The sequence below is a fragment of the Strigops habroptila genome, chromosome Z, assembly GCF_004027225.2.
Source record: "Strigops habroptila isolate Jane chromosome Z, bStrHab1.2.pri, whole genome shotgun sequence".
NCBI lineage: Eukaryota > Metazoa > Chordata > Aves > Psittaciformes > Psittacidae > Strigops > Strigops habroptila.
Window position 1 is genome coordinate 86,913,348 of NC_044302.2, and position 114,948 is coordinate 87,028,295.

Here is a 114,948-nt window from a genome sequence, read left to right on the forward strand (position 1 = left end):
AGTTGGTGTTGTTCAGCCCAGAGAAGAGAAGACTTCAGGGAGACCTCAGAGCCGCTTTCAGTGCCTAAAGGTGTTGACAAGAAAACTGGAGACGGACTTTTTACAAGGGCATGTAAGTATAGGATAAGGGAAATTGCTTTAAACTGAAAGAAGGGAGATTTAGATTAGTTGTTAGGAAGTTCTTCCCTATGGGGTGGTGAGACACTGGAATATGTTGCCCAGAGAAATTGTGGTTGCCCCATCCCTGGCAGTGTTCAAGGCCAGGTTGGATGAGGCTTTGAGCAACCTGGTCTAGTGGAAGGTGTCCCTGCCTGTGGCAGGGGGGTGGAAGTAGATGAGCTTTAAGGTTGTTTCCAACCCAAACCATTCTATGGTTCTGTGTAATAAGCAGAAAGGCAGGTTAGCCTGCATGTGCACCTTGCTGTTCACTCCTCATTTTTCTGAAGCTGGATTTGATGGCTCTTGCAAGGAATAATTTCTGACAGATACAGACGGGCTCTGTGCAAAGCTAAGGCTGATCTTCAACTCGAGTAGTCAACATTGCTGTCCAATGCAAAGGCAAAGAGGCTGGGTCATGTATGTACCAGCCAGCCAGAGGAAAAGCTTTCCATGCATCAGTTTTCATGAGCCCTGGTGTTCAGCATTTGCATCTCAGCTAGCAAGAGCCACGGTTTGATTTTTAGGTCTGCTCAGAAATATCACTGATCAAAGCATGGCAGAGTTGCAGCAGAGGCCTTGGGACCCCTTACAGCTTGGAACCCTTTTCACACAACCCTGCCGCCCACCAAACCTTGGCTGTTCCACGAAGTGTGTGGCTTGAGGGGAATTTTGGAGACCCAGCCTTTAGATGGGTGGTATGACTGTTTGGGAGGTCAGAAACCAGGTCTCTAAGATATGATAGTTAGGATAGTTGTCTGATACTAAAGGGAAGCATCTTCTATTTGCATAGGAAATGATTTCTCTACTCCATTGTACAGCCCATACAATGACCAGCAACCCTCAAGTCTCACTCTCAGTATAGTTTCTCCTATCCCGCTTTGCTGAACATATCAAGCATAACTCAGATATGCACCTACTGTTCTCAATTCAATTTCAGTGTGAGGTATGTCAGAGCTGCTTTGCAAATGGATGGCACTATTACAAGTGCGCGTCCTGGTTGTTGGGGAAAGTGAAGATTAGGAAGAGCTGCAACTTGGGTGCTCCTGAGTCACTGAATAATCAAGGTAAATCCCAACTTCTAGTCTTAGAAGCAGAAGATGTGAAATCTTTCATTATTGGTACAGTTGGTCTTTATTCACAAAGCCATTTAGGAGTCATGGTTGTGTTGACCTGAGCCTTACCTTTGTTTCAATGTCCTGAGGCTCCTGAATGTCTCCATGGAACGTGGCTGATGGGGTTTATAGTTAAAAGCAGAATGGCCAGAGAGATTCACAACACAGTCTGACATTGTCCTTCATATCACACCACTCTGCACAGACATACTGGTGTTTTGTGTCCAGCTTAGTCAGAGAGGATAAGGACGACATACAGTTGTGCTTCTGATCAGAGGAAGAGGAACTGAAGATACACAAGGTGAGCTGTTAGCAATGATTTCTTATCAGTCGGTTCTGCTGTGTAGCCTGGGATTTGAATTGAACTCTGAATTTGCTCCTTCTGTCCCTGAGTCACTACCAAACACTGTCAGAAACCTCTGATCCTGATTTGACACGGAAAAAAACAAGCTGTTTGTTCTCTTGGCTCTGTAATGTACTTTGTGTTTGACCCAGAAAGTTCATATCTGGTGAAGAAAGACTCCTTCAGTGCCCGGTATTTGGGGTTGTTTACTGTGATGAAGTTACCAATCATACAGAAACTTGGAAAAAAATACCCACGAGTTGCAGAGATGAATCAGCAGAGCTCTCAATTGGTATCAATTTACAGACCTTGCCTAGTGATCAAATAAATTCAAATCTCTTTCCCTATTACTTGTGATTCATCTAGTTTCTCAGTGGGCAGTTTTGAAAAAATCGAAATTTAAAGTATTTATTGTGTCAGTTTTAAATGCATTCTCTATTTTATATTTGTAGTTTAACACCGCCAAGCTCTAAAAAGCCTTGTCTGTGGGTGCCCCCTAGTGGTGAAGTTTGCCTGCGGTAAAGCTGCAGGAATTTTGCTAATGGTTGTGCAATTCCGTACGTTAATTGCTTTGAATTTAAGTCCCTTAAAAAGCCTGTTCGGGGGTATAAAGTCATTCACACATACCAGTGCTGCAGGACTGTTCTTTCCTGTAGCACAGGGCCTTTATGATGTGAAAAATGTACACAGCAGTAACGAAAATCCTTTTTCCTTCCTAGGCTTTGTTCATTTCTGTCCTTAGCATTAAAGTGCTACATAAACTCTCTCAAATAAGATGAGATATGCCACTCTTGTTTCTTTTCTCTTTCTGTACCGGGCACCAATGCAGTCTGTAAGGCACACGCACAGAATCATGGAGAATAATTCTGCTCTCAAACCCATCCAGGAGTTCATTTCCAGCAGCAATTGGTGCAGTTCCCAGTTGGGTGATTGCTCCTGTGGTGGACTTCATGAACCTCTCCCCATAAACATGCCAGGTTTTGTGGACAAAGCACTGGCAAAAAGGACTTTAATGAATGCCAAACTGGCATCAGCCCATGCCTCTCTCTTGTGCTGGACTTTACCAACCTGAGAAATATCTGAATGAGGAGGAAACCACCCAGCCCTAAGTCTACTTTTGACTGCAGAATGGCTGTACACAGCCAAGAGCCACAGCTCCCTGGTGCAGCAAGAGCCAAGCACAACCATGTTGCCCCTGAGCAACAGCAGTTATGCTAAAAAAACATCTTTTCTGCCCTCATCCACTGCCAGCCATGGAATTACTCTGAGCCTGAGCTGATGAACAAAGCCTTGCAGACTGTATTTGCACTGGTAATCCTCACTGTGTCAATCTCCTCCAGCACAAACTCCCTAAAGCCTTTGGGTTTCCCCAGCATACTCTGGGATTTATGTTACGCAGGCAAGTGAAGGAACAAAAGGAGTTGGTGCCATCTACATATCTAGATCTGGTATCTTTTCAGTACATGTATATAATATATATAAGCATATAAATCATGTATATACCTTTTAAATCACATCACTCTCAACCGCTCAAGCCCAGCACAATAGTGCTGGCTCAGGTTCACTTATGTGAAGGTTGCTAAGGCTGTATTACAGGAAAAGGAGTACCACAGCACCACATACACAGAGGCAGCAGGGTCCTTCTGCTCCAGGGATCCTGCTACCAATCCCAGCCCAGTAAAGGACAAGGCTGACTGTGATTGTTTAGAGAAAGAGAAATTGCCCGAGGACTTCAGAAGGAGCCAGAGGATCATCTCTTTTTTGCAGAAGCTGAGCTGGGAATGGGAATGCTGGGACAGGAGTGGCAATTAGGAATGCACCCAGTTCTTTTCACCTTTTCCTGTGGGGTGACTTTCAGGTTCTGATTTAATCAAACAAAGTGATTACTAGATGTTTTGATTGACGTTTATCAAACTTTTTGGTAGCAAATACCATTGCTTATCAGGGATCCTTATTCACATATCTCCTTTTGAGTCTTTTTCTATCCTTTTTTCTATCAGGCAGGATCTTATCTCCCTACCTTCAGCACCATGTTATCTCTTTCAGGAAGTTGAGACCTACCAGTAAGCTGGCTGGAAGCAAATTGAAATCAGTCTATGGAACCTGTAAAGGAAAATTTAATTTTCTAGTGTTTGCCCTATGTATGCACATTACTAGACCTTCCTGATGCAAGAAAGCCCAGTACAGCAGATGGCTCTGCCTTTTCTCCAAATATTTTCCATGAGTTGGGTCAGTTTTTGAGAGTTGGTTCCCTGGGAGTTTCCAAAGCCCATAGGCAGGTGATGTGCAGCCCAGCTCCCTTGTTGCAGACAGGGAGCAGTTGCCCCAGTAAAAGTCAGGTAAATCAGCTGTGGCTCAAGCTACTGTCTCCTGAACTCTAGGTATGCTGACAGGTACTCATGGTATCACCATCTGCATCAAACACTGATACAGCTGCAAGTATTTGTTACATGAAATGACAAGTATTTTCTCCTTTTTTTTGTCTAGAATACATGCTCAACTAAGGGGTACAAATGCCTCGTAGCTCGGTTGCCGCTCCTGTTTGCTAGCTCTCTAGAAGTACTATCATTTCTCATAGAAGAATTAAACTCCGATGCAGCTTCCAGCATGACTTGCTGAGTGATGTTTCAGAGATCCTGAATCTCCTGAATAGGCAGCCCTATTTGCTGCCTCAGACCTCAACATCCACCTCTCACTCCAATGCTCCAGTCCTATGGGTACCACTAGTGAGTCAGTTTGCTCAGTGACTTAAACAGTGACTGGGAGTAATTTTGGAGGCAACTGCAAATGGGAGATTGTGGTATCCCACTGCCATGTGATAGATGACTGGTGTAGGACAAAGTGGAGATGCCAGCCCACGTGCAGCAATACCGATGGTCCAGCCATAGGCCAGGATCCCACTGTCAGGTAGATGAAGCAGAATGAGAATGTGGAGCCAAAAACCTGCCATCCCTTTCCTGCATTCATCTCTGCGTGGGCTGGGGGGTCCTGTGGTAATCTGGGAAGTCTTTAAAAGCCTCGCTGAAGCAAAAACCACTCACTTCTATGAAGGAAGTCACATATCTCGTTTGGATTGCATAGGGGAAACTTGCCCTTTAAGATCCTGCTAAGTGAAAAAGGGCACCCAACCATACTTTGTAACTTGTCCTTTACAGAGGGGTGAAAGAAGGGAGAGAGTGAGCAAGCAGCTGCATGGTTCTCAGTTACCAGCTGGGCTTAAACCACAACATTCAGTAAATTGTGTGCTTATAGAAATCAGAAATTGTATAAATATGTAGTATGAATCATACCCTTAATATAAATTAATACAATTATAACTTAAATTATAAGATGTGTAAAATATAAATTTCTCCAGGCAGCCTGTGCAGGGGTGGTGGAAAAGGGCTCCCCCAAGATGCTGCTTGTGCCTATGGAACCAAGGGTGCCTACTCTGCATATAAAATAGAGATATTGTGAACAGAAAATGCTGTTCTCCCCATGGACATGCCTCAGGGAATGTGTACAGGTTTCCGACTGCAGGAGGCAAAAGCAGCATTACAGACTGCCTGACCCAAGAGTACAGAGTCCCTGTACCGGCAGTTAACTATTACAACCAGTATGGGGAAGGGGCACATTTTTGGCATCATAAGAGGCTAATGGGTTTCAGTTTTGGCAGTTCCAGCTGATTTCTGACCCCTTCAAAGCCCAAAGAGACATCTGCTGGTGCATCTTTTAGGAGATAATTTTTTCTCAGAATTCTTGCAGATTTGTTTTAAGTCTTATTTTATTTCGATGCACGAAAAACAGACAGATAATGCTACTGAGGAAATCCTGCTCTGTGATTTCTTCTTGTCAAGCTTGATCACCTTAATTTAAGCACTCACAGGGTTGTCAGAAGGGGGCTGTGTACATGTGTGATTCAGGTTTTTCTGGGCGCACCAGAGATTAGATCTATTCAGCAGAGAGAAATGTGGGGGGAAAAAATGCAAGGCAGTGGAAAAACATGTCCATATTTTTCAAATTAATTTCAAGCATTTTTCAAGTGAAAATTTCTACTTTTTCTTGGGAAGAGGAAAAAAAAGGAAAAAACCCTCCTCTTTTAAAAATACTATTCATCTTAGATGCAAGTTTTCACATTTAAAAAAAACCAGGGGGAAGTAGGTATTTTCTATGAAAAATATTAAAAAGGCAATTTCCATTAAAATTTTGACAAACATTTCCACCAGTCTCTTATAAAAATAATGATCAGAGTAAATTTTACTGGTCACTAATGATGCCATCTCATAAGTACTTGTGAAGTGTTTACCAGGAAGCAAAATAATTAAATGAATCACTTGTTTCATATAGTTGGCATGCTTTAGATACAAATTCTTCAACATAAAAGCAGCTTGAATGGTAGCTACTTAATGATAGCTCTTTTAATTCTGAAAAATGTGAAAAGGTAAAGTAGTGTTCACCTGGGCTAATACAAGGTGTGGATCAGGCAGCCCAGCTCATGCATCCTCCTTCCAGCTGTGTACCCAAATCACCAGCTAGCTCCAGGTGCTTTCTGGCCTCCTTCCCCATAAATTTTGCAGTGGTGGCTTACTGTGAGGTAGGAGGGATCCTGGTGTTTTGTGTTGCAGCTCATGTAATGGAGGATGCGTGACTTTTCTGAGATAGATCAGCTCAGACTCTCTTCATTCAGGTGCTGCTTCCTCCTTCCTTGGTGGCTGATTTGGCAATCAAGGTACTGTGCAATGTGTGGTTGACTTTTCATGCACCCTTCACATGGAGATGTGGTGGCTGAATGCTGAGTTAATGCCTGTTTGCAACATTTCTGGTTGGTTCCTTGTCCTCTCCTCTGCTGGTAAGGTGCCCTGCAATCGTGGAAACTGGGATTTAGTTCCCCAGAATTTTGTTCTTTTCCACTGTGTGGTAGATAAAATCGACTTAAAAGCATTTCAGTCCCTGGCAGAAGAGGTGCTTTTGCTGCTTCAGGGGGATGCGCCTGTGCTGTAGCTGTGCTTGGATAATCTGTGGTTGTGCTTCAGTCCATTAGAGCTGGGTGTTAATGGGGACGAAAGCCAATGTAATCTCTAAAGGTGAAAAGTCTTAATTTAATTTTTGAGCGATCTATGGGATGAAAAAGTGACAAAATAGTAGCCTGAAAGCAGGGAAACTAAGGAAAGTGCTGAGTTGGGCTTTCCCTCCTTGGCTCCAGCTCACCTGTTACCATGTCGTGCAAAGAACAGGGCTGAGGCTCAGCAAACAAGGCTCGTGCTAGGTCTTCCTGGTGATGCAAGCAGTGAACGTGCTTTTTCAGAGCTAAACACCCCGAAATGTGCCTGATCTGGAGCAAAGCCACTTGAACATGTTTTCAGAAGCAGTGGCTGGTTTTGCTTGCTGCTGCCCTGTGGTGGCCTTGAATCTGACTCCCGCCACAATGAAGTCCTAAGTACTGGCCTGCTACTGGTGCAGCAAAATACTTCCAGTTTGTTGATTGAAGTTGAGAACCAGAAAATCCTGTATAGGAGAGGGAATGCCTGACTGTTCATTCAACAAAGCAGCTGGAGAGGGCAGCTGCAACTCAACGATCTCAAATCCTGCAGTATCAAATCTGAATCTGCTAACACAGTCCTTGGACAGAAATTGTTTTTCTCCACAGGTGCAGCTGTTTCACAGCACTCTTAGTGATGCTACAACCCCTCTTCTCAAAGCTTCTGCCTCTGCTCTTTGATCCTATAGCTCCTTCAGATCCACGGTGGCAGCCAGGGAGGAGGCAGTGGTGTGGGTTTCCCAGTGAAGCCGAGTACAGGCGACGGGCACCCGGCCGCAGGCGAAGATTCCTGCCAATGCTGTGCAGTGCCAGGGGCAGTGCCACCCCCGTCATCAGACAGCATGGTGATGGACAGAGTAAATAAGATATTTTATGGTTGACTTTTCTTATTGCCACAGGATACGTCAGAACAGCTCAGTATCGAAGCCATTCAGATGGCCTTTCGTGCTTAAAGGTGCCTTCCTTTTTTTGTTTCAATATCCCTTCTCATGGATGGCATGCAGGGTGGTAAAATTGTAAAGAGGAAGAAAGATACCTCACTGAATTACTGAACTATGTGCAAAGTTTTCCTCCTAGTCCAGCTTTATATTAATCTGTCATGTAGGTAGCAGAGATTTCTCCTGTACTGTGTTTTCAGGAAGATTTTCAGGCGGGGAAAAAAAAAGTCCCTAATGAATGTTATTAGTTTATGCTCTTAAAACTCCAGATGTTGTCAAAGAGCAGACAGCTGAAGCCATGTCTGCAAGATCTACGTGAGCTGAGGGGCGCAATTCAGTAAACTCTTGCTATTCATCGTCCAACGAACTACAGGCAGGTCGCAACAGCTCGCAGTTGTGAATTTTATGGGACAGGATGAATGGTTTTTCCTGCCTCTGCACCTTGGGGATCTGGAAAGCACCAGGGGATGCCACTTAATCGAAGAGCTGTTTGACTTCTGTTTTGCTTATCTCTCAGAAAATGTTGTGGTGTTTGTCCCCTTCCTTCTGTTCTTTCCTTTTTACAGTTCTAGAGTTTCTCCCTTGAGCAGAGCTTTGGAATGCAAGCAGAGGCTGCTCTCAGAGAGGGGTTAGAGGTTGACTTGGGAGGATAATATGGTTTTTCTGAGTAGGAGGAATTTGATATAAGATGAAATAGATGAGGCGTGACCTTGTGAAACCCAGCTAGAAATGCTACAATCTCAGGCAGAATACGCACTATACTTACTGGATTTCTTCTCTCCCTTTGAGATAACATTTCTCCATTCTTTGAAAAATGATCTTTTATAAACACAATGCAGCAGATACGAAGGGATGTTATGTTTGTTTTGCTGGAGAAATATTTCCTCTAGAAATAATGAAATTGAGGGGACAAATATGTGAACAGACACTCCCAAAGTCTGAGTGTTGTAAAATGGAATGCACTTCCACACTGATCTCTCTGGCTTGCTCTCAATTTTATTTCAGTGGCAATGCTTTGGTCTTCGGGGAATACTGCACCAGAGCTGTGAACAGAGACTTGATATGGCACCCCATCATACGAGTATGAATGCCTGCAAGACTGTAGTCCATTGGAAGAGCGTGTTTTGGTGCTGATGTTTTTCCCTGTGAAAATCAGTTCTTATAGGCACCTTCTGCATAAGCCATCACTTGCCATATTGCTGATTAAATTTCTAACTGCTTGTATCTCTAAGCAGACTGATTTGATTTCTCATACATCTAAAAGATCATGAGGAAAGGTATAAGGCAAGGATGCACATGTGGAAGTGCTGATTTCCAGTTACGGCAGAAGAAAGTGAGGTTGCTCTGAGAATATCCTACAGACCAAGCCTGTAAGGAACTGAGGTATATATATGGAGAGCAACCCTGCAGTGTCACAAGGTGAGATGCCACACTTGGGAAAAGCTTCTGTAGTCACTTTGGTTACAAGACTGCTAGCTTTGTCCTGATCCAGATCCTTCGTGCTTTTGATCAGCTCACCTGCTTGCAGATGACCTGACAACCTCCTGTTGCCCACCAGCTTCAGGCAACTGAGTTAAGTTCACATGAACCCCCAACTAAGGATTCAATATGGATGCACTCACACTGTTCTCAAGCCCTGACTTTGGTGCAAGGTCCACCAGTGCCAGTCTCCACCTAACATTTCTCTGTTGATGCTAACTGTGGTGTTTCTCTGCTAGCTTGTTCTCTGATTGTGAATGGCACAGACTGTGGTAGACTGCATGAAGCATCCTTTACTTGTAATAAATTTAAAATTCATAAATATTTTTAGTAATTCCTTGTATTCCTGTTAAGCAAAAGTGTAAAAGTAGTTCCTCAGCTAGAAGCTTTTAGCTATCTGAGTTATATGACTATGAACACTGATCTGCAGCTCACAGATGTGGTTTGATTCTATAAGCCTGGGAGAAGCCAGGCATCTCCTGTTTGGGGTCCCACTGTGGCTAAAGGGCTGCCCTTGGTGAGCTGAGAGTGCTGAGGTTTAGGAGATGCTCACTGGAATGTAGATGCCAATATTTTTCACTTAACTTTACAAATCCCACTCAGAAGCAACCATGGCGCCAGAGTGATGACTATTTTTATTTCTTATGACAAGTTTACGCAATGTAATAAAGGTCTGGCAGAACATCAGGTTGCTAATTGTGTCCTCAAGTTGTGTAACAGCACTTCCTTGGCCAAACTCAGAATAAAAAGAATAAAAAACCAACAAACTGCAAAGGCAACTGGAAAATGAAGCTATGCAGGAAGCTCTGAGTTGTTTTTCTTTTTCAAGGATATATATGACTGTGGATCCCAACAAATTGGGAAATTTGTTTTGAAAACTCTGACATCTTGACATGTTTCTGCCAGTCTGCTGAAGTGAAGAGGGATTCAGTGCAGCATTGCTCTCTGGGTAGGGTGCACGCTGGGTATTTGGGAGGTTTGGGGTCGTATTCCAGGCACTGATTACTTTTCCTAGGGCAATCCACTTCCCTGGTTTGTGCTTCTCACTGCTGTTTCTGTTCTGCATGGGTGTGTTCTCTCACTTTCTATTTTAATTCCTGCCCTAGGGCTTCAGTCTCCGGATAGTGCTCGTGTTGCAGGGAAGAGGCTCTCAGCAGCCGTCGTCTGCTGGCTGCACTTGCCCAGCGTCACTGTGTTCCCAAAGCTCACCACAGAGGGCAGAAGCCAAAGAGCTGCATATAACCTCAAATGTATTTTGGATTTTATTTTCTCTGGGTGCCGCATATTTGCAGAGAGGGTGAAGCAGCAGACAGGTATTTTTATCTGTTTCCTAGAAAAAGCAATAATGAATTATGAACATGTGCCACCTTACCAGATTCTTTCTTGCCTTCAGACTGGAAGAGAGAGCAGAGAGGTTGTGCAGCTCTATTTGACAGCACAAGGAGACCTGCAGTATACATTGAGCTATTATGGACTAATGCAGAGGTATTTTTATTCCTCTCAGCTCCTGATGGGCAGCTATATTTACAAATTGCTATTTCTCCACAATTTTATAGAACATGTCTCTCTTGGAGTGCTGGTGGAGAGGCAGTTTTGTTCTGACCATTTCTGCCACTAGACTATGTCTGCCTTCATTAATGGATAACCAAACCAAACAAACCTCCAAACTTTCACATAAGAAACTGCAGGAAACCATGCCAAAGTCACACCAGTCTGCTAAGTTGACTGACTTTGCAGCTAACAGTCTTACAATAAATTAATAAGGAAGCTTTTTTGTTAGCTTCAATGCACACGGATTACAAGGCATATAGGGAAGTGTTTTGTGGTTGGTTTTTTTTTTCCTTGAAAATGTTGGATTAATCTCTCATGTGAGTACATTTTAATGGCTGTTGATATGCTTCTGATGTATTGATTGGTTGCAGTTTTGCTCACAGATGAGAATAAACAGTGCTTTTCTATACATAGTACAGTGAAGGAATGAACAAATTAATTGTTCTGTAGGGCTTCATCTCTTTTCTAAATCAGCAACTCAGGTAAGCAAAAAGATGTAATATCTCTTCTCCTCCTAGTTAATTGGCTAGACTGCTGATTTCTCTGTTTTCAGTTTTACCATATTTTGGGTTTGCTTATACTTAGATATCTCTGAAAGGCCTGTTCATTGATGAACTATTGTGTTAAAAGTGCTCTGAGTTCTCACTACGACAACTGTGTGGAGACTTACTGGCTTTCTTTACTAGAGGAAGCAAGTTTTGACTTGACACAATTTCATTTTTCTCAGCAAGGTATAAAAATCATGATAGCATATATGGCTAAAAACCTAAAATAGAAAATAATTGCATATTTCATTTCAAACTTTCAAAAATGAAATCTTTTGGGGTATTGTTTTAAAATAAATACTTTGCTTTTAAAACTCACTATTGGCTTTTCATTTTTTAAACAAAACAATGCAATAATGATAATGTTCTACTGTAACAGACTATCACATTTAATGTTGATTCTATCAATGAATAAAGAGTTTGTTTGGAAAATGCTTTTCAAGTTTACTAAGCATTATTACTTCCTAAAGACTGCCTATAACATTCTGCCTCATCAAATAAAGTTTGATTGACCACTGCAGTAAGAAATAGGCTATGTGTTCTGTCCTCTGCTGTTGATAGAAAATTTGGATGGACTTTAAATAGTGATGGTTTGCAGTTTGGACAGGCTAGTCAAAACTAAGAATAACAAAAAGCTGAAGGAAGAATTCACTGCAGCAAACACTTATGCAAAGGGGATTTATAGGCATGTGAAAACGGTTACAGGGTAATAGATGGGCCTTGTTGCTCTTAATTTCCTGTTTGTTTTTTTGCATGTTTTATGAGCCGTCTCATGCTTTTATTCTTATCCCTAGAAAATATTTTTGAGAATACTTCTAAGCAATGAAGAACAATAGCAGGTCTTTATTTGTCACACTCAAAATTATTTATAAGCAACTTCTTAAATAGAAATAATGTGCAGGCATAATTAGTACTCCTGATAAATAAGTTGCCAAAAAGGCCATTGAGACTTTTGGCCCTTGAAGTATTAATTAAATTACTGATAAAAGTGTATCTTGCATTATTGCCCCTTTCTAGGTACATTGCTTGGCAACTTTGTATTGTGAAGCAGATTTGTAGACTCTGCAAATTAGAAGAAACACCTCTCTAAGAATACAGGCATAACTGTAAGTGATAGTTTCCTGAGATTTTGTTACCTGTCCATGCGCTGTAGATGGACACCTTCACTACGGACAAGACTATGTTAATGCACCTGATCCTGCTGAGCCTGGTGATTGGGAGCAGCCAGGGGTGCTACTGTGAACATTACCCATGGGGGTCATGGTCTGCCTGTTCACAAACCTGCAATTACGGCACACAGACCAGGCACAGGTAGGGCCAACCTATCTCATTACTTGTGTGCTTCCACTTATTCCCTGAGAAAAAAACCCCAACACTTCTGGGGAGGGAGAGCTGTGTCTGAAACTCCAGCTTCCATAATATACTGAGAAAATGTGTCATATCCAAGAGTTTGCCAGATGAATAGATTATATTTTAATTGCAAAATTCAAAAATTACAAGATTATGTATATAAAGCATTACAGTGCCTCCAAACAAACCTGTATCTGCCAACACATGTAGTGAGGTTGAGCCCCCTGTAAGGGCATGGAGCCAGTGCCCAATGCCCTGCTCTGGGAGCTCTGCCCAGCACAGAGCAATGCCATGGGAGGAGTGAGCTGCAGCGTAGCAAGCCTACAGAAAGTTCCTCGCTGTATGGTTAATTTTATTAATCTTATTAAAGTCAAATAAATATTCAGCAGCACCAAATTAGATGCAATGCAGTGGTATACTCTAAACTTATGAGAAATCCCTCTTTTCATCCTGGCTCTTTCTATATGTATTCTCTGGGATATTTGAAGTGAAAAGAATTGCTCTGTAAACATAAGGCATATTTGGATTTTTCTTTTAATCAGCATTCTGCAACTACCTATTATCTCTCAAGTTGTTTTCATTGGACTCAAATAATTTTCTGTATCAGCCTTCAAACACAGTTAGAAAACATCTGTGATTCCTTCCTAGTATAACGTGAAATTTTTTTAGGCAAATAAGAATGGATGAATATTATAATCAAAACTTCTGTGATCAGCTGTGCACAAAGCAGGAATCTCGTGCGTGTAACCAGCAAACATGTCCTATCAACTGTCGGCTTGGAGACTTTGGCCCTTGGTCAGAATGTGACCCGTGCATTAAAAAACAAGTAGGTAGAAAATGTATTATATGGGTTAAATGCAAGAAATTATGCTTAAGAGATCCCTGTGTTTCAGACATTCAACTTTATGGTAATTAATCTGCAAAATGACAATTTAAGTTAACAAGAGAAATTGGTTATGAATTGTGACAGTAGAAGATGGAGAGAACAGGGGGTAAATTAAAATAAGCCAGTCAAAGGAGAAAGATGTGATTTAGTAGCGTAAATCCATTTATGAGAACTTGCTTCAAAAGTTCTATTGTCATGATTAAAGATGATTTTTCCACATAAAGGATAAATTAACCTGTACAATTTGCATGTCTATTTAAGCAGGAGAAAGTCACAGAATCTTTGGCTTATAGATAGCACCCTATTATGTTCAAAAGACAAAAAAAATAGGATGTAATCATCTATTAAAAAGAGTTAACCACCAAATCCTAACCAGCAGTGGCTAGAAACGCTCAGGCTATATCTCAGACTGGTCGTCAGGATCAGTTTGAGATTGCTGTTAAGAAATCCAGAGCACCTTTCCTCTAACCTTTTAAGCCTACACAAAACTGAGGTGGATTCTTTAATATCTGTGGAACAAAGCCCCAGGATGTTTTTTTTCCTCTTGGGCTTGTGTCTGTTGACTGATGGTAGACTTAGAGTTGAGATGGCAGAGAAGGAAGAGGTGAAAAGTCAGGTTCAAGTGGATTTGACCTAAAGAAACCAAGCCCTGGCAAATTTAAGGTTGTAGGAAGTAGAGAGGAGTGCTGATTGCGTGGGGTGGTTACATGGCTGGGTCTGAGCTTTGAGGCCAACTGTGATAGCAGCTCTATTTCTGTGCAGACATAGTGTACAGCTCTTTGAATGTCCTACTCAGCTTCAGAAATCCATTCCATGCCTGAAAAGCAATCTTGAAAAACCTGTCAGATATCATAAGTCTACCTTTACATACATATATAACTTTCTGATGCCCATGCAGGATAAGGAAAACATGAAGAAGCTGCTCTAGGTGTGAGATGTGAACCACCCTATGGGGTTCCTATCCTGCAACTGGGATCGAGAGTATGAGAACAGAGCAGGGACAAACAGTGAGAGTGGGAGACAGTGAGCTGCAAGAGCCAAGAGCTAAAAGGGGGAACTGGTCATTGGTCTCAACAACTGAACTTTTTTTTTTGGTAATAGTCTTCCTAAATGGCTGAGCTTCTGACACACCCATATATAGAAGCATTTTTCATTTTTGTTAACTTCAAATATTGATGCAACATATTTGCTGCTTCAAGAAAAAACGTGCTTTTGAGGACTCTGATCCATTTTTCTCTCCAAGATATAAAGATCACTGCTTGTGATAAATATAAGCAACTGTCAGAATGACATGACTTCCAAAGTAAGTGTGAAGACTAGTGTAAGCAAGTTCCAAGTGAGGGGAAGGCCTGAAAAGGTGGAAGCTCACACGAATAATACAGTGTGTGTTATGGATCCCAAATGGAGTACAAGTAAGTGTTGAGCTCAAAAGCTTTCACGTGGTCTGGTGTTGCTCCTTACATTCTCCCTTCATAGTCATTTGATTACTGATTTTTACTAGACATCTTCCCACATTATTTGACTCCAGGAGTTGTCTACAGGGAGGGAAGTAACAGAAGTCTTCAAGGAACTGTGCTTTTCCAGTGGGAAAAAATTCTTAGAGGAGGAACTGTTCAGTCCCATGCAGATAAGTCTCACCACCAGTCCCTTGGAGAGGAAAATGCATCTGAAGTGATTTGTCTAGCAGCATTTATTCAGCATTGTTATTCTGCATGGAGGGTAGTAACTTTGGGAAAGAAAACCCAGTGAGCTCAAGATTTTGCTCCCAAATCATATTTAGTAACAGAAACTTTCAGGAAAACCATTTTTGTCCTCCCATTTCATCCAGTGCTCTTCAGACAAGAGGCCCCATGTATGGGAGCCAAGCCAGCTGGTTTGGGGATGGCACTACGTGCCCCTGTCAGAGTATTTCCATTTCAACAGAGATGATAAAGAACATGAAAAATCTGTTAAGATTGTTGCACATCATTTCCTACTGTGCCATTAAAACTGAACATAGAGGGACTGAACTTTTGATTCTTCCAGTGATGTAGCCCAGGTTGTCAACTGCTTCATCATGTGTGCTCTGTCAGGGCTATTGGGGCTCTTGGATTCCAGATCCCTGCCTGTCTTACCTGAGATGATGGCATGGTAGGATGTAAGGGCAAAAATAATGATTTCCTTTGAGACTCTGGTTTTGATAAAGCTTCAGGAACACTGAGACATGTGACTCTGCCTGAGGGGGCACTTAGCTCCAAAACCAGCTCTCACAAACCTGGTTTTATTTCTTCTGCCTTCCAGTTTCGTGTCCGGACACTCTTGCGACCATCCCAGTTTGGGGGTCAGGCCTGTACAGAACCACTGGTGGATTCCCGCCCATGCTTCCCAACTAAGCTCTGCAACATAGTGGAAGTTGATTGCAAGAATAAATTTCAGTGTGAAAGTGGTAAAGATAATCTTCATTGCACAATTGCTGCATAATTAGCCAAAAGATTAGACATTGAGGCAAAAAAGGTCCAGATGGTCCAAGTCTTGTATATTCCATGCACAAATTCCAGGGGAAAGAAGCAGAGAGAAAAGTCCTTAAGGATTTCATATGTATTAGTAGCAGCTTCTTCTGTAACTAGAAGTGATTCAAGTGGAGTCTCTAGCCTGGGATGTTGGTATGACCATGATAGCTAGACAGAAGCACTGTTCCAATAATATTTCTTTGCACAAATTTTTCAGGTACAAACATATCTATAGAGTTTGTCTGAATATAAATTTGCACTTTTTAAATTAAATTTCTAGTATTTCTTGTTTACTTCAATGTAAATATACCTGATTAGCCTTAAAATAGCTTTATTTTCATATCCTTTTGCTAATCCTTAAATTAAGCCTTCACATTTTCAAAGCGAGGCAAAACTGGCAGAACTGAAACAACCGTTTCTTATAGGAATAATCTATGCATTATACTGCTTTCCTCTTAATTCCTAATGCAAGTTCACACCTTTACTAAGGAGAAAAAGAGACTACCCTTTTCTGTATTCAGACATGCTGAATCTTTGCATTGCTGATGCTGTTTCTCTGGTGCAGGTCGCTGTATTGCAAAAAAATTTGAATGTAACGGAGAAAATGACTGTGGGGACAACTCTGATGAAAGAAATTGTAGGAGGATAAAGACCGTGTGTAACAGAAAGTACGAGAGCATACCAGGTGTGCAGTTAATAGGCAGTGGGTAAGTCAGCTTTGCTCATTTTTCATAAACCTGAGATTGTTACCTCCCTAATTTATATAAAAACATAATCCCCAAATAGCATTTGAAAGTATCACGTTAAAACACATCATGTCTCATATTAAAATTAAGAAGAAATTGTAAAAATGAAGCCAAACCTTCAGGCTAAGACTTGCCCACTACATCTGCCAGTCCTGCGCTGCAGAGCTGGTGGACTAGATAAAGAGCTGTCAGGGAGCACTGCTCTCTGAGTTACCCTTCCTGCCTCACAGCAACCTTAGCATCACGTACTGGCAACTTCCATCTCAGTTATGCTAAGTGCCTCAGGAATTTTGAGGATGTTCCTTTACAGGTGTTTGTTTGTCTATGCTTCAATTCACATGATACCAACCATCACCTCTTCCAAGCTACTAATTTAAGCAATATAAGACCTAAACAAGGTATGCTTGTTCCAGGTAGTTGTGCATTTTTTTAATTGGATTTCGAACTCAGTGCACTCTACTTAACATCAGTTGTGGCAGAAATGGAGAACTGCTTGTTCATTTTCCTAAGCCATTCTCTGTTTAAGAGTGACTGTCTCATACTGATACTGAAATTACCTAGAGGGCTAAGCACAGATGAAAAGTAGGAAACAGGGTTGCTACTACAGCATTTTTCAGCTGAATTAGATGTTCTTGTAGAGGAACTTCTTTCAAAGCAGCAACATAACACAGATGCTCATACCATTTTGTTCAAACCTACAAAACCTTCAATGCAGCTATATATCACAAAATGTTTCAAGTCTTTATGTCTTTCTGGAATTATTTAATCTCTGGAAATATTTTTCTCTTAGATTTCACATTCTGGCAGGAGAGAGCCGAGGAGAAGTCCTTGGCAACTCATTCAATGGAGGACAATGCACCACAGTGAAGCACAATGAGACAAGGAAATCATACCGTGTTCCTGCAAACCTGGAGGCTGTCAGCTTTCAGGTATTTTCAAGTAGCAACTCCTAGCTGAAAAACCATTGCCATAGTTACAGTGCAAGTTATGTGCTCAAGTCTTAGGCAGTAATTTGTGGTTTAGGACAAGATTTATCAACTTGGCAAGGCCAGGACATTCTGCAGGTGATGTGTGGAAATGGGATAAATTGACCAGTTGTGTGGCTCTACTCACACCTTTCAGATCTATGTTTACTCACTGCAACACGTATCAGTGAACATGATTGATTTGGGCTTCTCTCTTGCTGCTTCATGGCTGTGGCCATGTCTCTATTCTGAAGGAACATTGCTCCTTCAGAATGCAGGACGCAAAAAAAGCTCAACTAATGGGTGAAAACTGAACTGCTGATTTTTACCATGAGCGCTGTGAGTTTTTAGTATTACTTGAACAGGAACAACTGAAGAAAGGACCCTCTAATATGTTCCATGGAAACTGCAATTGGATTGGCCACGACATAGAATACCAGGTTGGAAGGGACCTCAAGGATCATCTGGTCACCCTTCCTGGCAAAAGCATGGTCTAGACAAGATGTCCCAGCATCCTGTCCAGCCAAATTTTAAAGTACCCAGTGTTAGGGAATTCACCACTTCCTTGGAGAGATTATTCAATGCCTTATTGTTCTCATTGTGAAACATGTAGGTTTTACCATAATGGTGAAAAATTACTGTGTGCATAAATATTCAGTCTGGTGAAACAAGCCTTGGTTTGCCCAGGTCAATTAAAAGCTGTGTGGTTTATTAAGTTGCAGATGTCCATTTGCAGAAGTGTTAAGGGTTTGTGAATCTCACCTTTGAGAGCCCTTCTGTATCTTTTAACATTTAGAACAGCCTTTGGTGTAGAAGGGTCACTGGATCAGGCTTTCTTTTTCGAATTCCAGTATGTTTTCATGCAAAAGCATATGACTTCTTGGAGAGTGGAAGTGGGAAAATGGACCACCTCACCTCCCACGTTCCTTAGCAACCCTATTCATTAAACAAGTCTACACAAGGAAAACAGATTGCATCTTTCAGACACCTGAGTTTTGGGAAATGAGTAGTTTGTGAACTGATTCTAAAGTTTTCTTTGTGCTTTGCAAAACAGCACCATTGAGGCTTACAAACTTGATCAGGCAGGTTTGCTCCCAGTTCCTCTCCACCTACCCTTAGTCCATCAGGCAGCATGGATGCTAACACTGCAAGTATGCTCTAAGACTCTCCTCTGAAAGCCTGTTCATTCCTCTGGCTGTGAATTAAGAAGAAAGGACAGAAAACATCGAGCTCTTTGCCTTGTATAGTATAGAAGCCATGGGACTGGGACATAGCATGAAGGTCTGACAGTCTTTGAAATGTCTGTTGAAACACTTTGAAAATTATTGCTAAACTTTGGGGCACAAGGTGGAAAATTTTAAAAAAAGTATTACGTGCCTATTTCTTTTTTTCTTTCTTGTATAAATGCCTGTTAGTAATTCTACTTCTTATCTGGTATTCACCTCACCGATTAATCTTTCTCAGCCTCAACTTTTATGTTAAGAATAATTTTCAGCTTACTGCCATGTCTCAATCAGGCATGTTTCTTCCTTAAAAATCAAGAATTCATTGCTTAATAGGCTTCTGTTTCAGGTTATTATTTGGGAAAATGCATTTTGATTTACTAAATCTACAGGTAAAAGATGAAGAGGATGATGTAACATCAGATTTTTACAATGATTTAACTCCCCTGAGTGATAGTGCTCATGGACGTAGTTCATCCACTCATGGTGCTCAAAGATCTTCTGGTGTCCCATTTTTATTCTCAAGAAAGAAAAGGGTTAAAGTTACATCATCTTCCTCCTTCAAGAAAGCTGTTGAAGCCTCATATATAAAGGTAACTGAATGTTGCCTCAGATTTCTTCATTTGATTTTATTTCTGCCTGCTTATTTCAGAACTGAGCCATCAATGGCAACTTTCCTTACCAAGGCATTGGCATTGCATTTAAAAAAACAAGTAAGCAAAGAAACAACTACGCCACTAGAATCACACATTAAAAAGCTCTTCTGACACTACAGGATCCTCCTAGTTGTAACATACTTTCTGTAATGCAACATGCTCTGCTCGTTTTAGTATAGAAATCATAAACTTATTCCATTTTAAAAAGTATAGACTTAACATAGTTTTGAAATTATCAGATCAGGTAAAACACTCCTTTTCCTGTCATAATTATAGATTAAGTAGGGAGAATACCATGTAGTAACAGTAGCAAACAACTAAAAAGAAATGAAGTGCACTCAAGAATGTTGTACATATGCATATGCTGGGAATTATTCTACATTAGTTTTTGATTTGGTGACTAACTTGCATATTGGAGTCTCATGGCTGCCAAGATGTACTTGATCATAAAGACAATCTCAGAAATAACACATCCACAGAAAAGTTTCTGAGAACAGAAAACTTTTTCCCGATAAAATTCTGCACCTTTAATGCAGATGAATACTGTGGGTTATAAGACTGTATCCTTTTATAGTTTAATGGCAGTAAGGGGTGGGCTATTGTTTGCACAGGTGAGCCTAGGTGACCACCTCCACTCTTTATCCTAAACATAACAAAAGATTCTTACCATGGGACTGGAATATTATGTAACATATTTCATTATAAACTATTTTACTATTCTTTCATCATAAACTACTCCAGTTTATTACTATTACATACTATTTTCTTCCTTTTCTTGTCACTGAATTCCCATGCTGTTGTTCCAAAGGGCTTCTGAAGGCTCTGTATCAGAATTTGTGCCCACTCCCTTAACCTATGTTCCTAGTATTTCTGGCAGTAGTTAATTGAGTTGAACTGCTTGAACTACAGTTGAAAAACTGAGAGTTCAAAGCTAGGGGGTCATCTCCATCTCTGGTGATGTCAGGCAGAGACAGGCATGATTCTGTGGCACATCTGCTTATGATATTTGGGATAAAAGATTACTTAATCAGCATGTTCAGGTGAAACCCTGCTTTGTTGGAAAATTTCCAGTTAAAACTACTGGCTTCAACATCAGTCCAGATCAGCTTGTGTTTGGCTCCTTTTTGTCAATGAAGTTGTTTGTGTATCAAAACTGAACTTGAGTACTGTTCTGGGTTCAGCTGTAGCAGTCATTTTTCTCCTTCTTAGTAGCTGGTGTAGTGCTATGTTTTAAATGTGTTGATCTGAACCCAGGACAAGTACTCATATTTGATTTAGAGCAGTCTTCCTTTGGGAATAATCACCCCTGATCTACTAATATTTTATATTAATACCTGTTACTCATGGGTCAAGCTTGCTGCAGGCACCAGGGTTTACCACTATGATTAAACATGTGCCCAGAAATGACTAGAGACTTTGGAATCCAATTTCCTCGGATTGTTCTACAAGTGAGGGTTTCCAACACTGGTGTGTGCCTCAGGGATTTAACATAGAAATCACTGGGTTTGACAACTGTAAGGTAAATTGCTAGTAATAAAACCACTTAATTGCTAGTAATAAAAGCACTTAAGATACTTTTACTAGCAGCAAATGCAAATGCAAGATGCATGTCAAGCAGAAATTCGTATTTAGCATGCAAGAGCTGAAAAGCATGCCAAAACCAGCTAAAGTTTTAGAATCAACATTTGCCAAAGAGGCTTGTAATTTTGTGTGTCATAATTGAAATGTTAGCTGGCACAGCTGAAAATTGAGGATAAGAACCTAAATCACCTGAAAATCCAAAAAATGGATTAACCACAGGGTATTTTAGGAGCCGAGTACACTCTGGGAAGTGTTACATAACTATTTCTTCCATACTAATTCTTACTGAAGCAGAAAGCTGCATATCCTTAGCTTATTTTCCAATGTGCAAATGAGGGCACTGAAATGAGCAGTGCTGTGAAGGACTGAGAGCCAAAGCCCAGCTCATGTATTACGTCGCTCAGCCCTGGCTGGGAGAACTCCCTGTCTGAATGCATCCTTGAATCTTCTAAGCCAAGTGACCTTGGGGACAGAAATAGAGCAGAGCCAAACTACCAGCAGCAAAATTCAGCAGAAGCACCTACGTATAAATCAGTAACAATTTTTTTTTTATATAATGAATCTTTCCTATCTGCTGGTGGTTGTTTGCTCCAGTTTCCTGCCCTTCCTGTTGCTCTTGCTCTCTTTGCTTTGGCCTTGTGCCATCAGTTCCTCTTGACACTTTATAAGTCTCTTCTTTCAGTATTTTCAGTTCCTCTCCTTTCTATTTAGTTAAAAGCCTCTAGCACTGGAAAAATATATGAATTAGACATCTCAAAAACTTCATTTTTTTTCTAAAAGTAGTAGAGGTTTTCAGGTTTTGAACTTTCTTTCCTTTTGCCTCTCACATTAACAGTCTGACACTTGAACTCAATGAGATCTTTATTCCTGTGGTTTAGTTTCGGTTTTAGCAGACTGATGTATTCTGAAACTTCATGACAGTGACTTAGTATCCAAAATACCCACTCACCAGATTACTTGCAAACAAACCAAGCCTTTCCTCTGAAATTTTTTATTGTTTTATCAGTTCCTGGTATATTTGCTTTGGCAGGAGCCCTTTTGCTTTCTGTTTGGTAGGTGCTCAGGAAGTCCTAATTTTTGTTGGAATGCTATACACACTCACAATGTAAAGGAATAATGAGCATTGTCCTCAAGGACCTCACAGGGCTCTTGGAATCTCCAGGGCTAGTTTGTTCATGGTTAACGCAGCATGATACCCATGATTAATTAGTTCTAGCAATGTATCGCAGGACATAATCTTGGCTTCTCTACTTTATGCAATCAACTACCTATGAAGATGTTAAGACTACCCTTTTCTTTCTGCTAGAATTCCAATTTTATTAGAGTCCACAAAATAATTTCTGTTGCAAACTTCACAATGAAACAATCAGATCTGCAGATCTCAGACATCTTTCTAAAAGCACTTAACCACCTGCCCCTGGAGTACAACTACGCTTTATACAGCAGAATATTTGATGACTTTGGCACTCACTACTACACCTCTGGGAAGATGGGAGGTTCCTATGATATTCTTTACCAGTACAGCTCTGAGGAATTGAAGAACTCAGGTATGTAATCTTTAAGAAGAAATTATCATAATATACTTACCAGCTTTTCTTATCACTGCTTTTAGGTCTTACCCCACATAGTAAGTCCTCCAGCAGCAAAAAAATCCTTTAGACTTGCATAGACCCAGGAATTACTCATTCTGCCTGGGTATAGAGCAAGAAGAAATTTTGGTTACGTTATATTAATTTGAAAAGTTCAAGAGGTTCCTTACTTGATAAAAGTAATTGTTTTTAAGGAAACTTAAGACTTTTAGATCAAGACCACGTGCCATCAGGAAAAGGTATTCCAGCATACTTCATTGTGGAACTGAAGTCCGAGAGGTGTAAGTGGTATTTTTAGGTATACAGTCATTGAAGTTGTTGGTATTAACTAGCAATTGTTCTAAAAATACTCCCATGACTGCCAGACTATCAAAATGACAGCACAATACAATAAAAGTGGAAATTTAGGGTTTAAAGCTGTGATCCTTAATGCTGTTGCTGTAACTTGCATGGGTATGGAAGGGTACCTAAAGGGGATGGTAAGCATGACTCAGTCCAGTGTTGTCGGTACCTGGGTAAGCAAGTGCCTGCAATAGTGAAATCTCCAGTGGTGGGTGAGGAGCAGGGAGACCTGCGATGGCTCACCTTGATGTGGGAGCCTGGGGGCATTCCATCATGTAATGTGATTATGGTGATTAACCTGCTGCTCTGTAATATTTCTAGGCCTGGCAGTAGATGAATCAACAGAGTGTGTCCGAACAGAAACAACAAGGCGTGTGTTGTTCCGGAAGAAAAAGAAAGTCAGTACCACATGCACTACAAACAGGATGACTGTGAAACATGAAGGTGACTATGACAAAAACAGGGCCCATGTCCGGTTACTTACCCTGAGAGATACCGTTTCCCTCAGCCCTAGGTGATCTCCCAGCTTTGCTGAACTACAGATGCTCTTCCAGAGGAGCCAGTGTTCCACTGTTTGTCTCTGAAGCAAACACTGGAAACATACAAAAGAAATTATGATGTAGGAGCACTCTTCTTCTCTGAAGCACCATCACTGGAGATCCAGTGGCACTGGCTCTTCCAGTCAGTCACAGATCTGACAAATACTCCCTTAGCCCTGGATCCAGGGCCAGCCATGCTGAAATGGGAAATGGGCACATGACCATGACTGAGTCTATGATCTTTAAGGGTTAATCAGGGCTCATTGAGAGAGTTGGGCAGCAATAACACACTCCCAGGCCTTCCTCTCCCATTTTTCTCATGCCAGCAGACGTCTAGGAGTTCCCTGGCAATGTCAGAAACGTATCTTAGGAACTGCAGAAAGATGGTGCATTCTGCAGGAATGTCAAGAGTCACATTCTGCATCAATAAAACTAGGGATTTCATCGCCACCTACATGTTTTTGTCCTCATTTTATAATCATTTCCCGTTACTCAGGTATTAACAGCTAGGAATAAGGATCCTGCCTCACAGTGTGTATTCTAGTGCAGCCTGCTGCATCTCCTGCAATTTTTACACTGTTTTGTGTAGTTCTGAATATCTCCATCACTGAGTTCTCAGACACTTCTATTTGAAACACTGAAAGACTGCTGTCATAGCAGGGATTGTTTTTCTGAGCTTAGACTTTATTCTTCCCAGCTTCAAAAAGTCTTAGTATATTCTTTTGTATCCTCTAACACTTTCAGAATGTTATTGTTACATCCACCATCTTCGGAGCCTTTGTCTGACAATACCGTGGTGAAATCCCCTTTCAGGTTCCATTCTGGAGTCGGCTGAACAGTCCATCTCTCTGGTAAAGGGTGGCAGATCAGAATATGCTGCAGCTCTGGCCTGGGAGAAAAAGGGGGCTTTTCCAGGACACACAGTCTTCACAGACTGGCTGGAATCAGTAAAGGACAATCCTGTTGTGATTGACTTTGAGGTAAGAGAAGAATAAGAAAAACATTGAGATAGTAAAGCACTCACCAGTTAGCAGTTTTTCAGAGAGCTCTGCGGGTGTTTTGTCTTTTAAATCAGGGTGATGCTGTGTGTGATATGAATGCATATGGGCTTAACATAAACCTACAAAGCATTTATTAGAACTAGTTCTTGTGCATGTGAGTTTACAAGCTACACCAGGTTTGCATAGTCCATGGAAAATTAGAGTAAGAAGGAGGAGTATGAGTGAATTGCTGTGGCACCAGCAGGAGCTCAGGCATGGACAGGGCTAAGTTACTGTGCAGGAAAGCAGTCCAAGATCCTGGGAACACTTTTTGTCCCTGTGCTCTTTTCCTTGTTGCAAGGTATGTCACATACCTAAACTGAAAGCAGCAGTCCCCTGGTATCTCTGTCCTGCTCATACAATACAGAGCGCTGGCACTGTTGTGAGTGCAGTAAGCTGCCTCCCTCCACAGCTAGCATAGCAGCCACTCTGCAGCAGTGGCAAAGCACTCAAGGCAAGCAGCAAAACCAAGCCTGAATGTAGTGATCTTTCTCCAGCTGCAGTTGCTGAGCTTCTGAAGGCAGTGTAGGGATGTCTCACATGGCAGAGACCACATGTAAGCAAATCCCATGTCATCTATAGTGTTCTGACTCAGTAGACATAGTATTCCACTTGTTTCATTTTCCACTGGCTCACAGAGCCCTAAATTGGGGAAATAAAAGACATATAAACAGGATAATCATAGAATCACAGAACAGTTTGAGTTGGAAGGGACTTTAAAGGTTATCTAGTTCTAACCCCCTGCCACAGGCAGGGACACCTTCCACTAGACCAGGTTGCCCAAAGCCCCATCCAACCTGGCCTTAAATGCTTCCATATGGATGTATAGCACTGTCATGCTCCTTTAAAGCATCCACAGCTTTCAGCATGCCTGACTTATGTGTGATACTGCTTCATATGCAGGCTCTAGTGCCTTTGAAATGCTGCAGCTCCCCCAGCAGGACCCTGCTGTGTCTAGGTAAGTGCCTACTGAACAGCTGTCTTCCAGGTGTCACCCATTGTGGATTTGGTGAAGAATGTGCCATGTGCCGTGACCAAACGTCGCAACCTGCAGACAGCCCTGAGAGAGTACGTGGGCAGGTTTGACCCTTGCCAGTGTGCCCCATGCCCCAACAATGGCAGGCCTGTGCTTCTCAGGATGGAGTGCCTCTGTCTGTGCCAGGCTGGCACCTATGGCAAAAGCTGTGAGACACGAGCTCCAGGCTACAAATCAGGTATTTCGGGTGATAATTTCATAATGTAAATATGGTCCTTCTGGTATCTATTAATCAAAGATCAATCTGAATCAATCTTCCATTACTAAATCCATAGCACGTCTTACCACATGGTGATGGTCAGAAAGAGTAAGAATAAAGGTAGGATTAAAAACAAAGAATCAAACTGAATAGGCACAGCTCAAAAGAAATAGTAAGACATGGTAGAAGATTCCTTAACTACATAATTAAGGTAATAGGAAATGAGCTGTTCAGCAATGAGTATGAAGTTGAGACCAAAGATAATCAATGTAAAAATTATGAAACCAGTTCCTCAGCTTTCCCTATAGCCTATTATACTTAAGACTAAAAGGCTAATGGAGATAAAAATTGATTACAATGTTGAAGGAAAACTCAGTTGTCTTAAAGAGAGGGAACATAATCATCGTTCTGAAGAATTTAAAGAACTACTTCATGCAAACAGGTTTTTTAATTAAATTGGCACTAGGGCCATACCTATGGGAAACGGAAGAGACTTACAGCATTATACTTATGATTACGTATATTTATATTCAAGGACCAAAAGGGGACAAAGGGAAAATCACTAAGGCAGTTACAGGTCTCATTTTGTGACCCTGATACAGAAATGCTTTGAAAGAAATGAACAGTTGAAGATATGCAGATAGAGATGAATGTAGAAAGTATATTGCATGCAGAAAAGAAAGGATGTGTAAATATTTTTTTATATATATGCCTCATGGTGGTAAGACAAAATACCCCAAGGGTTAAGAGAAGGCAGTAGTGTTTTAATTTTGCTTGCATATGGTGTATATTTGGGGTTTAGATGTGTTAGATTTCAGGTTTATTTAATAACTCATTAGATACTGACGTATGTAAAAAGATTGAGGGCACCATCCGTGTGTGCAATAAAAGTACATATTAGCTGCTTCTGGGTTTGAATTTTATTTGCAATCAAAACTAGAAAGGAAGATATATTTTGGGTTTTCATAAAGCAGCTGGAATTTGGCTGATCATCTCTTTTGAAAAACCACTTTTCTAGATACAATCTAATCCTTTAACAGTAACAATTTTAAATCCTCTGAAAATCGCTATAATGAATTTACCATCATTTCTTTTGTATGTGGCCTTAAGAGAAATACGATGTATGGTACAGATCTACCAAAAGATGGGATTTCTCTTATTTCCCGCAGTTGCTGTAGATGGCCGCTGGGGTTGCTGGTCTGAATGGAGTTCTTGCGATGCTTCTTTCAAAAGAAGAAGGACTCGGGAGTGTAATAACCCCTCCCCTATGAACGGCGGGAAGCCCTGTGAAGGTGAACAGGAAGAAGAGGAGGACTGTTATGTCTCTGTGTTCACAGACAGGTAAGAAGATGGTAGATCAAAAGATGTCCTTAGTCATCAGGCAGAGTTAAGGAGCCCTTCAGAATGGCTTTGTGATCACCAAGGAGAAATAGCAGACAGCTCTCCTGTCTGAATTTCTGTGCTGTAGCTGAGAGAAGGAAATGTCTGAAAATCTTCAAACTTTCTTCAAGCTTGATTGTTCATTGTTAATTCCTAGAATTAGGAATTGTTCATACATTGTTAATTCCTAGAAATAGCTGATGAATTACATATAAAGTGTGCCTGTAGACCTCTTAACACTGCTTTACATGGCTTCTCGTCCAAAGCCATGGAGAACTCGTCTGTTTCCTTTCATGGGAGTCTGCAGTTTCTGTTTTTTGAACATCACATCTTATTCTCTTAGAAGTTTAGGTCTGAACTAGTCTCAGAGAATTCCACTGAAACCACCAAGCTTTTCATATTTCCACTTTGAGTATTTCTGATGTACCTGTTTTGCATGGTTTTTATTTAAAACCCTAACTCCTACCCCAAACTGGCTCAGTTTCTTGTATCTTCAAGAGCAAGGCTTTGTACAGATTCAGTCTTTCTACTGGAACCAAGAGCTGAAGCAGGATTTTCATCATCCCTGCTGTAGTGACTACGGAGGAGATTCTGGGTGGATAGGAGAGGATTAAAAGCAATGGGCTCCACAGTTCTTTGCTACTCATCTCAGTCAGACACCATGGCTGTACAGCTCCATGCTCAGAGAGATTAGCCTCCTTTAACCATTGCCTGATGACAGCAGGTGGGTTTTCACTAAACCCAGCCTAATCACAGGGGCTTCTTAGAGACTTCTGCCATCTGCTGTTCTTTGCCTCTTTTTCTTACTCCATAAAATATTTCATGACTTATGTCAACAGAAATTCTAGCCCTGTATCTACCACTTTTTTAGTGCTCTTGCAATCTCACTCCTATCAGCACCTGCAAATTTTGATGTCCATCATCTTTTATTTAACAGAATAATACTGGGTTTTTACCATGGAGAAGGGGACAGGACACAGTCGCAGCATTCCTTTCCAAAGCTCCTGACGTTCTGCCATTGTTATTTGGTGACACCAATGCTTAAGATACATCATTACCAGCAAATTTTTACTTTTCAGAGGTGCTCCTTGTATAAATGATAATGAAGCCAGGAGAGAAGAGGATGTCTTGATTGGTGAACCTGAGTCTGGATGCTCCAGGCCAGTCCCACCAGAATATGGCTTTATTAGGGTGAGCATGAAAAATGAGTGTCACAGAAGGCAAGTGTACTAATTGCAGAGCTGGGAAATTTTACAGCTTCTTTGCTACATGTGCCTTACACCCAAGCTAGCTACTGTGCTAGGGAGCATGTTGCTGTGCATGTGGCATGCTGTGGGAGTCTAGTCCACCAAAGTCCACCAGCAACTGAAGCAAAGGCAAGGTAAAACTCATTTCAGCAGTGGTCCTTGAATCCTTGTTTTGTAACCATGACATCTGGTAGTTCGGCTGAACAAACATACCATTAAACAGGTTGAGTGGATGACTCATTATTTCAGAGTAGGAAAAACATGCATTCATTACCTCGTATCATCAGGCTTTTACCATTGTTTCTTTCAACAATGTCCAGTCTCGTTACCATAGATTTCTGAGGGGTTTTTTTGTTTCTTTTTTTGTAGAATGAAAAGAACCAGTACGCTGTGGGGGAAGAAGCCGAAATTGCCTGTGTGAGCGGTCATGTTCTCAGTGGCTATCAATTCTTTCGGTGTCTGCCAGATCTAACCTGGATGCAGCAACCTGTTGAATGTCAACGTAAGAAACAGAAAACTAATTTAGCCCAGCAACAAAACAGAAGTGGAAGAAAAAGGCAAAAAAATAGATTTTAATGCAGGTTTTAACAAAAGAATCTGTAATGATATTTGAGAAGATGGCATTTTAAAAAGGTATTTCATGTAGAGATAGCAAAAGCCAACTGAGTCACTGCATCATTCCTTTTCCAATTCAGAAGTACAGCGATTATGTTCTTTGTAAGGACATTGTAACATTCAATGCTTTAGAAAGCCCTCAGATGGATGCTGTGAGGTCCTTCTCTTGTCTGCTTTTAAGTATCTTTACCAGAAGGACTCACCTTTTGTTTCCATACTTACAAAGTTGATAGAGTTGTACTGAAGAAAGTCTTCTTAGAGGAATTTGTCTACCACTTTTTGTATTAAATGCTACACCCCCACCTACCCAGGTTGCCTTCAAAATCTCCACAATAAATCAAGGCTTTCAAGTATTTATACTCCAATTAAGAAGGACCAGAACTGACCTGGGTTTGCTAACAGGAGAGATTCCAGTAGTTCTCTAGAACTGGGGAGTTTCACTGGCTTAGTGTTCATTTTATAAAAAAAAAAAAAATTAACACCAAGTTATGAATTTTCTATTGCCATTAATTTTAATTGTTTGTTACTGGCTTCATGTGGAAAAAGAAAAAAAAAAAAAGAAAAGCTGTTAATGTCATTCTTATTTTTAAACTGTAAAACTAAATTACTCATGCTAGCAAACAGTAGAAGCACATTGTAATTATTTAGTTATTGATTGAAAAATATTTCAAAAGACTATGACAGTGCACTGAAAATTTCTACACTTAATTATGTTAAATATTTATTAGTTTTGAATGTCAGTCAAATATTCAGTGTTATTAAGTGCCTTTATGGCTCTTCAGATGAAGCATTGTGACTTGCTGTAAATATCTGCCATAAAAACACCATAAAAACATCAAGAATTATACTTATTTCTTGTTTATTACAGCCTCAGTATGCCTCAGGCCACCAATATCTGACAGTGTCACAATTTCCCCATTTAAGCAACAGTACAGTGTTGGTGAAACCATGAAGCTGAGCTGCCAGGCTGGGTTTATAGTCACTGGTCAAACACAGTATACCTGTGGGAAAGACTTGTCCTGGATACCACCTATTTTGAGATCCATTACATGTGGAAAAGGTCAGTATGCCTGCAGACACCTTACTGTTTCTATACTGCTGGTATTAACCGCACAGTACGTCGTGGTTTAAGCCCAGCCGGTAACTCAGAACCACGCAGCTGCTCACTCACTCCCCCTCTTCTTCCTCCCCCTGCTCCTGGAGGGATGGAGAGGAGAATCGGAAGAATGTAACTCCCACAGGTTGAGATAAGAGCAGTCCAGTAACTAAGCCTAAGGTATAATACAAAACCACTACTACTACCACTAATAATAGTAATAATAATGATAAGGGAAATAACAAGGGGAGAGGATACAATTGCTCACCACCCGCTGACCAATACCCAGCCCGACCAGAGCAGTGATCTGGGCCTTCTGGGTAACTCCCCCCGGTTTATATACTGGGCATGACGTGCTGTGGTACGGAATACCCCTTTGGCTAGTTTGAGTCAGGTGTCCTGTCTCTGCTTCCTCCCGGCTTCCCCTCCTCCCTGGCAGAGCATGAGACTGAGAAAGTCCTTGGTCGGAATAAACATTACTTAGCAACAACTGAAAACATCAGTATTATCAGCGTTGTTCCCAGGCTGAAAGTCAAAAACACAGCACTGCACCAGCTACTAAGAAGGAGAAAAATGACTGCTACAGCTGAACCCAGAATACAGTATTACTCAGTTGCATCTAGGAGGTAGATGCCTGGTTTTAAGTCATATAGCAACTGTTGATTAATTTTAGTTTTACTTTGTCTACCACAGTGCCATATAATTTCATCCCCAAACTTCTGCGTTAAGTTCACAATTTTTGGGTGCAATGTATGGTACCATTTAATTATGAAATTGCGATACTGAAAAGGTTTTCTTAAAAAACAAAATAACCCCCAGCTGTATTAGGAAAGCTTTATGAAAGCAGAGTAGAAGAATGCATTCTACTGAAACTTCAGCTTCTCTCATTGTACAGGATTTTCCAGTGATTTTTGGAAAGACTGATGTCTACTTGTGGAATTTCAACCACAGCAGCTTTTGAAGAGAGAAATAAGGGATGGGTGGAAATAAATCCATTTTAAGTTTTACTGCAGGAGTCCAAGATATTTCTGTTCATTCTGTTGCTAGTTACAATAACTCTCACTCTTTTGTTTCAGATGTGCAAACTAAAATTAGAGGTGTTTGCAATCCAGGACAAAAGCAGGTTGGATCTCAGTGTGTTTGTATGTCTCCAGAAGAAGATTGCAGGTAAGTTAAGTACTTTAATTAGAAAAAGAGAAGTCAAAGTTTCTCCACTGATAGGCCAAGAGTCTACTGTGACATAAAACAGAAAGACTAACAAAAGACAACGGCAATTCAGTGTTACTTTCTGTTCAGATATTAGGCACCTATGTCTCTGTATCCAAATTACAGCCCCATTTATAGCCTGTGAAATAAATGAACAATGACATTAACCAAATGGCACCATCATTAACCATGGCAAATCCTTCTAATCTACATTATCATTTAATACTGGAGATTCCAAGTCTTCCTTTTCTTCTCTTTATTCCTGTATTTTCACTGTCATCACCTTGTTATAATAGGTCATGCTCCTTATGTTTGAGATTTACATTTTTCAGATTAACATGCTGCAAAAGACACTGTATGTTTCACAATCCAGAGCATATGAAAATATACAGAGCTTGAATTTATTGTCTCCACACAACATGTGCTGCACAGACCATTGAGCAATCAAGTGAACTGAGAATTATCCTGGAGGATTTTTAGTAAATGACTGGCCAAGGTGCAAGTGTGGGTCTGGACACAGGAAAGATGACCACAGGCTGAGTATAAGCTGGGCAATTGTATTGCTGAGATCAACACACATTCCACCACAGGGCTCCTGTGTGACCATAGGCAAGTCCCTTGGCATGGGATTAATCTCATTCGTATCAATGTCCAAATAACCAGGTATCTTCTCTGTCAAGAGTCCTTGGGAAGGGACAAAGCATGTTCGGGGGTGATAGACATTGTCAAACGTACATAGGCCAAATCCTCTGAGAACTAGAAATGTTTTGTTGACTAACACTATAAACTTTACTCAGAAACTTAAGTAAGGCGAACTGTATTGCTCCGTCTCTTTGGAAGATGACTGGGCTCCACAAAATGATGCTGCTTGGAAATGCCTGTACTTGCTGAGAACAAATCCACTCAGGAACCAAGAGCAATACAGGAAGAAACTACAAGCAGCATGGTTGTGGTTGCCTGCCATTGGTCCCAAACTGACTGTGCCTCAGAGGCAGTCTGTCACACACAGCCATAGGGCTGCATCAGCTCAGACAAGCCACCTTGTAGACGTAACAGCGCTTCCTGTTTTCTTGTGGAGGCACGTGTCTTCCACTTCCCATCTGTTTGACAGGACCAAAGCTTCTTCACCTCACAGCACTATAATGTACCAGGTCCAGGTCTTGCAGTTGCTAGGACAGCCTAGACAGATATTCAGCCTGTCCATGGCTTTGCTATGTTTCATCTGGTGCTGGTGGACTGTTTAGAAGCATGGACTTGTTCCACAACCTGCTAAAATGATTTTTCTTCTCCCTTGGGGCAGCCACTACTCGGAAGACATCTGTGTGCTACATGCTGTTTCTGAACAGAACGTGACGAAGTCCAGCTGTCAGTATTCAGCTGAAACGTGCCTCAGAGAGCAGTCATTTCATTTCTTGCACACTGGCCCTTGTCATGGTGATTCCAACCTAGACTGGGCTATTGAAAGGGCAAAGCTCTCCACAAAGAGCTTGAAGAAAGTGCCCTGTGGCTATGACACCTGCTATGACTGGGAGGAGTGTCCAGGTATGACTTTTGAATGGTGGGATTTATCCAGCCCTTTGGATCTAAAAATGAAATGTGATGACTCCTTTACTGCTCCAAGAATGAGATTTACAGGCATTGTAGTCCATCTGAGCAATTTACAGTTGGGGGAGGGTGGAACTGTGGTCAGTCCTGTGTCTCTGATAGCAAGTGTTATACTTAGATATGTGCCTTTTCTCTTTATCCACAAGTGGGGTAGCATTGCCACTTCTCATTAGTAAGGCACAAAATGAACTTGGAAGTGAAGGGAACTTTTACAGTAAAATTAACATTTGAATCTCTAATCACAAAAATGCAGTTGGCAATGTTATTGTCCATTCCCTTTCAGGCTACTATAACCAGTAGTTTATACTTTAGGAGTTAATTTGGGCCGCACCTTCTACAGCATATAATTAAATTATGAAATTAAATCATGATGCTACTTAAAAAGCAAGACTGGGGCCAGCAGGCTTAATGGGATCTTAATGGTAAAATTTGGAAACAACCATATGTGAAAACTGTGTTTATTAAGAGTTTTAACGAACTCGCTAAGCTGATGAAATCCTTAAGAGGATTATTTTATAAACACTGTTGTGCAACTTGGCTATTTACTGTGTAACTTGGTGATAAGAGCAGTGGGTTTTCCTGTAAATGTCTGAGGTGCTGGCTGGCTCTGCACATATCAAGGACTTGCCAGGAAAAGGCTGAGTGGCAGCCACACTTTTTCTTTCACTTGCTTCCAGAGACAAATATGATCTTATCACATCTTGTCTAGTTATGACAAATAAAGCAAAAGCAGTGTGCAGCAATCTTGAGACCCTGTTTTGAAGATGCAAGATTTCTGTAGCACAGGATTTGTAGTACATGGCTATAAAATTACTACATGAAATATTTTTCTTTCTGGGGCTGAAACAGAGGGCATCACTATTTTGTGGACCTCAAGGAACATGCTCTGGTGGAGCCTATAGACAACTTGGGCTCTGGGGAAGGTGTCTATAATTAAAAAAAAATATACTGGGCTTATTTATTCCAGACCCCCTAAGAAGCCTAAGTCTGCTCCCACTGTGGAAGTGGCTTAAAGCTGGATCCTCTGCCAGCACCTCAGTGTTTTTCTCTCAAAAGCCTACAGAGGAGCCCTGTTCAGTGAGGAAAAATGAGAGAGACAAAAAATACATTCAATAAAATAAGTATTCATTGTGGTGCTCAAGAGGTTTGAATTGGATTTTCCTCCTCACCATGTGCATAAAAGCCCTCTTTCTCATGAGTATGCACAAACATTCAGAAAATTGAAGTTTTGATTTTAGAACATGTAGTTGGTACCAACACAGAGGCAGGAGATGCCGCAGTACCACGTGAAAGCTGCTAAATGGAGGAAAACAGACATTTTTCATATGAAAGGAAAGGTAGAAATTAATTTTCTTGCCTAGGGAATTTCTGGAAAGAATATGAAGAGTCAGAATCTGATTAGGTCAGAAATGGGTAATGAAATAACCAGCAGGACTGAGCTTTACCACAGGCCAGCAGCAGGTAGCTTAGCATTCATAAAAGGAGCTTTAATGAAATAGGAGCTGACACAATGTGGATCTTAAGACTCCATTTCACAGCAACATCCTGTGATAGGATAATTTGGAACAGAAAGTCAACTTAATATCTTTTTGCTTAAAAGAAAGGTCAAGGAAAGTCAGTGGATAAAAATAGTGAGATACTTAATTTCTGCTTCTGTATGGGCCACTGCTGCAAAACCTGATACTTTAAGCTGTTTTTGTCTCTAGTCCTAATACCTTACCATCTAGAGTATGACTATAGGCTTTTTGTAACTAATGTATCATAAGCCTCAATAATGTTTTTCCCCACTGGACTTTGACATGGTGTCAAGCTATAAAATATGGGTTTAGTCATGACATTTGCAGCTAAAATTCCAACATGTTCATTCACAGACACACAGACCCAATGCTCCTGCCTGATGCCTTACCAATGCCCCAAAGAAGAGAGACGCATTCACTGCATCCAAATGGAATCGACAGGGAGGAGGAGGACAGTCAGTCAGTGCATGCTGGCAGCCATGAAGTGTGCTGGCATCAAACTGGAGGTGCTGGAGCAGGGGAGCTGCCTAGTGTAACGCATCAGTTCTCCTGGCAGCCACCATGACCATCCCACCACACACAGGCTGAGCCATCCCAGGAGCAACTTGGCTGGTTACAAAAGGACAAGTAGATTAAAAAGTAGATGAAAACAAAAAAAAGGTAGCATTCACAATGGATTTTTTGGGACATGGGTGGCAGTGGGCATTTTTTGGTCTGAAAATGGCTTGGGTTGTGCGGTATAGGGGCTGCTGTCAGTGCTGGCAACTGTGAATGCACAGAGGGAGAGACAACAGCAAGACGGGAAGGGAGAAAGAGGAGCATTGCCTCTGGTCTCTCCTGGTGCTGGGTGAGTCTTTTCCTTTCCTCAGCCATTTGTTGCTTTGTCCCTGTGCTTGTGACTCCTGTGCACCTTGCTGAGCAGTTACAATTAGAATTTCCCCTTCAACACTCAGAATTTTACAAAGCTGAGGATTAGAAGCCTGCCTTGCAGGAAGAGGAAAGCTGAAAGTTACTCTTTTTTCACCAGCAGTCAGCAGAACTATGAAAATCAGGGAAAAAAATAATGATGAGAAGTGTCCACTAGTGAATAACCTGCCCTATACTTAAGTGTCAAATCTCACTAGGGGCTGGGCAGGGTCATCTGGGAGCTGGGAGTGGGATGGAAGTGAAATGGGCATTTCCCTTCATGGAGATATCAGACCCCTATATATGGGATTTTGCCTAGCTCCCTAAATCAGCAGCTGGTCTCAGCTGGATGCAGCTCAAGGAAAAGAAGCAATTAATCCTGCTGCTAAATAGAATGAAGCATTATGTTTTCTTGCTTAAAATGTGTAGTAAAAATTATTACAAAATGAGATAGGCTTTCCTTTGTAGTTCCATAGCTCTTCCTCCAACTGAATATATATATCAATATGATGGTGATAGTCTAGGAGAGGGTTGCAGACTTGATTATCCCCAGATTGTTTTTAGTGTCCTTATTTCCTGTTGCTGGTTGCATTCTGCAGGGGAATAATCATTCAGAATGGCTGTGTACACTTTCTTCACAAGCTATGAGGATTTCTTGCTCTCAACCCTCTAACCTTAATACTAGCTTTCCATTACAGAGTGGTGGAAATCTGATTCAAGTGTGACTGTCTAGCAATGTTTCTGATAGGAAAATTTCCTCCTCTGATAGGAGGAAATTTTTTCCCCGATACTTCTCATCATAATAAATCGCCAGATTAAGGTTTTTCCTGGTAAACTGAAGGCAGCAGAGAGCTCCCTGGCTGCCCACATTTCTCCAGCACCTCTGGTCTCAGGGTGGCTGTGTGCTGTGCAAGCACTTGTGTTAAGACTTGTGGTGTTCTCTCCTGCTCATGGGGATAACTCCCATTTTTTCTGTTTTACAGTTGAGCCTTATGGCACAGAATAAAGACATCATCTGCCACTCTCTAATAAGGTGAGATTCAGCCATAAACTGAAGCCAGAGGAAATATTCAGCTTGCTGAAATTAGTGGGAGTTTTGCTGTTGGCTTCAGTAGGGTCAGGACTGAGCTTGAAAGGACTTTGGGTTTGCTGCTGTGCTCTGTCACAGGGGTCCCCAACTCTCACATCAAACACTGCAGCTCTTTAATGCTTCCTGCAACATCTCTCTTTTTCTTGGATAAGGTCTCTTCTACTGTGATAGCTTATATCAGGTAATGATAGAATTTTCCTGTTTACTGGTGGCAGGAAATGTCGTCTCTTCTTTTCCATTGTAAGCTCCAACTAATGTTATATGGCTTGATGTATCATTGCCTTGTGTCATAAATTGTAATTGGGGAAGATGAAGCAAACCTGAGCAGAATCTGTCAGAGTAACCAGGGTCACAGAGAAATTACAGATTCTCAAAGGAGAGCTTTCTTGGTAATGCAGCTTCTCAAATCCCATGTATTTGTTCTTAATGTCAGAAAGGAGGCATTATCCAAAATGAATATAATGAGCCTTTCCACTGACGCAAAGTTCCATACAACATCACAGCATATCTAACCTTTCACTAGCACAAGACTATGTGAAATGCGCGTAGAATATACTTACCACAGTGAGACAGCTGAGACACAATTCAACGGCTGAACAATTATCAGCTGCTGTTGTGGGCTTCTGTATAAATAGTTATTGCAATTGTAATGTAGAATACAAAATTTGACCAAATATAGAAAAGAACTGAATATAAATATAGTGTTTGTTATAGTGTTTATCCTTATGCAACCTCAGAAAGGGGTAATCCAGAATTTGCCTCAAGGGTTTGAAGATAAGGCAGATATATAAGTTTAAATATCAACCACCAAACTTCTGCCAATGTGCCACTGCTTAGGTATAGCAATTAATACTTTCTGTTACAGCTATGAGAGAAAATATCTTGTATTAATTCTTTGAGTCTTGGTGTCTTTATTTCAGCTCTTATGTGAGAGGAAACATCTCAATTTAAGAATTAGGTACAAAATATGACTATGACTATTAAAGGCAAAGATTCTAGATGCAGTGAGCACAGTAGAAGATGGGAACCAGAGCCTTTGCTAGTGCCACTTTTCCAGAGACTGATAAACCAGAGGCAATCTTGGCCAGTTTTTTCCCACTGGGTTCCTGCAGGGCTCACTGCCGTCCAGTGCACTCCTGGGCTTATATTCCAGGGAGTCCAGGGATACAACAGCAACAGCAGCACTTGTGGTATTTGTGGCATTCGTGGTAGCTCCAGCTGAAGATATTCAGTTTATGTATGTAGAGGAAGAGGTACATCACCTTTCTCCTCACCCAGAGATCCCTGAGCAGTAGGCTTTCGCTAGTTGTTTCAGAAAATGGAGTCCTCAGCTGTATCTGTGGTAGAACTGACTCAGCTCTGCTGGTGGAGTGTTATGGGATAAACATGCTGCAAATAACATTGTTTATGAGTTAAAACTTAACTAGATTTAATAAACCCTTGGCTCAGAGGTGTCAGTTTTACTCTAAGGGGTCTTTCAACCTGCTCCCAAGGATCTGTGTGTTCATGTGTGGGTAGGTGTGAAGTAGCCTGGCATGGAGGGCTTTGGGTAAGATGGTCTTCCTTCTTTGGTTGCTGGGAGTGAGATGTCACTAAAAGGTGGCTAATTATCTTTGGCTACCCTTTCAGTCAGTTGAGGAAAGAAACAGTCCTTAGAGGACAAGCTTTCTGTCTTCTTAGGTGGACATCTAATAACAGGCTTGGTGTGTCGTGCCCTTAAGGAGCCTGTCTTCCCCTGTTGACTGTGAAGGGAGCTAGGCAGTGACTATGCTATATGCAAATATTTATGCTATAGATGTCTAAAATTGGATTAGATTAATCATTCCTCTTCTATTTTTAAAAATTAATATATATTTAAAATATTTAGATATATATACACTATATACTCTTCCAGATCAGTGCCATTTATATCACCGCTTTTCAGGAATAACCGGCTTTATCCACAAATGATGAAAGCTGCTGTGGGGCTTGGCACCTAGGTAACTCAGGGTTGGAGACTGGCTCCCAAATAAGGTGTCTGTGCTTCTTCCCATTGCATACTCTGTGAACCAGAAACCATTGAGCGTTATTCACATGTGGGTGGAAGAGATGAGCCTGTCCACATGAGACACAGCCAGCCACTGGCAAAATGAGGATGGGATGACTTTAGTGCATTTTTCATGAGTTAAAACTTAACTAGATTGCTCTGCTCGTTACCCGATGGAGTCTGGGGCCCAGTTGTTCCAAAACGTGCAATAACCAAGCCCAGAGCAGAAGGGACTTGATTTTAACATGTTGCTTTTTAGGTGAAGCCTGGTTCTTTTTTAAATTTTTATTAATCTTCTCTAAAGTCCCCTTCTGTCCTAAGTTGAGAGTCAAGGGGTCTTCAGCCTGACACAAATGAGCTTAAAGGAGGACAAGAAACTACTGTAGAGAGGTATGCTAATATTCCCATTTTGGTTTTGGAAGATGTTAGTTCCATAATTTGCAGGGTAGCAGAACTTTTCACCCAGCATCATCCTTACATCAAGAAATCATTTACCTAGAGCACACAAGGTATTTCAAGCATCAGGACCTGAGGGCATTCAGCCACACTTATGGTCCAGACCAGCTCCCCATGCAGCTTTCTCACCCTACCCATGGACTAGGACACCGTTTCAGCCCACTGAGGCCATCAGAACCTTCCCTGCCTGGCCATGGACCTCATTGATTGGGATCCCTGCCCATGAGCCAGTGTCTCAGCCCGGCCTTGGCCTTTCCCCATCCCCAGTGCAGGGGCTGCCCAGCTCCCTGTGTGTGTACATTTGGGCTGCCAGTTGCTGCTTTCCACCCTGAGAGTCCTCAGGTAGCCCCGGCCCTTGTGGCATCCTGTCAGAAAGGTAAAGGAGTGCACGTTTAGCTGGAAGTCATAAACATTCCAGCAAGTACAAACTTCTGATGATATTTTCTTTACTGGGTATAAACCCCTGTCTCCAGGGTCTTTCCGTCTCTGCTGCTCTCTGCTGCTCTCTGCTGCTCAGATCTTGCTGAAATAAAGACAGTCGTCGTCTTTTGTTAGATCTTTCTGCAGGCGTAATGTAAATAGAGCAGCTGATAGGAGAGTCTTAGTTTTCCTGCGGTGATACCTTACTTTTTAGACAACAAAAGTTATCACACACAAGTGATTGCATATAACTGGGCACCAACTGGGAATTTCAAGTCTCTAATGCAGAAGTAAGTCTTGTCAAATGCAGTCTTGGAGGCTTCACGTCCCAGTCAATGTGACCTGTGTGTTAAAACCCACTCAGGGAGAAAATAAAGCTGATTATCTGCTTTTTCCTCAGCTGAATGGCTGTTTACTTGCCTCTCATTAAGGCTTTCTGACACAGCACTGCAAGGCACCCAATCCATAGCTTCAGATTACCAGTCTGGAGAGAGAGCTGCAATTAACAGCAGAGCAGAAATTAGATCTGTTCCTGAAAATCAGCTTGGGTAGAAACAATTTAAATCTACAGCAGAATAAAACATAAATGGTTGAAAACACTTGGGGCTTTTTTCCTCTAATTTCCACAATTAATGTTTATGATTCACATGCAATCAGGGTGATGCAGGTTACATAAGCAGGTGGTATAGGTGCCATTGTCACAGTGTCTCTCCAGAAATGAGTCACTGCTCTGCCAGTCATTCGGGGGGGGGCGGGGTGTGTGTGTGTGCAAGACCGGGGAAGGCCCTGACTGCCTTGAAGCCCATTGATGCTCCCCGCAGGAGTGTGATGATTGCTGCCTGCCACCTCCTGCTGCCTTTCAGGAGAGCTCAAGGGATAATTGTAACTTTGGACAAGGCAGGTTGGATCCCAATGCATCTGTACGACTGCAGCTGTCAGTGACTGTGGGTAACAACATGTGGGGAAGTTTGGTGTTTCCATTCCCTGAGATTATTGCTCAAAATAGTCAGAAGCCCTGAAACAACTGTTCTAGGATAACCCATTAAAAGTGAACCATGCTTACAGCCAGCATGATGTGATTTCAAACATGAACATATGCCACATACTGTTAGGTTGCATTACAGAAAAATGGTGGACTTGGTTCACCAGGGCCATGCATCAGGAAAAAATATCCATGCAGAAAAAGATGTATACAAGTAGTGCAACAGGAGCAGGGACAAAGAACATGACATATATCAGTCAGGCTGCCAGATTCGAAAAGCATGCTTTAAATTTCAGGAGGCAGAAGTGAACTAGCCTTTTATCAAGTTTGGGGACTAAGGATTTTTTCTGCTTAATTTTAAGTTTTTCTCTTTTGATAATGACAGTTCTGGAGACATTTGTGTCCTTGTCAAAGTTGCAGAATGGAAGAGGATGAAGTCACATTGCCAGTATTTGGTTGAAAATGTCTAGACTTCTGTGTCCTGGTCTCTGTAATCATGACACTGACATGAATTGGGCTATTGAAAAGATAAAGTCTTCAGCGAGGAATGAAAGGAAACAGCCCTGCAGGTATGACACCTGGTACCACTTGAAAATGCATTAGGTATAATTTTCAAATGCCTTGATTCAGGTCTTACATTTTGAAAGCTAAATTTGATGGTCAGTCCTTGGACTCACAAAAGTTTTGTGACTGCTCGTTACAAAGCTTTGTACTGCATATAATGATTTGCTGATTTCATTTGCAGAGGTTTGAAAGGTAGAGATGAGTCTGGCAAGTAAGCACTTATCTTATGAAACCATTCTGGGAGCTGCTGTTATTAACAGCAATCACCCAAGAAATAAAACTAATCTAACAAATAAATAGCACTTTAGAGTTGAGCTTTAGCAATGGGCTAATTTCCTGGAATTATATCAGGAACAGTTACTTTATAAAGCAATTGTGCTTAAAATTTCATTGTTCAGGATATATTGTGAGCAAAATGTTTTTAATCCTGACTCCCTAGAAGCAGCAGAGTGGGGTCACTGCTGGCATTTCTGTCCCCTGTCGAGCAGCCCGGTTGTGTCTGCTTAAATTGAAGGGGGCCAGGTCATGGTTTCAGGAAAGGGTACATGATTATCCTCCCTGCTGAATTATTAAACATGGTTTTGGTTTGTTTCAGCTAGTCCTCCCCTGGAAGAGCATTTGGGCCCAATTCCACCACTCACATGGGCCAAGGACTGTCTCCAACAAGACAATCGTGTTTGGTGGCATGGGGTTAGCTGGCTCCATGTGAACTGACCCATACCCCTTTGCCTCTGGGATTGTAAAATGAGGTCTGTCCAGTTTTATTTACTGTTATAAGCTCTGATTATTTTCTCTTTTCCAGGAATTCATAGACTTGATTTACTTTATTCTCATGACTGTATCTGTTTTAAAACTCTCTAGCATGCACCAGGGACACACAACAGTCCAAAGGGTCACTGTTCATGGCCAGAAAAATGTTCCACTTTTTGAAATGTAAATAAAACTTGGCAGTAGTGTTTCGGTCATTTGGGATCTCTAAATGGGGCTGGGAAACTTTAAGAAATGGAGATATTTTTTCAGTATTGGCTGAAACCTCAAGCAAAACTCTGTATGTTCCTTCAAGCTCTCTTAAGTTAAACCTGCTTAGTACAATACCTGGTGGTATCAGATGATTCATGATAATCATCTCATATCCTTGGTTAGTTTGCAAGGCAATCATTTCTTACCAAGTGCATGTGAAATCATGGGTTATTTTGTTAGCATCTGTGCATACATGGTTGTTTTGCCTGTGAAATTCCTCTGTGAATTACTGTGTCAACATTTGCTGTGCAACGCTTTTATTTACTGTGTAACAGGGTGAGAACAGCAGTGGGTTTTCCTGTAAATGTGAAATTTTTCTTGGCTGACACAATGTGCAGAGCCCTGCCAAGAAAAAGCTGGGTAGTGGCTGCATCCCTTACTGGCTTGGTGGGTGTGCTTGGGGGTGTGTGCAGGTATGTGTCTGCAAACATGTGCAAAAACACACATTTACTGGAGGGATTGAAAATGCTTTAGCACTGGCCAACACAACCGCATGCTCCCATCACTGATACAGCCATGGATGTTGCAGTCCCCATTTAGACTGCAGCTAGCTTGCATATATAAGCATGCACAACAAAGTGAATTCACCAAAGGCTTAATCATTCCCCCAGTAGTGCAAACTCAATGTCAGGACTTCTGCTTATTTTTTAGCCTTATGATATATGTCCTCTCTAAAATCAACAAGACTTGTAAATATTGAGAAGCATCTTGAGTGCAGCAGCAAAACAGCACAAGCAGCCAGTCCTTGCTGGATGCATTTGTGGCTGGCATTGCTGTCCCTGGCTCTGTATTTGTGCCACCTCTTCTCAGTCTGAAAGCTGGCTGAAGTTTCAAAGCACAGCCCTGTGCCCAAGTTAATCCATTCTGATCTCCCCATAGGCTTATTAGCTTAGCCACTGTATTATCCTAGTGCAGTTACATGGTCCCCAGATCAGGGTATCAGTGTCTAGACAGCTTAAAGAGCAGGGAGAGTAGATATGCACAGCCTAAAGACCATCTTCAAGACTTATGGGGATTTGGCCTTCTTGGAAAGGCATTCTATTGGTGAGCTTCCATAAAATCCAGTAGAGGAAAAGTAGAGAAGGAAAAAAGCGTAAAAATCCAATTATTCTATAGATGTCCCCCAAATTTTCCCACTGAGAGTCACAACACCTATTCCTCTTGCTTCAGCCAGTATTCCAAGGATTAGAAGCAGTCTGATTGCATCTTGGTGGCAGCTTCATGTAGAAAGACAATATCCAATATTTGTGTGCTGAGAACAGTGGTAAGTACTGAAACAAAGATGGCAACCCTGTTTTCAGGAGATATCAGCATGTACATGTCCTGGGAGATGATCCAAATAAATCCATTCTCAAGAAATGCCAGCCTTGGTGTCTTTTTCTATTTGGAGAGGATTTGCAGCATGCTTTGCTGCTACATGTGCCTGGACTAATTGCATAATCAGAATGCTATAACCTGCTTTATGCATGTGACAGTACTTACATAGCTCTCCTCATCATAAGATTTGATCACCTGAGCAACAGTTCTCAAAATATAAGAACATTGCTTGCTTTTGTCGTTTGCCTTTAGATCAAGAAGGCCTGTAGCACAAGCAAGCTCAGGTAGCATCACACATGGTGTAATTATTCTGGAAGCGAATACTACAATCACTGTAAAAGTCTCAGTGTAATTGCTGTCAGCAGTAAAATATTAAATCATGACTTTGCTTTACCAGCAGCTAGTGATCTAGTCTGGCTAAAAACACTCAAAAGCACCATTTGCAGGCTGTTTGTCACTGCTTCCCTCTTGCTAAATTTTGTATATTCATATTTAATACAGTTCTTAGAGTCTTGACTATACTAAAAATACATTTGGAGGAGTGCTAAGGTGAGTTGATAGTTTTCTCTTGCCTGCTGTGGGGCAGGACTCTGCCCACTGACCCTTGACCAAGAAATGAAAACAGCTGCCTGAGGAACATGTGCAAGGGAGCTGAGCCCAGAGCAGTTAACATGTCTCCTGAGTTTGACCAGAAGATCCAGGGTGCCAGCATCATCCTTCCTGCTGGTCAGAGACAACTCTTTGGTGTTTTGCAAGAGAGAGAGAAATAAATTAATAGCAGCTTATATTCCTGTGCCTCCTGCCATATGCAGTAATGACTCAGCTGTTATTTACAGTGATGGTTCATCACAATGAAAAATTTGGCAGAGCCACAGTGTGGTGGAGCTGGTCTGTAATAATGTTATGAATATGGTGATGCAAAGGCTTTAGATGGTGACATGACCAGGGCAGGAGGTTATTGATTAAGCTTTTACTGGGGCTGGAGAAAGAATACATAAAGCAGTAATGCAACAGCTCCCAGGCTGAAAGCAATCGACGAAATCATCAGGTATAAAGATCTGTCCCCAGAGACATTGCAAATGTGTTTCATCAGGTTATGAACTGGCAAGTGAGGGAAAACAGCAAATTAAGCCCTACAAGAACAGGTATGGGGTAGAAGTGAGCTTGGCCAAAGCTGTCTAAAGAAGACAGTAACAGAACAAGAAATAAAAATTACTTTTCAGTGGCAGGGAATAACATACCTTGTAAATGTTATTTACACCAGCTTTTTAATGTTTTCAAGTTACGTTTTCTTCAAAGCATTTTTGGTTTAGTTAGGGATGGTTTGCTTTAGGCAGGGAATTAAACTGCTAATCCATTTACATCTGGGAGGTTCCTGTCCAGGCTGAAGACCAGAAAGTGCTTCAGGAACCACAGCCTCTTGCTCCACATGTTTCTCACCCTAAAAAGGTGGAGGATACCTTTAGGTGCCAGGTGTGAGCTCAAGGAGTCATGAGAAGCACACCAGGAACACACAGTCTCCAGTGAAAAAGAAATAGCTCATACAATTAGTGCTACTATTATTAGCTTGGTGGACATGTCCTCCTTCAGTTAGTCTCCAAATGCACACTGGTATCTTTTCCAAGCAGGTAGGCTCCCACTGGGGAGCAAGTTGGGAAGCTTCTCCCATGTATAGGAAGACAAAATGTCTGTCACTCTTAAAGTATTAATTTGCTGCTCCCAGATTAGGAAAAGGTACATCAGAGAAGCTTTTTTTTTTTTCCTGTTTCTGGTAGGTCCTTGTCTGTTCTGCTTGGAAATATTCCATGTCTTATGCTTAACCTGGGGTGACTACTGCTTTGTGCCAGTCCCGCTGTAGCCTTCCCACTTTTTCTTCTGGATCACCTCCTTCTTTCTTTTCTAGCTTAGCATTTTTCAGAAAGGGAGGCTATTACAGGGCTATTTAAGAAGGACTCTATCCGTGTTGTCCCTTCTTCAACAGTATTTGAGCCTGATGTCTACCTTTTAACATGTAACTGAAGGTTAGACATCCCGAAGGTATTATTTTTTTAGTATCTTTCATGAATATAGGCAGCTGAGTAGAGGAAGATCTCTCCTGTGTCTTCCCCAAGGGAAAGGATGCAGTGTAGACTCTTTCTTATTAATTAGAGAATCTATAAAAAAAAATATATTCCTACAAAACCAGATCTTGATAGTGCTGCTGCTCAGGAGACCACTTTTTGCAAGGAAGCAACCAAGGCTGAATGTCACTCCACATGCTGGTACTGTTTACCAAATAGTGTTAACTAGGAGGAATTTTTTCAGCATTACTGTTTTATAGCTCTGTCCTTTTACCTGCTGCTCTACATCAGATAAGCCTTTTTACTGAGCAGTTTGTGATGGTATCTTCCAAGTCACTAGCCTCAGATGATCCCATGGGTCTGGCTCTTCAGTGTGGATAATAAGTGTACCTTACCTAGATCTGAGTGAAATTTAATCTGCCACAGCATCACTTAATTTCCCAATTGGTTTCTGTCTCTCAGCAGCTACTTACAGGATAATATTTTTTTTAGTTGAATGTAATTTGCAAAAATTTACCAGCCTGCTGTGAGTTTTCTCCATTATTTTTCCTTCTCTCTTCACACAATATATGAAACTGTTGGTCCTTCTACATGTCCCTGGGAGTATCTTATCTCACTGACAACAGGGGCAGATACTGAATGAACATTAAGATGCTCCCTGTTGGGACATATATGCATTGCAGGTCTCATTGGATCTGATACCACTGACTCAGAAATGTGAAAGCAAGGCTCTCAGCAGCTCGAAAGAGCCCAGTTCCCATAAAAGCCTGTTGTGTGCCACGGGAGTGTTCTGCAGCTCTCTATTTCTGCTCTTCACAGTTCAGCTGCCCAAAACTCAGGTCATCTAATATCTTACTCCTCCCAAGTATCCTGACACATCGTGATGTGGCTTACCTAAAAGAAGCATGTGGTCATTTAGTTCAGGTAAAACAAAGGGGTTCACCAGTCCATAAATCACTAATTTATCTTAGTGATAAATTTTTGCTTTATCACTAAGAAAAAATGTCCTGCAGTTCTTTTTTAGTTTAAGAAGAGTACGGTGATGAGATGCACAAGAGTGACAGGGGATGCTTCCAAACTGAAAGGGCCAAATTATGGCCAGCAGATGTACACACTATAGGGATGAATGAATAGTTGGACAGATTGTCATCCCAGCCACTGGTCCTGCATGAACCTGGTTTTCCTTCATTAAACAAACAGTCATACTGCTTTGAAGAAAACTTCTACCTACTCACCTTACTTCTTCCTCCTGCCCAAGCAGCATTAGACAGTCAGCTGGTTGTTTAAAAAAAAAAAAGAGAAAAAAAAGGAATTACGTCTGTTCTAAAATGCTGTCAGATGTCCTCAGATTTCCAGAAAAGATGATGAAACTGAAGTGCTTTCTGACCTGGGAAAAATACAAGACTGAAGACAGTATGTGGCAGAAGTCAGGCAGAGAAAGGACTGCAGTGTCACAGCAGGAAGGGAAGCAGATCTTTGCTGGACACCTGCAGGCAGGCAGTGAGAGGAAAAGGGCCTATGAGGTCTACAGGGACGGAGCTGGCTGGGCTGAGAAGCAGGAGGGGAAAAGATGGAGTGAGTAATTATAAAGAAAAAGGATAAAATATGGATCCCTGTGAAGATTTAGATGGGTCAGATGAACAGAGACGTCAGGGACTGAAGTATTTTAAATGCAGCCTTCATTAATATTTTGTCTGTCTTATCTCTAACTAATTTATTTTATGGATGCAGAGATCTGTTCCTACTGATGTATGAAGATGATTATCAGGCGACCTTATTGGGTGTTGAACTGTTTCTTAATCAGGAATTCTCAATATTTCTTAAAGGCTTGTGCTGGATTTCTGCATTTCCCTATGTTTGAAGACATGAATCACCAAGTCACTATTTTTATGTGTTACCTATCAGGAAATTTCCAGGTGATTCTCTCTTGCCTCCAGCAGCTATGGAAGGTACCCAGTGGGCTCATGGTCCAATCACATGTTGTCCCAGTTGCCCCAAGAAAAAGGCTAGAAATTGTGGACAGAAGAGTTGGTAGTAACTACGGGGCAAACACCTGTCTGCTCTCCAAACATGATACTCCTGAGCAAATCATAAAGAGAAAATAACTGATCAAATTCATTTGGCTTTTATTCTACTTGTTTTCACCTATAAGATCTTCACAAATATTTATGATTTGCTCAAAAAACAAAAAAGTGTCATTAAGTTCCGGATGGCATAAAGGTTAGGAGGTCTTTTCTATTAGCATGATGGCAACCAATATAGCTTCCCCAAGGAGAAGGAATCTCCAAGGCAAAGCGTGTAGCTCCTGCTCTGTCTTAATCCTCATTGCCAACACCATGGAGAGCAAAGCTGTTCCAGCTGAGCACAGGAATTATGTGGGGAAGCTACAGGTACAAACACGATAATAAAGAGAGATGATTTATCTGGTAGGTATTTATTGATAGTGAGAAATAAAATCTGTCGCTTTAAAAGCACGCAGGCTTCCTGCTGATAGTACTGCACTTGCTTGATCACCCACTTGCTATACAGCTCTTTGCCCTTGTTTGCATCTGAAAATAGTCAGAAGTGATAGGACTATCAGGACAGGTACCCAAACAGATTTGCAGGGTACACCATATGTGAGCAAAGATGTCACTGTCTGACTATGCTAGACAGCATGCCTAGCTGTGTAAGGAAAGAGTGTAAGAGACTTCTTTTATCCAGGAACAGTGGCAGGAGATTTTCCAAAGGTACCTCCAGGATACACTTTCCCTGATAGCTGCCTTTGAGAAAGTTTTGTGTGGTGGAAGCCTTTTGTGTGCAATGGTCTGTAAGCAAACTGGTCTTGGCACAAACATAAATGCAATTGAGATACCTGTGCTTACAGATGTAGCTCAAGATGATAGAGATGACAACGTAAAATGGTGATTTTCATTGGTTCAATGGTTCAATGCGCAAGAAACTGCAAGTTTTCTCATTACTTAAAGCTGGCTTTACTATTAACGCACATTGTGTTGACCTTTAAGAGCTTCAGGCTCAACAACAGGTTCAATACTGTTCATACTGTTTGCTCCACTGAATAAGACACAGTAAGAAGGAGATACTTTATTAAAAGAGAAGAATCGTATGTCTTTTACTCTGTAAAGCTTCTTCTTTTTTTTTTTTTTTTAATCTAAATGTACTTGGTGGATGCATACGTTTGTATGACTTTAAGAAAAATGTATTTACAATGTTAGACACTGTAATCCATCACTATAAGTGCTATTTTGGCAGTTACAATTCAGCAATATTTTCTAACTCTGATGAAAATGTGAAGTAAGCTTGCAGTGCTAAGTCCGGGGCCTAAGCAAGAGCCCTGTCATGAGCAGTAGTGGCGAGTGCAGCTCTGCCTAATGAAGAGCCTCAAGCCCTTAGTCAGAGCCAACCAGAAGCAATGCACACTCTCATCAGCTGCAGAGGACTTCACAGCAGAGCTTACATTTGGTAGAGCAAAGTTTGAAGTATATCCTGCCCAAGAGTCGACGCATTTTGACACATCCCATGGCAACAAGCAAAATGAACCATAACATATCTTATTTGCTTTGTACCTCACAGGGCCTTATGCTGACAAGGGTGACAGTCTCCCCCTGGCATCTGAGCCACCCAGCCTCACACTCGGTCATGGTCCGATGGGCAGCAGAGCCACTCACTTCAGCACAGATCTGGATGCCTCCACCCTTGCATGGCTCATCTTCATCACAAACACAGCTGTTCGATTGCGCTAAGCAAAAGCACATAGGAAAAACACTCAGGATGGCAGCCAACTCAACAGAAACCAGACTAAAATATTCACAGCAAAACTGCAGGATTGACAGCAACTTTCTGGAGGGTACAAGAAAGACATGGCTCTGTTGGAATGGGTCCAGAGGAAGGCCACAGAAATGATCAGAAAGCTGGACTACCTTCCTTCTGAGGTCCTGTTGAGAGAGTTAGGGCTGTTCGGTTTGGAGAAGAAAAGGCTCAGGGGAAACCCTATTGCGGCCTTTCAATACTTAAAGAAGTACTTATAAGAATCATAGAATAGGGTTGGAAAGGACCTTAAGATCATCTAGTTCCAACCTCCCTGCCATGGGCAGAAAGATGGGGACAGACCTTTGAGTAGGGCCTGTAGCAACAGGAAAAGGGGTAATGGTTTTAAACTAAAAGCAAGTTGATTCAGACTAGATATATTTTTTATGATGAGTGTGGAGAAACACTGGAGCAGGTTTCCCAGGGAGGTAGCAGATGTCCCATCTCTGGAAACATTCAAGGTCAGGTTGGACAGGGCTCTAAGAAATGTGATGTAATTGAAGACGTCCCTGCTTATTGCAGGAAGGGAGTGGACTAGATGGTCACTCACAACCCAAATTATTCTATGGTTCTATAATTTCATGATTTTATGATTCTATGAGTCTATGATTAAAGGAACAGAAGCCAAGAAGCTGTACTAGAGGACCAGCAGTCTCAGAGAGCTGTAGTTGTTCAGGCTGAAGAAGAGAAGGCTCCAGAGAGAATGTATTGTGGCCTTCCAGTACTTAAAGGGGGCTTTTAAGAAAGATAAGGATAGACATTTTAGCAGGGTCTGAAGCAATAGGACAAGGGGTAATGGTGTAAAACCAAAAGAAGGTAGATTTAGAATATATATAAGGAAGAATTTTTTATGATGAGGGTGGTGAAATACCAGAGCAGGTTGCCAAGAGAGCAGGTTGCCCAGAGATGCTCCATCCCTGAAAACATTCAAGGTCAGGGTGGACAGGGCTCTGAGCAACCTGTCCTTGCTCATTGCAGGGGATTGGAATCCTTCACAGGTGCCTTGCAACCCAAACCACCCTATGATTCTATAATTATTTTCCTTACCAGAACTAACATCAGCTGATATTCAGGTTCAGTTCAAAAACTAGAAGTGGAAACAAGTGGTGCACTGCTGGGGCTTCCTCTGCTCGGAGAGGCTGATCGTGCTTGTGGGAAAAGATCCCTGAGATGTTGCTCTCAAAGTCTTCTCTGATGCTACTACTTGAACCGGCTCATATAGCTATTGTTCCAGAGTCCAGAGAACATGTAAGATGAGCGATCTGTCTTTGGACAGCGATGAACTGATCATTCCAACACTTACAACTGGTATCTTTATTTACATACAGGCAGTTTCACTAAGATCAAAAAATCTAGTACTACAAATAAATGTGTGTAATTTTATCAGTGACAACAGCTCAATAATCAGATAAGAAGAAGGTCCCATCTGAGATTCATTTTTCATAACTATGTCTTTGTTCTGGTATTGTATGTTTTTGGGGTGCTTTTTTTGCCTGTATTTGTCTCTGCTGAAGCTCCAGCCAGTTTTGATTATCTTTTTTTTATTATTTTCCTCTGTTCAACCCTGTTAGACAAAATAGGTGAACTCCCTATCAAGTAATCTTTTTTATTTTCAAAATATGACAATAACTGCCTCTATCTGGGGCACTTCTGAAAACCCAATTTACTTCTTTATCTTCCCATTTCTGGCAACCCTCCATTAAATGCAATGTAGTGTAGGACACTCAGGGAAATTAGATCAGGGAATCTGAAAACTTCCACTGCAGACAGATTGCAAAAGACTGGGACTATTTCCTCTGAGGGAAGAGATACTCACCTTTGATCATAATATGAGAAACTGGAGATAGGCACTGAAGTACAAACAAAAGTAAGTGGCTGTCCTAGCTAGTGTAGAGTAAGACATTCAATTCCTTGTCACAAGATACTGCTAGGGGGACTACTCAGTAAATTTCAGGAAAGGATTCCTGTGGGCAGTAAGAGCTCCCACAATTGCTGTGTTAAGGAATTTAAAACAGGTGGATACAGTGAAGAAAGAGGAGGGCAAGGGTTTCACCCCAGAATTCCAGAGGATCAATAAGGTAACTCGCTTACAGGGACTAGGAATAAGCTTTTCCTGTAGATAGTGCACTTTGTTACAATATCCTGTGGGGTTTTCTTTTCCATGGTTGGAGATTCCTGCCATGACTGGACACCAAACCCTGGGCTGATGGTTTGAACCAGCTTAGTCATGCTGATGCTTCTGGGAAGAACTGGAGATATCTAGCTTGGATAGACCTACAGCTAGTGTGTAACTGGGGAAAAACATTTCATTTTGGTCATATAACAGTTCTTGCTTATAATTGCAAAGAACCTCTTACCATCACATTTTTCCCATGGACGGCACAATCCACATGATGTCTCAGCTGCCTGAGGTATTTTGCAGTTTTCTGCATCAGTAAGAGAATATTTTCTGCCCATGCACTCCAAGGCATGGATCTTGCAAACAGTTAAATGTGTGTTTCTCTTGGTTCTTTGATCTGTAGCACAGGTGTCCAGGGAAGGACTGGAAACAAAAGCAGGGATCGAGCTATTTACATGTGCTTTATCTTGGTACCTCTTGAAAAGACCTGAGGAAGTGGAAAACATTTAGGACCCACTTCCAACTTCCCTGTTCATTGAAGTATATCCTAGGAGCGCAGCAAGGGAACTTGAGACATAGACACGTGAATAATTCAGACTCCTTTCTTTTCCAAAGGATGCTACATGTTAGCAGAGTCAGGATCTGTCCCCTCAAAAGGAGAGGAATATTGCTTGGTATTTGCCATTGAGCTCAGTAGCAATGAGAGCAAGACTTTAGTTAAAAAGAATTCAGACCTCCATTATTCTCTAATATACTACACATGCACACACCTAAGTAGATACACAGAAAATATTCCATATACATATAATGATATATACACATGGGCACATATATTAAAATATTTTGTAACTGTTTCTTAATTGCAAGACATTAGAATATACTTAAAGACCTTTTCTCTGCTGTTCTTTAAAAGCCTCAGCTTTTACTAAATAAAATGTTATGATCCAACATCAGAGACAAAGATATTTCTGGAAATCCTCATATATCTCCACAAAAAATTTATGAAAAATCTGCTCTATTTATCAGGGGACTTTGTTTGTTTATTTCTTGACATTCAGATATTGTTCTAACACCTGCAAAAGCTAAACCTTAAACAGTGTTTGCTTTGGGGACAGTTCCAGGAAGTTGTCATCATTTGTGTTCCATGCTTAAGTGTAGGAGGGGAGAAAACAGCCGTTCCATTATTTCTGCACTTTAATGTTAAATCCCAAGCTTCTCCACCTGTTCTCAATGCAATCAGTGGCATCTGTGTGATGTGAACAAAAAAAGTGCCTCTCTGGAGCAGGGCATGCTTGGCATCTCCTGGGTGCACGTTACAGCCACAGGTAAGGCATTGTGCAGGAGAGAGGAGAGACACGCTCCCAGGGGATGGAGAGCATTGAAATACAGCCCCAAAGGTTTATTTTCAGCATAGGTCCCCCTTTCGAGCTCACAAACACTCCCACAGAAACTTTTAGTGTCTAATGGGTCAGTTCTGAGGGTCAATCTCAGCTAAACAGGTGTTTGGTGGTGAGGAGAGGCTGATGAGGAGCAGGCAAATGGCCCTAATGAGCTTTAGAAGGCTAACTGAAGGGAAGGGTAACTCCCTGTGAAAGTGGCTTGTCAAAGTATGGAAGAGGGATTTGGAAGAAGGAAGTCTAATAAGAAAGTCCTGACTCAAACCTTGCTCATTTGTTGGCCGAGTGTTTAGGGGTTTTGTTTGTTTGTTTGTTTGTTTCCCCAGGGACTTAGGAAGTTGGTTTTGGTCTACAAATAGGACACTGAAGAAAAGTGTCTGCTCCAAGCTTTGGAAATGGTTCTCTGAGAGATGGTTCTGAAGACTCCCAAAATAGCTAACTTTACAGAAAAGCAAACCAAGGAACTAATTCACCACTTCCCATAGGGAGGCAAGTGTTCAGCCATCCCCACCAGGACAGCAGGGCTCCCTCACATAATGGTTACTTGAGAAGACAAACACCATCATTTTGAATGCCTCCCAGTTTATTCTTCTTTATATGCTGAGCATGACATCATATGGTGTGGGATATCCCTTGGGTCAGTTGGGATTTGTGTCCCCTTCCAACTCCTTGTGCACCCCCAGCTTCCTCTCTGGTGAGGTGGGGTGAGGAGCAGAAAAGGCCTTGACTCTGCGTAAGCACTGCTCAGCAGTAACTAAAACATACATATCTGTATTATCAACACGGTTTCCAGCACAAATCCAAAACACAGCCCCATACTAGGTACTGTGAAGAAAATTAACCCCAGCCAATATGCAGCACTTAGCATCTGATAAAGGCCTGTGCATTTGTCTGCATTATACCGTTTACTCGTTTGGCTGCACAACCCATGCGTGCACTGATTTGTAGTGTGAAAGTTATCCTTACCGACAGGTGTAAGAAAAACTACATCTTTAAATATCACCTTCAGTTTGGAAGAACAAGTGTGATCCAGTGAAAACATCTAATCTGTAATTAAGTTGTTGTAAGTTGTTCAGAGGCCTTCTTTATTTGCCTGAGTGATAAATCTCAATATCTGAGTCTTGAGGTCAAAATTTTGTACACAAGGCTGCGTAATTTAGCTGAAAAGATTAAGGCCAGACACAAGTGCACTAATCTCTCTGCTTTGCACCTTAGCAACACCCAAAAGAGAGGAAGGAGGCTGATTCAACCAGATTCCAAAGGTTAAAGCCTGGAGCTCATGGTCCATGTTGCCAATTTCTTGCTACAGTATAATCCCTCAAAGTGTCTTGAAAGCTCTTCCCGTGTTTGCTACAGCTGGGGCAGCTGGGAGAAAGCCAGTGGAAATCAACATGTTTAGATGCGTAAGAAAAACGAGGGATAATCTGTACCCATAAGAGAAATTTGCATCCATTACAGGGCTGGGAGCATCACGACAGTGCCAGAAAAATTATTAAGAGGCAAGCAAGAATCTTTGTGTAAAATGAATGTGAGAAATTCAATACCTTTTACCTGAAAAAGAAGGCTTGGATAACAACAAGCTTTTACTAAAGCACATATTATGAGAAATGGAATAGCATATGTAAGACAGCAAATACCTTCTCTCCCTTTCACCTACAATGAGAGGCAGGCAACTTTTGGTGAAATTAAAAACTGAAAAATTCAACATGCTGGAAATCATTTTAACTTCTGAAATTGTATTCGAGACCATAAGTTTTAATATAAAACAGGCCAAGAACTCTTAGGAGAGACATAGGTGCTACACAGAGTAAAAAAGAAGGACTAATACTTAAAAATTATCAAATCTCATGTTTCACTGTGGAGATAGTCTTTAGCTACCACAGATCTGTATTAATACACTAACTGTGCTCTGACCTCTTCCCTTCACAAGGGCAAATTCACACAGAATAGCTGGTGTCTGGACTGTTAAACTCTCTTTGCCCCTAAAAGATGAGGACTGCATCAGACTGGAATGGTCCTGACCTTAGTAACTCCTGTGCTGTGCCTGGGAATTATCCTGGAGTTGACCCTTGCCAAAGCTTTACCAGGAGCTGCTTTAGCAGTTTAGAAGTTCTGGTACCCAGAATCATTCTTTCTCTAACTGATGAGGGTAGATGTAGCCTAAGGCACCACATCATGAGCAACAAATTACCCCTCACCAGCCTGTTGGGGTACTTGTGCTGTCCTGGGAAGTCTCAGTTGCTAGTCTTGGAAACTGAAAGGATCTATGATGGGTCTGACTCCCGAATTCGCTCATGAACTCTTGTTTCCAGCACTCTTCTGAGCAGAGGCTGCTGCTGAAAGTCATTGCCACAGCAAAGCAAGCCAAGTTACTTCTGGTCTCTGAGGAAGGACCAAGATCTGCTTACATGCCTTACTTCTACAGCCTTAGAGGCTGGCAGATTGGTCTCCTTTGACAGCTAATGATTTATCCTTCTATTATTAGATGTGTTATTTCAAGACAGAGTTAAAAAGATAGCATCAGGTAACAGAAATGACTGTTATCTATCTTCCTGCCATTTTGAACATAATTATAAAAAATAGAAACAGGCAAGTAGCAGATTAATTATAACTGAAGCCTGAATGCATAAGTGAATGTAATTCATTTAACTTCCAAGGCTATTGTGACTCTGCCCAAAGCTTTCCCTACCACTGTGGACTCCTCTTCTGTGTAACTAATCTCATCACACCCATGAACTAGAGGAGGGGCTGTTTCCTCACTTTAATGAGTTTTGAGACAAAAAGAGTAGGACCAGATTATTTAAAATATTTAGCTGTTTAAGGACAGGAATAGTCTTAGCACAGTTATTACAAACCTGACACTTATCTTTGCATGCAGGACAACGGCCTCAGACCCTGGGAAAGTGCCCAGTGGATCTAAAAAACCTGAACTAAGCCTACCAATTTTAATTTTAAAATGTTCAAAGTGTGCTAATTTGGGTTTAGAACCAGTCACCATACACGGCCCTCTTGAGCTATGTGGCTGATGGAAAGTACACATCCTCTACTAAGAAGATCTGCTACCTTGAGTCACTTGAGAAGACTTCAAAATTTCTTGCTCCTACTGTGCAAGGATAAGAAAATTTGGTCTGTTATCCTTGGATACCAATAATCACTTGTTTGGAGTTTCCAAACTGCTCAGCTCCTGCTATGACATAAACCTGGCCAGATTTCACATCCGGAACTCACACCCACTGTGATGACTTTATAGGAGACTTCATCCAGTCTATCCAAACCAGAGCAGATGTGCTGAGCATTTTGACACGTCTGGCCATCAGCACCAGGTGGTCCCAGGAGTCTTGTTACCTCTATGTTTAGGAAAGAACTGAGAGTTACTCATTTCCTTACATTTCTCCTGCATTGCTTATTGCAGAATACAGGCTTAAATCAAACAGGATTGCAGACTCTGGCCTGTGAGTTATGAGGTCAGGAAAGGTGATGTGACTGGTCTGTGCAAACTGCTGTATAAATGGAAGATTAGATTATTATGCCTTTCATAACTCTCCATTCTCTCAGCAGAGGAAAGAAATCTGTTTTATTTCACTACCTTACTGCTCTGATGGTTTATGTCTCAAGGGCCTCTGTTCTAACTTTTCCTCAATCTTCTAAATCTTAAAAATACCATTTTATCTTTTCCCATCTGTTTCATAGATCAAGTGGAGCTGAAATTAGGCCTTCTCCTTCTCTCATTCAACCAAATTCCATCACTGCTAAAACCCACTGACAGCTTTGACAAGGCAGGTAAGTGATGAACAGGACATTGAGTTGTAAAGCAAACAAAATACAATGCCTCCTTATGTGAGTAAAGCTTTCTCATCTGTCATGAACTGAAGACTTAAGGAATTTAATTGGTCTTGAATAAAGTGAGAAAGTCATTGCCAAAATCATCCTGTACTTACCCACACTCATAGGGCATTTTGCACACACATTGCGACTGATGTATTTTCTCCCATGGCTGACATTTAGGCTCTGTCACTTCTGGTTTCACACTAGGCACTGAGGTAGAACACAGACAGTGCTATTAAGGGTCAGAAAACAAAGGCTGTTAAAGGTCTTCTCTGAAATTATTCTATCAGTTGAGCCTAAAAGGCACTGACTTATACAACCATGACATAAAGTCACATCCTGCATGTTCATTAAAAGTATCTACTGCATGGAAAGAATCAACACTACTAAAAAGATACGATTCATTTTGCAAAGTTACAGTTACATAATTTATCCACAGGTCATGAGTCAGATGGAAGGAAACAGGTACTGTGTTCAAGCTTAAACATCCACCTATTTTCTGCAGCAGCTGGTTGTCTCTGGTGAACTTAGCAGTGCTGAATCATAGCTGGTAACAGCTTTATCATTAGGTTTCGGAGTTACTGGTTTCACTTCTGTCACTAAGAAAGCTAAGGCTCCAAAGTCCTATGTAGAAATATGAACCTGAATATCTTTATACACTGATGGTAATGAAAACTACAAGTTCCATCATTCATCCTCAATCTGCACTAACTTTAAAAACAAAAGCAATAGTGATTTTTGGGGAATTTTCATCACAGCACATGTATTATTCTTTGAGTGATGAGTTATATTTCAAGCTTGAAAATTAAATCAGTCTTTGCTAAACATTCTTATGGAGATTTCTGGGAAGTAATGGCAAGACCTTGCTAAATCTGTATAGACACACTTTCTGAGAAAGTTTTATCCTGACTTGTGTTGCAGATTACGTGTCTGTAGCTTTCTACTTTAACATGCAAATTTAATACTCCTGAATATTGTTGCCTATAAAAAAAAAAACAAAAACAACCCAAACAAACACTTCCCTTATGGATTAAGACCTGCTAAGCGAAAAAGACAGGATTGCAATACCGACAGCAGGCATAACCCTGTCTTTATGCAGAGGGGAAATTTTCACCAAAAGTCCCTGCATTGTCTCCATCACTGGGGCTGTTGGTTGCATAGCTGACTGTTACTGACACTATTGCTGACTAAATATTCTCATCCAAATATATGTGTGCCACTGTGTCTGTGTATACACATCTTCTTAATTTTTACCCTTCTTAGCTCATATTTCTTGGAGTTTTTAACTGTTGTTCTAATCTAACTGTTGTCCCTCTTTCTTTAAAAAAAAACAACCAACCCTTTTGTACTAATTTAATGTTCCCATACAGCCAGGCACAAGCTCTTTCTAAAGATGGAAGCATTTGAAACTGTTTCTAATTATTAACTGGAATTTGAATACAGGATGTAACAAAAAATGATGAAAAATCACTCGCTAAGGCTAAGCCTAGGGAGTAATTGGCAACAATACTTCAGCGCCGGTACTTCACTTCAGCAGCAGTGAGCTGTTTAAGTACAGCTATGTTATTCCTTATGAAATCCTTTACACTTCATGTGAATATGACACAGCGGCAGATGACTCACACTGGAAATCTCACAGGGTCACTGCCTTTTGAGGTCTAAGCCTGTCACCTGCCTCTTCCCCTAGGTGAGGCAACCTCAGGCAGCAGTTGGCTGATAAGAAGATGGACATGAAATGAAGGACACATGCCTAGTCTTCTACAGCAGTGGCTGTCTTCCTCAAGCAAGGGTTTCCCCAGGGATATAACAACATCTGGGACCTTGGGTGAAGATGTGACTGGCTTGAAACAGCAAGTTACTTGGATGCCTGTATATCACTGATGAGCATCAAAGGAGTGCTAAAGAGAAAGCCTCATCTGCCTTCCACAGCTGGAAAAGATGACTTACAGCTGCTGTATGGTATACAGCCCACTTCCTTCCCTGCCAGTGCTTGCCAGTATCAACCCAGAGCTTAAACAGCTGTTACCATGAACTTGAAGCAGCATTTTCCCATTGCTTCCAGTTCCTGGAGATTTACTCCGTATCAGCTGTGTGAATGTCATATGAGCAAAAGGAGTCATCTAGCTCTGTCCTTATCTGCCATGAGATGCTGTGGTGCATGGATCAGCTTACAGATAGCAAATCCGTATCTCTGAGGTGCGGCTTACACAGTAGTAGTGTTAAACAACATGGGTGGAGGGTAAAGCATACTTGGGAAGCAGAATAGGCAGCATACACCCCAGGCAATCTCTTAAAATATTGTTAGAGACAATACTTAATAGCAATAGGGGAGTGGGAAGCAAAAAGCTATAAGAAAACCTCACAAGAAATGTCTTACGGCATCTTTTTTGAACAGCCCACAGAAAACACACACCCACATTTTCTGTGCTTCCTGCTGGTGATATAAGCATGGCTTCTCTATTGCTATATCAGCTATAGTTCTGTCTATATCTTATCTACATAAGCCATAGCCTGTCCAGGAAAGAAACTCCTGCATGGCACTTCAAGGATTGCAATGTCTTACCTGGTCTCTTGCACTGGATAGTCTTCAAGGCAGGAGACCACTTGAGACTGGGCTCACACAAAATGGAATGTGCCCCTTCTAAGTGCATTCCATGTGGACAAGACAGAGTTATTCTCTCACCGATCTCATACACAGGTTTCCATGGCTCTCCTTGCAAGCCTCCCTCAAGGACGGGAAGGAGACAAGCAGTTTCTAAAGATTGAAGCGTTTGAGATAGCCACAGTGAATCAGCGGATTCCAGAAAGCAGTCATATAATTTACCTTCTCCTAAATTTCTTAACAAATTGAATTGTAAGATTAGCTGATTTTCCTGTAGAACCATATCAATCATGTTAGCACAGGATACTAACTCATCATACCAGTCAAACGTGCAACACAAGGGACAGAGTGACAAAATCTCCTACTGCCTGCAGGTCCAACCCTAGCTTGAGGAGGGTTTCTCTGTTCTTAGGACCCATGCTTCTGTTGAGTATTCATACTAGAAAGTAACACCCCACTAGACAGAGGTCATACATACAGGACCCTGGGAGACTGTATACTGATATGCAAAGAGGTGGCATTTAAACAGTGTGGACTAGCATTTATAGGCAGTCAGTCCTGATTGGAAGGAGGAAAGGATGGTGTTGAACTGCAGGTCTGAAAATTCCCAGGTCTATATGATCACACTCAAGGTTGACTCACAAATAAAATGCGCAGGGAAAAAAAGAAACCCTAATGGTTATGGACCAGGTTAGAGCAAAAGAGTGAAGTGGGGAGATCATCCAAGATATAAAGTGATCCTTGGAGTTGTGTTCTTATGACAAAGTGGTTATTTGAGAACTTTGTGGTTGCCTAGTGCTGCCTCCTGAACCTTTTCCTCAGGTGGCTTTAGATATAGACTCATTTCCGTGGATCTTGGATATAGCCACAGGACTGAATTAAGCAATAAAATTGTTTCCACAGGAAGTAATTCCTGGACTGGAATTTAGTCTCCCTCACTTCCAGCCTTCCTTAAAACCAGACTCTCTTGCATGTTTCTGTTTCAGTATTACAGTATCTGGATTCAAAATAAGTCAATTTAGACCTGATTATGTCTAGAGAACTGGGAAATGCAGGTGTGTATTTTTCCCCCTTGTTGTTGGAAAGCAGATGGTCAGAGATGTTTCACTGGAATTCAGGAATGGAGTTGTATTTCAAATAAAGAATCAGTTAGACATACCCTGGCAATATCTGTCTCCAACTTGCCACTGTAAATTACTGCCACACTTTGCAATGGGATCACCAACAAGAGAATACCCATGTCTGCAAGCATAAACAATGCTTTTCCCAACAGAGTATAAGTTTTCAGCATTCTGAAAGAAAAGGAACAGAAGAAATTTTAGATACACTATCTAAGAACCACCAGCAGTGTTGAATTCCCTTTGATTCTGGAATGCAGTGGCTGAGGACAGCAGGAAGTATTATTGCCATTCTGCAATGCACTGATAAGAGTGTCTGGAATACTGTGGGCAATTCTGGCCACATAGCCAGTAAATGTGGTAAAAATGGAGATGATGCTGCAAATAAGTTGGTATAATACAGAGTATTTGGGCTATCTCCCTTAGCGAAGGGAGGGTTAGAGCTGAAGGTACCCTGTGACAGGGGTCTGGCAGTGGTACATCGGTGGTGGAACAGTGGTATCCTGCCAGTTTATGAACTGACTGCAAATATGGCTGTTGTCAAGCATTAGAGGGGGAACATAAGTGCTTGAACAGTCTTCCAGGGGCATCAGTGGAGAGTATATGGCTTTGCTAATTCTTAGGATGGCATGTTATCAGCTTCCTCGAGGTTAATGTTATATGGTCACTCAAAAGAGCCGGACTTGAAGACGTAAGTCTTTTCTTACTTTATATCCCACTTTCTGCTAAGGAGAGATCTTAGGAAAAATTGAGACTACTTCACAAATTGCAGGGTTTTTCCTTTAGTTTGTGAACCAAAAATATTATTATAGAAGACAGCTGTTGATTTGCCAGCCCCAAAAAATCACTGGCAATAGAGGGAGCACAAAATTTTGGATCTCACCTCAGGTTGAAGTTGTGCAGAGGCAACTAACTGATTTTGAACCAATCTTTTTATCTATTTATTGAGCAAAAAGATTCTAGACAGACTCATAACATGGAGGAGGCATAATCCATTCATCCAGGGGAAGATTTAGTCTCCCTTATTAAACAGGCCTGAGTTACAGTCAGTCAAATACCTTGCCAGATCACAGTTTCAACAGGGAACAAGAAAGTGCAACGGTGAGTTACAGGGTGTAAAGTGAAAATTACTAAAATCTGTTTTTAACCTTGCTATGGACTGTTGGAAAAGCTTTAACAGTTTACTTTCACTGCTGCTTTTTTTCTCCAGTTTCCTGTACTTTATATGTAATTCATGTGGCTCAGAAAAATTGTAATGTGTGTATAGAGTATAGGAGAAGTAGATTACTTTTCTCTGTAGGTACCACGGTCCAGAAAAGCACAGATTTTTTTCTGGTTTTTAAGGTGGGGCTTTTTTGGTTTTCTTTTATTTTTAGTAGGAAGTCTTGGCCAATATTAAGTAAACTTCAGCCAGGGACAAACGCTGAGAGATCTGTTATACAATAGCTCTGATACTAAACTTACCAAGATAAATACAAATTTACAAGTGAAAATCTGTGTTGACTTTAATAGAAACACTGCAAGTAGGGATAGGACAGATAATAGAGTAATAGGAATAACTTACTTGAACAAATCCATTTTCCAAGAGAGGAGGAGGTGAACAGAACTCTGTAGGAGTTCCAGATAAATCAAAACAGTGCGGTTCAATCAAGCTATGAATCAAGCAAAAGTACAATTTAGTTTGAATTTAGTTTCCCTTCCTTTCAAAATTCTATACTTTTCAGTGAAGCCCAAGACTATTATGCATTGCATTTACTTGACAATTACACTTAAACTGGGAACTGCCAGGTTATCTGAGAGAGTGCCAAACAGAATGGAGTCAAGTTTACCAGCTTTTACTCAATTTTCTTCTCTTACCTTGCATCAGGTTCACAGCTGCTGAATTTCATTTTGTTTCAACCTAAATATAAAAGCTCAGTAAGTGATCTCCTCCCTTAGTTCAATAGCTTATGCATCCTTCTGAAAGAGATTTTTAAATCTTTCTGCAGTTGTGTTACAAATGGTTTTGTTTTTCTGCTTACCGAAAATGCTGCAACTCCTCATCTTCGCATGATCTGCTTTCATGCTGCTCTCCTATGCAGGCCTTCCCGCCACCATGTGGGGAGGGGTTGTTGCAGCTCCGACTCCTTGATTTTCTTCCCCCTGAACACGGACTCCAGGAAGACCAGCAGCTCCAGTGTCCATCAACACCACCTATGTAATGTTTGGGAATATTTCATATTAAGCCACTCCGTAGGTGATTTAAAGGCACAGGCTGTTCAAAGCTAGTGATGGTCCAAACTGGGCCCTTGCAGAGAATCCCAAGTTGCAATGACCTAATCTCGCACCTTTTCCCAGCTGTATTTTATGTAAGCATAATTCTACAGAGGCTATATGTTATCAGAGCCTTAGAGAACATAAAAATAGCTATCAGCTGCAATTAACTACAAAATTTAAAAGCAAAAATTTTTAAAGTGACTGATAATCATTTAGTATACATACTTATTTCTAGAAGGTTACATTTTGAGCAGTTAGTATTGTCCACTGCATTTAACAATAATAGAACCAATTCTTTGTTAAGTACTGTTTGGACAGGTTAAAACTCAGGCTTAGCATGATGCTCTCTACCCATGCTGTATGTCTGCAGTGATATCTGGCCCAAGCAGGCACTGCACATTAGCCACTCATTCAGGTTGTGCAGTGGGACAAACAGACCTCAGAAGCAGGAGAGCACACTTTGCCACTTCTAAACTCTCACAGGTTTGAAGAGTGCTAACCTGGCTGATCTTGCACGAGAGTTCCCAGCTCACAAGCTGCTCCAAAGGTGTAAGGCTTGCAGTAACACATGCACTGAGTTCCTTCCACGGCTGCCTCACCACCATTCTGGCAAGGCTGACATTTGCAGGGATCATTTTCAGCCATATATTCTTCAATCGCTTGTTTTAGGTAATGTTTTTTGACTGAGGAACAGGGCACTTCCTTTACCAGCTCATATAATGGTGTTAGCTACACACAGTAGAGAAACATTCATATTAGTTATAATTGGGATAATAAGAGTTTATAAGCACATTTCATGATGCAAACTAATTTGTGATGTATGCTCCTGCCCATGGGGGTTGACAGATGCTCTAATTTGCTATCTAGTTAGCTAAAATCTTCTGTTAGTATTTCATACCAGCTTTTTCCTGAAAAGTCAGCCCTGCTTAACAGCATCCCTTAAAGCTAGCAGTGGATTAATCATGTTTAAACATGCTTGAGCTATGATATTATGGTTGAGATAGAAGTGTAACACAGACCACCAATGTACAGTAACCCAAAATCTCACCCAGCTGTTCCTAGCCCAAGAAGCTGGACATTTAAGCAATCCATCATGGTATTTCACTGAGCAGTGACTGAAGGTAAAAATAAGTGAAAACATTTTGCATTTCTCTTGCCTATTTTATGATATTCTGTGCTTTGACATTTAATTGAAAACTTTCTGTCAGAAATCTTTTGCGTTTATACCATTCTCCAGCACGTGGTCAGTTCCCAAAAGGGACATAGTCAAGGCAGCAATGAATATGGCCATGCCCAACTTTGAAGTGTCTGGCTTCCAGAATCACGTTACACTAAACTTCTGGATGAAGAGAGAAGGAGGAAGGATAAAAGCGACACAAAGAAGTTGGCAAGCTGAGTGGAAGCCACACTGAAGTGCCAGTATGTGTTTCAGGAAATGGGCTATCTCAAATCTGGGCTTTCTCCAATGCAATTGTGACCCTCTATTCTTAAGCAGAATTCCCCTGTAGTCACAGAAGGCTGGTAAGATTGTAGGTATTGGTCTGCTAAATGACTTAGATTTGTGATGCAGCTGATTACGTTAACATCATGGAATTTTCCTCTCGTGAACTTTTCTTTTTTATAAAGTGATCTGAAAACAAAATGATTGCAGACTACAGCTTGATTAATAACTAGCTATGGCTTAATCATTTCTCCTCTTGAGGTGATCCCAACTGCTCATATTTTCTTCAAGAAAATAGCCTTACCTTTTCTTTAATTACTCTGGGATAGTCTGTCACTGATCCAGCCCAAAAGGAGTATCTCTGACTATTGCCAGCAGGATCATTCAGCTCTAGATAACTAAGGCCAGCAACAGCACCTGGGCTTCCTCCTTCTATGTAGGGGTCTCCTTTAATCTTATTACCACTGCTTCCTGTAGATTCAGGATGAAAAATACAGAAAAATACTACCATTGCTATATTTACAAATGGAAATAGAAACAATACATGCAAAAACTATGCTAGCAAGTAGGAAAAGGACTCATTAGAGCAGATCACCACCTGTGCCTGGATCAAGGGCTCCTACATTGATAATAGGTAAGAAGTATGTGGTTTTTCAGGTATCTTGGCAGCTCTGACTTAGGGTGCCCTGGAAAGTACCAATTACTGGGAAAGCATTAGCTTGATGATTGATGAGTGCTGGAGAGACACACACTTGGTGTCTGGGTTCAGCGTGTTAAGATAAAGAGTTCAACAAAGCTATCAACACCTGCTCCTCATTTTGACAGCTACTTACAAGGAGATGAAAGATGGAGACTTGCCAACTACACGAGTCACTGTTGAACACTTACCTGAAGAAGTCTGTAGCAGTTCATCCAGTTTGGAGCACTTTACTTTCTTATTTTTCACAATGAATGCATTCCAGCCTGATGTGGTGCAGTCATACATGTCTGTTATGCTCATACCTGCAGATAATTGATTCTTTAAACAATACTGTACACAGAAAGTGTGTTGGATTAATTTCCAAGTTTCCCATTGACTTGAGAGGTCATGAAGTATTATGCCTAAATTAGAAGGCAACCAACTAGCACATCCTGCTAGAGAAATAGTAGGTGTATCTGGAAAACACTTATTTTTTCTTTTCTCTAGTTTCTCAGCAGTCCCTAATTCTACAGCACCGCTCCACACTGAGTACCATCATACCTGTCACTCTGGTGTTTGCTCTGTTTGTAAGTTATTCTGCTTTACACAGTTTTATCCAACCTTCATCTCCAAATAGCTCTTAAGATGTAACATTATTTAAGATTTAGGCTGGCACTAGAATTCAAGTTTAGCCTGAGGAAGTCCTGAATCAACTACCAAATCTTTGCTTTTCTGAGCACAGCAGTTCAGAGATGTGGATCTAGAACTTAATGTTGTGGTTTGAGCACATTTTCTAATCTACTTTCTTTTGCCTGTGAAGATAATGCGGTGACTAACAGATGTCTCTTATTTGATTTTAGACACTAGCTGGCAGAACATGCAAATAAATTTTTATTCTTGTTTATTCACTTAGATGCTTGTATCAAATACTCTAGTACTCTACCTTCTGCTTTCATTTTGTCAGTATCCATATAAAAAATAACTTTGTAATGTCCTCCTAGAGATCCAGAGTGTAAGAAATGAGTCCCAAAATGTTCAATAAGTCTTCGGTAGACATTGTACTCATAGATGACTGGAAGGTTGGCAAGCTCCCTCCAGAAGGGCTCCGCAAGAGTAAGAAATTCTGGGCGGTTGTTAATAAACTGAGCAACTTCCACACTGTTCTCAACAACCATCAGCTGCTTACTCTGGGGAAAAGAAAAGATGTCAGTCATGCCCCATGCTACTATCAGGGTGGTTCCTGCTATCCCGCTGACATGCATGTTATATTGGCTACTAATCAACAGCTTATACGGAGCTGTTGGATGTATCTAAGCAACTTGGTGAATGCAAAAAAAAACACCACTCTGAAAATAAGAAATATCTTTTGAACCTTCATTTATAATTGCTGCAACATCTTTATTTTTCTCCTATGTGCTGGAAAGCTAACATAAGGACGAATAAGAAAGCAAAATATCATTCTTCAAAGCTGATGGTGGTTTCCAACACCAGAAGCCTGACAGCTGCAGGTTAACAAGCCTTGTCTGAAAGCAAATCAGAGGCAGTAGTGTGGTCTTCTTTGTACCTTGTTTTGTCTGGAGGAGCCTTTATTTGAAAGCAGTTCTAGCTGAAATATAAACTCCTATCTGTCTATCCCATATTCTTCACCTTAGCTTCTCAAAGTTGCTTTTGAACTTTGTTAGGAAGTCTCAAAATATATAATTGTTAGTGCAGTAAAATGAGCTTCTCTTCTGTCAGCTTTGGGGCCATAAAATCTATGAATTTATTATTTGATTTTATTTGCTATAAGATAGAGATTGTACTTCATAATTGAGAGTTACTCTCAAGTTATTTATTTAATTCTCCTTTTTATACGAGTCAAAAGCATAAGCACTGTGACCTCCTGGATGTTTAAAACAGAAATCTTTATGGGTTTCTATTAGTGGAAAATTAATTAAAAAACAAATTCACTTTAATCACAGATGCTGACAGATGTAAAAGGGAAAAAAAAGGCAGTAAATCATGAAACAAAAATGCAAAAGATTAATTAATTATAAGAAGAAGTCAATATTTTTCTTCCTCAAATAGGGATGAAAACAGATAGTAAATAAATAAATTACTAGTAGAGAAGTAAAAATGGAGAAAGTAAAACAGCAGCCAACACTTCCTAATTGATTGTAAAGTTTTTATGGGATTTTTATTGTCATGCACTTTGTGCCAGAAATATCTGAATAAAATAAATACTTGCATCTCACTATAAAGGTACATGAAAAAGAAGATGAAAATATTTATGAAAAATATTAAGCCACAGTGACAACATATACATACCATATACATACCTTTTGGCTGTGTTGTAGAATTTTATTCTGTGAATAACTGTGCCCACGGTTTGATTTTTCATACCTCTCTGTGTGTTTCATATAAGACCAGCTGCTGTTGAAAAACTCGTAACTGAAATCATTCTGAATTTTAACCTAGAATATGAAAGATAGAATTCTGTATAAAGGGTTTCATGAAGGATGTTAAAAATTATAGAGTAAAGCAAGTCCTTCCTGATGCAAAAAATCCGATGTGTTTTTCAGGCTGCATCCATTTCAGATTTCATGAAAAGTACTGAATACTATTGGAAAAGCATCACATATATATATTTGTATATTAAGTATATATATTATGAAGTAAAGTACATTAAGGATTGCTTGGCATTGCTTTTGATAAGTGTGAGGCAACCCAAATCTCTAAGACAGTGACTTCAAAGTAGCTTTCTGGAAGATCTCGACAAAGCCTTGTGCACATATAAAAATCCCATCCAATAATATATCCCATCCAATAACATCTTTTTTCTCCTTTCATTTTAGCAATATATAGACCAGTTTGAATTTAAAAATATTAAGCGACTGCAGAGAAGGAACAGGTGTCATTCAGCTGAATTTAGGGAAACCTACCTACCAAGAGTCCCTACAAGCTTTGCATCACTCTCCTCATTTTAATCATGACTCTAAACACAAAGCTGTGCTTAATGGAAACATACCTGAAAAGTATAAGCAAGAACGCTTTCACTCAGTCTGTAGTAATCTCTCCTATCACCACTGAAGACCTTTCTGCACTGTCCTCCAAAGCTTTTTGTATGAATGACTCTTCCCCTAGTCTCACCAGTAATGGCATCAAAACTATGAAGAGAAAAACATGAAAATCAGTAAGACAGAAAGGTAGCAAATTATTTTACAGGAAGCAAAAATTGCAAAGCCATTATAACTGAATTGCAAAGCCATTATAATAGACAACTATATCTGCATCTTCAGATAAAGATCACAAGTTGATTTACCCAAGAAAAGGGGATATCGACTGATAGACTTCTATACCTGCAGAACTGTAATGTGCAGAGCATTTTACAATATGGAAAGCAAAATGTTGCTCTTTATTTGTCAACAAAAATGAATACATATCATATTTCTTAACATCAAGACATTCATATGTATCACAACTGATTTTATTAAGTTTAATTAAGCAACACTGCACATAAACAACAAGGCTTCCATTCCAAAATGTTTTTTTTATTATTATTATTATATCTGAATTATATTGCATAACAAGTGACGCAACTGCCCTAAAGAAACTTAAGATAATTATTTTGCTAGGTTGTAAATGGGATGTATAAACAGAAATCCATATGGAACCACAGTACTAAAGGCAACAGCAAGGAAGAAGAATCATGAGCATTGCTAGCTCAATTTTTCCATGCTGATGATCATGTGGTATTGGTTGACATTTCATTTCATATCTTGAAAGATGTTTTTCAATATCAGGAGTGAAAGATAAAAAGCTTTATTCTGTGCTTCAGATCAAAGGGTCTGCACATCCTGGCTGCACTGAGCCATTAGCAAGATGGAAGCCATTGTACTGAACACTTTTGCATATGGAACATTTTACCATAAGCCCAGGAAGCCTATCTGTACAGCCAGAGCTTGTAAATACTACAAAAATGTAAATGCACTTGGCACCAGTACTACTGAACCTAGCACAGAACATTACCCTGTTCCTGTAAGTTCTGAATTCGGAGGGGTTTTATCAATATCACATACAGTCTTCTTCTCTTCACATCGATCTTCATCTGCACTATCTTCCTCACAATCCTGATCTCCATTGCATAAAAGAGATCTGCTAATGCACTGACCTAAATCAGAACAAAAATGCACAGGGAAATAAGTGTTTGTTCATTTAAAAATAAATCACCAAAATCAAAGCAAAAGTCCCACTTATCTACTACATTAATTAGCTTGTTCACTCTCAGGGTGAACAGTCTGAGCCCAGGAGGCTTGTGAAGCAACAGTAAATGTAGACATAAAGAAACGGTGTATAGTACACTCGAGGGAACCACAGCCGTTTGGGGCTTATTATATATTAATAAAACAGTTGACTTCTAGATTTATTTCCTGAGCTTTCATCCTTTGACCACATCACTTGCGATTAACTATGATTATCTTTCTGGTAGCACCAAAACATGTTTATCATGTTCCTCTGTGATAAACGTCTACCAACTGAGACAATATGCGTTTTTGTGAAGGTAATGGAAGCTGCTTGGATACAAGGACTATTCTAGGGAGCATCAGTTTCCACAACCCAGGTGATTTCCAAGATGTTTGTATATAGCCTTGCTTTAGACAATCACATCTAAGGTTGTATTCTTTAATTACCTTCTCATAAGGTCTCTGGGTCAAATAAGTAAGGCAGAATGACTTAGAGAGGCTACCAGAGCTGCAGCATATTATCTGCAAAGCTCTGCAACACTCCAGATGAATTAAAAACATGTGGAAAACAGGACGGAAAAAAGGAAACATCCTCCTAAATCAAATTTATATATAGGTCAAGGATTCTACGAAGCCATTGCCCATTTACTAAAGTTCAAAGACAGTAAGATTAATTTCTTAACTTTATGTCCAGAAAATGGTGAAAAAGATCTTGGATCGTACCCGAGTGACACCTGAAACGATCACCACAGCCATCCTCTGTTGGGCATCCCCTTGTGGCTGTGCATGGTCTTGTTTCAAAGGCATCCCCAGAGCAGGGGGCTCCCCCATACTGGCCATAAACTGCTACTGTCCGCCTCCGAATCTGAATGCAAATCAAGGGAGAACTCAGAAATCTAAATGCAAAGCAGGAACAGTTTACTAGTGTCAAGACAATGCTACTACTCTACTGCTGTAAGGAAATTTGACATTCACTGTTTTTTCTGAGAACAACCACACTTGCTATTACCACAATATGGTAACAAGTTAATAGAAAGACAACTATTTTATCTATACGGTCTCTAGACTGATGCACAAGCTTGGCTGTTTTGTTCAAAAATATGATATGTAACTGAAACCAAGAGAAAGCTGCTGACAAATCTCTGTTTCGTTTTACATTTTTAACAGGACCAACCATTCCTGATATGAATTTGTTAGAATTCTTCAAAGTAAACAGTGTCATTAAGGAAGATGATAAACAAGTGAGCTACTTGTTGCTTCTAAAAAGAGGAAGCACTGTCTCATGGCACAGCTTTAATTTTGACTAATTCCTCCCTAATTGATGCAACATCAAAGTAAATGAGAAAGAAAATCAAAAGCAAGTATCTTGCACATCAAGAGAGTTACACTGTAAAAATAATAATTTTGTTTTCATTGAATATAATACTCTGCAACCAAGTATTCTTTCCTTGAGATGTGACACCACTAATGAAAAATCAGCAGAATTGGTACAAACCAGCATCAGAGGAGGAATATCTCTATTAAATGAACAGTTGAGTCAAGCTTTTTGGAACTATCACCAAAATAAAAAGTGCACAAATTATTTTACAACATGAGTATCATAGCTTTGAAAGGGAATATATTTGGGACAGATTGGAGGATTTCCGTTCTGAGTTCTTTGTTCCTCAGTCTTCTTGTTCTGCTGGGGCTTTTGCCTGACACCAGGTCTGGGGTTTTAAAGATACACAGGCTCCCTAATTACTATGAAAAAAGCGTAAGTTTATGAAGTCATGAGTACAGAATAGGAGTGTCCATCTATACCTGTTTTTGAGTACAGCCATTGCACTCAGACCAAGGGCCAAAAGAATTCCAGTGGCAGTGGACTGGAGGGGAAGGGCTGCTCCAGGCGTATTTTTTGAATTAAAAAAAAAAAGAGAGAGAAATATTATCAGGGATTTCCATCCCTAAGAATTAGTGCAAAACTTCCCTAAACAGCAAAGCAGACCTACAATAACAATTAAGGGTATGATCAGGCTCCGTCTAAAACCACTTGGGTTTGCTTTCCATATGTATGAATGCAGTCAGACTCAGCTTGCACTTTCCAGTCACTGAGAAGAAGAAACTACGCACATTTACCTAGCCTGGAGATCAGCAAGGACTTTGTGCAACCATAATACAAGCTTCAAAGACCAGCTTCACACTGCAAAGCAAGGAGCTGACAGACCACATTTGGGGATGGGAGGGAGCTGCCAGGGGCTGTGTGTGCCATGGCGTGCAGCAGACCTTCCCACGGCAGCTCTCAGCCAGCCAGTCTGCCAATGGGAAACACTGAGGGTGCTCCCAGGATCAGGGCTGCCTGGAGTAAGCTGTGCTGTGTTTCATATATGTGCACTGCTGTGGCTCACACCACTACTGTGTGCTCTTCTGATGGGCGGCTGACTCCTCTGGGCAGAGCTGAGGGACACCATAACACCTCACTCTTGTAACCATTGATGGCAGTGGCAGTCCTGATACCAGTGTCTTCTCCCCCAGGAAATATATCTGAAGACCCGTTTAAGCCCTGCCCCATGTCGTGCACCAGAAGTTGTCTGCTAAATTACACATGCTTAGTCTTCAGCATGTAATTTACTAACGAAATATTCACCTGGAAAAAGTGGAAAAGAAGCCTGAAACTTCCAGCAACAGAAAAATTCCCAGCACCTGAGAAAAAGAGGAGCAAAAGCAAACTTACTTTCTGCTTTTTCCATTAGCTCATGCAGCTGTTCTAACTTTCTGCAATCTTTACACTCATCTGCTTAAGAAATAAAGGAGAGCGTAACGCTTATTTTCTTCAGCTTTGTTGTGCAAGCTGTTGTTTTTTATTTCTCTTCTTTCTCACAATACTACCTAATTGCATTTTCAGCTAAGTATTTCTCCATATAAATTAATATTTCATTGCACTTGTCATATTCACTTCATCAGTATGAATTAAGTAAGCAATTGTCTTACCTTCATGTTAGATGAAATACTTGGATATCCAGCAATTACCGGGGAAAATGCACTTCCACTCAATTCAGCAGCCAAAGGAGTCAGTCAGTCTGTCTGCTACTGTATGTCTTTTCTCACTCTGCCTTGCTTTTCTGCTCTTCTTTCCCTAAAAAGGCTGAATATTGCCAAGGACTTTTAATCTTAACCCATCTAGTCCTCTCCAGGGACACAGCCTGCTTTGAGAGTTGCTCAGGGTTTTTAAGACATATAAATCAAGGCCTGAATGTACTGACTGGGGCTGGCACAAAGTTGTGAAGAGCACTTACTGGAAGAACAATAATCTTTTCCTTATCTTCTCTCTCACAGTTTCTTTCCTCTGAACAAGACTTTTCAGAGATCCCAGGCCAGTCCTGGTCACATACTCTGCACCACAGCTCAGCCCCCAGCTTCAGTAAGAAGTAGGAACTAAGCTGGTGTTGTTACAGTTTAATTTTGATCATGCAATCTTCTGTCTCCACTTCTGCAGCCATGCTGATTTTTGTGTATCAGTTCTCACACTGAAATCAGCTTATGGATCTGAATGCAAGTTTAGGCAAATTCTGCCTAATGGTCCTGCCTGTGAAAGACTTCCTAAGGTCATACACAGCCCCTAGTTCTAATGACAATCAACAGCTGGCTTTATGCGTGGATGTCCCTGAAGCGTAAGAGCACTCCATTTTCTCTTTCCTCACCCTGATATGCTTTCTTATTTTTCCTTTTGACTTTTTTTCACTTTCCAGAGTTGGTCCATTACAGTAACAGCAAGAAAATGCCATTGCTGAGAAAATTTACATTAATTTATCCTAATGGAGCCTGGATGAAGCCCTCATGGAAAAGCAGCACCCCTATCTGAAAACTCTTTATATATTATGTCTCAGATACTACATCTATTTTGTACAGTTTAACACAGTCCTCAGAAAACTAAATGCTTCATGTCACAGCATTACTACACGGTAACTTTTAAACCCTGCACTCTTTTGGCATGGTCTGCTTTCCTTAAGGAGATGCCCAGATCTTGGGCCACATTACTCCATCCATGTGAGGGATGCCTGTGCCTATGTCCACTCCTCAGAAGCTGGCAACCCCAGAGACAATTTAGCTAAGCCAGAGCTGTTCTGGGGACTTTTCAGGTTTAGTAACCAAGAATCTCTTTGCTAATGTAATTCATACACTTTCATCACTTCTGTACATTTATCACTTTTGATCTAAATCCTCATGTGCCTTTTAAATTTTATGACCAATTTGTGTAACATTGTCAGTGGTCATTTGCTATGAAGGAAATGATTAAAACTGAGTTAAGCCCTTTAATACCTGGCCCAGAATACAGGAACTCTGAAGAATATTTTATCTCTCCAGACATTTGTCTTGATCCTACAGTTAGCTGTTTTAATGGCTTAGATTGCAATTTCACTTTCTGTAAGTACATCATTAGCTATAATAACTCTCTAGATAAAGATATACTGTAATTTGCTCACAAACAAACATGCAAATAAACATAAGAAGGACAAATACATCTAGCAAAGAAAGTATGGGGGGGATCTGCTCTTCAATAACGGGTAGTAAAATCATTGATAGCACTGGGTATCATATTCAAATGAGTTTATATAGATGGAATGTCTTCTTGCCAAGAAGCATTTCAGCAAGACAAAAATGTTGCTTTGGCGGATGCTACACAACAGTTCTTTTAGTGCACATTCTCAGGTATCTCAGCTCAAACACTTATCTTCTTTCATTTGAATCAGGATTCTGCTTTTTTATTGAACCTGGCTTCAGCAGTAACAAAAGCAAAGAGACTGAACTGACAAGGTGAAAAACAGAGAGAGATTAAAGCTGGAGTTGTGTCACTCCTAGGACTGCAAGTCCACAGGTCCCATGGCACTTTCCTGGTTTGCAGCGTACAGATGTTCAGTCTCCTCTACAACAGTGGCACTGTGAACGGTTCATTACTTTTTCAATTCATAGGGTACTTATAGTAACTTTTTTTCTACTTAGCATTTAGACTGTGGACCATTAGATAGTTTCCTACCTTCCTGTGGTTTTGACTATGTGCAGTTGCATGATAATGTACTTACACTGCAATTTTGTGACAAGAGACTATGCAGCACGTAGCACAGTCCCAGTTGGGCTCATAGGCACCTTTACAATAACACAAATTTGAAGAAAAAGCCTGATAGAAGGAGCTGACTGCATGGTAGTGAGGTACAGAGTGTAGCTTACAGGAAAGACAGGGCTGATTTTCTCTTACTGTTAATGAAAATGGCAACAATCTACTATCCATTTTGCCATTAAAAATGTGTTTTATCATAGCAATTTTAAGTTCTTGCTAAATGTTTCTATGCTTTATTCAGCAATAAGCTGCCTTTAGGCTTAAAACCAATGGTTTAGGGGGATAAAAGAGGAGCAGTTTGAGAGACACAAGGGGTTAGCCATAAGGCAAGGCATTTCTGGTCTTGCACCAAATGATAATTCTAGCACAAGAATGATTAATGCAATGCTTCACTTGCTGGGCTAATGATATCCTGCCTGGTCTGGAGACAGCATGAAATGGTATTGTCTGTATTCTACTTCACACTAAGGTCAGCCAGAATATAATTATATCAGCAATATTTCCCTGTAGACTTCCAGCCTTTTATAGGATTGATGCTAAGGTTACTCTATAGTTTACGAAGCTTTAAATAGTCTTGTGTCTTCATTGTCCAAGTTCATTATGTATTAAGGCCCTAAAGACAGTCTGTGCTCTGTGACTGCTGCAAATGCCAAGGATCCAGTGACAACTGAGTAGAGAAAGAACATCTTGTCATTATGGTTTTAAATTGTGAAATTGACTTGGAGAGTTTCTGGATTTGTTTCTATTTGCTAATGACATCTCACTCTCTTTTTTTTTTTTTTAAAGCATTTTAATTGCCTGTTTTGCTTTTAATGTATTTGTCACATTTCAAGGATTAATGACAATGCCTTGGGATGTGTCTCTATGAAATATGTCAGATAGGATTACTGCTGTGCTAACTGTAATGCAAATGATTCTCTCTCAGGGGACCTTGTAGAAGGATATTGCCTTAGATGCTGGAATCCATATGCTGCAGAAACTAGACAAAAAGGGCTGTTAGAGCTCAGTTTTGAATGAAGAGCTCACGTTATTTTAATTCAAAATTCAGAGAGCTTTAGTAGTACATAGGTAATAAATCAGAGTTCTCTAGAGCACAGACATTTCAGCCTGTGTGCACACAAATTTGGGCAAACAAATAATTACTGTTCTTTAGGGTTAGGTTCTGATCTTAGGACACAAGACATGGTCAAATTTAGCAGCTTGAAACTGCCCAAAATGGTGAGTAACTATTCTGTTTTTTCCACATTTTCTCCTGCTTTCACTTCAAATCCCCACCATGTGTTCCTTCTGCACATCTGGGGTGCTGTCTTTGGCACAATTTGGTCCCTCTCTGTGAGCCAGTTTGATTTATTACAATGACGGAAAAATACTCCAGCAAAAAGTCTGCGTGGTTTTGTGCTGGTTTTAAGTTAGATCATCTCTCAGGAAGGTCTAGTGGGCAACTGACCCAGAAAAAGAGTAAAACATAAAGCCATGGAGGAGAGAGAGGAGAGAAAAGAGGTGGAAGTGTGAGAGGAGGGAGGGCAGCAGGAAACACCTATGCTTGCAGTTGCAGCCAGCCACTGGCATCTCCTGAAGTGCCAGTGAATCACCACCTTTTACAAACTCTTCTGGTTGCTGTTCATCTCTACAGTAGCAGATTTAGAGCACCCCCACTGCTCACTCTTCTGGACAGAAAATGGTGGCATCGAAATTCACAATTCACTATCCTAGCTGGCGATCAGTTGCCCAGACAGGTCTGGTTTAGGTTGTGATAGAAGTTGAATACATGTTTTTCATTTCTGCCATTACTGATACTTGCCTCCCTGAGACATCCCACTTTCAGGGTGAAAAAGACTGCTAAGACCATCTGTCTTTGAAGATGCCTGCAACCAAAGTATGGATAGTAAATATGAATGACATTTCCAATGACCTTCATTAGTCAGGTCCTCCTTGAAAATCATGCCCACAGAGCTCACAGGGACCAGGGCTTCTGCACAAGCTCTTCTGAAAGACCACCTGCCAGCTACGTGAAGGACCAGAGTGCCTACAACAGAACTATATGCTCTCACATGCCTACCCAGCAACAGAGAGGCTCACACATACATAAAACAGGTGAATTAAATTAGCTTTAAAGACTGAAAAAGTCACATGAAACAGGCTGAAGTGGAAGTATTGGTGGAAGTATTACTGCATTTGTGTTAATAGTGACATAAAACCCCACATAGTGTTTAAAGGGATACATCAGAAATTAAACCATATGGAGGACTGCAGAGCCTGTTGCAAGCAATTAACCCTCAGTGTCAGAAAAGGTCAATTTTTCACATGTATCCAATGAATTAAGTTCTTGTTGATTGCATCTTGTATTTTTCTATATTAACTACTAATTTAATATATAAAGTTTAATAAATTCATAAGCAGCTTTATGTGACTGCCTGAGACAGCAGTATCTTGAGATACTGATACAGAATTTTTCTTTAAGCCTGATGTCTTGGTGCTTTTTAAAATACCATCTCCTTATGATTGTTCTTTTTAGTGAATAACATGACAAACATCATCCATTAGCAACCTTGCCCATGCTTTTATATTTCTGGTTCTTTCTGAATCAGTAATGTATGTGCATTACATATTTTAGAATTATTATTGTAACTAGTTGGAAAGCCAAAATGCTTCAAACAGCAAACTTTGAACAAAAATTTTTCATCAAAGTCCATCAATATCCCTCTGAAAATGTCCAAGTATCTTGAAATTAAAACCCGAAAAAAAAGAAAAAAAAAAAAGGTTCAATAAGCAGAACAAAGATTCCACTCCTAAAAGGAGAGTTAGGGAAGAAAATGAAGGCAAGACTTCAAAGAAACAGATCTTAGTAGGATGTCCTTTTGAACTACAACATTTTCAGGACAATCTGAAATCCATTAAAATTTCGTCAGCTTACTCGCGAATTCAGTAATTAACCCTAACTGCTACTGTGAAACTTTCTGGAATGAGCTTTTGTAGATACCTTCCTGTTGGAACCAAAGTTCAACAAATAACGTAAGCTTTTGCAAACTTGCATGGAGACAACGGACATGCCGAGCATTGGTAGAAACAGAAATGACATAGCATTGACTTTTGTCCTCCCCAAATCCTATGAATACCACAATCATCACACTGCAATAAATGAAAACACATACCAGTAATAAGAAAGGGCTGTTGTAGTCACAGAGATTCACCTCAGCTCCAGAGAAATTCAGGTGTGCTCAACATTTGTTATTTCTTCTACAAGCTTATAAGCCCTTAAAATTGCAAGTTATTCTGGCTTTCCTCTGTACTTGCGGTTCAGTTCAAAGAAGCAGCACTGAAGCACAGGGTCATGGCAAGAGCGGTGCACACTTCTGCCTGTTTATTGGTGACTATACATTATGTCTTCTGAGGCAGTAATGAAGCTAGGGCAGGGAAATACTGCCACATAAAAACATGCATCAGCCATGAGAAAGGTACCTTGAGAAAAGCGGGTGATCAGTTTTGACTGAAGTCAATAACAAACTTGTAAAATGGTTGGGAGACTCAGCAGAAAAAGTCAATTACCAATATAGTTGCTTTGAAGGTTACAACGTTTTATTCTGCTGTTAAAACACAATAAGACAGAATAAGCAGGCTTGGACTTGTCACAGTTTTGTGACCTTTTTACAGTACAACATACCCTCAGGCATTTTTTTCCTTCTCAAGCAGCCACTTTTTAGGCTACATCTCTCCCTAACACACGTTCAAGCACAACTGAAAAACATCTCTAATTTACTCTGATTAATTAACAAGTACTGACTAATATGATAAACCAAATCTAAAACTGTAAGTACTGGCATGCTCTCCAGCATCTGCATAAGTGCTGGCAAAGAGGAGTTTGCCCTGCTCCATCCAAAGGCAGCCTTTTAGAGACAGAAAGATGCTAATGTGTAGCTCCAATCATAATAATGGGAGCTACTTAATCAGGCATTTTGGGAAACTTTTCTGTGTACCTGCTGTCTCGGCAGGCAGACCAATAACAGCATCTTGCTGTGTCCTGCCGGCTGGTGCACAGCCTTCCCCTCCAGAAGACTGGCTGTGATGCACGTGGTAGTCTAATCTAAGCCTTGTGGCCACACGACTGTAAGCCCCATGCTGTGATACGGGAAAAAAAAATCAAAAAGCTTCATTTCTTCTCTGTGTCCTCTTTGCACACACTAGTAAGGCTGGGCACTATTTTGTTCTCTATTTTTATTAAAGTGAAATAGTGTAAGGGGGAAATTGTGCATGGGTATTAGGGGAATTCCCTGATGGAGCCAGCATGCCTCAGTTCCAGTAAATGCAAAGCTGAAAATGCCTGATACAGGGAAAACATATTCCAGAATAAACAGAAGATAACATTTGTAACTGCAAAGTTGAGCTGACCTTTGTTAGCAAAGCATTTTTACTTAGGGAAGATTCTCAGCTGGTGAAAATAATGAAATGCAACAGTGATTTTGATGAAGGAAGGTAAATTTATTTTTCTTGGGGAAACAGGCTTTATCTTTAATGAATATGGAACTTGCATTTGTCCACTTCAGTCCACTGCAAAGCCTTTTTTTCTTACAGTTAGTGTCTCACATCCAAATACTAAAGCTAAACCCCACAATTTCATATAGGTTAAAGAGTGCTGTTCAAGTGACAGGTTTTTCTACTTTGAAGTGAGCTTTTATTTTTGTTTCTAGAGAAGGTAGAGAATGACCAAGGAAAGCAGTCATTTGTGACAGTCCCAAAGTGAACTCTTTGAGACACCTGAAGTGAGATGTGAGATGAAGTAAATAAATAACAAATAATGCACTGGGCTTATTTTACTCAGATTAATCCTGAATGCCCCAGTTTTCTCCAATGTTTTCTCCTCTGACCTTCCACTTTACTACAGGCATCTGTACTTTTTCCCCTGAATGTTAGACTAAAGGAAAACTTGAAATGTATGAACAGTAAATATTTGTGAGAAGTAATACATATTCCTGAAGAAAATCAGACATCATTTATATTTCGCTAATGCATGTTTTGTACACAGCTTTGTATTTATTCACACAATTGGATACTTTGAATTGTAACATACATGAAATATTACATACCATGTACCAGGTACATGCTGTACCAGCGCTTTTAACACTAACAGGTGTCAAACCTGGATGTGTCTTGTAAATCTGAACTATCTGCTTACTTTTGGAGACAGAAAGCACTATAAACCACGCACATGTGTTTCTCCAGCTACCCAGAAGTATTCTGGGAGGAGAACGTCAAGTCAACATGTTCTAAGGAATGGCTGATGAGAAGTAAAATCATTCACATACTTTTACTAAAGATAAAATCATTCACATATGCAGTTAAAGCACAGCTGAGTAACACATGGAGAGAATATGATGACAGAGATATATCTAGGCAAGTGATTAATCCCACATAAAAAGCTAGAAAACTGAGAGGGTAAGATGGCCAACTGTTTGAATCTAACTTTAAACTTAAGACGGCTTCCTTTCCTGAGCTTCTGGCAGACTTTTACTTCAACATTTCTGCAAGAAAGGTTGCTGGTTTTTTTTTTCCAGCCAGTTGAAATTATATTTCTTTTAGAAAAAGTATGCCCATATATCATTTATATGAGAACATTCTGAATAATAAAAGAGTTGACATTGTAAGATCTGTTTAGACACTCTGCCTTCAAGTTAGCAAATTCCACGAATAATGTCTGCGCTTAGATAAAGGCTGTGTATAGCTGTGAATCAGACAAGCTTTTCATAAATCTTTTAGTAAAAAAAAAAAAAAAAAAAGAAAAAGGAAAGAAAATATTGCTAATACTGCTAAGTGTGCTCAGAAGCTGGGCCTTTCCATAATACAGACTACAATTCCCAACTGCGGTGGCTGAAATGTGGTGGCCCAACATAGGAAGGATGTCCCAATGTAAGAAGGATGATGGTGTGTTGGAGTGAGTCCAGAGGAGGCCACAGGGATGCTCCGGCTGGAACAGCTCTGCTCTGGAGACAGGCTGAGAGAGCTGGGATTGTTCAGCCTGGAGAAGAGAAGGCTCCAGGGAGACCTTAGAGCAGCATCCAGTACTTAAAGCGGCTGACAAGAAATCTTGAGCAACCTGGTCTAGTAGAACATGTCCCTGCCTATGGCAGGGGATTGGAATTAGATGAGCTTTAAGGTCCCTTCCAACCAGTCTATGATTCTGTGATTCTATTAAATGCTTTTTGTGCATGTCCGGTGAAAATTTTGTTCTATGCTTCTATGTGTACACATTTGTGTATAAATAACACAAAAAATACTTAAGTCAACAGTATCAAACAAAACAAGATCAATATCGGTTGTTTTTATCAAAATACTACTAACAGCACAAGAATATTTAGTTGTTACAAAACTGAGAAGAAAATGGCTGTCACTTTGTAAAGGAACTTGTGGATTTCTCCTATGCACCCCTTCTGGTGTTCAGCTTAAACTGCCACACAACTAGCTCTGCAAGCCTGAGGCTAGTCAGTGAAATCCCCTCTGAGACTTACTGCTTTTATGCAACAATGCACAATAACCCTGTAAAGTACATAAGCATAAGCATTAAAAAAAACAAACAAAAAAACTAGGAAAATTTTAAAATTCTTATTTATGCTGTTGCACTGTGTAACAAGTGTGTCCCAGATTTGTAGCTACCGCTTGTGCAGAGATATGCTGCCCCTGTTCCCCTAGCTAGACGGAGAAACAAAGAGATATTTTTGTGGGGTTTCTGGCGGGGAAGGACCCAGGATCCCCACCTCTCCAGCTATCCTAACATAAAAGTTAAAGTCAGGTGAAGAAATGAGTGGGGAGCTTTTGCTTCTGCTGGTAGTCATTCATTCAACCATTATTTGCCATGTATTAACGCCACCCTCTGAGCATTTGCCCATGTTATGAGGACTACTGTCTGGTCTCTCTGTTCAGTGTGAAGGAGAAGTAGTGAAAAATTGCTCTTCGAATGTAATTTACTCATGAGCATTGTAGAAGAGCTGTTACATGATCATCAGTATAAACATATTCATGCATCACAAATTGAAAGGATGACTATGAAAAATTCTAATTCAGTACTGAGAAAAACACTTGGAGACTTTCTTTAGTGTGAGTTTGAATAATTGATTATTAAACTCTGGCATTGATTTCTGCATGCTACATGAGGGGTCATATTTTGTGCTGGCTTTATGGAAGAGTCTGAAAGCATGGAAAGAGTACATAGTTGTGATATAGGAGCTCTTCCCTTCCCATTCAGGACTGGCTATAGGAAGCAACAGTCTCAAATGTATTTTATGCACACTGTATAAGCTTTGTTATACAAAGAGTTTTTATAATTTATCATTTCCACTACATTTTAACAATCAATTTCATACTTTAGTGACAGCTGTTTAATTTTCTTCTATCCATTTTCATCTTAAACAAGTGAAAGCTTTTTGTATTACATTTACTCGCTTCTTAGCAGGATGCAACAGCCTTTTTCATAAGCATTGCTGTTTGATCATATCAACTATTATTGTCATAGAGATGTAAGAACTGTACAGATAATGTTGTTTTCCACTTCTTTACCTAATTTACAGTTACTGTTTAGAGAGTTTGTACTGAGTTGTTTAGGAGAAAAATTTTTAGTTGAACTATACTGTCATCTTGTGGTGACCAAAGTTTCTGGTTCAAACTCACACATGATCAAACAGAAGAATCTGCATACTGTACAAATGAAGTTACGTTTCTTGTGGCTGCTTGGCAACAGATATTCAGTGTAGTTTCTTTCCCACCTATTCCAACCAAGGTGTCTACCTCTGCAAATCAAGATGATGTCCAGAAACAAAGGCATCCAAACTGAACCTCATGAAAATGTTGCCCTTGAATTCCTCAGTTCTTCTGCAGCCTTCCTGAGACAGTGTCACCTAGGTCAAGGTGATAAACATCCAAGAGGATACTGAAAGGCATACCTTTGATCTAAGATCACATTTAGAAGTAAAGACTTCAGCTTGTTTGCACCTCTGAAGATATTTGGTATCAAACACTGACTGGCTTCTACTGTAAATGAAGCTTGAATCTTCACTATTCCTATCCTCTGATGTCATCCCTGCTTGTGCAAAGGGTGCTAAATATGTGCACAAATAATGTGATACCATATGATGACATCAGACACAACTTGCTTGGATGTCAGGCTTGCATGTGCCACACACAAATCCTTTCAACAGTGTTCAGATTTTGCAGAACCCGTACAACCACTCATTTTTGGAGCAAATCCCACCATGTCACATCAAGGACTGTATTGCTGTACTGCACCCTGGTGACCTGTGAAGACAGGTTGAGTGTCCTGGTTTCAGCCAGCCAGCAACTTAAGTACCACATAGCTGCTCACTCTCCCCAGTCCCCAGTGGGATGAGGAGGAGAATCGGAAGAAGGTAAAACCTGCAGGTTGAGAGATGAACAATTTCAGAATTTAAATAAAAGTGAAATATAATAAAAATACTAGAAATAATACGAAAAAGAGAAAAAGAGGAATAAAATTCCAGGAACCCAATACAATTGCTCACCACCCCATTGACCAATTCCAGCCCATCCGAGCTGTGATCACCACCTCAGCCAATTCCGCCCCGGTTTATATACTGGGGCATAGACGTGCTGTGGTATGGAATACCCTTTGGGTAGTTTGGGTCAGGTGTGCTGTCTCTGTTCCTCCCACCTTCTTGTGCCCCGCCCCTCACTGGCAGAGCATGAGACTGAAAAGTCTTGATCAGAGTAAGCGCTACTTAGCAACAGCCTAAAACATTGGTGTGTAATCAGCATTGTTGTCAGACTAAAGCCAAAACACAGCACTGCACCAGCTATTAGGAAGAAATTAGCTCTATGTATGTCAGCCAAAACCAGGACACTGAGAAAGATTCGGGGTTGTTCAGCCCTGGAGAAGAGAAGGCTCCAGGAAGACCTTCAAATACCTAAAGGGGCCTACAAGAAAGCTGGAGAGGGACTTTCTGCAAGGACATATAGTGATAGTGTTGTCCCGAAAGTGTTACCTGGTGCGCAAAATGTCTGTATACACAATATACATAAAGGTACTTTATTGTCAGCGGTTTTGCAAAATAGGGTGCTAGGTGAAAGCTCCACAGAGCCAGCAGACCTTAGTTTTGTGTACATCAGATATATACATTTCAGAGAACAAAGAAATTACTTGTCATTGGTCAAAAGTTACCAAATGTATGATTAATTAGTACTTTATCTTGTATCTGGTAAATTGTTGTTGCTTGCCATGTAAATTAGCACACATGCTCCATGAAGGGAGGACAGGGACAAGCTTTTTTGGTCCTAAATTAAGTCAGTGGTCACAATCTCCCCCTGCCACCTTTGCCTTTCACCCAGCTACTGTCATTTATTAACTACTTATTTTCTAGTACTTGTTTTGTGCACCTTCTGGTGCAGATGTTCTCCTTTTATCAGTCCTTTAGCTCTGCTTCCAAGGTTAAGGTAGTTAGTAAGGAATGTACTTCTTATACAAAGTCTGTTTTTTCCAAGTGATGTTGTTAATCGGGCCAGACACTGTTATGAGCATGGCAAATCCCATTCTCACTGTACATCAACAGGACAAGGGGAAATGGCTTTAAATTGAAAAACGGCAGATTTAGATGAGATATTCGGAAGAAGTTCTTCACGGCAAAGGTGGTGAGACACCAGAACTGGTTGCCCAGAGAAGCTGTGGCTGACCCATCCCTGGAAGTGTGTAAGGCCAGGTTGGATGGGGCTTTGAGCAACCTGGTCTAGTGGAAGGTATCCCTGCTCATGGCTGGGAGGTTGGAGCTAGATGATCTTTAGGTCTCTTCCAACCCAAACCATTTTATGATTTTATTTAGGCTGGTGAAGTCAGCAGGTGCCAGGACATGAGTTTGTGGGTTTTGAACACACTGGATTTCACTATGGGCAATGAACTCTGTCCTCATCAGTGACCTGCATGGGGACTAAGAGCTTCTGCAATGTACTGGGTCAGCCACAGCTCTGCCCAGCCTCTGCCCTAAAAGTATGCAGTGTTCCTGAACACTGAAGACAACTGCATGAAGACACAAAAACTTTTCTTTCCTAACCAGTTTGAAGACATGTAAATGAACAGGATTATTTTTATCCCACAGAAGACAAGAATAATTCCTCTGGCAGTATATCCTTTCAGGCAGCCAAACCAACACACTTCCTTTGGAAGCTGTTGCCATGGCATCTGTCCAATGTCTTCATAGGATCTTCCAGATTTCTGAGATTTAACGAGAAAGAAAGAAGAATGGAGGCATAGTTAAATGACACACAGCAACGTTGCTGGGAGAAATATGCCTCCAGTCTGGCCTGTAGGATGTATCCATACTGTTGGAGTTAATTGGGATTTTTTTTTCTGTATGGCATTTCATCCATACACACCAAGTTTTCTCTTCCGATTTTTGGCAAGAAAGACCAAATTGCTATAACAGTATTTTCATTTAATCAGTCAGGGCAAAATTCATTTTAACTAACTTTAGCCATCTATGTGCCTAGCCTAAGGGGTCTGTCTAGGCTCCTGTTAGAACTAGTGGAAGGAGAAGGGCTCCTCCCCAAATGTAATTTTTCCAGGCCTACTTTAGACACGCTAATTAAGGGGTGATTTACCCTTTTGAACCATTTATATCTCTCCTTTAACTACAGCAAGACCATTGATGGACTAATTGCTGGATTTTTCAGGTGAAGTAAACTGAATATGAGCAAAGACCTCTGCTTCCGTGTTATTTCTGTGATAGCAATCACTACACAAAAATAACGGAACTGAGTGAACACCTGGGCCACACTTTCATGTGTCTGGAAACAAGGGTGACTTTAGTCAAAACGGCTTTTTGTCCCAATCCTTCAAACTTAGCAGAGGTCAAAAGCCTCCCACATATAAAGGCAGTGAGAATCCATGCTCAGGAAACAAATGACCGCTAAATTTAACACTGAGACAAGTGTAACAAGGCTGCTTTGAACAGGAGGGGAAATGCAGCAGTTGGACACAGTTTCACTGCTCTAGGATTATGCATGGGGGGATCCCTTTTTCTGGACAATAAGCCTCCACTCCACATCACAGGGGTTCAACTGCCCACTGTTCATTGTGGCAGGGTTCCCCACAGTTCGCTGGCCTGTGGCAGGCCCAGACAGCTGCATTTTGCAATAACTGCATTTATTGATCAGTAAACTGGGAAGTAGGAGTGAGGAGTGAGATCTAGCATGCCAGAGACAATATATGTTTACCAAGAGTGTTAGACAAGATTAATTCAACAATCAAGGATTAAATAACTGGCTTATTGCCCAATTTCTGACTTTGAGACATAAGGTGTTGAACTAGTGAATTAAAAAAAAATTTCTTCAATCCCAATTTTCTTCAAAACCCCAAATTTCTTCATTTTCTCTCTGTACGATTATATTCCCAGAACTAACTATTCTAAGATAAAATTGCATGTATATTGTCAGTCCTGCTGGACAAACACGATAGACTGGCAGTGAGAATTTGACAGGTGAATACGAATAGATCCAGACTTTGCCTTACTGTGATGCTTTCGGCTGCAGGCAGACTGCGATGAGCATGGGGAGCCCAGGGGGACATGGACAAGCAGAGAGTGCAGAAATAACTGCCTATTTTTTACAGAATCACCAGAATAGGTAAAGTTGGAAGGGATCTTCAAAGGCCATCGAGGCCTAACCCCCCTGCAATGAGCAGGAACATCTTCGAGTAGATCAGGTTGCCAGAAGCACATCCAGACTGGCCCTGAAATGTCACCAAAGATGGTGCTCCACCATCTCTCTGGGCAACCTGTGCCAGTATCATACCACCCTCATTATAAGAATTTTTTCTCACATCAAGCTTGAATCTCCTCTCTTTTAGTTTTAAACCATTACCCTCATCCTAATGCAACAGCCCTGCTAAAAAGCCTCTCATCTTTTTTCTAGGCCTCTTTTAAGCACTAGAAGGCCGCAAAAAGGTCTCTCCCGAGCCTTCTCTTCTCCAGGCTAAACAAGCCCAACTCTCTCAGCTTTTCCTCACAGAAGAGGTGCTCCAGCCCTCCGATCCCTGCTGATGTGAGGCAGCTCACTTTGAAATCGTGTTATTAGAGCAAAAACCACTCTGCCCCTTAATTTCATTCATTAAAATCATTTTCTCTGAAGGCGTAAGCAGGGCTCTGCAGAACGCAGCGGAGCAGAAGTTACTTCTGGACGGCACCAGAGGCAGAGCAGCAGCACTAAACTTAAAAACGAATGTGCCGGTAAGGCAGCTTGGGTGCATTACACGTTTCTCCTTACCAGGCAGATACAGATTTATACACAGACACCCCTCGGCTGCTACAACTACGACCACGGCCTCAGCACACCGCACCGAGCTTCCCGGGCCCGGGCCGCCAGGGTCCCACAACGACACCGGTACCAGCCGGGAGACCGGCCCCATCGGGCCGGGCCCGGGCGGGCAGCACGGCAGACACCCCGCCAGCCCTGCCAGGCTGCAGCTGCCCGCCTCCGGAAGCGGTAGCCGGGCCTTAGCGGAAGCGAGGCGGGGCTCGGTCTCTTTGGTGCTGGTGGCCAGGCAAGATGGTGAGTGGCGGGGCATGGGTGCTGGGTATCCGCCGCCATCGCCTCCGTGCCGGGTCCCGCGGGGTAGCGGGAGTCTTCTGGTGTTCGGGGCGCCCCTGCGCTCTTGCTGTGGCAGGGTTTGGCGGCGGAAGCGGCGCCTGCGGGGGGGCCGGTGCAGAGCTGGGGCCTGAGGGCCCCGGCAGCGGGCCGCGCCGCCGCCACTGCTGCTGGGGCGCGGGGCGGCCTTGTCTGGTCGGGGAGGCCGCGGCGTTGGCGGGGCCCTGCGGCCGCCCGGGCGCCTCTGGGTTCTCCTGCGCGGTCTGTGGGTGCGTTGTGCGGGCCATGCTGGGCCGGCGTGCGGCATCGTAGCCAGCGCGGGTTCGACGGGCAGAGCCTCTTGCGGTGAGTTGTGCGGCGGGTCTGCAGGAGGCAGATCACCGTTCTTCAAGCAAAAAGCAGCTTAGTGTTCATCAGCGATGAGCTTGGGGGAGACAGGAAGGCAGCTGGAGAGAACAGCTCGGTGTTATTCAGAACAGGGCGGTGGAAGGGAGAGCATAAGGAATGGCGGAGGGAGGCGCAAGGAAGTGATTTCTAGAAATGGAGGCTACCTATAGGCGAAACTGAGTTGGTGCTTCAGCGTTCAGTGTGCTGCTGACGTGGGTATTGGGCTCCGGTTTTTAGAGGAGCTTGCTCGTCTAGATGCATGACTTGTGTAACTGCTGGTGATATTTCCAACATGCCATGTCTTGAAATGGTTTTCAGACGAAGGGTACATCGTCATTCGGTAAGCGGCGAAATAAGACTCACACCTTGTGTCGCCGATGTGGGTCCAAGGCGTACCATCTGCAGAAATCTACCTGTGGAAAATGTGGTTATCCTGCTAAGCGTAAGAGAAAGTGTAAGTAACACACCCTTGACTGACTTTAGTTTAAAAACTTGTGCTTATTTGTCTTCTTCAGTAGTCTGACTTTTTTCTGACCAAAGAGGAATACTGTGTCATCTTGCAATGTTTGAGGTTTATTAAACAAACGCTGATTTACATATATTTTAGCTAACATGCAGTATTACTGCATAGAAATTGACTTTATTTTAATTACTCTTCTGACAGATAAGGATAACTGTACTATACAAATGTAATGTGCAACTTAATTATTTGGTGCAAATGAGTAACAGTAAGTTGTATATTTTAGATAACTGGAGCGCAAAGGCTAAAAGACGCAACACCACTGGTACTGGTCGCATGAGGCACCTGAAAAAGGTCTACCGTCGGTTCAGGTATAATGTTTTATTACAACATGGCATGGTGTGAAATCCTGCGTAGGTACCACTTAATGATAAAATTCATCAATCAACCTTAACATTTTTATTTATTTAGTACACTTGATGATGTATGTTCTTTGTTCTTTAATGTACGATGAAATAAATGATGTTTTATATAATTGGCTGCATATTCCTTTCAGGATAAAAAACTCGCTCCCTGTTAAGGCATAGAGAGTATAACAAGCTCTGACATTTCTATTAAATGTAGATACTACAGAACACAGAGATTATTGTATTTAAATACCCACATTTTAAAAGATACATTTTGTGTAGTGTGGCCTCTATTTGTGAGACAATATGCCAGTTGCATTGAAGTGTGGGAGTTGCCTAAGACACAAGTCAGAAATGCACTGCAGTTCTCTTTTGCCCATGAAATAAAGTTCAGGACTGAAATAACTTAGGTAGTTAACTCTCTTATTTCAAGTTAGCAGGAAGTAGCTAAAGCATCAGACTCTGATTTACAGGTTTCTGAAATTTGTTACAAAGCTTTGAGTTGTACTTTTGAGGTAATGGTAGAGATACCGTACTGTTAAACTCGCTGAGAAATTCTTTGGTATGACTTGCATGTTCTAAAACCGAGCCCTAGCTTCTATCCTAATGCATTAGAAAGCTGAGTGAAAAATACCAATTCAAGAGTCTTGTAAAAATGTGGATTGGTTTTAGTAGCAAAAAGTAGGAGTCCTCTAAGTCCTAGACAAGGGTGTAGTTAAGAGATCAGTTCATCTGTTCTGGTCAGCCCAGACTTTCCCAACAGCAGCCAGAAAACACCTTGCAGTGTGCAGCTGTAGCCTGCGTTCCACTGGGCATTGGTGAAGTAGAAATGTCATATCCAAAAGAGAGCTTGGGACTGAGTCTTCTTTTTGTCATGTCTATCCTAATCTCTGGTTGTAGCCATAGAGGATTACTGTAAGAAGGTGGCTTGCATTTCACACACATGAAATCTTCTGATGAGTTGCTTAGCCAGGAACGTGAAATAAGGTATGCTTTCAGCAGGTGTGCTGTATCTGATGCAGTCTTGTAGTATTCACTCAGTAACTGAAATCTTGCTATTTGAAGAAATCAGATTTGCTTCAGCAGAAAGGAGTGAAAACCATATTGCTTATTCAAAACACTTGTTAATAAGGTGTTTCTTACTAAAAACGGACATAGGAATTCTGCTGTGATTGCAGTGCATCCCTGAAAACAACTGGTGAACTTGATATAAAACATTGCTTGTAAGAAAATAACTTGGAGCGGGAATTATCCTTTCAAAACGTAGTAACCATATTTCTACTTGTAGGAATGGATTCCGTGAGGGAACCACCCCGAAGCCCAAGAGAGCAGCTGTTGCAGCCTCCAGTTCATCATAAAGACTCATCTGTTTGTTAAAATAAATGGTCTTATACAGAAAATCTGTCACCTTTTATGTTCTACTTCAGTGAAATGGAGGATTCCTGAAAATACGTATATTTACACACAGTGTTTCTTGATCGTATGCATTGAAGCGATTTATTAAAAACAATCCTTTCATTTCTCATTTGATAGTACCTCTGTCTTGAAAAGGATCATTATCTCTGTGCTGAAATTAAAGAGGCTTGTATGTGTTAATAGAGCTCACCTGTGAGAGAAAATGGAGTATTCACACTATGGAGTTGCCCTGATTGCCCCTAAGTTTCATTGTGCTCTAGTATGGAGAGTCAGAATTTTATTTTGAAGAGGGTAACTTGAATAATGACTCTGCCTGCTGTTGTAGGAGGCAGTAGTTAACAGGGCACACCCAGTCTTGGCTTTTATTCACAGCGTGGGGCTGAAAAGCCTGCAACAATATTGCTTATTCAGTGGGTCATTGAGGCTTTGGCAAAAAGGAATTCCCAAGTCTGAAGCACACATACTGCCCAACACAAAGGGGTTGGAGATTGCTGTAGTTGGGACAGAAGGTGCCAAGATGGTCTGGGGAGGTCAGTGAGATAAGCCGATGCACAAGGTGATCTGTGTTAAATATGTTGGGTGTAAACAGTAAATGGTAGGTAGCATGATCCAGAAGCAAGTCCCCTTGGGGAGTTGTGGACTGGTGCCTCATGAAATTTTCAGCCAGGTGTGAAATTGGGACTGCACGTGGCAGCACTTTCTTGCATTTTTAAATTAAGTACAGTTTATGTTTTCGGACACTTTATCTACTTGGGCTGTTCCCTAAACAAAGATCTTGCTGCTCTGGTAACATGCAGCATGCACTACACGCTCTGCTTTCAACTGGGCCTCCTGAGACAGTCTGGAACTGGTGGTGAAGCTGTTAAAATACACTTTGCATGTACTACACATCCATATACATGCAGGGCCCAGAAGTGCATCTGAAATGTGGGGTTTGATGATACACAGGGGAACTCATAAATGTAGGAGGCAGTAATGGTGTTTTTGTTACTCTGAGTGTAACAACAAAGTTACGCTCAGTTTTAAGTGCTTCAAAGCATCTTAAAACAGGCCAGCAAGGCTCTAAGGGCTTGTTGCGCAGTGCTACAGAAGGTATTCTGAGTGTGGGTGTGAGTGAAAGCCTTTGTTTTGCAAAGTCTGGCATGATCTTCCTGTAATGTGGGTGTTTTGTTCTGGGCAACGTGTTACACTGACTCACATGATATGATACTGCAAGAGCCAGTGCTTTACTGTTTGCTGCTGCTACTTACTAGCTCTTCAGCATGAATCAGGCTGAAGAACAAGCATTTGTGTAATGCGTACCAAGGTAACAGTGATTGAAAGTTGAGAAGTAAACAAACCGCTTCAGGGGGAATTTTACCTACAGGAAGAATTGATTTTATAGACAACAAATTTGATAGCTGCTGCACTTTGAACTGTTTTAAAATTCTTGGTGAGGGACAGGAAATCGGTTAACTTGGGTTTGTGTTAGACCTATTCAGAAAAGCAAAGGTAGCTCTTGTATCGGCCATAGTTGAACTAAAAGCTTTACTGGGTATAGATTTTGAAGCACTTCAGTTCTTTGAAGTGTTTTCTTAAATGTTGAAAGCTGGACTGCCTTGTTGGTTTTTCAGTATATGAATAATCTTTTGTTGAGATCTTGTTACAATCATCTTGAGGGTTACCAGTTATCGACTTAAACTTGGTGACACCTCAAACCTAGGTGCACCATCATCCTCATAATTGTTTGATTCCACTTGCAGAGCCTTTCCCTGTTGTACCAGGGCACCTGGGAAGATGAGGTCACAGAGGAGATGCATCTACTGTGCTGGGCAGGAACTTATCACCATTGCCCCTTACTGCTTAAGTCACTGTGTTCTGCTGGATGGAGAGAGAATATCCGTACCATGTCCTATTTGCCTGACAGGCCTGTCCCAGCGATGATGGGGTGCGGTTCCAGTAGTCAATCTCCTCAGACCCCCCGGTACTCTTCAACCTACTCCCCTCCTCCCAAAGCTCTGTCCCAAAGCAGGAGTTCCTCTGCCTATGGGCAGCTCCCGCTGGTGTGCCCACTGCAGCTGGCTGGTGCAGGAGCAGGGCACAGCCTGCAGCCTGGCAGCGTGTTCCCATTGAGCTCTGCCTGGGAAGACAGATCAGTTGCGGTGGGTGCAGAGTTTAGAGGGGACACGGGCTGCTGCCAGGTACATGCCAGTGCTCCCTGGCCAAGCCGGCAGAGCTACAGCAGCTGTCCTACACAAACTGCCAAGCTCTGCTCCATTCACGTGCACGGCTCGCGGTGTTCCTGCTCGCTGGTGCTGCCACGGGGGTTGTTTTATAGGTGAGGGGCTTGGCCACCATCGCTCCTGGCCCCGCACAGGTCTTGCCATCTGCTGTTACAAGAGCTAAGGGCTCCTGGTGGGTTTCTTGGCTCCTTGGAGTTCCCCTGGTTGAGGAGACCCCCGCTCCTCCCCAGCACACTGCGCTACAGCACTCCCGTAGAGATGGTGCCAACACTGGAGCAGATCGTCTCAACAACCGAGTGCCAGTTTTGGTTATACCGTGTTTAAATCTCCCACCACTGCTACTGGCCCTGCCCAGTGTGTTGACACTTTTGATATTGTCGTGGTTTGAGCCCAGCCGGTAACTCAGAACCACACAGCCGCTTGCTCACTCCCCCCCTTCCTCCCCCCGCTCCCGGAGGGATGGGGAGGAGAATCGGAAGAATGTAACTCCCACGGGTTGAGATAAGAGCAGTCCTGCAACTAAGGTATAATACAAACCACTACTGCTACCACCAGTGATAATAATGATTAGTGAAATAACAAGGGGAGAGGATACAATTGCTCACCACCCGCCGACCGATACCCAGCCCGACCCGAGCAGTGATCTGGGCCTTCCGGGTAACTCCCCCCGGTTTATATACTGGGCATGACGTGCTGTGGTATGGAATACCCCTTTGGCTAGTTTGGGTCAGGTGTCCTGTCTCTGCTTCCTCCCGGCTTCCCCTCCTCCCTGGCAAAGCATGAGACTGAGAAAGTCCTTGGTCGGAATAAACATTACTTAGCAACAACTAAAAACATCGGTGTTATCAGCGTTGTTCCCAGGCTGAAAGTTAAAACACACAGCACTGCACCAGCTACTAAGAAGGAGAAAAATGACTGCTATAGCTGAACCCAGGACAGTATCCACCCCTTATTCCATACCATTCATGTCATGCTCAGATCCCACATCTCTCAGCACACCATCACCCCTATCCCATATATACACATATATATACACCCACACCCACACACAGAGAAAGATATCATTCCCTAGTCCATGGACCAATCCCTGTAAAATTGCTGAACTCATCCAGTCCATGATGTCAGGCTCCATCTCTTGTAATAGTTTTTCAGGGCAGGAGGGACAGTACGTAGTGTTGGGTTGTTGCCTGCTGATGATACCGCCAAACTCGTCTGGTCACTGCTGAGCTCGTCTGGTTTCCTCAAAATTCATTCTTTGTTGAGGTGATGATCGGAGGGAAGTCAGGGTCAATTGCTGGCGACCTGAAGATATCTAGCTGGTGGGCTATAAAAGTGTTATAGTGCAGGCAACAGCGTACAATTGAGTTCATTGGCTGTTTTCCCCCAAAATCAAATCCCCTTGAGGTACACATCGGACTTCCCCATCTTCCCGCATTACCCACCAAGTATATCCAGGTCCCTGAGCAAAAGCAACCCCACAAGTGGGTTTGCCTTTACCTGAAGCAGGAATAACCCAGACTGTCTTCCCCAACAAATTCTTTATGTGCACCACAGGAACTTTATCCCCCTCTACAGTACGTAAAAGTTCTGATTGGGCTGGGCCAGCCCTGTTGGCAGATCCCCTACTGTTGACTAACCAGGTGGCTTTTGGTAAATGTGTATCCCAGTGTTTGAAAGTCCCACCACCCATTGCTCTCAGTGTAGTTTTTAACAGCCCATTGTACCGTTTGATTTTCCCAGAGGCTGGTGCATGGTAGGGGATGTGATATACCCACTCAATGCCATGCTCTTTGGCCCAAGTGTCTATAAGGTTGTTCGGAAATGAGTCCCATTGTCTGACTCAATTCTCTCTGGGGTGCCGTGTCGCTACAAGACTTGTTTCTCAAGGCCCAGGATAGTGTTCTGGGCAGTGGCATGGGACACAGCGTATGTTTCCAGCCAGCCGGTGGTTGCTTCCACCATGGTAAGCACATAGCGCTTGCCTTGGCGGGTTGGTGGGAGCGTGATATAGTCAATCTGCCAGGCCTCCCCATACTTGTACTTCAGCCATCGTCCTCCATACCAGAGAGGCTTTAACCGCTTGGCTTGCTTAATTGCAGCACATGTTTCACATTCGTGAATAACCTGGGCAACAGTGTCCATCGTTAAGTCCACCCCTCGATCACGAGCCCACCTATATGTTGCATCTCTGCCTTGATGGCCTGAGGTGTCATGGGCCCACCGGGCTAAAAATAATTCACCCTTATGTTGCCAATCCAAGTCCATCTGAGCCACTTTAATCTTAGCAGCTTTATCCACTTGCTGGTTATTCTGGTGTTCCTCAGTGGCTCGACTCTTGGGTACATGAGCATCTACGTGGCGTACCTTCACCACCAGGTTCTGCACCCGAGCAGCGATATCTTGCCACAATGCAGCAGCCCAGATGGGTTTACTTCTGCGTTGCCAGTTGCTCTGCTTCCATTGCTGCAACCACCCCCACAGGGCGTTTGCCACCATCCATGAGTCAGTATAGAGATAAAGTACTGGCCACTTTTCTCGTTCAGCAATGTCCAAGGCCAGCTGGATGGCTTTCACCTCTGCAAACTGACTCGATTCACCCTCTCCCTCAGCAGTTTCTGCAACTTGTCACAGGGGACTCCACACAGCTGCCTTCCATCTCCGATGCTTTCCCACAATACGGCAGGACCCATCAGTAAACAAGGCATATTACTTTTCACTCTCTGACAGTTCATTATATGGTGGGGCCTCTTCAGCACGCGTCACCTCCTCTTCTGGTGACATCCCAAAATCTTTGCCCTCTGGCCAGTCCATGATGACTTCTAGAATTCCTGGACCACTGGGATTTCCCATTCGAGCTCGTTGTGTAATTAGTGCCGCCCAGTTACTCCATGTAGCATCAGTTGCATGATGTGTAGAGGAGACCCTGCCTTTGAACATCCAGCCCAGCACAGGCAACCGGGGTGCCAGGAGGAGCTGCGCTTCAGTTCCGATCACTTCTGAGGCAGCTCGAACCCCTTCATAGGCTGCCAGTATCTCTTTTTCAGTGGGAGTATAGCTGGCCTCGGATCCTTTATATCCCCGACTCCAAAAGCCAAGGGGTCGACCTCGAGTCTCCCCTGGAGCTTTCTGCCAGAGGCTCCAGGTAGGACCATTCTCCCCAGCTGCGGTATAGAGCACATTTTCACATCTGGCCCGGCCCGGACTGGTCCAAGGGCTACTGCATGAACTGTTTCTCGTTTAATTTGTTCAAAGGCTTATTGTTGCTCAGGGCCCCATTTGAAATCATTCTTCTTCCGGGTCACATGGTAGAGAGGGCTTACAATCAGACTGTAATTTGGGATGTGCATTCTCCAGAACCCCACCACACCTAAGAAAGCTTGTGTTTCTTTCTTGTTAGTTGGTGGAGACATTGCTGTTATCTTGTTGATCACGTCTGTGGGGATCTGGCGGCGTCCATCTTGCCATTTTATTCCCAAAAATTGAATCTCCTGTGCAGGTCCCTTGACCTTATTCCGTTTTATGGCAAAACCAGCCTTCAGCAGGATTTGGATTATCTTCCTCCATTTCTCAAAAACTTCTTCCGCTGTATCACCCCACACGATGATGTCATCAATGTATTGCAGGTGTTCTGGAGCTTGCCCCTGTTCCAGTGCAGTCTGGATCAATCCATGGCAGATGGTAGGGCTGTGTTTCCACCCCTGGGGCAGTCGGTTCCAAGTGTACTGGACGCCCCTCCAAGTGAAAGCAAACTGTGGCCTGCATTCTGCTGCCAAAGGGATTGAGAAAAATGCATTGGCAATGTCAATTGTGGCATACCACTTGGCTGCCTTTGACTCCAGTTCATATTGAAGTTCTAACATGTCCGGTACGGCAGCACTCAATGGTGGTGTGACTTCGTTCAGGCCACGATAGTCTACTATCTGGAGTGTTAATCTCCACTCTCCATTAGACTTTTGCACTGGCCATATGGGGCTATTAAAGGGTGAGCGGGTCCTGCTGATCACTCCTTGGCTCTCCAGTCTGCGGATCAGCTTATGGATGGGAATCAAGGAGTCTCGGTTGGTGCGATATTGCCGCCGGTGCACTGTTATGGTCGCAATTGGCACTTGTTGTTCTTCGACCTTCAGCAACCCCACAACAGAAGGATCCTCTGAGAGACCGGGTAAGGTGGACAGCTGCTTAATTTCCTCTGTCTCCAAGGCAGCGATACCAAAAGCCCATCTATACCCTTTTGGGTCTTTGAAGTACCCTCTCCTGAAATAGTCTATGCCAAGGATGCATGGAGCCCCTGGACCAGTTACAATGGGGTGCTTTTGCCACTTCCTCCCAGCCAGGCTGATTTCAGCTTCCAGCATAGTTAACGCTTGGAATCCTCCTGTCACTCCAGAAATATAAATGGGTTTCACCCCTTGATACCTTGATGGCATCAGAGTACACTGTGCACCAGTATCTACTAGAGCCTTATACTTCTGTGGGACTGATGTGCCAGGCCATCTGATCCACACAGTCCAGTAAACCCGATTATCCCTCTCCTCCACCTGGCTGGAGGCAGGGCCCCTCTAACAGTGATCACAAAATTCTCCACTTCTGTCTTGTAGAAAGGGATTAGTATTCCTTATCACAGGAGCTGGAGTAAAATCAGCTCTTTCACTCCATCTGGGAAACTGCTCACCAGAGACTGGAGCAGCAGCTTTTCTGGGAGGATCATCCTTGACCATTGTTCTCCTCTTCAGTTCACGCACCTGTTGCTCCAGAGCTGAAGTAGGTTTTCCATCCCACTTTCTCATGTCTTCTCCATGATCCCGCAGGTAAAACCATAGGGTAGCCCGTGGCGTGTACCTCCTATATTTTCTTTCTCGAGCAGTAGGGCGCCTTCTGTTAATAGCTGAGACATGGGTTGGTACGCGTGGGGAGCTGGATAGATCGGATAAATCGTCTCTCAATTGTTTGAACTCCTGGGACAGTTTTTCCACAGCTGAAATGATGGAAGGGGTGAGATTGTCTTCGAACTCTCGGAGTTGACGAATCAGGCAATCCACTGTTGGTGATATTCCGTCATTCCAGGTCATTGATGCCAATGTGTGGGCATATGATGATGGCGCACTCCGTGTAAGTTTCCGCCACATGGGTCATGTACATTCGACTTCATCTGGATCTACGGATGTGTTCCTGGCATCCGGCCTACGATAGCTCATCTCTATAACGGCTGATTCCCTCAGGGACTGGATGCCTTTCTCTATCGTGGTCCAGTTGGCTGAGCGATTCGTAATATCGTCTTTGTAGGGAAACCTTTCCTTCACAGCTGCCAGGAGCCGCCTCCATAGACTGAGGGCTCGCTTCTCTCTTGCAATCGCTTTGTCAATTCCTCCTTCCTTAGCAAGTGATCCCAGCTGCTTGGCTTCCCTACCTTCTAGTTCGTGACCGTCGGCCCCATTGTCCCAGCACCGAAGCAACCACGTGACAATGTGCTCCCCTGGAAGACGGGTGAAATCTTTTCGCATATTCCGCAGTTCGGTTGAGGTCCGGGGTCGAGAAGTGACCTCTTCTTCTTCTTCCTCTTCCTCTGACCCACGTAGTAGTAACTCTTGTTCAGATGCTGTTGCATGTAGTAATGGCATTGGGTCTTCATCTTTCTTCACTTCGTGGGTTGCTCTTTGTGCCTCTCGTCTGCTTTTGCTTACAGGGGCAACAGACATTGTCACAAACTGGCCATTTGGTTTAGCTGCAGTGTTTGTCACTGTGGTTGGAGTGTCTGCAGTGTCTGCCACTAGGATTGGAGTGGTTGCAATGTCTATTGCTGGGGTTGGTGCAGCTGTTGTGCTTGGGAGTTGAGTAACACCAACAGCTGCACTGTCTGTTGCTGTCGGGGTTTGAGTAGCTACTGTGCATGTCACTGGGGTTGGTGTAGCTGCGGTGCTTGGAGTAGCCACATTGTCTGTTGCTGTCGGGGTTTGAGTAGCTGTTGTGCTTGTCACTGGGGTTGGTGTAACTGCTGTATTTGAAGTTGGAGTAGTTGCGTTGTCTGTTGTCAGGGTTTGAGTAGCTGTTGTGCTTGTCACTGGGGTTGATGTAGCTGCTGTACTTGGAGTAGCTGTGTTGACTGTTGTGGTCAGGGTCTGAGTAGCTGCTGTGCTTGTAGTTGGCATAGCTGTGTTGTCTGTTGTTTTGCCATCAGATCCAGAGACATTTTTTTACCTTTGAAGGTGCTGGATAGTGTTGAGCAGGGCTCTGTAGGCATAGGCCAAGCCCCAGCACGTTGCCATGATTTGTCCCTCTCTGGTATAACCAGGACGACAGCACACCTCGTTTAAGTGTTTTACTAGTTTTTCCGGATGTTGCACTTGTTCAGTGGTGAAGTTCCAAAGCACTGGAGGGGCCCACTGGCCTAGATACTTGCCCATACTATCCCACACACCCTGCCACTCATAACTGTCCAGCCTCAGGGAAAATCTCTTGGTGGTCCTCCTATATCGTCGTCTAACCCTAGACCAGATTCGAACCTGATACTGCTGAATTTTTGAGATTAAACGAAATAGGATGTTCCTGCGACGGGATGGCCACGGGTAAAACACACTCCGTATGTTTGCCAACATGCTGATCCCCAGCACAATCAGCAGGCAGGTTTCAAGGGTACTCAAAGGCCATCTAAAACCTTCAGAACTCTCAACTGCTGTTGCAAATAGGCTGGTGGGGGAGCGGGGAGTGAAAGAGAATGCTTCCTTCGTAAGTTTACCCCCCGAGGAGAAAAAAAAAGATATGCAATTGCTAAAATATTTCATTATATACCTCCCAATGTATAGAGGTGATGGCCACGCTGGAAGCACAAACCAGACCAGTTTCATGATCAATGAGTCTATTGTATTACAAGTCATTCCCATGAAGTACAGTGAAACAAGAACCTTAGCCCAGGCCCCCCAGCCGATAAACACTAAAACAGCAAATAGTGGCTGTAAGTAAGGTACAACATGCTGAAACTCTGAGATCAAGCGCAACAAGTCTGAGAGCCAAATAATCACCATTGTGACAAGTAGTAACAATGAATGCTTATCACAAATATGATTAAACACACTCTGGTCAGATCTGTCGTTATCTCAACCTTTCGGGCCCCACGTTGGGCGCCAAAAAGAACTGTCGTGGTTTGAGCCCAGCTGGTAACTCAGAACCACACAGCCGCTCGCTCACTCCCCCCCTTCTTCCCCCCGCTCCCGGAGGGATGGGGAGGAGAATCGGAAGAATGTAACTCCCATGGGTTGAGATAAGAGCAGTCCCACAACTAAGGTATAATACAAACCACTACTGCTACCACCAATGATAATAATGATTAGTGAAATAACAAGGGGAGAGGATACAATTGCTCACCACCCGCCGACCGATACCCAGCCCGACCCGAGCAGTGATCTGGGCCTTCCGGGTAACTCCCCCCGGTTTATATACTGGGCATGACGTGCTGTGGTATGGAATACTCCTTTGGCTAGTTTGGGTCAGGTGTCCTGTCTCTGCTTCCTCCCGGCTTCCCCTCCTCCCTGGCAAAGCATGAGACTGAGAAAGTCCTTGGTCGGAATAAACATTACTTAGCAACAACTAAAAACATCGGTGTTATCAGCGTTGTTCCCAGGCTGAAAGTTAAAACACACAGCACTGCACCAGCTACTAAGAAGGAGAAAAATGACTGCTATAGCTGAACCCAGGACAGATATACAGGATATCAAGAACTGAGGAGCTGAATTTTCTTTCTTGAAGAAATCAAACACTAGGGAAATGTTAATGTACTGATACTAGACAAGTGGTTTTTTGGCAAGGCACTCCCTTTTGGTTTGGTGTTCAGACAACACAATACCACTAGATGGAAGTGTCTCAGTGGGGACAGAAAGAGTGGGAAAGACAGGCAGAAGAGAGAAGGGGTAAGAAAAAGAGGAAAAGTGAGGGAGGAAGAAAGGGAAGAAGGGAAGGACCGCAGGAGAGAGGCAGGAAAGAAGTGAGGGAGGACAGAGAGGACAGAGCGGAAAAAGGAACCTGTGTGCTGGGTTTGGGAGGCTTGCAGAGTGCCCAGGTTGCTCCCCATGGACAAGAGGTGCTCCCTCTCCTGGGGTATGGGTGGTCTTTGGTGACTGCTGCCTCCAAACATGGTCTGTAGCACAATCTGGAAATAGCAGCTGTAATTCACACATGAATCCACTCTCTCTAATGTACATTGGTACATCTGTAATTAGAAATTCAATAGAAATTGCCCCATGGGAAATTCGAAGAAACATTTGTCTAAGGCTGGATGGAGGTTGGAATAACTGTAGGCTGTTAAGGAAAAGGAAAGGGAATATGAAGAATCCAGTATATTAACAACCAGAAGGTGCTGTGACCTGCGAAATATTCTGCCTCATATAAAACTGGCCTTTAATCCTACTGATACAAACCCAGACTGACTGCAGCTCTCAGTGTCACTGCTTGCCTCAAACTGATGTAAGATGGTCAGCTGCCCATTGATTCTGCATGTCCCTTTCACTTACAGTCAGAGATATGTAAGACATTAAAGGCCTGACTTACTACCACACCACTCTTGCTTTTCTCTAGAACCCCACCCCCACCCCCAAATCTGAAAATTCACAAGGCAGAAAATAAGGGTTATTTCCTCACTTTTGCAAATCCCTGGGCCAAGCCCTTGGTGGGTTTCCCCTCAAGTGGAATTATACAGCAAAAATAACTTCCACCCTCTTGCAAATTCCACTTTAAAAAAAAAATCTGCTGCATTTCAAAATACAATCCTCATATTTGAAAAGAACGGGAAAATCATGTTCTCAGTAAAAGCATGTATTTGTCAGTCAAAATATTGCAATTTAATTTCTGTTACTTACAATACACTGTAACAGAATACGTGACAAGATGTCTGACGCAAAATATTGAAATGAAGTTTTATTTTGCCAGAATTTCCTTTGTTAAAACATATTCCTACAGAATGCTATATTTACCCGTAAGAATAATGAAAAAAGAAGCCTCCCCTTAGTTACACTGTAAAACCCCAGTAGCTGAAAGTGAGTCTGTGTGCAGCCAAAAGTGCCATGTCCACTGCAGTCCACAGGAAACTAAAACGCTTGTTGGTTTCCTGGAAGTCCGTAGCACACTGTAGGGTTGGGCCTGGGATACCTATTTGTCTTCTGTAACATTTTCTCATGACCTTATGAGCATACAGGACTGCTATGAAATAGGATTGCTTCTGAGCACTTGGCTGTAAGCATTGATCTTACTGACACACTTGCTTGGACAAGAGTGTGAAAGAAGTAGTATATTGAACGCAGAGAACTAAAGGAATAGGATGAATGGCACATGTCTGCAAGTGCAAATCAATACAACTGGCGAATGCCAAGATGGACACAGTACCACCTATCTCCAGTTCATCTTTGTAGGACTAAACTTTCTTACTATAAATCCTGACACTAGTGCAGATTAGATAGAGATATTGAAGTTGTGAAAGTCACAACCGGCAATGTTTCATACAGGTGAGGAGGACTGATTCAGAGCAGTGAGTGTTAATAAACACATTGGTAACACAACTTGTTAACTACTGCATAATGAAAAACAATGCCCACATGTGGCCAGAGCCAGCTTCTGCTCTAGGAGGTATTCAGAAATGCTGAAATTAGGATTCTTTCTATAATGTGAGAATTTCAACAGCCTGAAACTGCAGCAGGAACTATTATTCCTTCCCGTAATTTCCATTTACTGAAAAAAACAAACACTGAATTGTAGCAGTGAGGAGATTCTTGCTTGGTGAATATAAACTATTACTTGATACTCGCACTCAATCGGGATGTTTATATAGAGAAAGCCCAGAAAAGTTTTTGCCATAGTAAAATAACCATAATGATAAAACCCTCCATTCTTGTGATACCTGTGGTGCATACAGCTATAGCCCAACTTCCCACTAAGCTTAGACTAAAAGTAGTTCTAAAGTCATAATAAAAACCCCAGGAGTTTGGGGCTAGCCTACTACTTGGGCCATCTGGAAATGCCTCCTCTTCGGGCCCTGATCGTTCAAGGGGATCTATGCTTTTCATGGCACACAGACCCATCCACTTCCATGGAACTGCTAGGAACATCAACAGACAAAACCAAGGATTATCTGGATCACTAAATCTCATCTCCTGCAAATGCAACAATTGTGAAGTGAGCATTTAGTTCAGAAGGGCTCAAAGAACATCCTCCAGCTCCTACAGAGGGTACCTGCAGAACGCAATAGCAAATGAATGGCCTGTCATGAAATACAAGCTTCCAAGTCTGAATTATCTTCCCCCAGACAGTGGCCAACAAGAAAAACCCTAGGAGACATGAAACAAAGGTCAGTGATAGAAGATAAAGTGCAAACAACGGAATTCTGAAAGACTTGGAGCCATCACACTTCCAAAACTCACCCACTCATACAACTGGTTGCCACTGTGCTGGAAATACCAGACCCTACATAGCTCTTCACACTTATTTGCTCCTTCATTCTTTCTTTGAAGGGCATTTTTGTAGCTGTCCTTACAATTGTTTTATAATGAAACCAAGGAAACTCTGTAGCAGGTGCTGTTCCTTGTCTCAAACTCCCCCAGTAGCAGGGGCAATGCAGGGACAAGACCTCCTCTTCAAGGTGCACCAGAAAGATCTTGTAGGCTTACAATCAGTTTATAGCAATGTGAAGGATTGTTTTCATTTGATGTAACAAGTATGCAGTTCGAAGCAATCATATTTAACACCCAGACTTGGACCCCTAGATGGTGGTATCAGATGGAAAAGGAAAAACAGGTGGATTTGAAAAGGTATTTAATTTCCACATGGCAAACATTAGCTCCTTTTACATGGTTTTGGAGCAAGACAGTGAACCAGGGCAAGGAAAATCCTTCTTGCGTCAAGTCACTCAGTGAGCATGTTGAAGGGACCCCAAAGCAATACCTCAGTCAGGCTAGGAAGCAAGGCTGTCTTAACTCTACCTTATCTTCCAGATGCAAGGGCAGCATTGCAACTCTCCTACCCACTCGTGAAACCTAATAAGCCTCAAATTTGTCTATGTTTTCAGCCGACACAGGCCTGCATGGGCTGGTAGTATTGATTAAATCACTCGGAAGTGTGAGTGAAGGCGCAAAGTGACCAGGGAGATCACTTCCCAGCGCTTCGCCCGGTGCTTGCGGAGACGCGGAGCACTGGGTAACTCAGAGGAGGTGGTGACTGATGATGCTTCAAGACTTTCGCAGCGCCTAGCGCAAGCCTTGAGCCGCAGTCATAGAAGCTACCGCACCCTCTCGAGGACAGCAGGTGGCAGTGACAAACCGGTCTGAGGACAATGCCGCACTCCAGGGATGCCCTAAGGCAGAGGTGTCGGCTGCTGATTCATTCCAGCTCTGCAAAAAACGTGGTAGCGAGAGGGAGGGGAGTATGTTGGGAAATTGATTGGAAACTCTTTTTAGGTATCATTTTTATCTTCTAATTTGGCTGGTAAAAGGCTGTTAGTAATTTTCTTAATTTTTGAGGAAATTTCTTTTTAGGTATGAAAGAAGCCCAAATCTGTGGTCTCTTAACAGCAACTAATAGAGTGCAGCAAGTGGATGCGAAAAGTGATTTACCTATTTTTCTACCAACATGGATAGTTTTTCAAGGACAAAACTTATTAAGTGACTTAGGCATCTAAGTTTTTTAGATACATAGCATAACAGCAAACTCCTGAGGCTGAATATCAACGAGTAACAAGAAGGCATGTGAGCCAGAACAGGAAGGTCAAGGAAAGTGTACCACCTGCCCAATAAACATGGCTGGCAAACTGCTAACAACAGATGAGGAGAAGGCTGAGAAACTCTACAATGCTTTTGCCTCAGTCTTTACTGGCAACCTCTCCTCCCACACATCTTGAGTGGATGGACCGCAAGGCAGAGACAAGGGGAGCAAAGTCCCTCGCACTGTAACAGAAAATAAGGGTCAAGACTCCCTGAGGAACATGAACATACAAGTCATAGAATCATAGAATAGTTAGGGTTGGAAAAGACCTTAAGATTATCTAGTTCTGACCCCCCTGCCATGGGCAGGGAGACCTCCCACTAAACCATGTCACCCAAGAGTCCATCCAGCCTGGCCTTGAACACTGCCAGGGATGGAGCATTTACCACTTCTTGGGGCAACCCATTCCAGTGCCTCACCACCCTCACTGTAAAGAACTTCTTCCTTTTATCTAACCTAAGCTTCCCCTGTTTAAGTTTGAACCCATTACCCCTTGTCCTATCACTACAGTCCCTAATGAAGAGTCCCTCCCCAGCACCCTTGTAGGCCCCCTTCAGATACAGGAAGACTGCTATGAGGTCTCCACGCAGCCTTCTCTTCTCCAGGCTGAACAGCCCCAGCTTTCTCAGCCTGTCTTCACATGGGAGGTGCTTCAGCTCTCTCATCATCCTTGTGGCCTCCTCCAGATTTGCACCAACAGCTCCATGTCCTTTTTATGTTGAGGACACCAGAACTGTACACAATACTCCAAGCAAGGTCTCGCTAGGGCAGAGCAGAGGGACAGGATCACCTCCTCCAACCTCTGGTCACGCTTCTTTTGGTGCAGCCCAGGATACAGTCCGTTTCTGGGCTGCAGGCACACACTGGAGCAGGCTCATGTTCAGTTTCTCATCAACCAACACCCCCAAGTCCTTCTCCGCAGGGCTGCTCTGAATCTCTTCTCCGCCCAACCTGTAGCTGTGCCTGGGATTGCCCTGACCCAGGTGTAGGACCTTGCACTTGGCTTGGTTGAACTTTATAAGGTTGGCATTGGCCCACCTCACAAGCGTGTCAAGGTCCCTCTGGATGGCATCCCTTCCCTCCAGCGTATCAACTAAACCACACAGCTTGGTGTCGTTGGCAAACTTGCTGAGGGCACATCAATCCCACTGTCCATGTTGCCAACAAAGATGTTGAACAGGATCAGTCCCAACACCAATCCCTGAGGGACACCATTTGTTACTGTTTTCCAACCGGACATTGAGCCATTGACCACAACTCTTTGTGTGCAGCTATCCAGCCAGTTCTTTACCGACCAAGTGGTCCATCCATCAAATCGATGTCTCTCCAATGTAGAGACAAGGATGTCGTGCGGGACAGTACCGAACGCTTTGCACAAGTCCAGGTAGATGACGTCAACTGCTCTGCCCCTGTCCATCAGTTCTGTAGCCCCACCACAGAAGGCCATCAAATTGGTCAGGCAGGATTTCCCCTTAGTGAAGCCATGCTGGCTGTCACCAACCACCTCGTTGTTTTTCATGTGCCTTAGCATGCTTTCCAGGAGAAACTGCTCCAAGATTTTGCCAGGCACAGAGGTGAGGCTGACTGGTCTGTAGTTCTCTGGGTCTTCCATTTTCCCCTTCTTGAAAATGAGGGTTATATTACCCTTTTTCCAGTCATTGGGAACTTCCCCTGACTGCCATGAGTTTTCAAATATGATGGACAGTGGCTTAGCAACTTCATTCACTGTAGGTAGTTAAGGTATGGCGGCCGGAAGATATCGCGATGTACGGAAAGAGAGAGCCCCTCCCTAGGTACTCTCACAAGCCCCATAGCATGAAGAGGGGAATTGTGGGGCTAGGCTGGACAATACCATAAAAGGTAAAAATTGTTAACCTGCCCTTCTGATTGGGTCAGCACAGGTACTTCCGTGTGGCCGAAAGGTATAAAGCACCTGCTGTTGTTTAATAAAACGCTATTTGGTCATCCTCCATATTGGTGTCTGTGATCTTCTAGCTCTAAGCCAGGGGTTGGCTTAGTTCTGCAAGTCTTGGCTGAAGCAACGCAGCAACAAGTGGTGAGCCCGACGTGATTCGTTCGGAGGGCAGAGGTGTAGCTCGCGAGCATGGATGTGACGGTTAAGGTACTGAAAACGTTGGCAAAGGATTTCAAGATTTGTATCAAATCTGGCAGCATTAAGGCGTGCCTGGAATCTTTGATTCACAGTGGGGTGCTTGGTCACCCTGCTCAGATATTTAATTCCAAAAATTGGCCACAACTTAAACAGACACTGATTGAGCAGGCACTGGCGGGAAAGCCAGATCTTCTCATCACTCTGGGAAAGTTATTGGCCTTATTGCAATGGGCTCGGCAAGATCGGGAGGCGTGGGGGACGGCGCAGTTATACTTACAGGGAGCCGCGCTTGAAACTGCACCTCCCACTACAACAGCGGCAGTGCAGACTGGCGAGCCTGGTGATGGTGGGGAGGACGAGGTGGAGGATAAATCTATAGAGCAGCTGCCTGAGCCGCAGGCATTTCTTGTTACTGAGTCTGAAGAGGAGCCCTCTGCAACCGGTGCGCAAGGAGGGGCTGCGCGAAAGGAGCCCCCCGCACCACCGGCATATCCGTGGGGGGAGTTAAAAGATACTGTAGCTCATTATAACGAGGAATGTCTTAAGGGGGATGCTGCAGTCAAGGGCAGCAAGTCTGCAGCCCTTCCTAACAAGCAATGTCTTAAAGGGGACGCTGCAATCAGGGGCGGCGAGTCTGGGCCGGGTGAATCAAAAAATCAGAATGTGGACCCCCTAGATGCGCTCCCAGGCATGATACTGAGGCATCTAGACGACGAGGAATTATTAGACCTGGGATTGAAACGTGTGGGTGGCGGTGACGCAGGGTCCTTTGGGGCACAGAAGAAGGAACGCAGTACCCCGAAGGAACAAACGGCATGGCGGGAATGGCGGGGAGGTGGATGTGAATTGCGTTCTGATTCTGAGTCAGAAAATGAGGAGGCTGCGGCGAGTGGCGCTGGACCCCCTCGGGGCTCGGGTGCCGGGGAGGAGGGGCGTGGGACACCGGGGGACCTTGTGGAGGAACTTGGCAGGGCGATGGATGTGCTGGAGGCGCAGGCGGGGATGCGGGGACGCGCCTTGGAGCGGCTGGGCGAAACCCCGCCCCCTGTGGCGCAGCCAAATTGGAACTTGATTGCGAAAGACTGTGTGCTAAGTGGCGTAACCCTAGAAGCTGTACCTGCGGCCGCGCCTCCACAGGCGTTCCCTGTTCAGGTTGGGCCACAAGGAGGAGCTATGTGGACGCCCCTAGACGCTAAGTTGGTTCAGGCCCTTCACAAGGCAATAAAAGAGGAAGGTTTGTCGAGCGAAACCACACCTATGCTGCTCGACTCCGCCCACGTCCAGCCACTAGCCCCTGCCGACGCTAGGCAGCTGGCAAGGGCGGTACTAACTGGACTGCTATTCCTTCTTTTGAAGGAGGCATGGTATCTCGAACTGCAAGGCCGCATACAAGCTGCAACGACAGATCCCACCCATCCCCTCCGACAGTCCACTTTTGATAGGTCACCGGGGCGGGAGGGGATACTAACATTCTTGTAAGCTCGCAGCCAATGATGTTTATAATAGATGATGAAGAGCAGGGAAAACAGTTGGTTGCCACAGTGACTCCTGTTATTGCTAGGATAGAACAAGCCCTGTTAGGCCGAGATGCACTCCGTCAAATGGGAATTACTATGAAGGATTTTTAGGGGGGGCCACTGCTCAACCTGACCCACAACAAGATAGAATTACTTGGCTGACGAATGATCCGGTTTGGGTGGAACAGTGGCCCCTCACTCAAGAAAAATTACAAGCAGCCAAGGAAATTGTGAAGGTAGAAGCTCAAAGTGGTCATCTTGAGCCTTCTACTAGTCCATGGAACACCCCGATATTCGTAATTCGAAAGAAAAACAAAAACAAATGGAGATTACTCCATGACCTGAGAGCTGTGAATGCGCAGATGGAAGCGATGGGACCTTTGCAAACTGGTCTGCCGCTTGTTTCTGCTATCCCACAGGATTGGTATATCATAATAATTGATATTCGAGATTGTTTTTTCAGCATCCCTCTTGCCCTGGAAGACCGGAAAAGGTTTGCCTTTACCCTACCTGCAATCAATTTGGAGGAGCCAGCAACACGCTGGCAATGGACAGTCCTGCCACAAGGTATGAAAAACTCACCCACAATGTGCCAGCGTTACGTGGCTAAGGCGCTGGAGGGTATCAGGGAAAAGTGGAGTTCAACAAAGGTTTTGCATTACATGGATGATATCCTGATGGCTGCAGAGGACAGAGCCGTCCTGGATTCCTTGTTCCAACAGGTGCAGACCAATTTACAGCAATTCGGGTTAAACATAGCAGAGGAGAAGATTCAAAAGGGTAGTACACTCAAATACTTGGGAACAGAAATTAGGGGAGAGCAGGTCACTGCCCAACCTATCCAAATAAATCCAGAAATTAAGACACTTAACGATGTTCAAAGGCTAGTGGGGGCCATTCAATGGTTGAGAACTTTTGTTCCGATCCCCAATGACCTAATGGAACCTTTTTATGACCTGCTAAAGGGTAATCAAATTTGGGAACCACGCACTCTTACAGAGGAGGCGCGAAAGGCGTTGGTAGAAATCCAACGCAGAACAGAGAAATTTGCCCTTATTCGCATACAACCAGGCAAGGACATCATTTTAGCCTGGGCCTTTACCAAAGGAGGCTGTTTTGGAATGCTAGGGCAAGACAGAAAGAAGGAATTGTGTCCCCTGTTGTGGGCATACTCTTCAAAGGGAAATGACAGCTTTGTGAGGTGGAGCAAGGTTGCAGTTTTGGTAATGGAATCTTTAAGAAAATCAAGCAGAAAAACATTTGGCAAGGAACCAGATGTCATCTGGCTGCCCTGGACTAAAAAACAGGTGACAGAACTGATGGAGAACGAAGTAGAGCTGCAATTATCTCTAAGTACATACCATGGGAAGGTTGAGACAGGAAAGGTAGAGCTCTGGAAAAGATACATGGATGCATTACAGCCCTCACTGCAGTTGAGAGTGCTTGATAATCCCCAGCCTGGGCTGACATATTTTACCGATGCATCCTCTGTCACAGACACAGCAGTGGTGGTCTGGAAGGAAGCCAATAAATGGGAAAAACTAATCTGGGTAGAAGCAGGGAAGAGTGTTCAATGGCTAGAGGCAAAAGCTATGTGTCTAGCGCTTGAACAAACTCCTGAAAAACATATTAATGTCTGTACAGACTCTATGTACGTGTACAAATTGGTTCAATCAATGAAGAGAGGAGGATACGCTAACGGGGACATTTCAAATGCATTACAAGAAGCATTAGGAAAGCGAACTGGTACAGTCACAGTGATTCACATCAATAGCCACCAAAATTGCCCTGGTCCACTGGTGGAAGGTAACACAAAAGCAGATTCTGCTGCAAAAAGGTTGTGGACGTTACAACAGGCTAGTGAACTACACCGGAAGCTACATATTGGTGCAAAAGCATTGGCAAAAGAATGTAATATTCCTATTAGAGAAGCTCGGGAAGTTGTCGCTACTTGTCCCTATTGCCAGCATTCCCCATTATGGGAGGCTGGAGTGAATCCTAGAGGGCTGCAAGCACGAGAGTTATGGCAGACAGACTTTACGGAATGTTCACTCATGGCCCCTAGGAAACACCTTGCGGTTACAGTTGATACTTATAGCGGTGCAATAATGGCCACACCACACATCAAGCAGACGGGAAAGACAGTCATACAACACTGGGTCACCGTCATGGCCTGGCTGGGAACCCCAAAAACGATTAAAACAGATAATGGGCCTTGTTTTAGAAGCACATTAGTTGAAGATTGGTGCAAGAAGTGGGACATTGAATTAAAACACGGGATCCCATACAACTGTCAGGGCCAGGGGATTGTGGAGCGCGGTCATCGTGCGCTCAAGGAAAAAATTAAGATCCTTGGAGAAGAAGAAGGGTATTCGGGAAAAATACCGACAGATCAACAAAATAATATCTTAAATCGAGCCCTGTTAGCTTTAAATCACTATATTAGAGGACACGAACAGTATTCGCCAATAGAAAAACAGTATTTAAAACAACAAGTAGCTACCTTTCCCCAGGTGCGAGTTAAATTTCCAGGGGAACTACAGTGGGAATCCGGGTGGAGGCTGCGTACAATTGGAAGAGGGTATGCAGCAGTAGAAAAGGAGGGATTGCTGAGATGGGTACCTAGCAGATGTATTAAGGCGGAATTAAAGGAGGATCAGAATAAAACTAATGAAAATTGTGAGTTCTTGTCCGCAGGACTGGATTGTCGGACGCCCTCGCAACCGGTACATCTCAGTGACGAATGAAGATGACAAGGAAGAGGATCAGACCTGATGCTTCTACAGCAAGGGGGAGTGTGTGCTGCACTAGAGGAAGAGTGTTGTGTATATGCAGACCACACCAGAATAGTAAAAGACACTATGACCGAATTGCAGAAAGGTCTGGAAAAAACGAAGGAGGGAACGAGAGGCACAGCAAAGTTGGTTTACGTCATGGTTCAACCATTCACCATGGCTGACCACCCTGATATCTACCTAATGGGACCAATCACAACGATTGTAATAGCAGTGATTTTGGGACCCTGTCAAGCTCGTTTCATTTGTTAAGAGTCAATTAGAGAGTGTTAGCATTAGATTAATGGCATTTTAGCGATTGGTCTAAGACTGTTTTCGTTTAAAACTCCCTTTAGCTATCCCTAGTTATACACCATTACTCTCAGTTGTTCTCCAGTTATCCTGTTTGGCGTGCCTTATATTTTCTATCTAAACTTATAATGTATATTTTTAGAATTTTTATAAGAAATAATGTAGAAACAGCACACATTTGCTAGGTTTGCACACAAGTTTTATGACACGTATTTTTAGGATTGTTTTATCTTAATCACCTTATTGGTGCATAGGGAGGGGGGATATGTAGGTAGTTAAGGTATGGCGGCCGGAAGATATCGCGATGTACGGAAAGAGAGAGCCCCTCCCTAGGTACTCTCACAAGCCCCATAGCATGAAGAGGGGAATTGTGGGGCTAGGCTGGACAATACCATAAAAGGTAAAAATTGTTAACCTGCCCTTCTGATTGGGTCAGCACAGGTACTTCCGTGTGGCCGAAAGGTATAAAGCACCTGCTGTTGTTTAATAAAACGCTATTTGGTCATCCTCCATATTGGTGTCTGTGATCTTCTAGCTCTAAGCCAGGGGTTGGCTTAGTTCTGCAAGTCTTGGCTGAAGCAACGCAGCAACAATTCACCAGCTCCTTCAGGACCCACGGACGGATTTCATCAGGACCCATGGACTTGTGCACATTCAGGTTTGAACCTGATCCTCTCCTACAGTGGGCCTAAGGTCTTTGTTCTCACAGTCCCTGCATCTGCCTTCCAAGACTTGGGTGGTGTGGTCAGAGCATTTGCCAGTGAAGACTGAGGCAAAGAAGTCATTAAGAGCCTCAGCCTTCTCCAAATCCACAGTAGCTAGTTCTCCTGATAGCTTCTGGAGAGGGCCCACGTTGTCCCTAGCCTGTCTCTTGTTTGCTACATACCTATAGAAGCCCTTCCTGTTATCTTTCACATCCCTTGACAGATTTAATTCTCACTGGGCCTTAGCTTTCCTGACCCAGTCCCTAGCTTCCCGGACAATATCCGTGTATTCTTCCCAGCTTCCCTCGCTTCTGCCTTTTACAAGCTTCTTTTTTCCCTCTAAGTTTCCTCAGCAGCTCCTTATCCATTCATGGAGGTCTCCTGGCCCTCCTGCTGCATTTCCTTCTAGTCACGATGCAACACTCCTGAGCTTGTAGCAGGTGACCCTTGAATATCAACCAGCAGTCTTAGGCCCTCTGCCATCTAGGGCTTTATCCCACGGAACCTTACTAAGGAGGTTCCTGAAGAGGCCAAAGTCTGCTTTCTTGAAGCCCAGGGCAGTGAGTTTGCTGCATGCTCTTCTCACTGTCCTGAGGATCTCAAACTCGATCGTCTCATGATTGCTACAGCCAAGGCTTCCCTGGAGTGCCACATTCCCAACCAGCCCCTCCCTGTTGGTGAGCATGAGGTCAAGCATGGCACCTCTCCTTGTCGGCTCCTCTATTACTTGCAAGAGGAAGTTGTCTTCCACACAACTGAGGAACCTCCTGGATTGCTTGTGCCAGGCCGTACCGTCCTTCCACAGATATCAGGATGGTTGAAGTCCCCCATGAGGACAAGGGCCTGCGAGCATGAGGCTGCTCCTATCTGTCTATAAAATGCTTTGTCCACAGAGTCCTCCTGATCAGGTGGTCTGTAACAGAACCCACAGTAATGTCCCCCATCACTGTTCTCCCTTTGATCCTGACCCACAAACACTCTGTTGACTCATCACCCGTCCCCAGACAGAGTTCCATACTCTCCCACCCATCACTGACATGAATAGCAACTCCCCCTCCCTGTCTGCCTGGCCTGTCTTTTCTAAAGAGCCTGTAACCTTCCATTCCAACACTCCAGTCACAGGAGCCATCGCACCATGTTTCTGTGATGCCAATGATATCATAACCCTGTAGACGTGCACTCATCTCTAGTTCCCCTTGTTTATTCCCCATACTACGGGTGTTTGTATAGAGGCATCTGAGCCGAGCTCCAAATGAAGCCAACTCATTGGCTGGAGCAGCTGGAATATCTCTGCATCGCTCCAAGCACTTATTACAGGTGCTGGCAACTGATCGGGAGTGTTGGGATGGATCGATGCCTCCGTCCCCCACGACATCTAGTTTAAAGCTGCCTCCATCAGCCTGGCAATCCTCCTACCAAAGCAGCTCTTCCCCTTGTCAGACCAGCTCCACTAGCGTCCAGTAGACCAGGCCTCCCAGATCGAGTCCCATGTTCTAACTAACCAAACCCCTGACTATGGCACCACCGTTCTAACCACTTATTAACCTGCCAAATCCACACGGCCTTTCTAAGGTCCTCTCCTTCGACCTACAGGATTGATGAAAGAACTATCTGAACTCCAGAGCCCCTAACCACCTTTCCCAGGGCTCTGTAGTCCTTCTTAATGTTCTCCAGGCTACTGCTGTCAGTACCACTAGCACCCACATGGACCACTAGAAGGGGGTAATAGTCAGCAGGACTTACTAGAGCAGGCAGCCTCTCAGCAACATCCCTGATCCGAGCCCCCGGCAGGCAACACACCTCCCTCAAGACTGGGTCAGGCCAACAGATGGGTGCCTCTGTGCCTTTCAAAGCAGAGTCAACTACTACTATGACCTGCTGCTTTTCCCTGGAGGCACTAGTAGTGATCCTCTTTACTGGTGCATCAGCTGGTTGTTCATTTCGTGCGGTGGGTGTTTTCTCGTCAGTCCCCTGCAGAACTGCAAAGCAGCTCTGGGTGAGCATGTTGGATTTTGGAGGAAGTCCATTGCTTTTAATTGTCCTCTCCCTCCTTTGTTGGTTTTTTTTTTTTTTTTTTGGGGGGGGGGTGTTCTGTCACTAGCTCCCAGCTTCCTGGGTTAATGCCCTCCTCCTTTTCTGCATGCACTATGTTGGATGCCTGTGGCCTCTGCACAGTCTGGGCCTGGAGCAAGCCGTCCAGCTCCCTCTCAGCTTCCCTGACACCTTTCAGCTACTGATAGTGTCCCGCAGCTCAGCCCCTGCTGCAGGAGGACCTCCACCAGGGCGCACCGAGTGCAGCTCTGCCCACTGTGCACCCCCGCCTCAAGAGACCACTCGAGGCACTTTCTACACCCCGAGCTCTGAGCCGCAGCCTCCCCTCCCATTGGCTCTGCCCGGTGCCGCCGGTGCCGCCGCTGCCACCGCCGGGGCAGCCGGAGCAGAGCTCCCGGAGCGCTCCCCGCCCCGCCCGCTGCCCGCCCGCGCTGCCGGCGCCCCCTGCCGCGCCCCGCGCTGCTCCCGCGCGCCCCGGGGCGGGTTCTCCCCGCTGAGGCGCTGCCTCCCTCCTGGCGCCGCCCCCGGTGAGTCCCAGCGCGCGGCAGCGGAGCTGCGGCTGCTGGACAAGGGCCGGCGAGGGCTCGAGGCTCCCGCGGGGCCTCCCGCCGCTCAGAGCTGCGGCTTCTGGACGCGGTGTCTGCCCCCACTCCGGTGCTGAAGGCTCCTCTCCGGAGCTGCTCACCTCGGCAATTGACCCTTAGTGGCGGCGATGACCGGTTTGAATCTGCCACCGTCCTTCCTGGCGCCGCCCCACTGTGACTCAGCTGCTCACAGCTATGCTCACAGTCTATGGGACATGACAAGGTCCATCAAAGTCAGCTGCTCACAGGTCTGTGGAACCTGACAAGATGCATCAAAGAGTCCTGAGGGAACTGGCTGCTGTAGTTGCCAAGCCACTCTCCATTACATTTGAAAATACGCCAGCCTGTTTTGCCCAGCTCCAGGCCTGTATCTCTGCTGCTGTTTCCAGCTTTGGCAAAAATCATAGAACTATAGAATGGATTGAGTGGGAAGGGACCTGTAAAGGTCATCGAGTGTACCTTGAACAAAACCCCTTCTGGGAAAGGGACCATGTCCTATGGTGTCTCCATTGGGTGTGTGTGGTGCAGCCACCTTTGGCAGGCAGACGGACACCCCGTGCTTGGGGCTGGAGGCAGCCATACGCTGAGATCCTCCTCTGGTTAGAAGAAGATCCCCGAGAGCCTACTGCTGCCTGTGACACACTGTGGCAGGAAGCCGGGGAGCCCAGAGGGCTGCCAGCAGTGCCGGGGTGTGGGGAGAGCCTGTGGGACTTTGTCCTGACACCTCCAAGGGAGGCACGAGGCGTTATCGAAAGGACCCTCTTGCCACATGTGCCAAGGGGCGTCAGCCAGAGCCACAGCCAGAGCAACCTCACGTTGACCCAGGATGAGGTGGCTGAGGCCTCGCTGACCGGCGTGAAGCACTGATGCCGGGCACGAACAAGAGATGGGAGGTAGGTGGACAGTGGTGTTGCGGTGACGCCAGGCACACATGTGAACGTCCAACCAAGCGATGGACTGCGGTGTTACCGAGCGTCGGGTTCTGATGTCACCGAGGGATGGAGCGTGACATTCCAAGCGACGGAACACGACTCATCCCCGAGCGATGGATTGTGACCTCGTGTCCCTCATGGCTTATAGGCGGGCGCCATGTCTCACCCATCGGCTGTGCCCACACTCCAGCTGAGCGAGTTCGTGAGGTTGGAGTGTGGAGCGAGGCCGTTCCTGGAGCTGAGGTCGTGCTCGGGGAGTTGTTCGCTGCAACTCTCAGAGCCCCACCCCAGAGCCACCGGAGGATTTTACCCGGCCTGTCTGGTTCAGGCAGCCAGGACACGGCGCAGGAGCGCTTGCAGCGGCAGAGGTGAGCTGTGCCCGGAAACCTCACCCTGGGCAGCCGGGAGGGTTTCCCTCCCGAGGAGCCTGGACGCTTGTTCCAGCCCTCCCTGGAGCAGCGAATGACTGACTGTGGCCTTTCTTCCAGCGTGGCACCCGCTGCTGCAGCGCCAGGGAGAGGGAGCGCCTCGACACCGCCTGCTCCCCCCGGCCCACCGCAGCCCGTGGAGAGCATGGCCACGGAGCTGGAGGACCGCTGTCCAATATGCCTGGACAGCTGGGAGGAGGCCAGCTACTGCCGTGCCTCCACCAGTTCTGCTACCCCTGCATCGCGCGGTGGGCTCACAGCAAGCCCGAGTGCCCCCTCTGCAAGAGGAGGGTGACGTCCATCGTGCACTCGGTGCGGGCGGACGACGACTTTGAAGAACGTGTCCTGCCACCACCTGCAGCAGCATCGCCTGTCATCCGCCTGACAGCAGGGGTGCTGGCACACGCAGCCGCCCAAGGCCTCCACCGCCCTGCAGCACCCCAGCCAGGAGCCGCGGGACAC

General features: G+C 42.9%; 4 protein-coding genes and 1 long non-coding RNA gene across 10 annotated transcripts; 3 read left to right on the forward strand and 2 right to left on the reverse strand.

The window, feature by feature from the left end:
• Positions 1 to 5,143: 5,143 nt before the first annotated feature.
• On the reverse strand, positions 5,144 to 18,153 carry LOC115601375. Its single transcript, XR_003989322.1, has 3 exons — positions 18,006 to 18,153; positions 9,188 to 9,192; positions 5,144 to 5,155 (listed from the first exon to the last, which is right to left on the reverse strand). It is a non-coding gene; the product is annotated as an uncharacterized LOC115601375 (long non-coding RNA).
• Positions 10,199 to 43,274, forward strand: C6 (complement C6). Its single transcript, XM_030471285.1, has 22 exons — positions 10,199 to 11,081; positions 12,298 to 12,455; positions 13,164 to 13,320; positions 15,661 to 15,805; positions 16,435 to 16,576; positions 17,406 to 17,544; positions 19,196 to 19,396; positions 22,347 to 22,587; positions 23,293 to 23,415; positions 24,324 to 24,490; positions 25,539 to 25,764; positions 26,955 to 27,126; positions 28,245 to 28,356; positions 28,782 to 28,914; positions 29,896 to 30,087; positions 31,200 to 31,290; positions 32,630 to 32,871; positions 34,806 to 35,298; positions 36,341 to 36,390; positions 40,746 to 40,900; positions 41,495 to 41,644; positions 43,086 to 43,274. Exons 2-18 carry the CDS (start codon positions 12,298 to 12,300, stop codon positions 34,985 to 34,987), a joined length of 2,823 nt encoding a protein of 940 aa, XP_030327145.1. The 5' UTR covers positions 10,199 to 11,081; the 3' UTR covers positions 34,988 to 35,298; positions 36,341 to 36,390; positions 40,746 to 40,900; positions 41,495 to 41,644; positions 43,086 to 43,274.
• On the reverse strand, positions 37,335 to 72,075 carry C7 (complement C7). 6 transcript variants are annotated; one of them, XM_030471290.1, is made up of 20 exons: positions 71,727 to 72,075; positions 71,383 to 71,438; positions 70,560 to 70,635; positions 69,483 to 69,624; positions 68,545 to 68,686; positions 67,544 to 67,682; positions 66,855 to 66,989; positions 65,480 to 65,723; positions 64,746 to 64,859; positions 64,162 to 64,328; positions 62,917 to 63,145; positions 62,182 to 62,353; positions 61,725 to 61,812; positions 60,202 to 60,334; positions 59,004 to 59,195; positions 56,554 to 56,650; positions 51,457 to 51,641; positions 48,859 to 49,031; positions 46,528 to 46,567; positions 44,215 to 44,673 (listed from the first exon to the last, which is right to left on the reverse strand). In XM_030471290.1, the coding sequence occupies exons 1-19, from the start codon at positions 71,730 to 71,732 to the stop codon at positions 46,556 to 46,558; spliced, it is 2,502 nt and encodes an 833-aa protein (XP_030327150.1). In that variant the 5' UTR covers positions 71,733 to 72,075; the 3' UTR covers positions 44,215 to 44,673; positions 46,528 to 46,555. The 6 variants fall into 6 exon arrangements, with proteins under 6 accessions (XP_030327147.1, XP_030327150.1, XP_030327146.1 ...); XM_030471287.1 differs by lacking the exons at positions 44,215 to 44,673; positions 46,528 to 46,567 and adding an exon at positions 37,335 to 39,845; XM_030471286.1 differs by lacking the exon at positions 46,528 to 46,567 and having other exon boundaries at positions 44,482 to 44,673.
• Positions 72,076 to 86,309: 14,234 nt separating this feature from the next.
• On the forward strand, positions 86,310 to 89,214 carry RPL37 (ribosomal protein L37). Its single transcript, XM_030471293.1, has 4 exons — positions 86,310 to 86,406; positions 87,148 to 87,283; positions 87,576 to 87,660; positions 88,985 to 89,214. Exons 1-4 carry the CDS (start codon positions 86,404 to 86,406, stop codon positions 89,052 to 89,054), a joined length of 294 nt encoding a protein of 97 aa, XP_030327153.1. The 5' UTR covers positions 86,310 to 86,403; the 3' UTR covers positions 89,055 to 89,214.
• Positions 89,215 to 105,090: 15,876 nt separating this feature from the next.
• Positions 105,091 to 109,720, forward strand: LOC115601208. Its single transcript, XM_030470885.1, has 2 exons — positions 105,091 to 107,267; positions 109,398 to 109,720. Exon 1 carries the CDS (start codon positions 105,175 to 105,177, stop codon positions 106,660 to 106,662), a length of 1,488 nt encoding a protein of 495 aa, XP_030326745.1. The 5' UTR covers positions 105,091 to 105,174; the 3' UTR covers positions 106,663 to 107,267; positions 109,398 to 109,720.
• Positions 109,721 to 114,948: the final 5,228 nt, after the last annotated feature.

What these genes read in the sequence shown, in the direction of transcription:
- C6 (XM_030471285.1), top strand. Translation starts at nt 12,298, where the DNA reads ATGGACACCTTCACTACGGACAAGACTATGTTAATGCACCTGATCCTG. An exon ending in TGGAGGCTGTCAGCTTTCAG is followed by an intron (nt 17,545 to 19,195) that starts GTATTTTCAAGT and finishes CTAAATCTACAG; the next exon opens with GTAAAAGATGAAGAGGATGA. An exon ending in TGACTGGGAGGAGTGTCCAG is followed by an intron (nt 32,872 to 34,805) that starts GTATGACTTTTG and finishes GTTCATTCACAG; the next exon opens with ACACACAGACCCAATGCTCC.
- C7 (XM_030471286.1), bottom strand. An exon ending in GAGGAGTTGCAGCATTTTCG is followed by an intron (nt 61,813 to 62,181) that starts GTAAGCAGAAAA and finishes CTTGATTCATAG; the next exon opens with CTTGATTGAACCGCACTGTT. An exon ending in AAAATGCCCTATGAGTGTGG is followed by an intron (nt 51,642 to 56,553) that starts GTAAGTACAGGA and finishes TTTTGTTTCCAG; the next exon opens with TCCTTCCCTGGACACCTGTG.
- RPL37 (XM_030471293.1), top strand. An exon ending in TGCTAAGCGTAAGAGAAAGT is followed by an intron (nt 87,284 to 87,575) that starts GTAAGTAACACA and finishes TGTATATTTTAG; the next exon opens with ATAACTGGAGCGCAAAGGCT. An exon ending in AAGGTCTACCGTCGGTTCAG is followed by an intron (nt 87,661 to 88,984) that starts GTATAATGTTTT and finishes TTCTACTTGTAG; the next exon opens with GAATGGATTCCGTGAGGGAA.
- LOC115601208 (XM_030470885.1), top strand. Translation starts at nt 105,175, where the DNA reads ATGGATGTGACGGTTAAGGTACTGAAAACGTTGGCAAAGGATTTCAAG.